The 144179-nt window shown below is 37.0% G+C and overlaps 1 protein-coding gene across 1 annotated transcript; it reads right to left on the bottom strand.

The window, feature by feature from the left end:
- Positions 1 to 74443: 74443 nt before the first annotated feature.
- Positions 74444 to 139285, bottom strand: LOC122360367 (glutamate receptor ionotropic, kainate 2). The gene is made up of 10 exons (XM_043260908.1): positions 139129 to 139285; positions 133247 to 133354; positions 132412 to 132525; positions 121605 to 121811; positions 115878 to 116101; positions 108026 to 108144; positions 104832 to 105049; positions 92295 to 92520; positions 80875 to 81125; positions 74444 to 76980 (listed from the first exon to the last, which is right to left on the bottom strand). The coding sequence occupies exons 1-10, from the start codon at positions 139255 to 139257 to the stop codon at positions 76816 to 76818; spliced, it is 1761 nt and encodes a 586-aa protein (XP_043116843.1). The 5' UTR covers positions 139258 to 139285; the 3' UTR covers positions 74444 to 76815.
- Positions 139286 to 144179: the final 4894 nt, after the last annotated feature.

Below are 144179 nucleotides of genomic sequence, written 5' to 3'. Positions count from 1 at the left end.
GCTACAGTTTTCATGATTTTCCTATCTTTTCTTCATAGGGGTGCCATAGTCTCCTAATTTTTTATTATTTTGTCATTATTTATTATCAAATCCACAATCCATAGTTTCATCCATGTGTAAGCTTCACTGATTTTTACTAAACTTGCACAGTTTTGAGGGAAAATAAATAACAACAACACTAATAATGATGACAGTACCACTACTACTACTACTACTACTACTACTACTACTAATAATAATAATAATTATTATTTGGGGATAATTCGTCCAATCAAAATCTGAGTTGCATAAGTCAAGATTAATGATGCCTATGATCAGTTCCAAAAGCAATATAAAACTTGTGCTAACTGAAGGAATACAGCCTGATTTAATAATAATAATAATAATAATAATAATAATAATAATAATAATAATAATAATAATAATAATAATAATAATAATAAATTGTTATGTAATGTGTATGTAATGTGTTTTTATAAAGTAATAAATTTGTTAAAAGTAAATATTTTTTTGAACTGCTTCCTATTTACAGTTGTTGCTATTAACATTTTTTTATTAGAACATAAAATGAGGTATATATTTGCAATATCAAAAGGGTATATATATCATATAGGGATATATTTATCACATTCTCTTAGCTCTGCATGTGTTTACGGTCAGCAGAAAATAACGTGTTTATTTGACAGAGTCTCTGACTCCAGAGTAGCTTGACACGGGCTTTGTCGTACTCCGGTGACTTTCTCTAATGTACCTGTCATGCCCTTGATATATGGCTGCATGTATATTTTAAGGCTCACCTGGCATATGTGTCACTTGCAGTCTGTCTGTGGCATAATGATTGATCAACACACCTTTCTTTCTCAGAGAAAGGAGGGTGAAAGAAATTTACTCAATTGGCAGAGAGCTCAATTTCAAGGTAAACAATCACACATCTTTAACTACAAAAACAAACTTTCTTTCACAACCAAACTAACACATGCCTCCTCAGACTTTTTTATGCAACAAAATGCTTGATAAAATAAATGTCTGATAAACTGCACCGATATTGTTGATGCACCAGCTTTAACCTATTGATATTCCAGTAAAGTTGCGACTGAAAAAACAAAAAAACAAAAAAAAACATATAATTTACCCATACCCATTATTCGTGGCATTACCTGAGTAACACAAAGAAAATAGAAAACAATTATTTGAAAGAAAGTTATTTTTTTATAATATCTGTGAGGTTATTAAGAGTGTGTGTCTATATAATCACATTTTCATTTTTGTTCACATAATATATAAGTGTGTATGGAGTGTATATGTATATGTATGTGTGTGTGTTTTTAAGAAATATTTTTGTATTGAATATATTTATATGTAATACAAAATATAAATATATACAATTATGTACAGTATATGTAAATACTTTCAAAATATATATTACATATGTGTGTGTATTTATATATACATAATAAATAAGCACAGTACACATACATATATTATGTAAGCTGATTTTCAATCAAATGCATGCTGTTTTACTGTGTGTAAGCCATACAAAATGCTTGAAATGGTTATCGCACCACTATTTTAAAAAGAGAGCACTAGCGAGGGGAACATAACATTAGCACTAGTCAGTCTTGTTAGTTTTGTATTATGTTGGTTTTATCAACTAGTTAGTCGAATGTGTTCATTACACTTTAATCATTGCTGCTTGCTATGGCAATTTGCCATATATACATATGTTAAAAATGATATAAAGTGTAAATCAATTTAACATTTGTATCATTCATAGACCTATATAATCGTGGTATGCCAATCTGTGGCGATTTTTATCTGAGGGCATACTAAAATGGTGCTATATAGTGCTGTATAGCTCCAAATCTTGGTGCTTCTGTAGTTCTTCAGCGGTTCTCCACCGGTTCTTTGACATGACTACCATATACAGAAACTGTTAAGCTCCTGTACAGTTCCTCAGTGTTTCTTTGGGGTAACTAAGGTGCTATATTGCACCACTGCTGTATAAAGAACCTGTTAAGCCCCTTGAAAGGTTCTTTATAAGCCAAAGAACCACTGTTAGTGCTGTTTAGCAGCATTTTTGTTGAAGAAGTACAGTACAGTATGACACCTCTTAGGGTTCTACATAGCACCATTTGACAAAGGCACCTTTAAGATATTGTACTATATAGCACCAAGAGTGGTTCTCCTATGATTACGAGCAAAGAACCGCTTTTACTGCTTTTTAGCATAATTAGAGTGTATATAAAAAAATTTACACTGTCATCTTAAAAATAATGCATACAAAAATATTAAATTAACTGGTCCATGCTCCAGCATGGTAAGCGATCACACAAACAGCATTCAGCATTCATACATTATGGTATTATTGGTCATACATTGTACAGAGGTCAAAATTATGGCACAGATATGATAATTATGGTACATCTTGCAATTCTGACCACACTACATGTATACAGCACATACTGCCTACAAGTTGTGAAAACCCAAAATACATTGACATTAACACATTGGCTCCTACAACAAAATAAGACATGTCTGACTGACAGACCTTAGGCAAAAAATAATCTTCACTGCAAAAAAAAAACCAAAAACGTAATTTGAAGATCTTTGCCCATTAAAGGGTTCTTGCTGTCTGTTCAGCCCAACAAATCTGGATGGGATAACAGCTCTAATTCAGTAAACGTTATTGATGTCAGCACTCTGAAATGTATTTAGTGTTAATGGCTATTGTCAGTTCCAATGGGCCAGTGTGTAAGTACAAAATTGTAAATGGGACTGATCATGAAATCTTCAAATGTCAAACCTGAAACAATGTATTTATCTGTTATTTAATATTTGCTATTAACGTGAATGAAAGTGTTCATTTAGGCTTTACACTGAGGGGCTGAGAACCAACCAGCGATTGTTTGACATTGTGGCATGGGAACATAACCCTCATTCCCTTATGGAGGGAACAGAGAAATTAAGTATGCAATCGAAACATTTCCTATCTGAAAGTCACTTGAGATGTTGTGATGAAAAAAAAGAAATTTCAACCTTTATTGAACAATTTGCTTCAGATAGTTCCAATTTGTTGTTATTAGCTTGGGAAGAAACAATGGGGTAGCAAGCCTTCAAAGGGGAAGGACACTATGGGGACCACATCCTACCCATACTGAGGTATCATGTTGAAACACTGATATGAACTGACCAACGGGGAAGTACTACATATGAGATGGGTCTCTGCGGCAGGTCCTACCTGAGAGTAGGGATGGAACATCTTTGTTGGTATTATAGGGGCTGTCGCAAGGAGCATGAGTCCTGAAAACCAGACCAGCAGGACCTGTTCCTCATCCTCCCTGACCTTGCACAGGTCCCGAGGCCAGCAGTGTGCCAGTGCATCAGGCAGCCTGAAACATAGAGTAATACAGCTGGCAGTGAGAGGACTAATGGGAATCAAACAAGTCTCATCTGGCTGAGGTGCTGGAGCACCAGATGCCTATGATTGCACAACTGCTCTCACGCCTGGGTCATGATGAGCTAGTTGTTAAGGTAGTTAAGGATCATTTGCCAGTAGGACAGCAATCTCCTTGCACAGGACAGGGGCATCTCAAGCTGCCACTGAAGGCTCAAGTACCCTGCTGAACCTAGGGTATAGCCCGGTAAACTGAATCATGTAGGTGACTCAAACTGTCCAAGTTAGACAGTAGGATGGGTTGGGAAGCACAAGCTATGCTTCTAAGTTCTATGCAAGTGGCACCAACAGGACATTCAACCCACCCACAATAGAGCAGTGGTGGGAAATCATGCTGGATGACACAGAAAACATTACATCCTGAATCTTACAGCAGAGGAGGGAATTGCCAGTAATGCATATTAAAGCAGTGCGTCCCCAAGCATCAATCTCTTGGTGCCTGGACAAGAAAGGAAGCAGTGAGTTGCTCACTGTCAACCCATGAGCTCCACCCAGCCCACCATATCTTGCGAAAGACCAGGGCAGACCCATGGCAATGAGGACTGTAATTTTTGAGAGTCAGAGCTCCCATCAGAGCTGCCATGGTAGACAAAGAGGTTTCCTCCAGGTAGCAGCGTTTTGCGGTCACAGATACACCACTATTGCTCACTCCACCTCGGTAATGTCTGTGTACCCCCCTGCCATCTAGAGTAGTGAGGACAAAGGAGACGATCAAGTGGCTTCTGGTTGAAGGGGCCATCCACTATTTTGTCAGTAATCAGGTAAAAGTAATGAAGCAAATGTAACTTGTTACTACCCACCTCTGCCCTTTACAATGCATGTAATCCCTTGGATGGATGAAATTTCTAATTCCAAAATGTAATTTTAAACCTAGTAATGGAGGCTTGAGCAGTTATTAACTAAGTCATGAGAGTAAGAGAGAGAAAGAGAGACTACCTCTGTGAGTCTGTGCATCTCTCATAAGTATTCAACAGCTGTTAATTGCTAGTAATTGTGAAACTTTTTATCTTCTTTACCAACAGTGCTGTTGTCGTTATTTCACTTGTGAGACGTCATGTAGTTTTTAAGACAGTAAACTTTATTACTGATAAAATTGCGTAGCGATAACTACATTATATAACTATAATGTTTAATTTTCACTGCTCTAGATCATAGTATAAAATCAATAAATGAATAAAATAACTCAAATACCTTATATATTTTAATGAAATTTTGTAATTTTGCATTTTGCAAAAATTGCTGGTTTTGCCAGTTTTCATCTTGAGTACTGTAATTCTTGAGTCAAAGCTTTGACTCTTGAGTTCTTCCATAATTCTGCTTGGAGCGTGTGAGCCTTCTTGAGTCTTTGCCATTGAGAGTGTAATGCTCAGACAACACTCAAACATGTCTAACTCTAGAATGAACAATAAAGAATGATTAAAGCAGGCTTTTAAATTCTCTGCAAATGCTCTGTTCAATGAAACTTCATAAAATGTCCCCTCGTGTGTTGTCATGTGGTTTGGAAAATTGGATGATTGTGCCCACATCTCTGCAAACTGCAGTGCTTCAGCCTGCAGTGCTTAATTCAGGCCTCCTGATAAACTCATCCTTCCACTCACTTTGAGCCATGAGGGTTCTAAAATTAAGGAAATTATCAGCTGCAATTTTCTTTCCAAGGTTTTGGAATTTTAGGAGTTGAAAGAACTTAATTAGCTCCTCCATGTGTTAAACATGCCACTGTTTAAGTTTGAATAAAGCAGTCGACCAGTCTTTAAAGTATACTGTGCCCTCCATTAATATTGGCACCCTTGATAAATATGAGCAAAGGTGGCTGTGAAAATAAATCTGCATTGTTTATTCTTTTGATCTGTCATTCAAACATTTCACAAAATTTGACAAAATGCCAGCTCTGTGTCTTTTCCTGTAATGCCTGACGAGTTTGGAGACTCCTGAGAGGAGATCAGAGAACTTTGTGCAATGGATACTTTCTGTAATGGTCCTGGAAGACCGGTGTCCTGCAGAGTTTAGCTCCAACCCTAATCAAACACACCTGAAGCACATGATCAAGCTCTTACTAGGCATGTTAGAAACTTCCATGAAGGGGTGTTGAGGCAAGGTGTAGCTAAACTGTGCCGGACCCATGCTCTCCGGGATGAATATTATAGGCACATGTCCTATTCCAGGCAGATTTGTGTGATTTTCTGTAGACTGAAAATTATTAATTATTGCCTTAATGGTGAAAATGAAAAAAATAAAAAAATTCAACGCTTTAGCTCTACTCTTCAAGCCACTTCAAATCAGATCAAATCTTTTGCTGCACATTAGAACTGTATTCTTTGGTTTTTACTTAATTCAATGCATGATTAAAAGACGTTGGTCTTTGTGTTCCTCGTATTTATATTGATGAAGCCATGGGTGGATCATTTCATGTTCCTAGTCATCTTGGTGTGCTAAAAATGTGAATGAGAACATTCAGTATGCAAATAAATATTGAAATCACAATGTTTGATTTGACCAGCATAAAAAATGTCCTTTAAATAAATTCCATGGTCATGTCACTTTTTGATTTCTCAACTATAATTAACTCTTCTGAGAAAAACGTTTCTGTCAGTGTCACATTTTAGACAGTGGTTTTGTTATCAAGTTTTTTTGTGTGTCCTTTTGTAAGAATGACTAAATCTTATTGATTTTCAACAATGTTATCATGAGGGCACTTGGATAAGTGATGTTAAAGGTAAAGGGGAACATCTAGCAGCATTTTAGACCAAATTAATCCATCAAATTAGGTGGGTTTTGATATAGACATTTAGTTGTCCTTCCGTAAATGCTTCGTAACCTTGACACAACCAGCATTTCCACAGCTGTCTGTAACAAAGGATCAATGTAGAGCAAAGAGGATGAGGAAAGATACCCCTTCCCCTCACCCACAAGAACATAAAAACAAACAAAAAAAATCTCTCTTAAACCCATTTACTTTCATTTTCTGTGGGCATGTGCGAAGATGATTGGGAATCTGGACTTCCCACACGTGCAGGGAAGATAAGAGGCTGTGTCTACTCTTCTCTTTTACAGATTATAGGCCCAATTATGAAGGAGAGATACAGAATGGACATCATCTGCATATAAATGGAATAGAGAACCTAAAGGATCCAGCCTCACAAGCCTGTAATGGATGTGATCCCATCACTGCAATCTAATGGGAGAGAGACATTACAGTAGTATACAAGACAGTTTTTATAAAACACTTTTCATTTTTAACTCCTTAAAAATATGGTGAGGCAAATGTTTAACATTCTCATAGGCTTCAGAACACTTTGCTAGCCTAGTAAAGAACGTTATCAAAGGATCGAAATGACCGAATAGAATTCTGGCTAATAAAAACCATTTGACACACTGGCCATTCACTGATAAGACACCCTAAATCCACAGGTACAGTACTTCAGCATTTTTAAAACTGGCCAGCTGGCAGATCTCTTACACACCAACCCAAATTCTATCATATGCCAGAACACTTATACTGCATATATTGAATCAGTCACAGAATGTCATTATTTCACCCTTACGCATGCGTTTAACCCTCAAAGCTTGTTACCTACCATATAGATATTACTGTATACTGTAATAATTAATGTACTGTAAAAAAAAACCTTAAAATAATGTGTTAGACCTGCTTACTTAAAATGAGTTTAGTCAGCTAAAATATTCCAGTTGTTACCTAAGTGAACATTAAATAATTTCAAATTTCAAGTTGACTAAACTAAAAATTTTAATTCGGTGGGATAACGCATTATTTTAAGTTGAGACAACTTTTTGGAATTGTGAGCAAATAATGGCATTTTTAATTGTGGCTCAGCTGAAAAACAAGTCTGCACAATAGTTGTTTCAACTATTTCAAACAACTATTTTTTTTATTATTTGAAATTTGCTTAATACTATATATGTGTAAAAAGAGAACACTACAGCTACATCAAACGAACCCTCCTTATGGCAGTTTTTAATTAATTTTTCTTTTACAATATACTGTATTACTAATTAGATTCGCATGATGCTAATTACAATTGCATGTATAAAGTGTTGCATATTGTTTTGTTATAAATACAGTAGTTGCTTTTGTTTAATTAGTGTTGATTAAACTTGATAAAAAAAATCACTACAATAGTTTTCCTTCACTACCAGTATGTACAATGGTTTTATTTTATTATACACTCCATAAATTCCTGTACATGCAGTTTTAATAGGACAAAGGTATAAATAAAACACCTGTCTAAAATGGCATTTTGCTTAATTCAGCCCTGATTTTGAGATTACTAAAACATTACCGTTATTCTATAAATAATTAAGATAACACGTGATCAGCCATTTTTCTATTCTTATGCTGAGCACAGTGTCCCTCTGCGCACTGCGAAGCAGCGGCAGACGCTATTTATAAAGGAAATAAGAGACTAAAATTACTTTCTCCAACTTGTTTCTCTAATGTGTCATTTAATCAGCTTAGATAGAATACAAAAACCACATTACAGTGGGTCAACTGAACTTGTTCATCTCGAAAACCAATATGTCTGCAGACCATGATTGTGCCTCTGCAAACTAGTACATGTCACATTAAGCGAAGCTGTGCACTCTGCCTCTTTTCTAACTTAATGTTGTTTCTCTTGCTTTTGTCATTTCCATGCTTCATTAGCATAATGTGGAAAGGATGTTTGATGACTCTCTAATGACAGGAAGATACCCTTATAGCACAAATTTACATATTAACAAGCTTTTACCTATAATGGCAACTGAAATGGAAAAGCGCAGCGCTAACCGTACTTATGAAGTGGATATACCTTGATCTCTGTATCCTTCTACCATATTAAAACCAGTCTGTGTATAGCTAATCAGAGAAGAGACCGCAATGACTGAAAATAGGGTCCTCTCTTAAAACTTTAGTGAGGGTTATAAAGTGATTGAACAAAATGGAATAATGATGCACGCTCTGGTAAATGGCTACTGAAAATCTAGCTGTGGCTGAGGTCATAAAAACAACTGATCGAAATCCATGATGCAACAGAAAAGTCTCATAAGCCCTTTAGCTTAAATGTTGCCTTACAGAATTTCCACCGGCTGAGTGCTGCAGTTTTGTTGATTATAAAAGTCTAAGCGACGTCTAGTGCGGATTTTATTCATTCATTTGGGTATTCGTTTATTTATTTGTCTGCATGTATGTCTCGTTTTAGAGAAGAAGAAAACAAACCAAAAAAAAAAAAACCTTTTCAGAGCTATGAAGTAACAACGTTTTACTTCAAAGACTTCGACAGAAGTGTAGAGGAGTAAAAGTATGATATCTGTCACATTTTAAATTTAAAATAATAAGTTTTAAGAACAACAACAACAAAAAAATCACACCTTAGCTCTATACACACATACAGATGTTTTTAGAAAAACAAAATATATTTTTCATTTAAAAAGTGAAAGCCATAGGTTTAGATGCTTTTAGATGAATTGTTTCTTCATGGGAGAAACGTAGCATCACTTCCCTTGCTCACCAGTGGATCCTCCGTAGTGAATGGGTGCCGTCGATTCCGTCCAAACAGCTGATAAAAACATCACAATAATCCATAAGCAATGCGCATGAAATGTTTGCAAGAAACAAATCTCATGCTTGAATCTGAATCAGTAGGGAAGTATGCACATACCAGGCACTGATCACAAGCGAAAAAACAAAAATATGTCAGTGGATTCTGATGTGGACAATCGAAGACTGGACATTTCGTGCAACCTTTCACAAGGCATTCATTTATAATAATTAAGGTTATTGGTGTTTTTATCAGCAGTTTGGGCACTCTTTTTGGGCACTCTTTCACAGCTTACACTGAAACTGAAAAGGTATAGATGTTCTAGGCTTTATACAGCTTGCAGTAAAATAAAAAAGTGGCGATACTGAGTCATTATTTATTCCGCCATATGGCCATGATTTCCCTGCTAGTACTGTTTTCAACCTACTGTGATATTTACATTTAAAGCCATTATAGGCCAATTCAATCAGTCTGATAATATCGTGCATCCCTACTTTCATGAGTAATATGTCCCTGTTCGTCACTTTGCTTTTCCCTTAAACATTACTGATATATTCTGTGCCTATTTACATTTTATTTCCAGCGTGTTTCTTTATTTGCTTGTGTTTGTTGACTATTTCCAGGACGTTTCTGTTTTTGCAGCGCTTTTTCTTATTTGCTGGTGTTATGAGTATTTGCATCGCGTTTCTGTTTTTGCAGCATTGCCTTATTTTGCTTTAGTTGTGAGCATTTGCAGCGAGTGTGTTGTCAACTCGATGAACATGTTTTCGAGTGTTTTTTTTTTTTTTTTTTTTTTTTTGCAGTGTTGAGCTTTCTCAGACACCTTAGTAATGCATTGCAATATAAGTTTTTAAATGTGTTACTTTTTATGGAAAGTAATGCTTTACGTTACTTTTGAATACACTTTTTAAAAAATTTGTCAGGGCTTGCCCGTTTCTTTTTAAAAGAAAAGATAAATAAATACTTAAAAAATATTCTCAAAATGTAAAGTCCGTTCAAAACAAAAGCAATATGAATACATCTCAGGCTGAAGGAAATGTAAATTTATGTCTGTAGACAGTACAGCTCAAACAAATCACATGAAGAATATGCCTTTTTTTTGTATAAATCTAATTAGTATTAGTGGAATTGAATCATCAAACGCAAACAGCAATATATCGTTTAATAAAATGGGATTAATTACATCAATTATATTTGATAATTTAACATATAAAGTACTACTGTTTGACAGGGTTTTACTCTTGTGAAAGATTTAGCTGTTTTCAGTGTCTATTTGGTTATTTAATTATGGAAAGAATATGCATGTTGATATATATATATATATATATATATATATATATATATATATATATTTTTTTTTTTTTTTTTTTTTTTTTTTTTTTTGGTAACTTTAAAACTTTAAAATATGTTTATTACTTACTGCATAACTAAAAGATAATTATTAATTAACACTTAACTCATTACTGGTAATTACTAAGGATTTTGTGTTAACCAATCAATATGTACTACAATTTTATGATTATGTTAAGTAACAGTTAGCAGTTAATCAATAACTAATGCTTTCTGTCATACTTCCTGAAAAATATTAATTATCTACTAGTTTATGTTGAAGAAAAATAACTATGAAGTAAATACTAATGAACAGTCATACACAATCGCATTGAATTGTGACCCTTTCATATAAATGTTATTAGTAGTAGTAGTAGTCGTAGTATGGAAATGCAATATTAATAAATGCAATACATTTTATAGAGGTTTTGCCTGTGTAATGAATTATTTAGCAAAAAATCAGCTTATGATAGGAACCCCACCACTACTCCAGTGCCTTGCGATAACTTACCTTAGTTTTTATATTTTATATACAGTACTGTATGTGTAAAGACTGATCAGATAATTCCACAGGAATTTTCTTAGAACCTGAAACAGTAGGGAACTCATTAATAATAAAGAAATATATAAATATCTAATGTTTCTGCAGGACCTGGTTTGAACCTGAAACATTATGCCCATCCTAATGTGAAAAGATTAAAAGGGTTAAAGGGTTAGACGTTAACACAACGCAAACTACCCAAGACGAAAAAACGAATAATCACCTAACAGTTTTCATGCAGTGTTTCAGAAAACAAATTAATTCATTTCATAGTAGCTATTTCATATAATTACTTTTCTTGAACATTAACTAGTATATAATTAATATTAGTTCTTCAGGAGGTATGACAGAATACATTAGTTATTGATTAGCTAACTGTTACGTAACACAGTCATAAAATTGTAGTACACACTAATTAGTTAATACAACTTCCTTAGTAGCGAGTTAGTTAGTGCGTTACCCCGTAGATATTCAGTAACTAAGAAGCGGTATTCTAAAGTGTTACCAAACTCATTTACTGTAAATGTCCTAAATGAAACTAATCCTGGTTCAGTCTAAGCCCTGTCTGTGAAACCAGGCCATTAAGAAGTAAATATCAAAGTGGACGGATACCAGTTGGCCCGAAGCTACAGCTTGCTAACATGGCTATTTCAATGGCTAATTTGTCCTATCATATTAGTAATAAACTGCACCTCTTTCATAAAGTAAGCTAAAAGCTACCTAAGCTATTTGTTTTGATCTTCGGGACACTGACATAGTCCAATAAAATGTAGTTTCTCGATATATCTCCTACTCTCAGGTTGAGGGTGGTGAAATAATCACGGTTAAAACACTAAAACATGGTTAAAAATGGATGGAAACTTCCTCTCGCCAGTTACGTTTCTCTCCAGTGCACATCGTTCTCAGTGTAATATGACACATTGCGCTCTACTTCTGTGTCCTTAAACGCTTAATTAAAAAAATATATCTATTTCTGGGCTTTTTAGCTTGTTTACTGTACCTGTTGTCACATAGAAGCTGTAAAACATTTTTCAGATTTTTTTTATTTTTGTTATAAGTCAGAAACTACAAGAAAGTCAGTGAGGAGGTTTGGATTGATTTTCTTTCTTTCTTTTTCTAGCAGATATGCTTGATATTCCTCATTCGATCTCATTTTAGAACGATATTGTTTATTAACTAGCAAAAACGCACAACTAATAGTCTGAATGCAGACTGCCATTTGATGAATTTACTAACGACAAAACACCTATGCTGTATGTGTGTGTAATTGTCTGCTGTTTTGAGGTATTACAGTATCTGCATTGTATATGTGTTTTCCGTTTGAATGATTCTAGGTCACCATTTGTTACAGTTTGCAGAATAACAGGTTTTACTGATCTAGTGAGTTCAGGTTGTAATTTTTGCAGTACGTTGTAGGTCATGTGGCGGTGAGTACGATTCATTTTTTACGCATTAGGGTCACGAAGGGTCGAACATCTCTGAAGGACAAGAATAGCTCAAAGACAAGTAGGAGGTCAGCGCCATTGCTTCTCAGCTATTTACAATTCACTGGTAGTCTCGCCTAAGTTGACAACAATCTTGATTCATGCAACCAGAAAGGAAAGTCGTTGGCCCCGTTTACACCTGGCATTAACATCCATCATGGGTGATCTGATCACAAGTGGTCACCTGAGATATATTACTTTTTATACATTAAATTAACATGTGTTTTAAACTGGTCTCTAGTGAGCACCATGTCATTTAGATGTCACTGACAGGAGGGTCTATCTTCACAATGTCCTGTATATGGGTCTATTGAGTTAGTTTTCTTTTAACAGTTGCAAAGTTCAAAACCCTTGTTTTCTATGTGCCTTTTAGGACACATCAGGACACATTAGTGTTTACACTACAAATCAATGTGGGCATGTGTCCCCGATCATTTCTGAATGTAATTTAAGCAATCAAATAGCATGACTCACTTGGACTTAGTGCTAATTGGATCTCCTGAGGTGGATGCTAATACTAGGTTTAAATGAGGTTCTTATATCAAGTTTATACTGTTCCCGTAGTAAACCCTGCCTGCTGAATGCACAGTAAATGGTACAATGTCACTTTTTTTTTAAATATTGAAAAATATTAGTTTACAATTATTTAACAGGGACTACACACAACATATTTGCTATAAAAAAAGCTTTAACGGTTAAATTGTATTATTATATTAAATATGCAGTCCCTGTGCAGGATGCCGCATACATTGATGATACCTGACCAAACTAACACTGAAGAGAAAGGAACCAAATGGGTATAATAATAACACACCTGTACATACTGACCTCAGATCAATAACCATGACAACTAACTAGATGGGCCGAAACAAAGAAACCACTGAAAACAAAGCCCAAACTAATCAAAACAGAATGGTTCCTCCATGACTTTGAGCCACAATAATAATAAAAATAAAGGGACAAGAACAAGCACTCAATTTTCAGTTAAAAGCAGTTCATCATTGAATTCAGTGGTGTCATAACCCAGCTCAGTTCAGTTTAAATAGTATCTGTCCAATCAAGTTGACAATATCACTGGGAATTAAGTGTCCCCAACTAAGCAAGTCAGAGGCGACAGCAGCAAGGAACAAAAAGTCCATCTGTGACAAAAATGGAAAAAAAAACCTTGGGAGAAACCAGGCTCAGTCAAAACATAATAAATACAAAAAGACAAAAGATACAAAATATCTTAATTCGTGTTCTGAAGAGGAATGAAGCTTTTACGGGATAACATGGGGATAACATTTTCACTTTGGAGTGGAGTAACTAACCCTTTAATTTCACATGTGATTCATGAAACATCTGTATGTTGCCAATCTCACTGTATGCATGATAACACGTTAAATAAATGTGGCAGCAGAAAACAATCATCATATGAATATCACGACCCTAAAAACACTCTGGTTTTCTCATAGAGAAACAAAACCTAACCAGAAACAGTTAGTAATCTTATCAAAAGGAAAAATCACCCTGTTTTACAAATATAGCCAATGAGACGTATTAAATTGTGACTAAATCTTAGATCTGCTCAAACTGTCGGTGAAACCCCATAACTCCAAGTCAATTCTGCTTAATGTTTTTTCATGGAGGTCGAAGCGATCTCAATAATGTGATATTTAGCCCTTGAATATATAGATATATAGATATATAGGATTAGGAGGGGAGGGATCCCTAAAGTTGCAAAATCTCAAATCCGAAGAGATATTCTTTATAACAGTTATGAAAAATGAAGACATGGTGTTGTTTACAAGGCAATGTGATGTGTAAAAAGACAGTACTAAGTCATTATGATTAGTAATTATGTCCCCACTGGATGCAACGAATACCTCATTTGTAATGGCTTTTATTGTTTTTGTGTCATAACGCTGGGACGTGGCTGCACATTATGGTAAGGGGTGTAACATTTCCACCAAATGCTCAAATAACAATCATACTGAAAAAAACAACAACAACAACAAAATCTACAGTGAAAGAGTAGCAACACAATCAATTCAATACTGTGAAATCAGGATCAAATCTACAATCGTTTTCAACTTCAAAACCAAGATACACAGAAACTGAATTCAAGACAAAACAATACTGAAATACTGTCTCTTGAACCAAACACATTACAACAAACTGCAACAAGTACTTTCTATAAAAAATAAATTGTTGAAAGAAAAGGAACGCCAATTGAAAGAAGCGAGATTTGGCAAGAGACCACAGCACTGAGAGGTTGCTCGTGTTAACTGAACGAACCGTGTAGGAAGATGAGAGCTGCAGCAGGCGTAAGAGGATCACGCTCTGTGTCTGTGCATATAACCCTGGACCTGCAGGGGAAGTGTACCGTCTGTCATGCTACCAGCCATACGAGTTAAATAACACAGGGAAAACTTTCTACCAAAGCTTGTTTACTTCAAATTAACCAGACGCAATATTTGCTTTCTTTATAATTTTGACAGAAATATATATATATATATATATATATATATATATATATATATATATATATAAAAAGGAGGATGAGAGCTGCATCAGTGCTTGTAAACCTGCAGGAGAAGTGTGTGTATATATATATATATTATTATTATATTATTTTTTTAATGAATGACTCCTTCAATAATTTATAACTGTAAATATTTCAAGTATAATTTTAAAAAACTTCTCCAGTGCATTGTTGCCTGTTTTGTGCAGCAAATTTTTAACTATATATATATATATATATATATATATATATATATATATATATATATATATATATATATATATATAATTTTAGTGGCTACACCTTTTTTCCTTTACTATATTTTAAATATTGATACCACATAGTCACCCTATTACCTTTGATAAAACATAAAATGTTTCATATAAAAAGCAGTTTTTGTGGTGTAAACATAACCTGAAATTATTAAATATTTTTTCCCTATGGAACATCACTACATTAATTATTATTTGTCCTTCCTCAGTTTTTAAAATATTGCAATATATTGAAAATACTGTTATTTCACCGATTAGCTTGTTATCGATAACTTAACATTTTTCAAGTTCTGTGTTTCGATTTTGTACATTTTGTTTAATTTTTTGCCAGCAAGCACATGTTAAATGTAATCTTTCTTATCAGTTCTGAATGATAACTGGCTTGTTAGAAATGGTAATCAATCATTACTTTTACTTTTAATACTCGATTTTATTAAAAATTTAAATACATTTAATTAAGTAAAGTTGATAATGGCCGCTTTTACTGGGGTAACCTTTTTTTAGCTTTCCGTACTTATACTCAAGTACATGATTTGTTCACTCTCTTGAATGGAAATCCACTCTTGTGGAAGAGTGGAAGCTGAGTGGAGAGAAGGGTTGTGAAAGTTTGTCTGCAGAGAGTAGACAAATGACAAATGGAAAACCCCACTATAGAGCTAAAGCCAAGTGACTGCATAAAACTATGTGCAGTGTTGGGGAAATCTATGTCTCTGTTTCAGAATTAGTTTCATTGTTTGGTGACTGTTTTTCTGACTTTTTTGTTAGTGCATAAATACACAAGCCGACTGGCCAATTTTAATTTGAAACATGAGTTAATCGATATGAGTTATGTGTTAATGAACTGTTGCATAAAAGCAATATCATTGTGCAGTTCACTATCTTATGGGTTGGTCGTGAAAGCTATTGCAGGTTCGGAAGTACAAAGTAGCTTATCTGGCATACATTGCTAGGACTGCATCAGTCCACAAATCTATGCATGCATGTCAATCATCTCATTAAAATTCCGAAAGTGCACTACATTTGGATATCTGCCTAGTTATAATTCTCTTCTCCATCAGTTGCTGCATTGACTGCTAAAACAGAAAAAAAAATCTACACAAACATCTCTTTTAATTGAAACTTCATTGTGGGCAATAATAGTGCAGCAATAACTGTGGCAGGCACGCATTAGGAGACGTGTTTGCGCTGAAAAGAATTAGTATTTTTATTTATTTTCTTAATTACTCGTGGCTCATCGTTTTTAGTGGATTTAGAACCTGGTTAAATTGTAAAAGACATTATTTGTAGCCTATAAAAGCGACACTTTTAGCGAATTCGCCTCCTACAGCACATCTTTCAACACGTGCTGAAGGGAAGTCATAGAGTATGTCATTGATATTTCTTGAGAAAATGAACCTGCCTTTATAGAACGCCAGATGATGAGTGTCTTTAATTTGTGCGCCTCTGATTGTGCTGTTGTGATTAATATTCATCAGACAGGGACACGTTTCAGATTAAATGGATATTTCCTGATTCACTTTCCATGCTTCCTGGTAATTCCGACAATGCCTTCACATTCTCTTCTTCAGATATTGGTTCTTATTTTAGAATTGTGGTTTAAGGTTGTTGAAAATAAATGAAAAGGTTTGTGTAATGAACGAATTAAGGGAAACGACCTAGTTTAGCTTAAGACACTGTTTGGCAGTAAGATGATTTTGGGGATTTCTTGTCTAAAAGCAATTGAATTGAAAGGATTCCAGCGTGTTTACAGATTAGGAGGATTATTTAAAAAAAAAAAGATCTCTCTTCTTACACAGTAATAATCCAAGATGTTCTTTTGACGCCTCTTAGTGGAATGATGAGCAAGATTGTGCTGGGAAAATGCAGCTCGCAAGAATACTCTAAAACTTGGTTTCTTTGTCTGCAAATAAAATGCGGCGTTGGCAAAGTTAAGCTTGTGAATGAGGATGTGTCCCTTTCATGTTTGAGGATAAGTGCTGTAATGCAAAAGCAGATTAATCTCCGCTATTCCGGCCCTACACCGCTGCTATCTGAAACTTAGCATACGCACAGCCTACCTTTCATCTGTTTACAGGTACTTTTCTATGGATAGTACTAGATAAATGTAGATACATGTAGGCCTATTTCACATATTCCCTGACCATAGTGACAAGTGTGCATATAATAGGAGAGACTTGGGCTAGTTGTCACTTGGGGAAATTGTCAATTTCTGTCTGCTAAGTAGCTTATTATATCAACTATAACGTTTAGAACCAAAAGTCTAATTACATTTTTTTCCCCTAGTGGTGTTTTTGTATGTTGGTTTCAAATGCTAGTTAAAATTACCTCAAACTAATTTCCAAATTCCAGTATCATCATAGCTGTTTTTAACAAGTGATTATAATAAAAAACACACTGAAGTCGAACTATATATCGACTTCTGTTCTTTGGACAAGTTGTCACTTTTTTTTTTTTTTTTTTTTTTTAATCCACAATGGTATAAATTCTCTGCGAGAGAGAAGAGACCATCTTTAAAGTGTTCAAGCAGTTGGTACATACTCAGACATCTAATTCAATATACAGCCTTCCTTGAGGTCTAATCTCTCTATCGACCAAGTTAAGAGTTTGTGTGTTTAACTGCTTCTACAAAATTGATTGGTCAATCTGTCTGCTATCTCCTCCATGCAGACGCGCATTTGTGCTGAATAACAACATCTCTCGCTGTCTACACCTTCATCTGTATACTGGCGTACAAGGGAATTTCACATTTAACTACAAACTTAATAATTGTATTGAGCTGAGGAGGAGTGAGTACAACTGGTCTCTGAGAATTTGATGCTAGCTCCTTTAGAGTCTCTACGAGAGACGAGACCAACAGTGATTCATTTAAGACTGCATGGGAAGTTCATATATTATTCATTCAATGTGTATTTATTTACATATAATCCATCTAGACCACAAACAAGTATTTGGAGTTGTGTGGACACACTAAGACAGACTAATGCCTTAGTTTCATCTACTTCTGCAATGATTTTTTACTGACTGCCCACAAAGCTATGGCTCCAACGTGAGTGTGTCAAACTCAGCTCCAGTAGTACCACTGTCCTGCAGAGTTTAGCATCAACCAACCTCAACACACATGCCTGGAAGTCTCTAGAACTCCTAAAGACTTCAAATAGGTGGATCAGGTATGTTTAATTAGGCTTAGAGCTAAGCTCAGCAAGACAGTGGCCCTCAAGGAGCAGAGTTTGAAGAACAGGGCATCAAAGTAAATCATATGGCTAATGCTGGAACCTGCTGCCAGCACCTTCTCTTCAAGCTTCAAAATTGTGGCTGGGGCACTGCAGAGGCCAAGTGGCATTACATTACATCAGGGGATATTGAGGTTTGGGGACAGCATTAGGGGTTGCCCACCAGTAGTTTCCAAGCCAAAGCTATAGCATGGATTGTATCTTTTAGATTCATGCAGCTTCGCTATCACTGGCGTAATCTTTTCACAAGTTAGTTTCACATTTTTCAGCAGATGCCCCCATCTCCTCTGCGTCACTGTAGCATTATTTTGGAGAATATTTACTGATCGCAAACTGCCGCACCACACAGACCACCTTTTAATGTCTATCACTATTTAAAACTTTGATTTTAATGCACTACGGAGAGAAACAGAGAAGACAAACCATCGAATTAATTCTTTATTTTTATTTTCTTCAAAATGATTCTCATTGCTTCATAACATTTCGATCGAACCACCAATAGCAGATGTACTATTTTGAGCGTATGCGTTAAAGGGTTAACTCTGTTTTCAGCAAGCAACCGCAGAATCTCAGCCTTCTTTTAAATCAACTCATCTTGATTTTTTTCACCTCTGCTTCAGTAAGTGTACAGTAGTCCTGCTGCTTCACCAGAAGCTCTGAACTCTCAAGCACCAGCATCATGTGGACTACAATGTCTTCTAAGCTCCATCCAGCTCGCCAGGCTGCTAGCCACACACGGGCAAGGTAAGGCTCCAGAGGCATGGTTCCATCATACCAGTGCAGCTTCACATTAACTCTTGCGCGACTGCAACAGACAAGACATGCTGGGCATTCACCGTTACAGCACCATCACCCACAACAAGCTGAACGCAACACGACAACAGCTGCAGGACTTCCATGTCAGTGTTTGAAATTTTAAAAAACGGTTTGATAACATTGCTGTTATTTGCTCTGTCAAATGCAACGTGCTCAACAGCAAAGGCTGCAGGGCATATGCATTTAGTAGCCTATAATATTTTCTTTTACTATTGGCCCAGGTCAGAGGTGTGAATGAATCAATACACTAAGTTGTTCATGTTTGGTAAGTTCAGTTTACTAAAAAAGATAAAATGATGGGTATAGGTGGGGTAGCTTAGAAATACAAATATAAATTTGGTTCTGTTGAGTAATAATTACCTTACTGAATTCTTTATTAAATAAGGGGCTTCAGAAAGCAGTTCAGTAAATCTAGAGCAGAGTGTTCCATATATGATTTAATAAGCATGTCATTTAGTGTTATCCGTACATATTACTGATCTGCAATCTGGTCAATAGTTTAAATTACTTTGCTTGCATGTGTGTATGACAGCTTTTTTTTCTCAGTGCTTTACTTCAGTTCATTTTCCGCTCTCCTCTTAATAACGTAGCTGTGATTTTATGGCAAGATTATCATGCTAAACTTATTTTGCACTCGTTGCAAGGCTGTCATGTTTTGGCAGCTTGTCCTTGTTATAAATAAATGCTAAAACTGTGAAAGCATTTGGCATCCATCTGGGAGAAATTTAAATGTAGCGCACCAGGGTTTGCCGTTTCCTTTAGAACTAAGTGAAAAAAAATGACAAGATAAAAATGATTTGTTGTAAAGACGGTGCTTAATGAACACGTGAAACAGATGTATTATAAATGTCTCAAATTGTTATTCCAATCAGATGGTGTGTCTTGACAGCCTGTTTTCTGTCATTAAAATTTTTATTGTTTGGCAAGTTAATGTGGACTGATGGTGAATTAGATGTAAAAAATATATATTTTTAATTTTTCAGAAAAAAACTGCGTTGCTTACCATGCTAGTGTTTTATGGGTGGTTGCCATGGAGTCACATTGTAATTGTTTGGATGTTTTGTGTAGATTTTAGCAAGCCATGTGGTGCTTATTTTCACATCCTGAAGAGAGACTTTCTCAGCACCACTGAATTAGTGCATTTCAGTAAAATAAAGGATTATGTTTTATTTAAGCCTTTACTGTGCTGTAAATAATTATATTTTATGCAACATGGCACAGGGATGAGAAGTCAGTCAGCTAAATGTATCAGTCATTTTGCATGATGGAAACTGCTTATATTTCCTATTTTAATCATCGTTTTATGTCTTAAGTTTGTTGACATTATTTCATACTGTTTGTTTATAGGCAGGTTATAAGAATTCCATCACAATGTCTGTTGGTCTGAGGTTTGAAGTTTCCTAACCGAACACAGGCCCAGATTTGGCCAATACAACAACACGAGAATCAGGACCATTTCGCTATAAAAGGGATAAGCTAGTGCACCTAAAATATGAAGAAGAAAAAAAGTATTTTAGAATGAAAATGACCCCAACCCCACACCCCACCCCCAATCCCACCCCCACATCTCCTTTTATGCCAAACAAGCAACTACATCTATTTATTGTACTTTAAAGAAACCCTATTATGCAAAATCCATTTTTATATGGTGATTGGACATAAATGTGTGTTGGCAGTGTGTGACTACCCAACGATAATAAAAATCCACCCACTCCTAACATCTGAGCTGCTGAGAATGCTGTGGATTGCTTAATTTTTCAAGATAATTAATCTCAAAATCTACTTAAATATGTGTATCACTCCCAACTCCTTTGTGAATGTCATGTAGTTCTAGTGTTCAGAGTTTTAACTGTATATGTGAGCGTACTTTAAGTATTTTTAATTGATCGGTGCCGTGATTGTGAAATTAGTTTGCGCCATTGGTAGCGCGAGTTTTATTTATTTGGCTTGATAATCTCGCTGTTTTATCCCAAGTGCAGCGCATTTGACTTCCTACATGTATGGCTGAGCACTGGTGCTCTACACCTGTTTATTGCTGCAGATATGCAATGCAGAGACATGCATGTATATGTGACGTCATGTTCTGGAGATGAGGCATGAGGAATATGCAGCTCGTTCGCATTTAAAGCGATACACTCCAAAATTAAAATATTCTTAGACACACCCCAACACTGAAATTTGCCAGCTGTTATAAATATTAGAACATTACATCTTGTAAGAAGGGACATAATAGGTACCCTTTAACAAGATAATTGTTACTTTAATACATTTTGTACTTTCCCTTTATTACCTTCATTTGGTTGGCAGTCTGGTACACCAGTTGCTTTTTATTAACTCCACTTTATCATATATAAGCAGTCTTGTATTAGAGTGAAAAAAACAAACAAACAAACAAACAAAAACCATCTAATTATCCTTCATAAGGCGCAAACGGTGAAATTTGCTTACTGTAGATTATATACCATCAACCAACTTTTAATATCTATCACCATGTAGAACCTAAAAATAAGATGAATATATGACCTTTCTGAAGAGAAATCAAAGATTTTTAGACAAAACATAACTGTGGAACTTCTGCAAACTTCTAAAGGGTTGTCTTTTCATAATGATGCAATTTTCTTCATAGCGCTATGGCTAGGCCATGCTAAAGAAATCAATTGCAGAGTATATACACTTCTGGAAGAAATGTTGCAGAGAATAGGTTATGCTGATCTAAAATAATATCGCAGATGTCAGTATGTGGTTTCGGGGCAATTTTAATTAGCTCCAGTATCCTGAAATGCTTGGAAGCCTAGCAGAGGGAATATTGATCCTTGTCTTAGCAACCTATGGCAAGTGTGATGCATGAAGGTGTATGAAGTTTTAAATATACTAAACTTTTCCCTACAGATAGCGGTTAAGAAAAATGTATTTTCAGAGTTTGAGACATTGATGCATGCTCTGAATGATGGCCATTTAGAAAGGATAAGACAGATAACTTTTGCTCACAAGTGATGCACGAACTAAAAGACCAGAGGAGCCCTAATACCATTTTTTAGCAGGGACCTAACATTGGGATTGAAATTCATCAGGAAACAAAACTAGGATTGAAATTCAACCGTGTGAGCAAAGCATACTACTTCAAGATAACTATTTCATAGAGTATCTTCAGGAATGTTGCGTGAAAAGCAAGCAATGATACAAATTGAACACCAAAACATAACAAAACACTTTGTCTCTCAACTGTCAGATATTCATCTGTAATTATTAAAAGTCATATTTGAAAGCAGAACACAGTTTCTCCTCAACAAACGTACTGTTTAAGGTCACCTGATGCCTACAACTACCTGTTTATTTTCATTTTTCATCATTCACTCTTGTCTCTAACACTAATGGAGGAGATAGCTGCTGACTGATCATGTCAAACAAGCACTGAACATTTTTCCATAGAGGAGAATGTCTGAAGCTGAAATTAAAATATACAGTAAAGTTGTATACACGTTATATATATATATATATATATATGTGTGTGTGTGTGTGTGTGTGTGTGTGTGTACTAGATGCCTTTTGAAGCTGTCCTATAGCATGTCTCACAGTGGGAATTGCAAATAAGAGGCAAATGTGACATTCTCCTCTACAATGCCAAATACACACAAATGAGTAGTTTACCTAAGCTTTTTCTTGATTATATATATAGTGTAAAAGATTGGCTCAAGGGAACTATGGTGGTGACCTGACAGAAATATTCTATTACTAAAGATAAGAAATGAGAGACCCAGGTCCTAAGAAGTGGTGGAAGTTAAAACTAGTGCAAAAAAGTAGGTCATGAATTTCAAAAGTGGAGATTACCATTTCCATGCCTCTTCCCATTAATCAACACTTCGCTTTTGAGTCCCACCAGAGACAACAATGTATAAAACGTTACCCAGAAATTATTCTATTAATCAAATGACGCATGAAAAAGTACCTGCACTCGCGGTGTCTAATGATAAACTTCGTCGTTCTTGGAGGCTCTGGAGGTTGCACAGGGACTACGCTCATAGAGCGCAAGGAAGCTCGCTGTTGCTGTGGAGATCATCTCATCACATCTCACAGCTTTACATAGGTGTTAACTTCATTTAGGTTTGTCAGGCAATACATAATGGTCAACTTCATAGTGTGTTGGCTTTTACGCCTTCATTTGCTCCTCATCATCGCAGCATGTTTATGTTTTCAATCCAAAATGGATCCACTGCAGTGAATGTGTGCAGTCAGAATAAGAGTCCAAACAGCTGATTAAACACACACACACACACACACACACACACACACACACACTAATCCGCATGGGCTCTAGCCCATCATCCATCAGTTAATGTGTTGTGAAGTCATAATCTGCCCAGTTGTAAGAAGATGGTATTATTAAAGTGTTCATCCGGTGCCCATTTTACACAAGTTGATATGATTCTTCAGGGTCTTAATGGAAAGTATATAACATACTTTAGTTAAAATTGTCCTCCAACCAATACACCCATATATGTTGTTTGTCCAAATCCCTGCAATATTATTTATCAGAGCATATACTACAATTGTACTCTAGACAGTTACCTATAAGATTTTATTAATACAGTGTGATTGTTTTTGTGCATTCAGAAATCACATGAAACAAGACCAGTTTTACTATTATACAACAAATGGTCAATTTTGGTAACGGTTTTGATGTCCATGTTTTTGTTGAAGAAATTAAACAGGCTGCAGCAAAAAGGTGACCAAATTATAATTTTTTTGGGATATTTGAATTAAATGTTTGGTCAATATTTAACAAAGATTTGATCGTCCTGTAAGTGTAACAACAGCAATTGAAACATGCAGATTTTCACTTCACGTTAACTGATTTAGTGCAGCGGTGTGGATTACTTGCGGATTATTGTTTATATTTTCATCAGCTGATTGCACTCTCGTTCTGATGGCAACCATTTACTGGGAGAGAGAAACTTTTAGTCAAGACACGAATCTGCATTCTTCTGATTTGCTAGCACTGACTGTCAGCAGCAAACGAGAATGATCACACATTACCAGTGGTTGATGTTCGGTTTGGTTCTGTACACTTATGCAGATTTTATATAAATGTGAGTGTCACTACCTAAGAAATTGCCAATCTCTGTGTGTACAGACCAAGATTAAGCCTGCAGCGGGAGTGACATTGTGTATCATGTACGTGAGCGAAGACAACGCAATGGGCTCAAAGGAGCAAAATACACACTGTTTCCTTCTCAATCCTTGTCCACTGGTGTCGCTATTGGACTTAATTTAAAACATGTGATCAGTATATTATATATTATTTGTCAACATGATAATATTTGCCTTGCTTTAATATTGCACTGTCAATTATTTTTCCATCAGAATTTCTTTGAGTCAATTCCTTTCTTGCTTTTTCAGAGAACACCCCTATTTCACACATTATAAAATGTTGTGCTTGTTGTTTTGTTAAGTCTTTATTTGTTTAATTGTTATTATGACATTTAATGAGCCATTTAATGAGCACATTGAGCCGATGGTTTTTCCTCGAAACGGTTTTCCGTGTACTAATGACTACTAATTTCAGTGACTAACACAATTTAGCTAAAGCTAGATAGTACACTCATAACAGGTTTAGCTCTATCCTGAGGTCAAGTTTTTTTGAACAAAAATGTTAAAGTTTTGTCACTTGACAAAATTAAATAGATATTACAAGGCAATATCTATTTAGGCAGGTCAGTTTATGAAGATAATTGAAAGTATATCGGAGTGTATCAAAGGCTATCTACTATTATTGTGGTCTTATGTTTTGAATTTAACCTAGAATTTATTTGTGCTTTTTGTAATTTATAAATGTTTTTTGTTTGTTTTTTGTTATTGCTATTATTAAAAATTATATATAAGCATACTGAAATATTTATGCTAATATGGAAAACCATGTGGGCTTAAAGGTGATCTGTTACAGCTCTCTTCAGTTTGAGAAATGCAATATTCTTTGTTACTTATCTCATAGGAAAACCACAGGAGTCAGAGTTATATTATTCTGCTGGGAAATAAGACACTTCTACCATAGAGTGTAATGATAAAATGCATAAAAAAGGAATTCTCACTTATTGACAAGTATCTTTTTTGTAATTAAAGAATTCAATAAGGTTACGATGCTGTAGGAAATTATGTTTTTTATTTATGTAATAAGGTACTGATGATGCATAATTAAACACTATAAATGAAGTAAAATGGAATGTGATATACAAATCTGTTCCTTTTAGCTTTGTTTGAAAACTGGATATGGCTAAGATTCTATTTGATGTATTTGAAGCTCTATCTCTATCTTTGACAAATTCTATGTATCTATGGAAGTGAAAGTCCATTCTAACATCGGTTTAGGCACTGGCATTGCCAATATTGTCTGTCTGTCTATCCATCAATCAAATTCTTAGGTGGCTAGAAATGCACCGACCTAAATTGAATGTGAACATGCTGACAACACTATAGAGCTCACAGAGCCTAAGCTGGAATATATTTTATAAGAAGCATACGATAGCAAAAAAAAAAAAAGTAAGGGTCCCTGCACAAACTCTGGCCCTCATCATTTTTCCTTTCAGACTTTTGGTGCATCTTGAAAACATCAGGCTTTAGTATCAGAAAAAATAGCCTAACAGTCTTACAAATGCAAAAACAAGGAACAAGGAAACATGTACATTAGGTTGCTTTTGGGGGGCAGAGGAAGTATGTCTTTTGTTATTTTCTGTGTATATGTCAACATAAAACCTCTATTTAGCTCAATTATTTTTTACGAGTGCTGCACTGAATAACCTGCTGGACATAGACTGCCGGTAGAAAATCATTTTCCTATTTAGCACCAAAACTCTGGAACAATCTCCCTAACACTGTTCGGGAAGCAGACACACTCTTTCAGTTTAAATCTGGATTAAAGACACATAATTTTAACCTAGCCTACACATAACACACTAAAACGCTTCTATTATTCAAATCCGTTAAAGGATTGTTAGGCTGCATTAATTAGAACGGCCGGAACCGGGAACACTCCTCTTAAAACACAAATGTACTCGTTACGCTAATCCTAGTCTTTTTCTTTCTTGTTCTGTTTCTTAGAGACCAGAACACCTAGATGAGCAGTGGACAGATCAGAAGACATAAGTGCACTTAAAATTTAACTGGAAATTAAGTGCTGGCAGTCCAGCCAGAGGAGAACTCGCCTGGTTTCTGGTTTCTCCCAATATTTTTTTTTTCCTCCATTCTGTAATGGATGGGGTTTTGGTTCCTTCCTGCTGTCATCTCTGGCTTGTTGGGGACACTTAATTTCTAGCTATTACCGTCAATTTGATTCTCTTTAATCAAATTGATGAAAACAGCTAGAAATAAAGTTCTCTGCATTTAAAAACAAATTGTTCAGTCTCGTCATTATACATCCCTAACATTCTATTCTCCTGTTTGATACTGTTCAGTGCTTTGATACAATCTGTGTTGTTAAAAGTGCTATATAAATAAAAGTGGCTGATTTGACATGGAGTGGCCAATTTCCAGTATTTTTTGGTGCCCATAAAGGGCACTTCAGAAAGAGAATGCCATTTGTAAGGACGTTCCAAATTAAAAGTGTGATCAACTGACCCTTCCACAAGTGTGTTGTTGAAGGAAAAATGCAATTGTTACTTTGTGCTGATCAAGAGTGGCAAGTTCTTCCAGTTCATGATATGGGCACTGCAGTCCAAATTCAAAATATTAGAGATAATTCAAGGTTTTTTTGTTATATATTATCATAATGCATAATATTAGGTGGTTTTAACTACTATGCACCGATATCAAAATGAGTACAAGAAGTTAATTACAGATGTAACTACATATAGGTATTTTAAAAAATGTGCAACATGCATGTACACAATAAGTGCATTGTGTCAAATGATCAATTTGAGGGTAAGTACATATTAGTTAAGGCCAGTTATTTTAATGTTGGACGAAAGATTTACTGTTAAACTAAGCTTTTTTCAGGAAGTTTACACCACTTTGGATCACATACATTGGCAACAAGTAAATACTGTGTGCAAGATGTTTTGCCACGTCCAAATCAACTTAAATGTGATGTGATCGAGGAAAACCCAAAATTTTACCTTTTGGGTTCAAGCCCTTTCCAAAAATGTTTTTATTTTGTCCATAAAAGTTTGACCTTAAAAGTTAAGACTATCGGAAGTTGGCTCGTGGACTAAAACAGGCTTAAAGTGAAACAAGTTTCACTTCAGTTAACAGGTTTAACGAAAGCTGACAAACAGACTAACAATGCCTTGAAAAGGACAGTTTTCAGTTGTTTAACATCATTTTAGGGAATCACCAAGATTGAGACGAGCAAGATCGTTTAATTGAGTAGCTACTTCAGACTGCATTGTTTTCTTGAGCTCCACCATCTCACAATATTAAAATAAATAAATATAAAATAAATACATATTGTGTGTGCCGTAGTTTACACAGGACTGGCAGGAAATGTGCTTTGATGCACCTTTATTGTGTTTTAAATTATATGTTTATTTTGATAGGATAACTGATTTGTCATGTTAAGAGAAAGCATCTCCGCAATGCTTTTATAGGAGAAAGACTTTTCTGTTTGCTATTTGTCTGCACAAAGCAACTGAAATGTGCCAAGATATTTTCAGAGATGACAGACAAGATGTCATAGAACAATAATCTAATGAAAACATAATTTGGACAAAAGCCATTCAACCTATTTTTCTAATTTCCTAAAAACATGCCAGCCCGACTATCATGAGCCAGACCTCTGTGGCTCTCTCCGATCACCACTGGAGGGCACCCTCACCCGAGTACTAACCGTTCAGAACTCCATTTCCCAGAACACCCCATACCTGACACTAATCACTAATCCCTATAAACTCCCCTACTTAAGATGTGCTCACAGACGCTCTCATTTCGAAGTCTTGTTTTGTCCCTGCTAACACTACTGAGCGTTTCTCCTGCATTCCTTTATATTATTGCGCATGACCACAGACTGTTTAACCTCTCTTGATTCTCTGCTGCCTGCCCTTGTGATCCCGTTTCCTGCAACTCTGTTTGTTTGCCGCCTGCCCCGACCTGGATTACCATTGATATCCCTGTCGTTGTGTAATGAAATCTGCCTGTTTGACTTTGCTTATCTTAATAAACGCTGCAAATGTATCTCCGAGCCTTGTTACAGCGACATCCAATGTGTTTTTTCCAGATCGCGTCACAAATAATTTTTATATTGTATATTTACTCTCAACTTTTATGCTGTTTACAAAATATTACATTACAATATTACATTAACTAGTCCATTTCATTTGTTAAATAAAAGGAAACAAACGGTTTTTGTGCAATATTGTGAAATTCCTAACCATGTAGTAAAGCCACTGCAATTTTGTAACTATATCTTGAACAGTGGCTCAAGTTCCTCGAGGTCTCCCAACACTGCATGTCTTCCATGTATCCTCAATTAATCATATCTGATTCAGATGATCAGCTCATCAGTAGAGACTCCAAAACCGGAAATGGGTGTGTAAGGGTCCTGAGGCCCTGGTCGAAGGTCAATGCGTGTTCGGTCTTTTCTTTGCGTCTCGTTAAAAATCACTAATATTTATTAATCTTTTGTGTTTCCAATTATAATACTGCCCTTATACATAATTTTATCTGACTCCAATCTTTCGTGATTTTAGTTATATTTATTTAAATGTAACTGCTGATCCCTCTAGTTGTGATTAAATTTGGATCATTAACTATAATATTTCCTAGTTTCGACTTATCGTTCGTTAGGAGTCTGGGTCGCTTAGAGACCTTGTTTGGCCGGAACAGACTCACGACACATCTGGGCTAGTCCAGGTCTTAGTCAGAGGCTACCCCGTAGATCGCATACCTTAATGCAGCCATCTCCTCGATAGACTCAAAAAGAGTAATTTCTTATGCGTTCCCTAAGTAATAGCATGCTAAGCCAGTTTGGTGGCCAGAAGTCAAGATTTCAAAAACGTGCTCCAGGCTCCATACATTGATCGTTGATCTGACTCACCCTAGCACGCCAACAATGCGGAAAACCTACTAGAAAAGTTATTTCAGACAATATTATAAGTCAACCAAGATTAATGTTTATTTTGCCAGGCAAGAATAGATTCCAAATTGGTATGATTGATAAACATTTGCACAACTGATCAGCAGTACAAAAATAACACAAAACAAAATAAAACAAACTTAAAAGGTCAGTATACCTGGTCTTTTGTACATTGTTTGGTGTATGAGGACACACACTACGGGCCGATCTGGCTACAGAATCGCGCCTTGTTGTGTTTTGTCACTTTCCTTATATACTCAGACCAGACAAAGAGATCCCAAATGTAGTTGTACAAACATTTTGGTTTTTAGGTTCCCGTGCTCCATGGTCACACCTGGCTGGAACACGTTCAGAGACCCAAAAGGAGGACACACCCCTTTCTCAACGGAACACAGTTCTACCAAGTTCTTAATCTTTTCCATAATATAAGTGATTACTGTGAAATTGAGACCAATTTACCAAATCACACTGAGACCTTTCAAATGAGACCTAACATGAAAGTGAAGAACAATAGGTTCATAAGACACATGACATATAATGCCTTATTCTTAATGAACTTTAAACCAAGTCCTTTGGGCAGAAGGGTGTCATAAGAGGGTGTCATAAGGGGGGGACATTCTATTTGAAGTCCTTTTGGTCCTTTGGATATCCCTTCTCAGATTAGTCTTATTGCAATTACAGGTTTTGCTTCACCTTCTTACAGGTACGTCAGACATAGGAGATATGCAAAATATTTAGTGTTGGGGGGGCCTCCAGGAACGTGACTGGGAACCACTGACCTATACTCTATATGAAACTCTATTCCAGTCCTTGTGTAACCCCGCTCAGCACATTTTACATGTCTTTCGTTGTTAACATACCCGATTCCGATAATTAAATCATTAGAAGTGAGCTCCGTGCATGAACTGTATTCTGACTGATATGGCCCTACACAATGTTCATTGCTTTCTACTCCCTAAACAGGGGAAATCCGTTAAAGTTTACTTTGGAACATTCATTCACGGATTCGCATTGCTCTGTAAATAAATAATAATTTCCTGTCTTGCACGCTTCAGAGCCCTTTGAATGGAACGTATACATTCTCTTCGAACTGGAATTATGGCACAATATCCCAATGTCCGATTCGCATGGCACTTACGTTCAAATAGAACTAACGTTTGAAGCAATGAGAAAAACATACAAAATGTTTAAAGCTGGGGTACGCAAGGACTGGAATTGAGAACGGCTACTTTAGAAGGTATTTCAACCAGAGAATACACAAAAAACACAGTTTTTATTGAACAGCTTAGTAGATATCAACAATGGTTGGTGAGTATTGACCGATATAGTGTCTTTGGTAGATATTGATGACACTGATGAGACTGTTACCTTTTACAAACCTGGAAATTCTTTGACAAAACTTGTATCTTGCCCACTAATCTGTATTCATCCTTTTATAGATCAGTGAATTAGCCATTTTAATGTCATCTAGCGACATTTAGCTACTAGTTCAATGGAAAGCAGTTTGCAACACTTCAAATAACTAATATTTAAGTTAAATTGCGCACAGTTTAGTAATATATTTCCACTGGTTATTGTGCATCACCAAAAACCTGATTTAGATATCATCAGGTGAACTTCAATAATACATCCCAAATACAATGTGCAAAATACACACCGTGTGGAGATCCTTCTGAAATATAGCCAACTCTTGAGCATGTTTGAAAAAAAAAAACTAAAATCTGCCATCTGCTTTCATCAACATGACGGTTTGTGTGCATGCAAATGGATATCCCTGCTTGAGTGTTCTAATGTTAATGCTGTGCCATTACAATCTAAAACACTGGAATGCATTCATGGAGATGAGATGGGTGGAAGTAAATTAAAACATTGTAAATACAGATTATAGCTTCCCTAACATGAGATTACAGAACAAATTCAAGTGCCTAAGCTTCTCCAGAAGGTACATTTTAGACTTTCAAATGCATGACATTATTATTATTAGCATTTATTTAAGCAAGAAATAGTATAGCTTAATGATTGTTGGTTCAAGCCACACAAAGAGAGTGGAGTTTATTTAGCACATTTCAAATGTCGGTTTTAACAATTTTGTGTGGATTGTGTCCTTGTTAAATTACTGATCTGAGATGTACGGAGAGATGCCATTTCTTCTACATGAATAATGGAAGTGGAAGATCATTACCGGATCATTATCCACTCACTCCACTTACTTTTAAGTGAACTGTTAAGACATTGTATGAAGGTTATGCACAACCTTTTGTAATTTGAAGCACCCAGGCTCAAAGTAAAGATGATAGGATAGATCACTGTGCTTGAGTGAAATGAAAACAAAACAAAAAATAGTTTTGGTAGAGGTTTTTTGATTAGACATCGGTTTACAATGAGAGTTTGACTACTGGATTATTCATTGTTGCCGCAGGTTTGCCACAAAATCATCTGCCTGTATGTTGAACAAAATGTGCATCAGTTGTGGCAGCCAAATGTTTGCCAAAAGCTATTTGCCAGTAGAGGCAAATTGTTCAGTTTTGCCAAAGGTTTGCTGCAGGTTACTACTATAACTGAAGAACTGCAAACATCTGGCAAACTGACATATCCGTTTGGAATAAATTTGTCAATTTTCAATATTCTCTGTAGGTCTATAATAAGCCTATCCCATCTTTTAGTTTCCCATTTGAACATGCTTGATGATGGGTATAACAGTGATGTGTGTTTATCGGGATGCCCGTCTCTTTTTATGTTTGTTTGTGTAAGTTGTATTGAGATATGACTAGGAAGTAATACCATACTATTTTTTTTCTCCATAAATGAAAGTAGACTACATACGGTATAGGGACTCCAAGGACAGTAGTAGTTCCTGTTAAAGCAATACCAGCCTTAGACATAACCATTAGTTCAGACATTTTACACAAGTCTGGTAATGTATGAGCTCTGTTTCCCCTCCACAGTAACAAGACACTCTGGCCATCTTTTATCTCTATCAGCTGTGGTGATAAATAGACAGTGTGTAGGAAGCTTGCGGAAAGCGAGACCGAGGCATTCGTTTTTCATGATCTCACTCAGCATACTAGAAATTGGCCTGAATTTGGTGGCATCTGCAGTCTGGGGAAAATAAAGTATCTGCTGCCTTACAACTTAGACCAGCTTTAGCCAGCATCAAGATGAATGGCAATATTACAAACATTGATTTGAAGCGTAAGAGTATTTGAAAATAAAATAAGTAAAATAATATATGTAAAGGTACAAGATTTAACACGTATGAGACCATTCTCCTACGGTCAATAATTGGCTAACCATTTAATGCAAAATATTTAGATGTGAAAAAGGCTCCTATAATGACATCATTTGAAATTTGGTTTATGATTTGTGCAAGGTTCGATGCTTTGCTTTTTTGTGTAATGCCTGTTCCCTTAGTAACAGTAGCTTCTCTGATTGGCAACACTCTCTTCAGGTTAGTATAGTTCTCTGCTCAGAATTAATCTACAATTTTTTTTTTTGTTGTTGTTTTTTTAGACAAAGTTCTTATGCTTATGAAATATAAGTGAAGGTAGATTAGTAAGAATACGAAGCAAGGCCAAACAAAAACCAAAGCACAAGAAACACCCAAAACAAAAACAAACATAAAAAAGTGAATAACACACATGAACAAAACAAGACAAGACCAAAAGCAAAACAAACACAAGATGTTTTTTGTAGAGTTAGATTTACAAAAGAACTTACTTACAGTGTTTAGTGCTTGTACATCAGTGTCATTCATCTAACGTTTCCTCTGATTTTAGGGCTTACTAATGGTTGAGGTTTGTTTTAGGTTTAAGTTATTTTCACACACATCAGCTCGGCTGATTTATATGTTCTTGATGTCAATCTCTAGGCATTTTTTAATATAAAAAAAATATTAAAACAATAAATAGAGTTATTTATGTGAAAGCATATTGCTGATTAATGCCATATATTTAACTTAAGTTAATGGTGTTTCTGGTCAGTTTTATTCACAGATTCTTTGTCACATACGACTGATATATATATATATATATATATATATATATATATATATATATATATATATATATATATATATATATATATATATATATATATAAATAACGAAACCCTAAGTTTAAGAAGCACTGATATACATTATAACTGCAATTGCCTTTTGAATCAAAACTCACACTGCTGACTCTATGGGGAATGCCTTTATTGTGACCAGTGTTTGAAGTACACATTTGAAGTACAAATAGCCAATGACAGTCCATGAAGTCAATATATCCGACTGTGCCCTCACAAGCCGTCGGGTTTGAATGGCAGGGCCTTGCACACAATAGTGGTGTTGAAGGTACACTAGGTCGACCTGCTGAAGATTTGAATCAGGGCCAGCATTTGTCCACTGAGGAGGTGACTGAACTGCACTAAGTAATTGTATAACTACAGAAGGTGAGTGTTGCGACTTACACCCCTTCCACCAAAGAAAGAATACAGTCTGATAATAAGGGTTGTACTAAAATGGCATATATCACTTATAATAACACGTTCTGCCTTTTCATGTGAGCAAGATTTGCAGCATTTTCTGGTAGTGTACAATACACAGGTTGAGGATATTTGCTAGAAAAAGAGTGTCTCCTCATTTTTAATACTACTCGAACAGGTGCCATAAATCTAGCAGACTAGGTGAGCACACACGGTTGATGCTGCCTCCCCCAGGAAATTGGGGTTCTCTAAGCAGAGAGACACCCTTATAGCTATTTTTTGAGGAAAGCGGTATTTTGTGGTTGTAGCTAATTGAGTATAGTCCTCTGCTCTGGGTGAGAGCTTTTATATGGTCTCTTAGAACCCAACAAGATGTGGCTTTGCCTTACTTTTTTGCACCCCTACTTATTTCATGGCACCTATTGGAGCGATGAACAGAAGATCCTGTACATGTAAAACAGATCCCTTCCTCTATTGTCAAGGGTCTTAAAATAGGGTCTCAAATTCCTAAAACCCAACGAGGAGTGGCTTATACTTAAAAGTTTGCATCCCTCTTCATTTTCCTAGACCTTTGAAAGCCCAGGTTCTTGAGATTCTATAGTGTTTTTCTAATGAGAGAGAAAGACTGTTATTCCCCTTTGGGTGTCCTAGGGGTAGAGTTCAAAAGATTTTGCTCTCCATAGAGATGGCTAAGGAAACCAAAATGCTTTCCCTGGGCTGGAATTCCCAGGGAATATGCTAGGTGGTGTCTAGCATAAAGGGGTGACATAACTAGGCATTTGAGCTCTGTGCTCAGGTCAGACACCACTGCCTCACCCAAAAGGAAGGGTGGAAAGTGGATAGAAAAAACCCCCAAAACTTTCTTTGTAAAGGGTTTGAAGTTTGGGTAGTGGCTGTAGGGAATACTAAAACTGAGGTGTACCTGAATATAGGACTTTTATTTTCTGTGTTTTTTGACTCTGGTAGTTAAATCTATTGAGTGCTATATTATGCCCATTGCTGCAGTGCTTAGCTGGTGTGGCAGTCCTTCCCCTCAACATAGTGGAGTGGGTATCTGTTTCCCATAGTCTTAGGTGAGGCAGTTTCAAAAATTCAAAAAGAAATTCTTGTATTATGAGGTAACCATGGTTCTCTGAGAAGAGAATGAGGCACTGCATCTTGTTGCCATGCTTCGGGCCTGTTTGCAAATGTCTCCTTCAGACAAAGAAGTTGATGATGTGTACTGCAGTGCCCACTTGTACTTACAGGTGCACCTTAGTGACGTTACAGACTGTTATGTTTAAGACATAAACTTCAGATACCAGTCACACTGAGAGTGTTCCCCACACATCAGTGCTCACAATGTCTCATTCCTCTTCTCAAGAACCATAGTTATAGTTACCTGAGAGATTGTTATGCTTTCAGCAACTAATAATTCAATGAACAACATTTGATCACAGATATCAAGGATGAAAAACTATTTTAGATATAGATGGATTGTAGATCAGCATGTGGGATCCACAACGTAGTTTTCTTATTGTTATTCTTCTTCTTCCTCTTCTTTTTCTTTTCTTTTTTAATGCTAAAGCTAAGCAAACTTATGTTGATGCCCTGTCTAAGTATGACATTATGTTTCAAACACTGCACAAATGGGGTAGGATTTTCTTTGAAACAAGTAGAAATTGGTAGAAAATTTCACAAATAGCTACCGACATAGTTGTACAGTGAAATAAACATGCAATTTCGAAGTAGCCTGAAATAAATAAAATGAAAATATTGATATAGTATTTTTTCGTAAAACCTTTTTTTCTCTACGTTGTAGCATTTAATTATTTGCATTTAGTGTAGTTATTTACCCCTGTCCACAAAACGATCAGAAGAGATCTTCAACCCACTTTTCAGTTGCTAACCACCTGTTAAAAAACACAGCGCTGTAATATATGCAGCTCCTGCAACCTGTCTCTTTCTTTCAGCACTCAACACTCTCTGTCTGCTTACTCTAAGGAGCTCATTGTACCCTAGATGTGTTTATTTGTCTTTGACTTTCTAAACACATGACAAACACATTCGCATACAAATATCCCCTTTCTTTTGCTTTTTACTCATATCGCCATTGCCGACAGAGCAATAGATTAACAAGCCTGAAATCTCAGGGGTAAATTCGATGTCATCTCATTGTGGCTGAAGCTCTGTAGGAACAGCACGCTAACAAGGTGGATTCAGCTGGAACGAGAGGCAGTGGGAGGGAAGAAAAGAAACTCTTGGCTCAGTCTTCCTCTAATATTTATGAATTGCGTCTTTGTTGTTGTGGAGCTGATAGGCGAGCCGCATCCATCCCTGGAGCTTGAAGGTATTTGAATGCTGAAAAATGCATGAGTCTCTTTATCGATGGAAGTACCGATTCGCATGTGATAGATCATCAGCGATAGCAAAAAGAGTGCAGGAATGGCACTATGCGAAGACGGTGTAAGCCGCTGGAAGTGTATTGTGTGTTATTTGTAATGCTCAATGACTGTATTTGAATTATCCCTACCACGGAGGCAGCATCAGTGCAGGGATTTGACAATGTACATAATTATAACTGATAAATTAACTCATGAAAATCAACAGATCCATCCACATACAGAATTGCCCTAGCGTCTGGAGTACCTGAATCATGCCTTACTAACTGGTGAGCAGCTAAATGCATTCTATTCAATATGGTACACCAACTAACTGCTACAGTCACATCATTTTGTCAACTAAAATTATATCTGTGTATAATCAAATGTAAATTCAGAAATGCCTCGATGTCTGGCTTGAGTGGGCAGAAGTCTCTGCAGTTTCGGTGTGCTGTAGTAGATGCTATGCCATGCAGCATTATAGTTTCACATATTTAAATCATTACTGCTTCTGAAATTTGGCTTGTTAAAAATTGTGCCACTAATGTCAACTATGCAGTAATAAAATTCAATTTATCTGGTTTATCAAGCAATAAATTGCTATTTGCAATCAACTAGTCAAGAATGCAAGACATGAAATATTCAGTGTTGTACAAGCAATATGTTTAGTGTGACATACTGCGGTAAGTATGCAGTAAGTATTTTGACTTTATGTCTATACACATAAGTTGCTCATGTATATAATTGTACTTTAAAATTCTTCTTTTACTTGCAGTGGCAAAGCTTTTACTGGACCTTGTCCAGTAAACAATTCATTGAAAGAATAAATTTGTTTTGCAACACAATATGTCATATGGCCTCCGAAAACGTGCAACATAGAGCAACTTTTTTGTTGTGCGTCCTTTTTCAAGCTTGAAAGCAGTCTTTATGGTAATGCAGAGAAAATAGCTGTTCACATTTTCCCATTTCGTGTATCCTAGTCTTTTTTTCTGATCTGAAAATTACTTTTGATGGTGTAACTCAATTTAATGTTTAATATAGTTAATATTTATTTCTTAAAAGACAAAAAATGAAGCACACTAAAGTGTACATTTACAGTGTAGCGTAAGCAATAGTTTCTGAATAACTGTATTTTTGATGCACATATATTGATCCACACTTTCTCAATATGACTTTTATCATTTGACTTGTCCTCTAAAGCAACACCTTACTCATAGAAATGATCTATGGCCAGATTTCATTCTGAGACATACAACCTCAGTTTTAGTACCATCATAATATGCAGGAAGAGCTAGACTTGTCAGCCCAGCCATGGTTGACTGACTGCTGCTTAGCAACAGTACTGATGGACATTGTGTGCTCTGTCTGTTTCTACTCTTTTTTCTTTTTCAGGTCTTGCATAATTCGATACTGTCATCTTGGATTTCTCAAGAAAGCCTCAAGATATGCAGTACCTCTACAAGATTAACCTACTCCATTTCAGACACAGAGCTCACAAAAAAAAGTGTACCCTAGGAAACAATACACAGTGGCCAGTTTATTGCACTTATAGTAGGTGCTGTTTGTTTTCATAATGAATGTAATAACACCAATGATAAAGTAAAAAATGTAAAATTAAATAAAAAAAATTATGGGGCTGCATGGTTTTAGGGTGGTGGGTAGCTCCCGGTTAGGCCTGTTTGCAAGTTCTGGCGTGGGTTTCCTCTGGCTGCTCCAAATTGTCTGTGGGAATGAGTGAGACTGTAAGTGTGTCTGTGTGTTTGCCCCATGTTGGACCGGCCATCTGTCCAGGGTCTGTCCCTGCCTATGGCAAGACATGATGCGAAAGCTCCAGCACCCACGATAAGCAGTTTGGAAAATGGATGAATGGATAGAAGGTGATAAGTGAAAATGAACTAGCTTCAATTATATTGGATATTTAAATATATGGCTCAGCATGTTAAATCGGCGTCAGGGTAAGTGAGAACTCTGATTGGATGCCTAGTTTCAAGAATGAGTCAGTGGCAGAAAATGAAAGCGAAGGTTTCTCTGCTGATGAATATTTAATATCGATAGCTGCTGATATACATATCAAACTCACATTTCATGCATGCGCATCACATGTTTACCATCGGCTGTAGTCTGTGTACTCTGCAAGCGCAGCTATTTTGTCTAACACTACCGACACTAGGCAACAACACCGTATGTTTTCATTGCCACTACTTGGTTGTCGTTTGGCTTGGTGTGACCTGGACTTTACCCAGTGTCCAAAATCAAATACTTACTGTAAAGTGTAGTATGTTAGAGTTCATAATATTTAAAAAAAAATAGTAAGTAAAAAGTACCCAGATGACCTACTACTTCCACTGATTCTGAGGTGCATATTCTTCTTAGCAGACCTTTGACTCAACATATGATGCAACTTACGTCATACGTGGAGTCAAATGTTAGACAAGAAGCCAGAACTGGGCATTCACTAAGTTAGTCAGTCATAATAAAAAAAAAAACTAGAAATATTTTTTTTACAAAAACCCATCGATCTGCTTCATAGGACATGCAATAACGCCCTGAAAGTGTTCGTTTTACGATGCAGTAATTACAGATATATCCGATTTACGAAGCTTCGAAATAAGAATGTCGCGATATACCATAACCGTGATATTCAAATCATGAAATATCAAAATTGTGTTAATTTAGGGTTTGACGATATTCCGGTTTTGGCTATAACTATGATATTGAAGAATTTCCATATTGTAAGAATAATGCCGTCCGAGCGGGATAGTGAGAGGCTTTGTCCACCCAATATTTATTCATCATACTATTGATCTTTCTTTTTCATGTTTTTATGTAATTTCATAGGTAGCTTCAAATAAGCCTGTGAGTGTATGCAATGCATGGACACTATATATCTGTATTTTTGTTGCATGGGTAAAAAAGAAAAAATAACTTGTATAACAACCTTGTAACAAAAACCTTGGTGTGAAAAAATCTAATATCATGACAGCCCTTCAAAATAATGGTCACTATCCACCAGCATTATCAAGCTTGGAAGAGCCAGGATACATTTAAAAAAAAAACTCCAACTGTGTTCATCTAAAAGAAGAAAGCCATACACACCTAAGATGGCTTCAGTGTGAGTGAGTAAAATATGCGGTAATTTAAAATTTTGACTGAACTATCCCTTTAAACCCTGCCATATTTGTATCCTCCTATCCTGGCTGGATAATTAAACAAAGCACACATCAAAATCAGCAGATCAGCTGTTAACTGCTCACAAAATTAAACTTTTGTCATTGTCAAGTTCACCCACACCACATCCCTTATAAAACTGTGGAATGAGCTGAAGAACAAGCATGGACCTTCGAATTGTAAGATTGTCTTATGGAAGTCACAGTTGTAGCTGCAATATAAAAAAAACTAAAAACTGCCCAGTAGATGATATATGTGCACACAGACACAAAACTATTATTTTTCAGCACAAAGATCTGTTTGCTGGCTTCCTACGTTTCTCCACAATGGCTTTTATCTCACATACCTTTTGGAATAGTGTTTCAGCACTGGCTCTTTTCTGACGGACTCAATATTTTCCTCCCGGCTTCATGGTGTGCGCTTTCCAGGTGGCACAGGAAGCTGGCAGTTTCAAAAGCCAGTCCATCCCACAAACTTCAAACCAACACTTTCATTTCAGGTAAAATGTTCATTAAAGGTTTACTTCTACTCTCTGTGCACTTGATTTGAATCTCTATGATGAGACCAACTAAACATTTAATAACGAAATGTTATTACTCCACCTTTTATGTCCATATCCGTTCATAAGGCACTGCAATGAACAGCCTAATATATCACTGGTTTTCTGCTACCCTTCATAAAGTATATCAAGTGCAAATATTGCTTTCATACAGCAAGAAGTATCACTTCTGTTTACTCCTGTCTGATATGAAAGACCTAGTAGTCTCTGTTGTCACACCAGCAGACACAGAAATAGCTCTTCCCTCTCAGCGGTAAAGCTGCTCAAGGCCTGCTTTATAATTTTGTGTATACCACTGGGCATATGTTGTATGATGGCGATTTTACCCTTTCTGTCTACACCCTTCATTTGACAGTCATATTCATCTTCAAATTATGTAAAGTCCATCGACTCTTGAAAACAGGTTTTTGGTCAAAATTCAGCTATAAAGCTATAGCCTCCTATAAATGCAACGTTGTTCACGTTTGTTTGACTTTTGTGTAATATTGAGAGAAAATCTACAAACAAGACAGTTAACTTGGACATAGCGTATGTTTATAAATTTATATGAATTATTTAAAGTGACTAACCTAACACAAACTAATTTAAAGGTGCTGCATGTAGGATTGACACAGAGTGGTTGAACTAGGCATTGCAGTCTAAATGTAAAATATTGGAGACTATTATTATTATTTTTTTTTTTTTACCTGACCCTCCCTTCTTGACGCACGCACAGGTTGCCAGATTCCCACTCAGGCCTCTTTTGTTTGCCAGCTACCATGACTGAAATTAAATACTCTCTGTTTTCTACCAACTGGCAACTTGGAATTCCGAAACACGATTGGGTAAACTGGCGGTGGTCAGTTTCACACACCAAAACAGAGGCCGAGATTGCGGACCAAAACGCGCATTTTCAAAAGGAGAATAACAGACCATAGCATTGTTTTTCAAATAAGCAAGTATGTTAACTTAGCATGTTTCTTAAATATCTGCAAACACACTATGGTATTTTTATGCTTTGGTAGAGTCAAAACCCTACATATGAGTGTAGGTGTTCCCAAACAGAGGTTTCAGTAGGTTAGGTTAACTTCTACGTTCCCACAAAAAAAGAAAAGAACAGTTGTATATGAATGAAAAGTGTATCTAGTATTTCTGGGCCAGCAGCCATTTTGCTTGTTCATTGATAGCAGCTGAAAGGGAAACAGATCACTTAAATGGTCCTCTAATGACGAAAAACATGCTCTTACCAGTGATGATAGCTCTTCCCTGAGGATAAGCATAGATCTACTTAAAAAGCAGCAGACATTAATGCTGACGCTGCCTTTATTCACTTCATAAAAATCTATTCAAATCAGATGCCAGAAGCCCTAGAGCAATCAACAAACTAAGGCCTGTGTCAGGGTCTTGATCTTGATAGCAAGATGTAACAAGAATAACAGCTTTGACAGTTAACAGAGAGCGAGAGAGAAAAAAAGAGAGAGCGGGAGATTTTAACTGTGGATCCTAGATATTTTAATAAACTGCCAAAAGTACTTTTTGTTGCAGTGCAAAAACATGTCTATTACATGCATTAAAACTAAATTCATAGGTTTAGCCTCCATTACTGAAATATATAACTATTATTATTATTATTATACTAATTATTTCAGTTTGATAATGAAGATAGACAATCTATTTTGTGAACGCACAACATTACAATCCTCCTAGATGGCCACTCCTATAACTTAATAAAATCAATGAGTCAAGAGAATATGTGGAAGTGATGTATTTAAAGACATTTTAAATAAAGAAGAAATATCTTACATTCTTCATCATAAGTTCAATGATGAACAATAAGTTGCCCATTTTATTAGGCACAATTATTCCCAAAATCTACCCATTTAAGACTCTCAGCTCCTTTACTATTTATTTCTAGTGAAGTGGAATACAGTTTAAATTAATCAATTAAAATTCCTGAATGACAAATTTGATTTCCCATGCTTATCATAATGAAATATCCCCTAGTCAATAAAAAGCTGAGCTCATATTAGAAAGTGTCCTCCTGTGTGGTACAGAACCATTATTGAACTTAAATTAATCTTCATTGAGTCTAGGGGTATGGGCTTTGTACTGTATAATGTGCTAGATTGCTCAAAAGCTTTAATCCAGTTTAATATATCATCCTGTGTCTGTAATGTGAATAAGGCACTTCTGAGCTATACTGAATACAGTCAGTTGACTGATCTTCACAATTGAAAACCTTCTACGCTTTACAAAGATTTTTTGCTAACGTGCACCGAAATGAACGCCTATGTGTTACAAACTGTTTTGACTGTTTTAACTACTGCCAGTTTTGTTGGAGTGACAATATAATTAAGTTTGTTCAGTTCAGTAAGTAAGCATGAGGTTGTAAGGTCATCAATAAAAGAAGGTTGCTGAATTTAGACAGACAGACTGAACAACAATTTAGTGATAAATCTGGCCCTAAAAAACAAGACTGATAGCACAGTTGTAAAAGTGTGTGTGTTGTGTGTGTGTGTGTGTGTGTGTGTGTGTGTGTGTGTGTTTTGCCAAAATTGCATTGATGCATAGATGTCTTTTTTTCTGTTGTGCATGCATGTCGCATTTAAAATTAAACAATTTTTATTTGTTAAACTTCCTTACAGTAGCCAGTATTAACATATTACTAGAACAGGCTGAAACCAGCCATCAAGGTCATAAAGCACTGAGGCATTTCTTCCACAAGCACACGGAGCGCAAAGAGAAATTATTATAAACCATGAACTGAAAAATGTAGTAAAATTTACAAAAACAAGCATTTTGGACAATTTGATCCAGCGTCATACAGTATGGTCAATAAACACTCTCCAAAAAAGTTTTTTATAGTTTGCATTTTGGGCACCCTAGGTCATATTTTTTCAGTTTTTTCTGGCTTTGTCATTCTGTCACGTCAGGAGTGATTTTAGTGATCGCCAAAGTTTATGCTGTTTTTCGTTTAAAACTATTTTCTGAGTTCTGCTAACATCTACAGTGAAAACTCAATTTTCTCTGAATCATGGGAATTGTATTCTTTGTTTGATTGCATCTGTTTTTATCCACTCATTTAATTAGATTTGGTTTGGATAACAGTCATTAAAAAAAACACAGTGTGTTGCAATCCTTCTTAAAAATGTTGTCTTACTCAAGGGTAAAAAAGTAATAGCTCGCTTCACTTCCAAAAAACAGAAACCTGGTTTAGATGTGAATAATGGCTTAGCGCTTGACCCGCATTATTGAAAAGTGTGTGTTAAAAGAATAGGTCACCAAAGTAAAAAACTATTCTTTCATTTTTTTACTCATATCTTTCCAAGCTGACCCAGAAGATAGCACAGAAAATGGTGTTCTAGGGGAAAAAGTTCCTTTTTCTGAGACAGTCTTTAAACAGCAGAAACATCTTTCATCTCACTGCAGCCAGAACATATTAATCAAACAGAAAACTCAGAGAGACTTTGTCAATGATATGAGTTTTTGTGCGGATCTGTTTGTTGAACAAAGGAAGATGGAAATTGTCCTTTTCCAAAAGTTATTTTTTGCAATTTGGTTGGATGCATAAAGCCTAATCGCTTACTGCGACTTTAATATCAGGCAAGAATATTGTTCAAACTGCCATTACGTAGTTATCCTGTCGAGGTGTAAAGAGATATGAATACAGCTTTTGGGGTCTGTGCTGCTGTTTGATCACAGCTTTTCGGGTGTTGAATATCAAAAGTTTCCCAGATATAAGGCTCATCATTAAGACAAATAGCTGTTTTCCCACAGGATATCAGTTGCTATGGTAACTTGAAAATATGAGATCTGAAAACAAACTGTACACTGTGAGAGCAAACAGAACCTTCTAAGCCACATGCTTGTGGCCAAGTATTGACATTTACATGACAGTCATCATAACTACTTTCCCAATCCTGGTTTGTCTGAGGTAGATTCAAATTTTGACTCTTCGAAAGTAATTAACATTTCTTGTTTAAACATTATTTTCCTGTTAATCGTTGATTGGGGCAATAGTAGTTACTGGCGAGGAAGAAGGAAGCCTGAAAGGATGTTGTAGAAGGTGTGAGAAACATTCTGAATTACTTTCTCTGCATAACACACAGAGATCAATGCCCATTGTAATGCAGTGAAGAGCCTCCACCTTAAGATGACTGGAGGGAATAATTACCTTAGAGGTGCACTCTTGTGAAAGACACTCCAACCAATCGGTGAAAGTTAGATCAAAGCTGCAGGCCTGCCTATTGATATGTGCTGCGTGCAAACATCAAAAAGCCTGTAAATATGGAAAGGGGTGATGTGAAGGCGATGAAATATTTGAAACAACAGCTCTTCGTCAATGAATTCAATTGTCAATATATTAGACTGCAAGAAGTGAGAGATATTTCTTAAATGCGTTTCTAAAACCGTATATTTTATACATCAAACTTTCTTCTCTCTCAAGATGTTTGCTGTGAACTTTAGAAACCCGAAATCAATGCAGTTACACAGAAAGAAAGACAGTGGTAATGAAAGCCAATCACCACATCAGAGAGAAGAGAGAGAGTTTGGTAACACTGTAGCTTAGGGAACACCATTCCCTGTTGACTAGTTGCTTATTAGTATGCATATTACTAGCACACTGGCTGTTTATTAGTAGCCTACTTATAAAGCACATATATAATGGCTTATTTTACATGACCTTATTTTAGATCCCTTGACCTTACCACATACCTAAACATAACTACTGGAACAATATACTACTTACTATCGACATGCAGGCAAATTAGGAATTAATTGAGGAAAAGCTCTTCATTAATTGTGAATATGCGTTTCCTAATGTAAAGGGTTTACTGACAGTTCTCAATAATCTCTGCTACTTGGTTGAAACTCAAGTAATTTTATATTGCAGTAAAGATTTTGTATGCCAATGAGGCAAACTTGATCATTCCCAAGTTACTCACTCTCAAAATGACTACTCCAAGGTTCACTAGGCCAAGGGTTTGATTTGAATTGAATCACTCATGCAGCCATTTTATTCTGCAATAAGAGAAGTGAGAGAACTGTTTTATAAAGCACAGGAGCATGAAAGAATGAATCTCATTTTGAGCCCGAGACATTTGTCATTCAGTTTTGAACTGAGAGCAATTACCTCAGCCTTATTGTATTACCACTTTCACAGCATCCCTTCATTCTTCATTTTCAGTGTGGTCCAAAGGCTCCAAAAACTTCCATTAGTACCCTCCACCACTGAGGTGACTACTGTAATTCTCTGTCTGCCCGTCTCTCGCGCGCTTTCTCTCTTTGTGTCATTGACCGGGGAAAAATTGCAGTTGGAGCACAATGATGTGATAGGATTGCTGATGATATCCACACTCATTCCGCTCTGAACTGCATTCCAGCACTAGTGTGTTGCTGTGAGCCCATCAGCATTGTGTCCCAAATAAGCAGCTGGCTTGAAGATGAAATCCTGACCTGGTAATACAAGTCAAAAGCAACGACACATGTTACAAAGGAATCGTGACGACACTCTGTAGAAAGTACTGTCAGATCAGTTTTACTGATGATGATGATCAGCCTTTTTTAAGGTACATTTATGGAGGCATTTATAGGACATTTGAGTGCTCAAGGAATGTTCTTTGACAAAAATGAATTTGGGTCACTGTCATTGGAATCAAGTTTGGCAGCACCAAAGGCATTTAAGGTGAAATCAGGTGAAGAACATTAGAAAACAGCTTGATCTTAATGTTTATATGTAGATGTAAGTAGGTAACATTTACAAAGTACATTTACAAGTACAAAATATCCATTTTTGTATGTTTGGACAATATGGATGTACTGACGAAATCTAAAACAAACGTCATTGAGTACTTATGTCCTAACCTGCAGTGTTTTGACTGGAAATGGCATTGGCGATGACCTACAACTAATAAGAGGACAAGGGAAAGTCAAAGGGGTAGGATTCCTGCAACATCAGCCACATTCTTTTTCATATTATTATGTTTTTCTTTCCTTTTTTTTTTAAACAACTTTTTTCTTGGTTTCTTGGTTTGTTACCATTTTTAACAGGACGAAATTAAAACTCCTTTCATACAAGTGAAACTATTTATTGTTATTTCCTGTATATCACTTTGTGTGTGTTTGGTGAAACATAATTTGTAGACCCGTCTGTAGAGTTTTCTGTGGTTTCTTCCTGCTTAAAGTTGTTTAAAATGTGCACGAAACAGAAACTAAATGGTATCCTGGACAGTTGTGTAGTGTGAGAAGAACAGTGATCCGATGACTCTGACAATCCTGAGGTGCATTTTTGCCCTTACTTTACCCATGATCATGTCTTTCTTTGTCACCTTCAAAATGTGCTCTTTGATTCTAATGACATGCTGCAGAAACAGATAGAGCATACTTATACAGGACTTTATCCAAAATCACCCCTATAACCTTATTCAGTATTCCCCACATTACTCCACTAAGCGTATTAATCCAGCGAATGAAAATGGCTAAGACTAATGGGTAGGACAAGACAAAGGTGAGAACGATCAGGAAGGAAAAACCCAAGCCAAAAAAATATCCTTACTAAAACAAAAGTCACAAAGTGCATATCAGGAGGCTCCAACATGCTTAAGCATATTTCTTATGAATATGCCCTCGAAGAGTATATTATAGATTATACATTAAATTACAAATGTTTTTCCTTCGTACATACATTAATGAATTAAATAAGCATTTACTGGGGAGCATTATATTGTTATTGGCTAAATGCTCAGAATCTCTTTTTTTCCTCCTTTTTATTCACTTTTTTCTCTTTTGACATTGCTTTTATTAGAATAGAATCATCACTCAAACAGTTGCATGAATCAGAATTCATGTTCTGTAGCGATCATCAACTATGTTTAATTATGCTTGCAAGAAAATTAACTGTTTTGATCATAACTAATACAGTATAATTTACTTTTACTAAAATTGGCTATCTTTAGAAGTACACTATAAACAGCATAAATCTACCTATATACATTTAACCAACAGAGATGGATATATTTGAATAAAATTATATATTCAGGTAGACTCATAGCCTATACTTTAAATAAGGGGTAGAGAACGTCAGTCCTGGAGATCCGCAGCCCTACAGAGTTTTGCTTCAGCCTTAATCTAACACACCTGATAAAGCTAATCAAGTTCTGATGGGTTACTACAGGCAGGTGAGTTTTTATTAGAGATGGAACTGAACTCTGCAGGGCTGGGCTCTCCAGGACCGGAGTTCACCACCCCTGCTCTAAATTATACTAAATACTCAAAAGATACTCTATATCAGTGGTTACCAACCACGTTCCTGGAGGCCCCCCGACACTGCACATATTGCATCTCTGCTTTGTCTAACACACCCTTTTCAGGTCCTGGAGTCTCTACTAATGAGCCGATTATCTAAATCAGGTGTGTTTGATTAAGGAGACATAGAAAACATGCAGTGTTGTGGGGCCTCAAGGAACGTGGTCTGGAACCACTGCTCTAAATAAGAAATTAAATTGTCCAGCAATTGTCCATGTTTAAACGCTAATTCATTGATTAAGTAATGGGTTCTCTTTATGGTCGGATCTTTAAATCATTGATTCATACGATTCATTCAAAATACACAACAAATGATGGTATGGCTTTTAATGTAATACATTTACAAAAAAATTATAAATTAAAAAGCTTATTTGTCAGGCTTAATCAGCCAGTGCAGAGGTCCAGTCCTAAGCACACGTCTCAGAGTGTTGACTGCTTCTGTAGCGACCACTGACTTCATGCATACACATACACAGTGGGTACGAGAAGTATTCAGACCCTCTTAAAATTTTTCACTTTGTTATATATTGCAGCCATTTGCTAAAATCATTTAAGTTCCATTTTGTCCCAAATCATTAAACCCCATATTGACAGGAAAAAAAATATAAATTGACATTTTTGCAGATTTATTAAAAATAAAAAAAAATTAAATATCCTAAGTATTCAGACCCTTTGTTCAATATTTATAAGCACCTTTTTGATCTAATACAGCCATGAGTCTTTTTGGGAAGGATGCAACAAGTTTTTTTACACCTGGATTTGGGTTTCCACTCCAGTTCTGTCAGGTTGGATGGTAAATGCCGGTGGACAGCCATTTTCAGGTCTCTCCAGAGATGCTCAATGGGGTTTAATTCAGGGCTCTGGCTGGGCCATTTAAGAACAGTCACAGAGTTGTTGTGAAGCCACTCCTTCATTATTTTAGCTGTGTGCTTAGGGTCATTGTCTTGTTGGAAGGTGACCCTTCGGACAGGTCTGAGGTCCTGAGCACTCTGGAGAAGGTTTTCATCCAGGACATCCCTGTTCTTGGCCGCATTCATCTTTCCCTCGATTGCAACCAGTCCTCCTGTCCCTGCAGCTGAAGAATACCCCCACAGCACAATGTTGCTACCACCATGCTTCACTGTTGGGACTGTATTGGTCAGGTGATGAGCAATGCCTAGTTTTCTCTACGCATACCGCTTTGAATTAAGGCCAAAGAGTTCTCTTGGTCTCATCAGACCAGAGAATCTTATTTCTCACAATCTTGGAGTCCTTTGACTCCTTTACCCCTCTCATCAAGGCTCTTCTCCCCCGATAGCTCAGTTTGGCCGGGCGGCCAGCTCAAGGAAGGGTTCTGGTCAACCCAAACGTCTTCCATATAAGGATTATAGAGGCCACTGTGCTCTTAGGAAACTTAAGTGCATCAGAAAGTTTTTTGTAACCTTGGCCAGATCTGTGCCTTGCCACAATTCTGTCTCTGAGCTCTTCAGGCAGTTCCTTTGACCTCATGAATTTCATTTGCTCTGACATGCACTGTGAGCTGTAAGGTCTTATATAGACAGGTGTGTGGCTTTCCTAATCAAATCCAATCAGTATAATCAAACACAGCTGAACTCAAATGAAGGTGTAGAGGATGATCAGAAGAAATGGACAGCACTTGAGTTAAATATATGAGTTTCACAGCAAAGGGTCTGAATACTTAGGAACATGTGATATTTCAGTTTTAATTTTTTAACAAATCTGTAAAAATGTCAACAATCCTGTGTTTTTCTGTCAATATGGGGTGCAGTGTGTACATTAATGAGGTAAAAAAAAAAGTACTTAAATGATTTTAGAAAATGGCTGCAATATAACAAAGAGTAAAAAATGTAAGAGTGAAAAGTACTTTCGGTACCCACTATATATATATATATATATATATATATATATATATATATATATATATATATTACCACAGTTGAATTTTTTAATTAGTTTAATTTATATTTGTTGGTTTGTTTGTGATATGCTGCAACTAAAAGCCTTCTACCAGAATCATCATAGATTCTCCTCCAGAGTTATTTGCATGTGGAACATTACTTTGATTAATGTTCCAGTCAGAAAATAATATTGTACGTGGATATCAGCTAAAGGAAACCGCTGACCTAAGACAGAGGAGAGGGGGAAAAGGTAACCAAGGTAACTGACAAAGTACCTGATCAAGGCTGTGCCAACAGCCGCACAAAAGGAGAATAACAATAAACAAGCTCTTCTAAAGAAACATTCAAATGGTAAGACCTTGCTTCCCACTTAGTACTACGGTTATCATATAGATTTTTCAAAATCTAATAACATCATCCAATTTGAATGTAGTTTCCCAGAGACCTTTTATCATTGGAAGGTATGCTCCACTAAACATTCAAAAAGTTATTCAAGAGATTAATTTAAGCACGAAGCAATTTTTCAAACGCATAATAAACATGATCTGAGGTCAGGTCTGATTGGGTTAAAGTGATAAAAGTATGTTTATGAGTCAGTGCCACATTATTGCTTTTCTTTACAACATATGTTATTTTTCAAGCAATGCCGTTTTAACATAATTATTCCATATTCATTGAATTAGATTTCACTTTTTGAGTATGTTGATTCAGGTGAATACGAGAGACATGAGTGGCTCTTTTATGAGAGGCTGGTCATCATACCAAAGGAAGAATGATTCTATGAACTATCAAATGGACAGGTATAAGTTTTCCTGTTGTATGTGCAAAACCTGATATGATAAGCATATTAACCAAATGTTTATGTGAAACAAATTAAAGGAATAATTCCCACCTAAATGAAAATGCCGACCCCTATTTACTCACTCTCATTCCAGACCAATAGTCTTGCCTTCAGACTTCTCAAAATTAAAAAAAAAGAAAAAAAAAGTTTCATTAAGATTCACATTCATCATCCATATATTGTGTTTATTTGGGGTCCTGTTGCAAACCAACATACTGTATACTGCAAGAAATTGTATTCAGCATTTCCTTTACAGTGACAAACAACCTTTAATATTTAAAAGGAAAAGGAAAGAAGAACAAGAAGAGGAAGAAAAAGCTAAATGTATTCATATATTTCGGTATGATAGTTGTTATGAGGCAGCCTTGTTGTTGCCTGCGTGGGTAACTGGTTTTAATATTATGCTTTGATTTTAGTGCTTTTGCCTGCTGATGTGTATATCTGGGCTTCTTCTGGACTTTGGGATCTTATATTAATGTCAAAGAAAACAATGTTAATGATAGTATTTGGGTAGTAGAAATAATATATGAATTTCAAACATTTATCATCACACAACTGTGATTGAAATGCATTTTTTGAGGGTTTGACAGCATATTCCTTTAGTTTTCTTACCCTTATATTTTACATGAGCTTATTGCCTGGTTGCTACATGCAACTCCTTTATTGTTCTCGGGGTGTTTTCTTCAAGATACCTTCTGTATCCCAGAGGCGATGTGCGTTTGAGATGAAAGGCAGTGGGTATTATATCTGACAGCTGTTTTTGTCTATCAGAATCAATGGGTTGATGTTCCAGAACTTTCTCTCCATGAAATGCCTGGCATATGTGGCTTCCCTCAGAATGTGATATGCTTCACAACAGACTCATTTTAGAGACATTATGGTGATTTATTTTGTGTGCAGACATTCACATATTGATCAAACTGGTGTTGGTACACAGCACCTGTGCTTAACAAGACACTGCCATTGTAAAGTTTTAAATACACATTGCTTGTATGTTGTATAGTATTCAGCTTTCTAAAACACCAAATGCAAAATAATAAACAATTATAGGGTTAGTTCACCTCAAAATTTAAATTATGTAATTAATTACTCTCATGTCGTTCCAAACCTGTAAGATTTCCGTTCATCCTCGGAACACCTCCATAGACAGCAATACAACTGAAATGATCCCAGATCCAAAAACAACAAAATTTAATCAACCATTCTTTTCCCCTGGGTTACGTCTACAACATTTTGGAAAGTATTGCAACTCATATGCACATGCATGCTTTAATGTGTTTGACGAAACAGCCTTGTTTATGGTTAGGGGGAAAGCGTGCTCATAAGCATAATCTGCTTTTTTTTATGTGTTTTGTGATACCCTGTAAAATGGCAGAAGACTCAGGTGAGAAGAATGGTTCTTACCAGACTCCCTGGCGATGGGTTACAGCTGAATGTCCTGGTTGATTTAATTTTGGAACAGTTGTGGTCCACTTCCTGTGCTTGGACAAGGACTCAGAACTAATGTTCTTGATCTTTCTTCAGTTCCAGGAGTGGGCCTGTAACAAGGTAGGGTGGTGGATGTAGACTTTAGAATCGAAGCAGACCAGGACCATGTCATGGAAGTGAACCTAGATCATGGAGCAGGTGGTCATGGTGAAGCTAGCAAAGATCGGGAACCACCTGGGCAGAGCCAGCAGATAAGATAAACACCATAGCGAAGCTGGCAGAACATAGCACCACAGAAAAGCAGAAGACCCCTGGGAGTTAGGAGGTCAAGGCAGAGAAGAAAACCACTGGAGGAGACTGTGGAGAAGAAGCATGGAAGGCCCTCCTAGCAATTACAGAGCTGGGAGGCCAGTTATAAACATTATGGGACAGATAATGTTTATGAATGGCTTCCATAGCTATGACATGGGGCACAGAAAGTTCATGCACAGCCTGTGTACACAAATTCCATGGCCATGACAGGGAACATAGAACATTCTGTAGGTGACACTGCCACCATGTAAGAGAAGGATAGAGGGAAACTTGGGAAACTTGACTATAAAAGACTAGACTTGACCATATATAGGCTTGACAAAAGTTGCCAATTGTGGGTTACAACCACAAAGTTACAATAGAGATTATAGAAATATGTATGCTATACAGACACACAAACTACACTGTAACAAGAAACACCTGAAGATAATCATGACAAGGCAAAAATTAAAATTATCAGAGATTACAATAAGTGTGTTTAGTTTTATGTGGTGCATAGCAGATTGACTGGCATCTGACTTGTAAAGTATACGGTAACGTATATGAGCCAATTTGTCCTGTACATGTCCCTGCAAGTTTGCTTTGGCTTTGTTTTTCTGTTTTCATACTTGCTGAAGGTAATGACCGAAAAGTAGTGTGACCAATAACATGAAAGCATTGTACATAATGGAAACATGAAAGCATTCTACATAATGGACCAATCATGATGTGTGAGACGGTGGGATATACGGTCAAAGCAACGCAAACACACGTACATATTTAAGCGTGATTTTTTTACACCCTCAGATTCCAGATATTCAAATAGTTAAAGTATAAAAAACATACATTAATAGAAAGATTGTTTGTTTGACTTTCTGGTGATGTATAAATATTAATTTCAGAAAACTGACCCTTATGACTGGTTTGGACAAATTCACAATTCTCCCATTTCTATGTACTCAGTAGTTTTAATAGTTTCTTATACATTCTGGTATTTCTTAGACAGTCTGGTATTGCCTGTTCCTTGTCCACCGTTTTTTATTTGATCAGTTCTGGAACTCTCTTCATCATCTTGGGGCATAATGTTAAAGGACACCAGACCCTCAAAAATAAGTAAATTGGACTATTTTGCAGAGGAACAACTTGCCATACATCAAGGCAGACCCCTGGAGGACTTTCTGGAGCTCTGTACACAATGAAGATGCACTATTGGAGTATCAGCTTCTTCAAATAATAATGACAGGGAACTGCAAGCAATGATTTGAATACAGCAAGCATGCTTTATGTCTGAAGAGTTTCTGGTTGAATATAAAGGAGGAAGACCACTCAGAACCAGATATACACCCAAACCCTGCCAAAGATCTTCCAGTTGACAACACAAAACAGACCCCAGAACCAGACTTAGTGCCCATGTACACTGTGGTTATATATCCAGAGCCCACTGCAGACAGGGAGACTCAACAAATCCTGCAGAGATCATGCCTGTGCCTGTGCCCTTTATGGAGCTAAAGCCTGCAGCCACATCCATCCCAAAGAGGAAGAAGTCTGGATGCCCAGCTGAGTGAGCCAGCCATAATATCCGTACCATTGGGGGTTCAAGATTTCAACTGCACAACAGTGTAAAAAAAAATGCCAATTGGGAATATAATGCCAAAAATGTTTATTTTGTGCATTATATTCCCAATCTTCTGAAGTGATGCGATAACTTCACATAAGAAAAAAATATTTTGTTTAGACTGCTATTACACACACAAATGATTTATAAGAGCAAAAGTAAACTGGTTAGGTTTGCAGTTCACAATGACAAAGCTAGGGCTTGATTTAAAAACCTTACCATGTGTGCTCTCTGGGTGTGTGTTGAGCAGCTTTAATTGGACGATAGTCTTCCCCATAGGGCATGGAAAAACTGTGCATGAACAGTTTACGAAAGTTGAAAAGAATGAAATAAAGGTACTTAATTAGGAGCATTCAGGGAAAAAGGCATCAATTTTGCATCAGTGAGTTTAGAATTTCCTCCAAATGGGGAGGACTGAAGAGACTAGTATGCTCTTGAAAAGGATGCCAAACATGAAAGCGCACAATGAAAAAAAAAAAAAGTAAAAAATACTAATATATCTGTGTACAATTCTGCACACTTTTCAGAAGACACTTTTACAAGAGGGATAAAAACAATATACTTATAGAATATACTCCACTGAAGAAGCAAACAAGCTTATTAAAGAGCCAATTGTAATGAGTCAATTTTGGCTGAATTACATTGCGTTGCTTATAACAAGTTTCATGGCAGTCTCAAGGTGAAACTTCCAGTGACTGGCTCTAAATAGCATGCTTACTTTTCTCGTAGACAGTTTAAACATGACTGCGGCAACACTTTATTACATGTGTTAATGCATGTATCATGGCGATTCAGAAATTAAATGTCCAGTGGCATTTTTAATGCTCTGTTCTGTTTGAAATTAACATACTCCCTACACAAAACCCGACAGTGTGAGCAAAAGCAAATGTAAGAGAAAAATATGTTTGCTTAAACAAGCATGCGGGTTTAGTTTCACTCTACTAAACTTTAAGCTCTTTTGTGGAGTATTGTCATAAATTTTGTTTCACAACCTTAAAGCCTGAGTATGCATTATTGCAATTCAAAACTGTGCTAGGTGAGCTACCAAACAAGATTATTAAATCAGAACAGCTATACATATGGAGCTGGTTATTTGATGCAAAAAAATTAATTACTGTATGAATCATACACTATGGTTAAATTATTTTAAGGTAATAACATATGGATAATCTTCCCCATAACCATAATTTGTGTGAAGGAGAACAAAACTTTGTTGTTCTACTGACTCAAGTGTTTTTTTGAAGCTTGAAACTGCAGTGGCATTTAAGTGTAGTTACAGTATTTTTGCAGATCTTGAAATGTGGACGACTAGTGCATGACTATAAAGAAGAAGAAGGCCTAACCCTCTAGGTCGTGAAATGACGAACAAGAAAAAACACATCTATGCTTCAGGTTTTGATGCTTTGATGGTGATAACAGCTTATGAATAGGTTTCTAAGCTGGCATGCAAAAAGATGGGTGATGTGGTTATATAATTTACAAGCACTAAACTAAAATCCAAAATGTGTCAAAAATCTATTTATTACTAAATGATTTGCACATTCAGTAAACAAATAAATCTTCCTCATTGTTTTCAAATTCTCCCTGATTGGACAAAGCAAATTTGGGTCTTGCAATCTTTACTAATGAGTTGAAGAACTGAATCGGGTGAATAAGAGACCTCTGAAATACAATTCTCTACACAATCATATTATTAACATGCAACAGATGGTTTCTGTTTCATATTGAAATATATCAATACTTTAGCACATGAGAAACACCCAAAGTCTGCTTTTTAGACTGTGAGGACAAGTGCTTACAAAGGTTGACTGAAAAACTAAATTCTAGGATTTGTATAGGAGCTATTCAGTAATTTTAAGGAATGTTCAATTCACAATATGTTCCATTATTAGAAACAGTTTGGGGTTAAATTTGGGGTTAATGCTCATTGGAGAAAGTAAGGAAACCCATTTTGACTATGCACGTGGCCGTTCTGCCATTGTTAAAATAGCAAAAACTGGATTTGGACATGCCCTGGGTGCCGTGCGCTATAGACTTTGCATTTATATCATTAAAATAGAGCTCATCATCTTTAAGCTGTTTTCAGGATTGCCACTAGAATAAACTCGTAGTTTAAGCATCCTTTTACAAGTTACGGTCCACTTAGAGAGCAGTTTGTTGCTGTTGCTTGACAAAGAGACATAAAGGTTGCTCTCCAGAATCTTTGCTCTATTTGCACCCATCTGGTGGAATAAACTCCACCCTATCTGCTGAGACCATAACAAATTTCATTAAGGATCTCTTCAGCACACATATCACTTTTCAGCAAACTTCACACCAAGAAGGTAAAATTCTGCTCTTTTTGGTAATCAACATTATCCCTCAAGTGATGCCAAAAGACCTTAACTTACACTGACCCTAGAATATTTCTTGCACATTTTATATACGTAGACAGGATGTTACACAACTGACTGTTTTATTTATTTATTTTTTACCAGAATAATAGATCATTGTGTAACCAAAGCTTTTCCAAATTGACTTGACTGGGTAATTTTGCTAATATTTTACTTTCTGCATGACTAATAATAATCTGTATTCCAGACTCTTGTAAGTTGTATAGGAGCCATCAGTCAAATTAAAACTATCCTGTCTTGACATCTGGCATTTTGCCAGAGCAATATTCCGCTATTAGTGCTGAGTTCCCAGGCAGAGTTGACCTCATAGAGTAGCTTCGGTACTTATGAGAAGGCACAAAGTGCAGTGGACATGGTTACATATGAAATTCCATGTGAGTGGTTTGTTAAATCTGAAATCTTAAATCTTAAGGTCCCATTTTCAAAACAATAACAGAGGCGAAACTCGATGACGGAGCATGGAGCATTAGGAAATATAATTTTCACAAGGAAGCAAAATTTATATCTATTTAATTACCTGATCACATGATTAGTTGGTGTAATCATGATCCATGATAACTGAAGTGCACTTGCACAATAAATGTTTACCACTTGCGAATTTTTCCACATGTATTGTCATAGTATTCATAGGTGGAAACCGAAGATAGTGTGGATATTGCGACATTGATAGGCAACAATGTCATTATATAAATTTGTTATTTGTTTGAATTTACATATCCTAGAAAACTTTTGAGATAACGTGAGTACACAACTGCATGAAACATATAACACTGTGTAAGAGGTTTTTGGATATTGTATTACATATTGTGTCTTTGTAAGCTTGGCAATAAGGATTCTGAGATAATGGCCTATAATGACATTGAGGGTGAATGAGAATAAGCTGAATGAGCTGCAGGGGAAAAAAAGGTGCACAATAGTTGTTCAGAACATGGGCGCAAGAAGCTATTAAGCAAATAGTTTAATGTGGGCAGATTGCCATCAATCATGTTGAGTGATTTGTGGTGTAATTAAAACTATTTTGTTATATATACATATTTTTTATCATTACTTATTGTACTGAAGTAATGTATATTACTCTACCTGGTCTCATTGCATTAACGTTCCTCGGTGCGCTACCAAAAGTTTCAAAAAGAAATGAGCACTAAAAGCAGTAAAACTCTGACACCTTTTATTTCTTTTCACACAAATTTACAGAGTTTCGATTATCTGTTTTGCATTTGTTAACACTATCGGAAAGATTTAGCTTTGGATTTGGTGTACTGCATATTTCCAACATGATAGCACAATATCTTTTAGACAGACCCCAGATATTTTAATTATGAACTGTCGCAATATGTAACTGAAGCAACGTAATACAAACACAGCAATACCTAGGTATGTCAACGTAATATGTAATGTAATTGCATATTCATTTGTATAGTTTTTTTTTTTTTCAAAGCAGTAACATCAACCTGGTCTCTAATGAAAAGTTTATTTTGAGTTGAAGAAACCTAAAGGAGCATCCTGGAAAAGCACTGTGCTCTCATTGTTTGATTAAATTTGAGAACACATTTGAATTTCTTTTGAATTTCAAAGTGCAAGTATTTGAAAATAATACCACTATTTCACATGAATACTTATTACATGCGTAGTGTTTATTTTCAAAGTGACATTTCAGTTATACTGACATTAATAACACAGTGTTTTAAGTAATTGATTCCAAACTCCCCAAAGGAAGGGTATATCCTCTGTCCATCCCAGAGCGCAAGGAGTATATCACAAAGGCTCTCCGGCAACCTCTACAGCAGCCTTGAGCTTCTACTTCGTGGGTAAGAAGGATGGAGGACTGAGGCTGTGCATAGATTTTTGAGCTCTGAGACTGTCAAGCTGTTGTACTTACTTCCATTGGTCCCCTCTGCCCAGGAGGAACTGCAAGGAGCTTACATCTTTTCAAACCACGACCTGCGGAGTGTTTATAACTCGGTACGAATACGTGCTGGCGATGAATGGAAGACGGCCTTCATAACTCCCTCCAGGCACTATGAATAATGAGGTCATGCTGTATGAGCTCTTCATCTAACCTTCCATGTTCCAGAGAAGTTTGTCATAGTTTACATCGATGACATTCTGATATACTCCAATAACCTATCCAAACAGAATGCCACTGCCAGTATGTCACTCACATTCTCCAACGACTCAGAGAGCATCATCTCTAGAGAGCTATGTTCTCATCTTTGAAGGAATTCAAATGGGCCATGGAAGATCTCCACAATCCTGGAGTGGCAGCTACTGCAGTAGGTAAAGGATCTACAGAGGTTCTTAGGATTTGTTAATTTTCCCAGCTGTTCATCCTCAACTTCAGCAAACCCCCTTCAACTTAATGTTAAGAGGAAAGCCTAGGTCTCTGCAGTGAAATCCCAAAGACCACAAAGCATTTCAACGCCTAAAGGATGCGTTCAGCATGGTTCACATTCATTCCATGTCATCCAGATCCACAAGCCCCCTTCGGTGCCAAGGTAGACCACAGTGTCGTGCTGTCACAGAGAGCCTCCCCACCTCCATCCTTGTGCTTTCTATTCCCGAAAACTATCCCCTTTGGGGGTAAACTACAACATCAGAACTTCCGGCTATCAAATTAGCTCTGGAGGAATGGCATTACTGTCTGGAGGGAGCCCCCTCCCCCTTTTCACAGTACTCACTGATCACAAGAACCTTCAATATCGCCAGAATGCAAATCACCTCATCCCTGTCAGGCGCGCTGGGCTCTAGATTACAGTTCACTATCAAATATCCCCCTGGTGACCAAAACACCAAAGCAGATGCCCTCTCACGGTTACATACCCCTGAGCATTCCACAGATCCCAAGCCCATTCTTCTTCCAGGTCTCTCTATCCAATGGTCCATCAACTCTTGCAGTGAGCTGCCTTCGCCTTTCCTTCCAGAAGGGATGTTATGTTCCACCCTCCCAGTGAATTCCCCTTCTGGGCATAGTTCACTGTGTACCGGGCTCTGGAGACCCAGGCTTACCCTCTCGCTGCTCCAGTCACAGTACTGGTGGCCCAGTATAGCCACCGATGTCACCAGGTAAGTCCGTGGATGCTCAGTCAGTGCCAAGTCTAAGACCCCACAACATTTCCCTGCAGGAAAGCAAGTCCCCCTTCCGGTCACACAACGGCCCTGGTCTCACACAACTTTGGGTTCACCTGCATACTAGTAGTGGTAGACCGATTTTCCAAGGCTTGTAGGTTAGTTCCACCTTAAACTTTTGCCCACCACACTTGAAACCGCTGAATGCCTCTTTCAACAGGTTTTCAAAAATGTTGGTCTGCCAAAGGAGATCAGACTGGGGTTTATTTCTGGGTATGGAAGGCTTACTTCAAGTTGTTAGGAGTTACTGTTTGTCTTTCCTCAGGCTACCACCCACAGTCTAACAGCCAGACTGAGCCGGTCACTCCTGGTCACTGCTCTGGGAATTCGATTGGTTAAATAAGCCTGTGTTGATTAGTCATCTGTGTCTCCGTTGTCTGTGTGTGACAGTAATAATGGAAGGTTTGGACAAACATTATTTAAAAAATCCAACTGAACCATGGCATACCTATAAAGAAGATGGATTTGAAAAATAAATCATATCTTAAGAAATATTCACTTGAGACAAAGTGCGATGACTAGTATATATTAGTTGTGTACTCAAACACCATGCAACATCTCCAAAAATTGCAATGTCTTATACAGTGTAGTATCATGCAGGGACTAGCTGTCAGAATATTTCATGCTTCATGCATATTTTAATATAGCGGACATAGCATGTTGATTTCTTCAGAGTTGAGCCATACTGCTAATGATATATCTTTCACAGAATATCCAAAAGTCTAAAGTGAATGAGCAGGATTTATTTGCAGACCTTGCAGTTGTATTATAACTTTGCATATGCCTTGCATGCATCCTTCAGATGTGTTAGCTAATTGTCATTATGTATTGTATGTTTGTTTGTGATATATGTTTTTGTATTATTATTAACTTTTATTATTTATTTCTTTAATTGTTATTATATGACTCCATTTGTATATTTTGTTTAGTATCAGGATATTGATGACTATCTAGTGTTATTACTAATTGATTATGTGTGTGTTGGTGTTGACTTTTTGTTCTTTATACTGTTGTGTGTAGTGTATTCCCTATACCACTTCTTGTTTACATGTATATGTTAAATGTTCTTTCTTACTTGTCAGCGCCACGTTGTTGAAGAATGATTGCAATTATTGAATATCTGTTCGTGGTTCTGTTTCCTCGTTCGATCTCATTCCCTTCTTCCATCTTTACTATTCATATTAAACCTTCTCACTCATAGTTTGATGTTCTATATAGTTATTATCTCAGAACTATGATGATGTTTCAATATTATTCTATACATTGTTCGTTTGCCATATATGATAGTTCGATTTGTTCGGTTCGATGAAGTGCTTTTCTGTGATTTCACTTAGGCAATGAAAGAGCGGATCGCGTATGATGGCGTCGTGTTGACATGCCCCCTGACAGCGAATAGTATATACACGCTTATATATCAGCGGTTAACAGATGGTTTCGCGATAATAGTTTTGTTTTTATATGTTTTCTTGTTTTCAAGTAACGTCTCTGATGACGTATGATGATGTTGTTGTCTTTGTATGATATGATTTATATATTTGTTTGAGAGCTATTGATGTAATGTGAGTTAAACGTCGACGTCGACGTTATTTGCTTTTATGTTCGTGTATAAACTTACAACATTCATTATATCAGTTTAAGTACAACTTACTAACCTTTTTTTAATACTACTGATATACTTTAACATATATTAATACCATTCACAATTCTTATATTTGTGCTGTGACTATTAATATGAGCTTGGGTTAGGATATGTTTCTTGTGATGTTTGTCTTTTAAACTATATTGTTGTGGTTGTTCTTTTTCTTATTGATTGTGATGTGTTATGTGTCTTTTGTGTACTTATACTATTTATTCATTGTCTGCTGACTCATGTTATTCTTATTCTTACCACCTTATCTGTTGTTGGACGGATTTTGCGTGTTTTCCAGAGAATGGCGCCGGACTGCGATGACATTGAACGCTTTAGCTCACGCTTTATGTTTTCCACTTAATTTACGTTGATCTTCCACCTGATACCTGGATATAACAGTATTGACTTGCGTGCGATGGAAATTGCGTTCTGTTTGCGTCGTTTGTTATAACGTGATGGATGATGCTGGGGTGTGACGGTTAGCGTTGCGTGGTCGCTTCTTCTTGCTCTCAGTTCGATCGCTAATGCAGTGAAAACTTTGCGAAATATATTCGACTTACTGCTGATAACCATATTATGCTAAATGCGTATAAAATGCGTGTAATATAAGCGGTTGGATTCCATTAGCTGGTTTAATATTTGGATCATGACATGATTTCATGGGGCGTTTGAAATGAGTAGGTGTTGGATATTCTGTATTGTCTAACAGATGCATGTAATGTTTAGTTATTCTGTTATGGTTTGTTCCTGTTATTATCTAGCTGGATGCTGAGTTGTTATGTGGAACGCGACGCATGAGCGGGCGTACGTATTTGGTGATCGTAAGTAACGTTGGCTGTGTTGTGTTCTACCTATGGATCATCTTATTTCCATTAGTATGGTGAATTATTATTACATTTTATATGTGATGATTGTTGTTCCACTGCTTTATTTGTTTAAATTCTCTTCTATTCTAGTGCATTGTCTATTATTATTTTTTGATGACTTTTAATTATATGTATTAACTAAGTACCTTGTATTCTAGTATTCACATAATCTTTGATTATTATAACACTAAACCTTGTTTCAGTTCTGTTGATGACTATATTTGTTCAACTTAAACATGTGTTTGAAATAGCATGTTTTTCTGTTTATTAGTATGTAATATGGGTCTGTAGTAATTTCGACTTGATGCATAGTAGACTGCTCGTCGATCATATTGGTCGTATACTTTGTCATTCGTTTTATTTGTATTGAAAGTGTTCTCAATATCTTGTGAATGTGAGAACATGCGTGATAATCTTGATTAATCTCAGTAACTTCCGTCGGGCGGGAATGCGATGGAGTCCTGCGTTCGATGCGCACGTTTGTTTAATACTGTTCCGTATAATTTCTGAGTTGTGCGTGAAGACTTTTGCTTTTGGACATCACTTGTATTGTACTGGCGTGTAGATATAAGAATGATGTATATTTCTGTGATCATTGCAACAAACTTGGAAAAACTAGTCGTTTTGCGTGCATTTGACGGAGATATGTGTGACTCTTTGCTGCTGCGTAGGCCTGTGGGCAGCTGTATTGTGTATTTAACTACATGTATCTGCCTTTATTCTCCATTATGCTTCTACTCTTTTATTTATTACCCCATATGCTTTTGTTATGAGCTTTGTTGACTAGGCTATGTATTATTAGAAACTAGTGTGCATTAGATGTATGTTATAAAGCACATTATGATGATTTCTTTGAAATACTATTGCTATATTCGAAGATATTGCTGATGTGATATTGATCTTATATTTATATCTTATACGGTGTTAACATGTTCATGAATGTAAATATTCAAAAAATGACATTATATGTCAGATAGAATAATGTGCTGAATGATATCTTTGAATTGGTGTAGTTTATGGTCAAGTTGCTCAGCTTTGATGAGTAAATATTTAAAATGGATAGTGATTTCTATTCTTTTGTATATATTGTGTTATTGTTGCATTTTTCTCTTATTTGTGACTGACAAATAGTGTGAACTTAATTATTGTTATTGTTGTAATTTATGACTTGTTTTGCAATTTTGTAAACTTCAATGTTGAAACAACGTTTGTAGATTCATTCCTGGAAATGGTGTAATTCTGTTTTGTTGTTGTTATGATTGATAAGATTGTTGTGGCACCTTGTGGACATTTTGCAGCCATTTTTGTTTGTTTTAAATGGACATATGTGAAAGTTTCTCAGATGACGCTGTTTGTGTATTTTCCTAATTTGTGTTTCTATGTTTGTATTAATATAATATTATAGAACTCTGGAACAAATTGTCTAAACTTTATATTATTGTATTGGTTCTTGGTCGGGAGCTGATGCGACGGCAACGTTTTATTTTGGCCTTGCATGTTTGAAGTAGTTTGAGAGAGAGTTCCCAAATACTAACTAATGGTGTGTTGTTGCTTGGTAGATTGTTTATTATATTAATGTCGTCCAGTTTTTATAAATGTTGTCTTAATAGTATTGAATTTGATGTTTGTTGAGCTTTAAGTATATTATTATAACTCTATAATATTATGTATAAATATTTCTATTCTTTACAAGTATTAATTCTTGAGTATATATTCTATGAGTATGTTCCATTCTCTAAACGTGATTCAGTTAGATGTCTGAAACTGGTTTGTATGTGTGTATTGTTTCGGTTTGACTATGTTCTGCTTTTATCTGTGTGTGTGTTTGAAACGACTTTTGCATAGGTGTGACTCATTGGGGTGTTGATGAAATGTTAAGTAGCCTCCAATGGATTGTGATTTAAAATAGTTTATAGGAAGATAAATGCTGATAATTGCTTGAAGTTGGTTATAGTTTGATATGGGATATATGAAAATAGTATATATTTTGTGTTTACACTGAAAAAAAAATATAATGGTATCGTGTAAAATGTTTATATATATGTATGTATGTATGTATGTATATATATGTATAGTAACTTCTTCTTAACTCTTTATCAATAACATTATATGTATATCTGATTCTTGTTTTCGACTTGATGTTGTGTCTGTGCGAGCAATATAAGGTGTGGTTTTTGGTAGAGTGTTTACTCTGACATTCTTCATTATAACATTTATCACTGATGATTTCTTCTTGAATGAGTTTGTCACTTATTGCTGTGTATTTCTTTAATATGCATTGTAGCTCTGACGATAAATGTGTCTGTCCAGAAGAGTTTTTTGCTTGTTCGGGGCGAGTGGTTGTTCTGTCGTTGGATACAGTGAAGATACAGTTGTTCAAAAAGCTGCATGATTTTCTCAATGTATTATTTTGATGTGTTTGACGATATCTTCATATATGTTTTTATACAATGCAGGGACAATATGTTTTGTTGCTGTTTTATGTTTCAAATGATGAAATAATACTAAATTGTGTTTCATCTGTAATTTAAATGTGGTTTTTCCAATATTTAAATGAATTTCTGTAGAAAAACCATTATACTAGTAATAACATTGAAGGCATGTAATATATTTCACTTGAGATGAACGTTCTTGGTTGGACTTCTGAGGAACATTTCCATAATGGTTTCGCTGACTTGCTTTTATTTCTGGACCAGTTTGTTATCAGAATGGTTTAACGAAAATGACGACGCATAGTGTACTTTCGCGTGTGATATTAACTGAACGATTAGATTTCCGTTTTTTGTAGTATGGTTTGTGTTATTGTTGATCAGAGATCTGAACAAGCTGGAAATTTGACTCTTGCAGATAGCGGTTTGGTTCTGGTAAAATGTTTAGAAATTCTGTTTATAGTGTTGTAACGTGTAATTGCATATAATAATTGTAATATTTAATATCTAAATGTATGACTGGCAGTGTAATGCAGTATGTGACATATTGTGGTGTGTTAGCCTGGTGTGGCAGGACATTTGTTTTTTGTGACATTGTTGCCTGATTTGTTCTTTGGGTCAGAAAGGTTGCTACTCATTCTGTAGATTTGCTGTGCGGCTTGAGGTTTGAATATTGATTCAGGAAATCAAGATTCAGTTGACAGAATATTTTAAATATAGTGCTCAGATTTAGTATGTGTATAGATATGGTATGTTATCCATTTGATTTGTTTGAGTATTCCCCCCTGACACTGAAATGTGTGTTTATAGCTTTCTGGAGTGTGTGCACAACAATTTCCCAGAGATCTCAAAAAATGATCCTTAAATATGCTGAAATTTATGGGCTTTAGGGATGAGGACTGGGAGGTGGTTTTTGGATGTGGTGGGAATGCGCGAGACAGTGCTGGTGCTTGGGGCAACTAGGGAGGGCGGGCTGGAGGAGAGGACACCTGAAGACTAGGCCAGCTGTGGGAGACTGACTGTGTTTATTCCCTGTCTCATGTCTATTTCTTCAGATGTGACTGGTTTGTGACTTCTCAGTCCCAGATGCATCCTGCACGTCTCTCTTTATGAGAGAGGAAGCTGATGCTGAGCCAGTGGTGCTGCACTCTGTGTGCACCAACATTTTGGCTGCTTAATATCTTGAGCCTAAAATTAGGATCATCTATTGTTTGTGTAGTTTGTGATTTGTGGATTCTTGTTTGATGGTGTTTGGACGTTCTTCTGATGACTGTATTGACTGTGACTATTTGTTGTTGGCACTTTGCGTGATATGATATTTGTTTAGCTAAACTATTGCTTGTATTAACATTTATTAAACTACTACCCAGCAATGTATTTTATTATTTAGTTAGCTGGCCTATCATGTTACTGGGCTTTGTGTGCTTCTTTTTTAGTCATATTTACTAGTGATGGACTATTTATTTAGCTAATTTGTTTCTTTCTTATTTAATTCTGTGTTTTTTTAAATGTATGTTGTTTGTTTATTATTTTATACTATTCAGAGCAGTGACTACTTTTGATACAGCTTGCTGCTTTATAAGTGTTGAAGAAACTTTATATATAATGTTAAACATATATTCTTTAGCTAGTGTTATTGGTTGTGATGATATGACTGGACCAGTTGTTACCTTTGATTGATCTTCGTTTGTTTAATAACGTTCTCTTATTTACCCCCTTCTATTAACTATATACTTGGCTTATCACTCCATACTTTCGTCTTATAAGTGAAGTTATTATGTTGAATTCTCTGTTCATTATATTTAATATTATTAAATATAATTCTATATTACTATTCGACATAATCTATTCTCAGTAATATCTATTCATTAAATATTATCTCTTCTGATGATCTGATCATGATGTATTTGGTTTTGACTGATACTTTGCAGATCAAAGTGTTTTGTATGGTGTTGTTTGATTTTCTGGTGTTGGTGATTGATCCTGGACATGACGACGTGATTTCTGCAAATGATAAGATGATATATGAGATGGTGATGAACTGTCTGCTGAGGCCGTATTTATGAGTGAGCATTTCGAGGCTTGCTGTAGGTAGGCCACTGTATGGCACTGTGTGCAACGACTGGCATTTATAGAGTGGGTTTAAGTGTACCATGATGAGGTTTATGTATTACACTCTGAGTATGTTGGTTGTACTGTTCTATAAAGTTTTTGATGATCTTACCACCTCTTTTGTTGTTACTAATTCACGCTTCTTTTCATTCAGTAATCCATTATTCCCCCATCCATTTTACCTCTGAAACTATATTTTTTATTATAGTGTACTAGATAATCTGTTGATGATGAAACTCTTTCGCCTAATTATGTTTAGTAAACTTTTATTTCTTGTATTAGTGTTGACATGAATATTTATTATGTTTCATGTCTTTTTATTTGTGGTATTTGATAGCATGTTAATGTTGTGTGTGAGGCGCGGGAGGTTGGTCAATTATTAGTTCGGATGCGGTTTGAAATTTGAGTTAACGTTTGTTGAGTTGATTGCCAGAAGGGTGCAAGGTAGAAAGTATGTAGGTAATGTGTGGGTGAGTGCAATTTAATTGATTTAGTTTCGTTCTCTTGTGAACTGTTGTTTTGACACAAAACTAGTGTATCTCTTTTTTTTTCAAACTTTGCTTTATTCTTAACTATTTATACTATGCATGCTTATTCTGTTTCTCTTCATGCTGTTTGTATATACGACTTGTGGGTGTGGGCTGTTGATTTCATATTGCTGCCAGTGTTGTGACAGTGAGGTTGTGTTTGTCATCATGGGATTGTGACCTATTTCATGCATGGACAGAATTTGGATAGATCTAACATTTTTCTACACAAGTGTGTGTGTGTGCTTTTTGTGCTATGCTACTTGTGACACCCTTTGTTGTGTATTCTGTGACATTGGTTCCATCTCTGATTAACTATGCATGGACTGCTGATGTTCTGACCATGGACAATGGATTGTTTCTCTTTCTTTGCTTTTACATGATGGCAAAGTACCACATTACATTCTGCCACACGTTACTGTACCTACCACATTGTTAGCTGACTTTTACTACATTCATTGCTCCCATTCGCCTGTGATGTGGGCTTGTTAGCGTATACTACTAACAATACTGACTTTCTATTCACTTCTTCCATTGATGATGCTGATATGAGTGGTTATGTGGAGATGTATGTAGATTTTGAATATGATTAAGCTGAAAAATGTTGTGCCTGTCTGTTCTTTATCATTTCACTCTCACTCTATTCATATTACACATTTTCCACATCTGTAAATCATTTTTATTAGTTGTTTTGTTAATAAATGATAAACTTTTATGATGAATGATATTCCTGATTTAATTTTACTTAGGCATATGATCGCACAATATGTGTGAAAATGAGTAAATGTATCTGTTTTGTGTTGTTCAGTTTGTAATCTAGTTTCTGCATTATAAATCGTTTTCAGACTATACATGAGATAGCACCTGGCGGTTTCTTGCGAATGACTGTTACACACTCTTACCATTCTTCCATATTCATAGATGATGTTTTTTGATTCTTCTGTGTCATATAAAATGATGATCATGATGGAGATTTTATTCAAGTATGTTATATGGAGATTTGGAAAAATATTCAGTGTTGTTATTTGTTCTAGTGTGAGACAACATTCCCTGATTTTCTAGAACATAGGTGTGGTGTTTTGTTGATCTGAGGATGTTCCATGGTAATATGAGCTGTATGAGTTGGAACGGTACGAACGTCATGGTAATTAACAATGAAGTAATAATAATATGAGCTGGCTTTGCATTTTCATACTATAAAGCAATATCTTTGTTGTTATAACTCTACTATTATTTAACTATTTACGGATAATGTTGCTATAATAATCCAAGTGAAAGAAAAATAAATTAGTTCAAGAAGCAGTAACTTTAGGTAACCGAGAGATGTGATATTGACAAAAACGATATCTCGATATTTTATCGATAGCAATGATTAGACAATATTTAGCTGACTGTGTCGGGATGACTTTTAAAGACTACCGTGGATTTCTAAAATTCTGCATATTATATGTGGTGGTCACTGGTCAGTTCACAGATGTCATAGAAATTAATATTTTCAGAAACATTTAAATTGAGTTTTACATTTTATGAGCAATACATTCGTCTAAAATGGAAGCTTAATATTACAATCTTGTTTATTGAATTGTTGTATAAAATCATAATGCTTTGTGGAGAAAAAAACGTCACTCTTCATGTGATATTGATTAACTATTTAAGATGCTATAAATATGTACAAGACTGAATTCAGTGAAAGAATACACTCTGATTAGCGCCGGCTCTCTCTAGATGTTTTCTTTGATTTTTGCGATATTCTCATAATCTCAAACCCCACATCATTAACAATACCGTTACGATATTATTGCGTGCGAAATATATTACGTCCTGAAGTAAAACAGTATGTAACTCGGTCTAATTATTATTATTTCTTTACTCGGCCTAATTCGTTTAGCGAATGGAGCTGGTTGTCACCACGTTGTCATTTGTAACCAACAATCTATGATTCTTCCCCCCGGCCACGGAAAAAAAATGACAGCACTTATACTTAGTCAATAAAATGTTTCCATCAAAGAAATGGGCCAACTTCCATTGAACACACACTTTATTAGGATAATGAGTAAACAAAAATTCTACAAAACAAAAGAAAACAAGTTCAATTATCATGTGAAGCGATAAAATAGCTTCTCTTCCCTGCGAACGGTCAAATGAGCAATGTGAATGTTTAACTTAAACCAAAAATTAAACAAAAGATAAGATGGCATCTATATTCTTATCCATAATTTGTTCATTTGTCCACATTTTTTCAAAACGTATTTTTTTTTACAGCGTAATAAACAGTCAATAGTTTAACGATAGGCATATAAAGTGAGAAAAGTGTTGCCATAGTTTATTTTAAATAGGGTTAAAGTGCACAGCCACTGTCTTTTTCTCAACTGCTTACATCTGTCACACAATCTCTAAAGCCTGACACTCAAATACCAAAACCACACACCAAATCTGCAAAACCAATTCTCGGCCTTTGAGTCAGATATGAGGCATTTTGTGTGTGCGCTTCTTGGTTTTGTGTGTATTTTTGAATAAAAAAGAGGCACAGTTTTGAAAATGCATATAAGCAATATATATATATGTAATATATATATATATATATATATATATATATATATATATATATATATATATATATATATATATATATATATATATATAAACAAGTATCGGTTTAGGCACCGTTTAGGCATTTTAAAATGATCGATTTGGCAACGATATAAAAAAACCCAAAAAGATACCCAACCCTACTGGTTACCGACACCCTTCAAAACATCTTCTGAAAACATTTTATGAGGATACTTCTGTTTGGTAAGGGATAACATGAGAAAAAGCCCCATCTCCGAGCTGGAGTAAATAATGCATTGCGAACCTTAAAAAAAAAATTCATAAAATAAGCTGGAAAACTGAGCACGATAGCACTGTGCCGCTCATTAATTTACTGCACATGCACAAAAAGTCTCTATTTACTCATTTCTTATTCTGTAGACATGCTCGCAGAGTAGAAACACAGCACAAGTTTACCCCGCAGATGCAGCCCTTGGATAATTTTGACACAAAAACAGAAATGTTACCCAAGGCTTCGTTTTCGTTCCTATCTGCAGCACAAATACGGAACAATGAGAATGCAAGTGCACGGCGATCGTGATCACACACACCGAAACTCATAAAGCGGCATGCAAGGATGATGATTTTTGGGGCACACAGCTACCGCTAGAAACTGAGAGACGTAATATGCTGCACCTGCTACTGTCAGAGAGCATTGGCTCTGCGAATATTTACCTTTTTCTAAAGGTTGGATTTCAAAAGGCCTTTCAAGTCATGCATCTGATCCTCAGGTGTTTTTAAAACCAATGCAAAAAGGGAAATTTTACAGAACTCATACTTGGATTTCTTTGCATTTTCAGAGCTGTTTAGACGTCTGCTGGCGAGAGTCATCATCCCTTCCCACCTCTGGTTTTCTGTGTGACAATGGCTGTGGGTTTTGTGTCTCTGGAGCTCTAGCTGGAGTGGCACTCAGCTGTAGGTAATCTGGTCATGCCCCATTAGGCTTGTGTGGGACAGGTTTAGCGTAATCTGTCACGCCCCGTGGGGTTTGGGAGGACCTAGCTCAAGTGTAATTTGGGATTATGTCTGTAGCACTGATGTCTTGGGATTCAGGAAAGAATCAACATTTGTGTCACTTTCTGTCCCCACGACCTAACCCGTGCTGCTTTTGTGCTGTTGGGATTGATGTGTTTTACAAGGAAAATACGAGAAACTGGACTCTGAAACTGGAAAACTGAAGTTTTCACAGCATCTCAAAGTTTGTAGTCAGAGGTGGTTCGATAGAACACAACAGTTGGTGGTAAATCATCCATTCATTTTCCCAATAGAAGAAATAGAATTTTAAATGTAACACTGTGCTTTTAGGAGAAAACTACTGTGAGTTATTCACACTTTACCGAATCCATAACATTCTTGTTTTAGCGTTATATTATTATTGCATTTCCACTGAAGAACTGCACATAACTTTACAGAGTGATCCACCAATCAGAGATGCTGACTTAACTTAAAAAAGTTGACTTAACTCAAAAAACTTAAGTTAACTCAACTGGCAAAACTAATTTATCTAATGAATAAAAGTCAGTCTGTTGAGTGTTAACTCAGAGCAACCAAAGAAGTTTTTTTTAGCAATTATTACTTAGCAATGCTACTTTTTTTCCTCTTTCTTTAGATTTATGTTTATTTTAGAGGTAGTATACTTAAAACTACAGTTAAACATTTGCACTATGCTGACAGACAAATGTATTAAACAAGCTACAATGAGATGCACATACAAAGAACCTCAGCTCACGATTCTCAATGGTGAAGCGAATAATTCCTCAAATTCCACGAAAATATGAACTCTGATCTACATGTCAGATAACTGACATTGACACTAGCAGCATAAATTAAGCCAGTAAGAACAATTATAGTATTTTAATAATAATTACAATATGTATATATATTTTTCGAGCTGCAATATATGCAATATTATTTAGCGTAAAAGTGTTTGTTCAGATGACTCAATTTGAGAAGTTGGGAGAACATTTGGATACAATATGAAGTATCGAAGTAAGGTAAAAAAAAAAAAAAAACTACTTTTGCTAACAACATGTTTTGAGTATTTTTGTTCAGTTGACACAAAAAATTTAAATGAACTTTACTAAAAATGATTTGTTCAGGCTACTTTTTTTACATTGGTTAGTGGACATTTTTGTTCTTTGTGTGAATGTGCAATTTAATAACATGATTTGATTACGTGATTCAGTATGCTTCCTGGGAAGAGTGGTTTCTGGTGTCATAATAAAATATGTATTACAGTTATTAAGTATTACATCAGGAAAAAAGAAGGTGGTCACTGTCACACTTTTTCTACCCTTTTTCTGTTCTTTTTGTAACTATGGTGACTGTGCAGTGGAAAAAGTTTTTTTAATATATATAAAAAAAACAAACATATATATATATATATATATATATATATATATATATATATATATATATATATACACATATATATATATATACATATATATATACACACACACACATATATATATATATATATATATATATATATATATATATATATATATATTAGCATGTTCACATGGTGCAAAGTAAGCCATTTAGTAGTTACGAACCCATTTTTCAAATCTCTTATCAGTTTTTATTTGAACTGACATATAATGCGTGCTTTTTATTTACTACTGAAAACTAGCTTATTAAAGCACTCTCAATTTTTCAATGTCAGAAAATATATATTGTGCAGGAAAAATATGGATGGATCCACAAGACTAGTGTTAGCTTTCAGCAGACCGTCACTTTATCACTTTCTGTCTTTCAGTTTTCTCTGTTTGTGTATGCATGCGTGTGTGTGTGTGTGTGTGTGTGTGTGTGTGTGCAGCCCTGTTGCCCATTCTCAGCAATTCCATTATCAGATTGATGCTTTCACACAAGGTGGGCTTAGCTGGCTGCTAATCTTCACACTTCCGGCAGGGCGAGTGGAAAGCTCAGCAGCTGATAACAAACCTACATGCCACATAGAATTAATTGGCTAATTATCATAGTGGATGCGAGAGCAGAAAAATCTAGACCTCACAAATCAGCTTTGTCCCTTGGCATTCTTCTCACCATCAGGTCAAATCCTATTTATCAATTAGCAGGCTTAATGAGCATGTAAATGGACATGACTATGTCATGTTCCAAATGATGATATTTCCACTTTCTATTAGGTGGCCTTAACTACTATGCAAACACATAATACTGCAAGCACACTGTTTTACTACTTATCAATTAGCATGGTAAGATTTTAGTTTAAGGTGTTACATGTGACATGTACTTACTATTATACTAACAATAAATTCTGCATAATTGCGTGCAAGTAACCCTAAGTCAAACCGTAATCCTAACCCAAGCCATATATTAAGTACATGTTGTTAATTAATATTACTTAGTACTTAAATGTATAATAACACTGCAACAAAGACACTTTAAAATAAAGTATATTGAAGTAAACTACTATATAAACTATATATACTATATAGACTACTATTGAAGTGGGATACCGGTAAGGTTAGGGACAGGTTTGGTGTTATGGATAGGTTTAGGGTGGGTTAAACTGTGAAATTATAATTAATCCACCTTTAAACTTACCCATACCACCAAACATGTCCTTAACCTTACCCATATCCAACCTCAACATAAGCAGAAGTGTTTGGCAATACAATATGAAAACAATAAGTACATTGCACTTATTTTTGATGCAAGTATATAGTAGTTAAGGCCACCTAAAGGGGTCATATGATGTTGCTGAAAAGAAGATTATTTTGTGTATTTGATGTAATGGAATGTGCTTCTCTAGGTTTAAGGTTAAAAAACGCATTATTTTCCACATACTGTATATTATTGTTTCTCCTCTGAGCCCCGCCTTCCTGAAACGTTTGGATTTAACAAAGCTCATCATTCTGAGAAGTGAGGTGAGCTCTGATTGGTCAGCTATCCAATGCGTGGCTATTGGCCGAATACCACAAGCTTTTAATGGAAATGTTATGCCCCTTACCATAATGTGATGCCGTGTCTCGGCATGCTGATACAAAAACCATAAAACCCCTTTTTTGCTGCATCCAGAGGGGGAGTCATGGCCTAACGGATAGAGAGTCGAGTCAGACCTGTAACCCGAAGGTTGTGGGTTTGAGTCCTAGGTCTGGCAGGGATTGTAGGTGGGGGGAGTGAATAACCAGCGTTTTCTGCAATACCACGACTAAAGCGAGACCCTTGAGCAAGGCCCACCCACTGCCTCGGGTGTGTGTGTGTGCGCACTATGGATGGGTTAGTTCTAGGCCACAAGTCACATCGTTTCACTTTAATAATTACTGAGTATAATGACTTAATGCCACATACTGTGTTTTTGTGCGTCGTGTTACATTGAGCCTCGTAAACATAACGACAGAAACAGAAATGGCAGAAAATGTGCAGTAATCAACATTGTCAAACTCGCGTTTGATTAGTCAGCGACAAATCCTTTAAATATGAAAACATAGGTACTTACAGACTGTGAGTCAGAAGCGCCAGACTGTCCTTGCAAAGTTGGAAATGCCCCACTTTATAGTCTCTGTGTACAGCCAGGATAGACTGCTCTCCAGGTTCAGGAACCAGTGCTCCATACTGAACTGAACCACTGAACACTCTCTAAAATTTGGGTTGTTCCAGAACAGTGTTGTAAATACAGCTTAACCCCTGATTTTTCTTTTGGAAGGACAAACAATTCACTTTCACAATGAAAAGAGCATCTCCAGAACACGGCGTCCGCAGCAACATACATCAAGAATCATAGCTCTGCATTCTTTCTTTTACGCGTTATGAACATAAACCCACACCATAATTTAGAGAAGTTGGAGGCATCTATAAATGAGCCAATTCAGAGGGGATGTGGACAAGTCACAACTTTTATAAAGACTATCTGTTTGATTTTGAGACTTTAGTCTTTGCAATTTTAGTGATCTTATTAATGCATTAACGGATTTTAACACTCGTTAAAACTTGAAACCCCCTGAACTCGTTGGTAAAATACACTGCTGTTTATTTCCAACACAAAAAGTCAGTTGGAAGGTTACTGGAGGACACTTGCGGACTGCTCAACACCGTTTAGTTCCCATTAAAGCTAAGCTAGGAAATTTATGCACGGTTGTCTCCTAGTGGAACTACACAAATAAAGCATATTGTCAAGCAATCTTTACAAACGACGCGCTTCCTGCAACTCAAACATCACAAAAACAGCTCTCACAGGTCAATCAAAGTGAACATCACATCTCACCTAGGTTACTTTCAATAAAAGGACTGACATATTATGAATAATTTTAACTTGAAGTGTAGCTTACATCTTATGTTTATAATGTTTTTTTTTTTAACGCACACTTTCCATATCCTAATATTATGTCTAACATGTGTTTAAATATCACTATTGATAACGATTATATGATTTAAAGACGAGATTTTCAAAAGTGTACCTGCACACAATCGACTATACTTCAGTATATTTTCAGCGGGATACTACTTCTGCACAACTGAAGTGCGTTAAGTCCGTTAAGCCGTTTCAATTTCGTCTACGAAAAGTACAATTGCAACATTCACTTTTGCAGAAGTAGTATTTGTACTAGGGATGCCCTTGAGGTCAGGAAAAACATTTTATACATTTAAGCAAAAACAAAGGAGACCACAAGCAAGTGTGCTAACTTTTTCTTTTTAATTACGTCCTTTAAACTTGTGCATCAACTTCAGACAGGAAACTGTGTGCACTTCATTTTGTTTTCACAATATGGTCAAAATTAGTTTGTATCTGAAAAATCTTTAAATACATCTTATCCATTTGAAACCATTTACACACAACGTCTCGGCACTGAGTACTAGCAGTCTATTAGAAACCGGGGGCATTGAATATGAAGCGTATTAGCAGTCCTCTTCACTTTGTATATATATATATATATATGTATATATCACACTTCTGAATCATTTTCGTCATTTCTAGTTATCTCAAGTAAAAATATCTTTCTTTAAATATGATTTCCTTTACATGATAAAAATAGGATCTGTCCAAAATGTTTGTGTTTGTCACATAAACACTACCAGGCATGCTCGGCACTTCCCCCCGTCCTGCGTGCGCTTATCGCGAACCGAACTCATCCTCATGGAGGCCAGGTGATGTGATCCTGAATGTGTTTTCCGTCACACGGGGCTCATCCATGCGGAAGCGCATCAGTCCCAGGGGCACATCGCGACCTTAGACTCTGGCGTGGGGATTCCACAGGACAGCCACCCCCCGTATCAAGAGAGAGATGCCAATGATTGTGTTGATAAAAATCATTACAAAATGTCGATATTCTTTAATTGTACAAAACACCTTATTATTATTATTATTATTTTTTTATATAGAAATCTTACATTTGCACAAGTTTACATGAGGATTCTTTTTCTGAAATCAAATTCACAAAGTACAAACATTAACCTGAAATGAAATGCGGTTATAAAAAAAATAAAAAAAAGAAGAAAACATTAAATATTAAATTTCAGCTATGCGTGTTCAAAGTCGCTGTGACCGTCATAGAAAGAAAAAAAGCTAAAAAAAAAAAAAGAAACATTTGATAAATGTTCGAATAAATGCATCGCGGTAGTTGGAGTTCACTCATCCAATTTTTGGAGAGGTTTCCGGATGAATCTCATGAAATGTGTTCAGATTTTATTAGCAGGTAATATTTCAGCTCAAATGGAAATAAAAGAAATTATTATCAATATATCTGATAGCATAAATGAAAAGAAGAATATTTTAGGACCATTTTTATTCATTTTTTTTGTGGTATTATTGTCATGACAGTTCAAAACACATTTACCTCTCTTTGCTGGAAAAAAAAAAATTACAGTGAATAAAAATCACTACTGTAATATATAAAAATACTTTTTTGTTTTTATAATTTGTTGTACCGTTTAATTTACGCTTACTGATGTATAGATTCTGTATATTCTCTAGAATATGACATACTCTAATGAGAATCACTAATACGTGTAAAAAAAAAATGCAGATGCATTACGCTACTAAATTTAAAAGCTGAGAGGTTCACATTCAAAACAACAAAACCAATAATAATAAAAAAAAAAAAAAAAACACAGACAATTTAAACCTAATCTTATGAAATTTAGCTTCTCCAATAAAAGTATCTTTTTTAAAAAATGTTTCGATATTTTCACTTTAACTAAAAAAAGAATTATATATTTTTTTTTTGTTTATTTTTTTTTATTTTTGTAGTGTAAAGCAAATTCGGACAGAAAATATTCAGTTGGGCAATGCGTTAAATAAGCTCAAAATGAACACAAAAAATGCAATGGTCCTGAAGAAAATAAAATGAAACGGATTCCATAACACGCTTTTGTGAGATTCACCCTTAGTCATAGCAACGCTCAGCAGGGGCCCGGAAAATGAAAGTGGTATATTGCCTGTTGCTCTGTCCTGCTTCCATTGCTTGTGAGTGTGGGTGAGAAACACGCTGAACGATTTCGGTGATATTGCTGTGGCCGCTCAGCAAAGAGTGCTGCGAACTGATTGTTTCCGAGTACTTTTTTATTTATTTATTTTTTTGTACATTTTGCTCCTAAAAGTAGCACAGGTACCGTACGTGTTAAAAACCTGTCCGTATCTGTCAGGACGCATCTCCTCGTTCTCTCTAAAGGACTCGGCTGCTCTCCGTGGACGGACAACAGCCAAGTGTGTCATCAAACCCAAAATAATACGAATGTAATGAGCGGACAAACCTCCCTCTAGCTGTGTGTGTGTGTGTGTGTGTGTATTTCCTGCTAAAAGTTACCCTGAACGCTGGCACCGGTCAGTCTTTGCTCTGGTGGTGATCTGGAGCGATGAGGTAACTAAAATTTTGCCCAGATTCAAGTTATTTCCACAGGAAATATGTTTCAGTTTCTTCTGTTGGTTTCAGTAACTAATTGTTTGAAATGACATTTAAGATCCCTTCCCCCGTGTAGAAAACCGACTTCCTCCCAACCCAAATTTCTCCCCTCCTCCGAGCTCAAGAAAGAGCGAGCTGGTGTCCCTTTTAAGCCATGGTCTCTTTCCCTGGCAGTCTTCGGTCATTGAAGGTGTGCATGTTGATGACTTCATCCGTTTTGACCATGACGGGCGGCTGCGGCTTGTGTTTTAGCCGGCGCTGGCACTTGAGGGAAACCCGTAGCTCGTCCACCATGGCGCTGCAGAAGGATCTCTGCGCAGAAGGACAGAAGAACAGAGCTGATTGGACGCCCCTTCACTTCTGACACACACACACACACACGCTCTGGCTCTTGGCTCCTGGAAAGGTGGAGGACAGTGGGTCAGTGATGGATAGCAGGGGGGTGAAAGGTGGAAATGGAGATGGGATGGAATGATTACGCCGGCGTCCGTGTGGATGCACAACGCGAGCGTCATAACAAAAGCGATTTCTCCGTGGCAGATTTCACCTTGCTTCCTCCTGCCAGGATGCTGCGTGATTTATTGATGCGTATGATTTTTCTTCAGATTTAAATCCCGTATAAGCGTATCGGCCAATTAAACACGCCCCCTCCCGCTCTCCAAACAAGAAGCAAACGGTGAGATTTTCAGCGGTGCAACGGTGAAGCAAGCCAACGTCTGATTCTTTTTCAGAAATAATTAACAGACGTTATTTTTCGCCTTTACAAAGTCTCACGGCTCGTTCAGGTTTGTTTGCCTTTGCTTGGAAAAATGGTAAAAAGTAAACACATTCGTTCTTGCTAAAAGCGCGAATCGTGTGCGTTGTGAATAATTTCGTCTCGCAGGAAATGCTTCGTGCTTTTTATTTGCAGCATTTTCATTACAGATGCGTTCGTGAGAGACGTGAGGATATGAAGCAGTAAGGTGCTCGTGAGGCATTCCAATCGGAGTGTTCTTACCCAATGATCTGCCTTCTTCATAGCGACATCCTCCACAACAGCCAATAACAGAACATTAGCAACTAGCTTACGATTACTGGCAGCAAACTTTAATAACTGACGCTTTGACAAATTCAGCTACTGGGCTAAACAGAAGGAATTATTACGTTTGCATAATGCCGTTGATCACAACTGGAGAAAATATGGACTCTTCGCTCATTTTCACTAATGCACTTAAAGTTAAAGCAATGAACAACGTACTTAAACAGTTTCCATATAATGCATGGTGCGAAGTATCCATTATGCCTTTTAATGCAGGTCATAATGCATCGCATAAATAATTATAACTACAATTACGATACTTATGCATTCATGTTTACACCTTTAGAAAGCGTAATGAACAAATATAAATCATTGCGATGCATATTATTAATATGCAATGCATTACACATAAAGTCTTACCATAATTAGAAACACACATAACAGTTTAATTTGTTCTATTAATATTAATATTTCTGAATTAAACATAACTATGAGTGATACCTCTTTCAAAGACTACCCTTAAACAGTATTTTATGTATATGTCTGTATTTATTTATTTAATCGTTTATATATTTTTATTGGATCCAAAAGCGTGATCATAAAAAAAAAAAAAAAGTGGTTATGTCAATGATAAACTGGATTTAAAACATGAACGGACGGCGGTGACCTTTAGGAGCGAGGTTACAGGTATACTGTACTTTAGCAAACTGAAATTAAGCAGCAAAAAGCAGAGGTGGAAGAAATGGGTTAATAATATTTATGTAAAATGTGCAAAAAAGGAAAACGAGAAGCAGAAATATTATATTAATCCTTTTATTAAACATGGGTTGATATGTGCCTCCGTGTATGTGTAATCTGGAGCATACACTATCAACAAAATCTTCATAAAATACATAAAGAAGCCATGAACAATTCTACAAAATAAGTTGCAGTTCCCATGCAATATTTGACGCATTAGCTAAAATGTTACAGATGTTGAACCCGTGAACTTTTATCACCGATGCAAATGTAAATGATTTTAACAAGATCTGACTAAATGCGCGTTTCTTTTCTGGTGGTAGGAAAACCGCAGGAAATCTACATCACATTACGTTAGAACCATTTATACATTTTAATCTAAAGCAATAAGATTGTTGGTCGGACTGTTGGCTCTTTCCTAATCTTACAAAATAGAGGCAATTATAAAATGCAAATTTCCGGAGGAGCAAGAGGCATTGCCATACGATGGTTTTTTTTTTTTCTCCTTCTGCAGAATAGTGTAAGAGTATACTGAACAAAGGACAGCGGTGCCAATCTTCTACAAAAATACTTTAATTGCCTCTCTATCATTTTCAGTCGCAAGATTCGATATTTTGAATGTCCTCAAGTGTGTGTTTTATGTAACACTGCTATGTGTCGAATTAAAACATTAAAATCAATCATCTGATGTTTCGAACTTATATTTAGAGTCATGAAACCTAAGCTCTCTGTTAATTACCACTAACGAATCAGTTTAATGCCAGAATATTGCCGCAAAAAATAAACACGGCATTTTTTCCTCTTTGTTAAGTTGCGGATTTTCTCGGTGATACTTTAGACCAACTTTCGTTGAGTAGTTAGCAAATGCAATGAACTATAAGTCTTTTTATGTCTGTAGATCTCCAAACCGAAAGGCACCCCCGATCTCGGCTCTGGATCTGTGCTCTTTATCATTGGCCGGTAGGTTTACCGCGTCGATGTTATCATTAAGCAAGGATCAGGCAGCAAAATAACGCATTGCCAGAATATTTGTGAACGTCAATACGATGACTTACAGCAAACAAACAAAAGCACTTAGAGAGATCGATACAATGAACCGGGGGTGAGTATAAAAGACACTTCTTCCACCGAGAGCGAATAAGCCGGCAGGTCAGAGAATTTCGGTTATGCGTAGTTAGAGTGCACACTTCTATGCGAACCTCTTTAAAGATCACCAAACTTCTATCAGTTATGTTTAGACAATGCAATATGCTCAGAATATGTGATGTGAACACACAGCAAGACAACTTTTTATTTTGTCACTGGGCCATTATGGCCTTCCATATTAAAGTAAAACAAATGCAATGCGTTAAATTATTATTCTATTTGTGTGGTAATTACAGAAAAAGTTTTGACTTTTTAATAATTACTACCGTAAAAATAAACAAGGGCAATAAAATGCATATTGCAAATTTCGCTGCAGTTTTTTTTAAAAAAGTGCTCTATCCGTGCTAAAAGGTAATGCTCTATCATGTTGGAAATATGCCTTACACCGAATTCAACCGTAAACATTTACGAGAGTGTCAACAAATGCAAAACTAATATAAAAACGCATTTGTTGGTGCGACCGTGCCATTTCGACTTCCTTGTGCGCGACGTTCAAAAGCATCAGTTTTCATATAAATATCGTTTCGAAGTCATAACGTGGTATTCTTCAATTTAAATGTTATGCCACGAGACCAGGTAGGATCGAACGGTAGCGACATCAACTGGAAAGGGAAGGTAATCAAATCAAATCAAATAAAGAATATTAAGCAAACCTGCAGTTTAGTTTAGTATGTGAAAAGCGCGGCTCGTTAGTAGAATTTCTGTGTGTGTGCTTAAACATGCTATGTGCCATACGAGAAAATTGCGAGTAAGACAATTGGAGTTTATTCGTTTCAAGCTGCTTTTTCTTTACCGCATTATTGACCGTACACTTCAAGCATTCAGTGGCTCTGCAGATCAAGTATACGAGTGAAGTGGATATGGGGAAAGAACAACACATCTGTTGAGGCGAGATGACACAATGGCGGCCATTTGAGCAAGTAAAGCCCAAGCCCTTCTGTCTTCAGAGACTTACATCAAGAAGGACTGTTTGCTCTCCAGACACAGGCACTGTCTGTAAAATATTACCAGTGAAACATACCTCATGCTTTGCTTGCAGCACCACAACATTAAAGCCAATTTTAGACAGAATTAATAATGTTTTGCATTGATCTGTAACAGATTCTTTCATACTCGGAGGCGTGAGTTGAACTTAGCTGACTGGCTGACTTACATTAACACAAAATTGCAAACCCATTTCTTGTGATTATCTTACGCGATTTGTTTTCTCCGTAGAGACTTGCTTAATAACCCTAAACTCTTATCATATCCTAACAGATTTCGAATGTTCACTGCAGTCCAGAAATGTGAAAATGTTGCTTTACCTTTTCCAGCTGTGCGTTTTGTTTGGACTTATAGAGAAACTCCCCGACTGCCACAAACACGGAGAGGACGAGTCCCGCAGCCAACACTATGAAAATGCCACCGATGTTCTGGACGCCCAACGCGCTGGCCTCTTTATTCTCCTCCTCAGGACAGCCGTTTCCTCTCCACCACTTCTCCTTCATCATGTGCAGCTTCCCTTCCTCCTGTAGCTGCAGGATCGCGATGGTGATCTTATCTCGGTACGGGGACCCTGAAGGGCCAGGAGAGGGGGAAAGCGAATTAGTTCTCTTAGCATCTGCTCATTCCTGTTGGTCAAATGGATGTCACCTCACAAAACATTCATATCCGTGACATATGGGTCGCTTTTGACCTCGAAATAAAAAAAGATAGAATTATACGGCTGCAAGCAGGGATTAATGAGCAACTAAGCGGGCATTTCAAGGAGCATCATACCAAAAAATTAAAAAAAGAGAGAAATTAAAGACATTAAAACCTTTGAATACCGTCACTTGCAAGTTAACATAATTGCTTAATACATTTTTTTAATTAATAGGTGACAAGAAATACAGCCTCAGAATATGCTTTGGTATCTTGAGGTCAACTTTGACGTTGAGTTCAATTAAAATTTCTGCCACTGAAATAAAAAAAAGACTGGCTAACAAATAAGTTAAAAAAAAAAAATTAAATTAAAAAGTTGAAAATAAAGTATTGGGTAGGGTTAGGGTTTATTTTCCCAATAGGGGTGTCAACCATAGCATCTATTTAATAATTTGAAATTAAATGAACATTTACACTCAATAAGTTGTAATTCTGTTTTATAATGTCCTTCAATACTGAGGTGCAGGTAATTGCCACTTGCAGCTATTTGCACTTAAATAATGCTGCTATTTTCAATTACTGTAAATATAATCTATTGCTGTTTGCACTTAGTGTAAATAGCATATCACAAAAAAATGAAGACAGAAAGTGTTTTTTTTAATACACCAATGCATTTGTAAAATATAGAATGATGCGGATGACGCCCACGAAGGGGAATGCTGAAATGCTGAAAGAAAGAATGCTGAAAGAGATTTTAGGATAAAGGTAAAAAAGTCTATTTTTCATATCTATCTCTTGACCAGCGGGTGGTGATGTGTGGAAACTGCTCGTGTATCTTTAGGTCATGGTTATCACGCATACCAAGTTTGGTCTGAACACGCTTAAATGGAAATATAGATTCACATCCATCTCGGCATGGTCTTTCTTGAACATGCTGATGTGCTATACACTCACTGTTTGGTCTATTGAAAAAAAATATTTAGTAACTGCGCGACTGTCCTTCATCGGTTCCATAGAGCAAAGTCAAATTCCAGAGCAAAGATGATGAAGAAGAAAACTAATGGATACAACAGGTGCCTTCACACCTCTTAATTTTTCTTATTTAAAATCAAGCCTTTCTCTTCCTTTCTTTCTTTCTTTCCTATGAATTAGTTGTTTTTATTCACAACGCAGACTGAACAATCCGTTCGAGAAAAACACTGCCTCCACGATCCGGTAACAGCAGTTCTATTAGTTAACAGTTCAATGGAGGGGAAGATTATAAGTGAATAACGAATTCAATTTCAGTCTGTTGCTGAAATGCATGGCTTCAAAAGACCTTGAATACAGAGCACCAGCATTTGCAATTTTTTTGAGCCTTACATTTACAGTAAATGTGAACCGCTATCGTATTGTGGAGACGCTTTAAAATATCAGACGATCTCAAAGAAAGCATATTCTTTAAAGCATATTCAAACATTCAGTACATTCAAACTGACTGACTTGAGGAAAGCTGAGACGGTGAAAAAGGAACACGAAGTTTGTCACTTCGGTGGTGTGAGATTGCAATTCTCACAGAGCAGTACAGAGGTGAGAAATCCAGACACTAATGCAGTACGAGCCATAAAAGCCTAATGCTGTTGGTTGAAACACAGCTCCCAGAGTGCCATTGATAACACACCAATAAAACCCAATTACATTCGAGGGACTGGCATTTCCCGCTTTTATCTATTTATTTTCCGTTTAATTAAAACTAGTTGCTGTTCTTAATTTGAGGTAATGTTTCCTTCTGGGCCTCCTTCCGGGGCTTCGATTCGTAACTCTCCCCCTTTCCCATCGGCCATTTTACCTCCCTCGCAGAAATAGGTAAACACGCCGCGTTCCCTTCATTCAACACAGATCAAAAAACGGCTAGAGAGGCGCTTTCTCGTTTCTTTTGAAATACGAAGCGGAACAAGAGCACTCACAAACCTCGCTGATCCTTTCATGTTGTAATGCTGTAGTTAACTCTCTATAATAAGGATTGTAGCGTTGCCTGAATAATTGAGAACTCAACTGTTCTTTTGCTCAAATACCACACGAGTATTTGAAACACAAAGTGCTCTTTAATATATGTATAGTTGCTCGTTGGTAGCGCTTTTAATCCTTTACTTCAAAATTCTTGTGCAAGAATTAATAAAATAAAAAATAGAATGAATGAATGAATAAATGAATGTCACAATAAATCCATATGCACAAGAAAATAAAAATAATATTCAACGCAATATTTAACTTTTTTAATGATAAATTAATACTTTGTGTAAAATCAACAATTCGGTTGATTTACTATGGTTTTAATCTTACTTTATTTACAATGTTTTTTGCAGCTGACCTTCAGTTATTATTCTGAATGAGTGGGAATCATCCACTTAATAAAACCATCTAAATCATTTGATAATAAAACTATTTATGGTTTAGTTTTTTTATTATTATTATTTAAAAAGGACACAAAAGGCCTCATTTAAGATAAATGATTTTAATCATTAAATGGGCATGAATTTACAGACATGCCAACTTTTTTTCTGTCCGTTCTTCAACATCAGACCAGTAACGTAATAAATCCTTGACCCGCTGTACAGCACAAGGTTCTTCGAAACCCTTTCTTGAAATGGATGAGGTACCTTTAGAAGGTAAGGACAGAAGATAGCTTAAATGAAACGGAATGATAAGGGTTTACTTGGATACCGGTAGCTCCTCATGCACAAGCAAACTACTGACAGATGTTTGATGACATGGCATTGTACATGACTCTTCTTAATGATGCCTCCAGGGACGGGGCCCGTCCGCACGCTGAAAGCTGACTGGGGGGCTTTCTATTTCCACAATCCTCAAGGGGCAAGCAGCACTGCCCTGGAACGGCGATATACACCGCAAGTGCTACACACATTTAGCAAGACAATGAAGTCACAAGTGAAAAAGGGAGCTCACAGCGGTGCTCAAACTAAAGGGTGAAGTGTGCGGGGGGGGTTTAGTGGTAAAATACTTCTATCCCAGTTTACAGGCATTTAAGTAAAGCTATTTATATGCTAACTTCTGGGAAAATATAAGCAATGTGGTCCTTTAGGGCATTCGCTGATGCAACGGCCAATGGTTTGAGTTTGGTGCACGACTACCTGTTCTGAAGATGAGGAGGAAGCCAATGTCTACATGATACGCTCTTGTAGTGTACTTTGCATTTTAAAAGTATATTTAGATCATTTGCAAAACCAGATAACTTTCAAAAATCGTTTTTTTAAATGATGTTAACACGTTTTAGTTATCTGCTTTGTAAAGTTATTTTCTAGCCAAAATAACCCAACTGCAGTTTGGTTTTGATTAACTGGAATGCACAATAAAAAAAAACACAATTTCTGTGTCACGGATGTGGTTTCGCGGGAAAGAGCACACGGCACGTAAAATAAACTTAAACGGATCTAATCCAAATGGGCAAAATAAATATGCAAAGGCTGGCAGAACAAAAAACCACATATAGACCTCGGGAACAAAAACCACGTATGGACATTGACGATCGGACAAACTCAAGACAAACACACGGGACTTAAATATACAACGTAATTGACTAACTAACGAGACACAGCTGAAGACAATTATACAATTCACACGAAGGGAAGGTAGGGCACAGAGAGCACGCGCGACAAGAGATCCAGAGATGTGACAGAAAAATAATAATAATGATAATGATAACTGGAATAAATAAAATAAAATAAAAGGCCACTTAAAAATACATTTCCATGACTATGTTTCTTTACACTTATGTACACTTTTAAAAAGTGCACAAATGTGTGATTAAACGTTTTAACCATTGTTTTAATAATCATTTGTTGTTATTTTAAGATATATTCTACTAAATTCCAACTTCACTAGAACAAACGTGTAATTTCCAATATATCTGAAAGCATACATGTTTTAATATATTGAATTAAATATTAATTTAGTCAATAATCAGTATGTTCAGATATACACAAGCCATTATACATTTATATATGCACGTACAGGGATTTTTTTTTTCACTGACCGGTCAATTTTGCTTAAAAAATATTTAAGTTCATAACTTCTACTTGTTGCCGACTTGTTGAGTGCTATTGTTTGGAATTATTTATATTATAAAAATATACTTCATTGCGAAATTAAAATCGGAGGCAACAAGTCACTGTTAATAAGTGAGTCATTGTGACTGAACCGAATCAACACAGCTGATTAAACAGCTGATTCTTTCAGGAATGAAACATTGTGAAGTTGTTTAGAGACGCGAAACAGTTCTGTGGCTGTTTGATTTCTGTTGGTGAATTACAGCAAAAACAGACAATATGATGTTAAAGATGTAAGTAATATGAGAATAAATTTTTACTTATTTAAAGAAATAAAAAAAGAAATAAAATAAAAATATATATCTATCATATATATATATATATATATCTATATCTATATATATATATATATATATATATATATATATATATATATATATATATATATATATATATATATATATATATATATATATGTGTGTGTGTGTATGTGTGTGTGTGTGAACTGATATAAATATATACATTTACTGCCCCCTTATCTTGAATTAGGCTATTTCATTGCATATGTGTGCACTCTGTAGGTGGGTTTTGCAATATACTCGATAATGTCACGATGTCTCATGAGATCATAGCTATTTGCACTAAACGTGCAGATTTGGCATAAACTTCCCCAAGAAATTAATGAGTGAATATAACTTACAAAAAGTAACCCACCGAACTGGCTAGTGATTTGACAGTGTTACCCACCGCAGCTGATTTTCACCCGCATTTGGGGGGCTGGCAGGTGTTAATTTCAAGCCCTGATTACAATCAATTTGCGCTCGAGTATATTAAATAGAAAATATATCATTTCTACAATAAGCGCTATATTTTAGAAGTATGCTAAGTATGCTATTTTTGGTTTCACCGGGAATGAAATATCATTTTTTTTTACTTATCCTTACGTCACTCCAAACTTCTGTGGAACACAAAAGAGGATATTAGGGAAGGTGTTTCTCACCGTACAGTGAAAGCAAATGAGGTCCAAATGAATTTCATTGTATGGACCATTGTAACTTCCAATCATAGTGTTCCAATCATAGAGGTTTAGAATGACATGATGGTGAGGGAAAGTGGCTATTTAATACCAGAGCGGAGCTGGAGCTGAATGTGAATTTACGGTGGATCGTCAGGGACTACTGCCTTCCCGAACCACAGCAGCAATCGCTTTGAGGACTTCGTGCATATCACCAGCTTCTCGCTTTCACCTGTCTCGATATAAAACCGGCATTCGACTGTGCCAAAAATGTATATATTCCCATTTAAGCATCTAATTAACCAACACGGCGAAACGCAGATGGTCTCAACGCCGACCCTGTCTGTTCTCGAGCAGGAGCGCTTGCCAGAAGGACTCGGCCATCTCCCGCCGTAACGGTTTCGACATTAATGCAGCCTGCCGACTGTGTGCTGCTGAAGTCAACAAGATATATGCTAAACGCACGCCTGTGTGCAGCCTGCCTATGCTAACTGATTCCAAAAGGGTAGGATTAGCAATGGAAATGGCCTGTGCTGAGCTGTCTGGGAACGGCACACAGGGGAGTGATGATGCTAAACATCCTTTTTCATGTGCCCTGCGTTTGCTCGACACAATGCAATCCCGTGACACGCCACTGACAAGCTAAAAACACCCTCACTGGGTCGTCTTTTAGACGGCGTACCTGACAGGTTTTAACCCGCTGAGTGACAAAGCATTAACGTCTTCGAGACGGGGCGCTTGATAGCTGGATTTCGCTGTCCATGTGGAAAAGCCCGGATAGCATCTTAAACCCGCACACAGACCTCGTTCCAAACCACGAACGGATTAAGATATTCTAGGCCGTTTAGTCCCTGGCACGTCAACGATTTACGATTATATGCTTTATAGCGCAATGGCGTCAAACACCCGCATGAATATTCATAATGCACCTTTTGGAAAGCGTGCTGCCTCGATCAGTACTTTTATTACTGGTGTAATACAGAACGAGAATGGGAAATAATAGGGAAAAAAAAGGAAGGGTGGGAGGGACGGGATTAGGAAATAACGCTAACAAGTTTCAAACAGCGTGACTTACAGCGACAGAGCTTCGGTTTCAACATCTGCCCCCTTTTCACATAGCTACGGGGTAAATTATTTGGTAGATTCAGTCCCTGATGGCATGGCCGCAGTCTGTTCGAGTCAAGTGAGTCACATTTATTTGCGCGGCACTTCTCGTAATCCATGTTGTTTCAAAGCAGTCTCGCATATAAACTATGCATCAGACTGACCATCTTATGCAAACAAAAACACTGACTGGATTCTCTAAGACGTCTAGGAGTCAGGGTGCATGAGTCTATCCAAAACAAAGTCTCTGTGAACACTGCGGGGCGATAAAGTCATCATGAAAGGAAAATTTGGTAACACTTCAGAATGGGGAAAAGTGATTCGCTATAATCCTTCAGCAAATTCCTAATTTGCTGTTAATAGCTAGTAAGGTACTTGTTAAGGTTAGGTAGACGGTAGGATTATGGATGTAGAATAAAACATTAATATGTGCTTAATTGGTATTAATAAGTGACTAATATTACTGCAATATGCATGTTCATACACAACTTGCTGAGAGAACCGAAAATAAAATAAGTGTTTTATTTCGTTTTTAATATATTTTTGTACTTTTTTTTGTTTGTTTGTTTTTTGCTTGGTTGTTTTTTATGCATGTTTCACTGATTTATTTCCCAGCAATATTTTTTTTTTTTTTTTTTTTTTTTTTTTAATAGTTGAGGAATTTGGGCCCCAAGACTCGAAAAAATATGAATTCATCAGATTATAAATATTAACTATGGCAGGTAATATAGAAGAGGGCAATTTAACTTCCTCTTGAAGTAATTTTACATGTTTTCCTCTTGAAGTAATTTTTATATTTAGCTTAAAATAGGTATATAATATATATATATATATATATATATATATATATATATATATATATATATATATATATATATATATATATATATATAACAGTGGGCTGACTGACTGCTAAAATGTATTGAACTGCTGCATAAGATTGAATGCTTAAATTCAGTTTTAAATAATGCAGTGCTTATTAATAGGCCATTTATGTTTGTGTATATGGTATTTCCAAAACATCATTCTTAAATTATTGACCAAATTTTATTCCAAACCCTTCTTATACAACAACAATCTATACCACCGACTGCCTCTTCTTTTTCCTCATATAATCTCCTTCACATTATCCTGCGCTTAAAGCGACGGTTCAGCTAGGAAAACTTCCTAAGACTTTTATTCATCTCTGAAACACAAATTAAGATTTTTTTTTAATGAATCCTGAGAGATTTATGGCTCTCCATTCCAACCAAAACATTTGACACTTCATAAGACGTGCTAAAATTAGGTTATGTGTATTAATATGTTGACTCTTTTGAAGACACGCAACGGCTTCATATGATGAAGGCGTTCATTCATATACACGCATTCGCAAACACGAATCAACATAAATAGAGAACGTGAAATACGGTCAGTGGCTTGACACGCGAGAACAAACCTCACCGGTTCTTGCCAAAGCTCAAAGTGTCTTGCAGGGCATGTGAGAAATGACAGAAACCTCTAAGGTTTCATTAAAAATATCCTCATTTGTGTTTCAAAGATGAATAAAAGTCAGAATTTTCACCTTTGGTTGAACCAAACCTTTATTCTGCGTTTAAAAACTAGCTTTAATTGAGCAGTTCACCAACCAGTCAGACAGTCTCTTCCTAAATAAGAAGCCCTTGGCAAGAAGATGCTGCGAAATGGACCTAACTTTATACCAATATTTAAAAAATCCAATTATTCGGGAGAATGTGACTCTAGATCACCGATCCTGACGGAGGATCAATACTCAGCTCCCCGTTAAGAAATGTAGCTGTCCTTCTTTTAATCAGAATATTTCTCACCATCTCAGTATTGACATTCCCTGCAATACTGGCTTAGTAATTGTCTCATTGGACGTTTACTTCCTCCCAGTCTAATGACTTCGTAATGGTATATGTAGTTTTTATCAGTTGTAGTGCAGAGAACTTTTCAGTCGCCCCTGGAACTTTGTGTTCGAGAAAAACTTCTAAATGACTCTTTTAAAAACTCAAAAGTGAAATCTATGACTGCGGGGGATAATATCAGAGAATGCATATTTAAATAGTATTTTTCTTCACACAACGACATTGGTAAAAATATGTCATTTAAGTCTTATGGATAGATAGATTATTGATGTTCCTATATGTATCTTTTTCCTATTTTAAAGTCATTATGGAAAAAATCTATGAGGTGATTTATAATTTTAGTAGATGAATGAATACATTTATAACATAAAAACCCATATTTCTTTTTTCATGCTATTATATATACAACTTATTAAAAGCAACATATATACAACAAGTATGCATGTTTTATATATAGATTATAATTAAAAAATTTTTGGGGTAGATATGCAAGCACTGTACATTACATATAATTCATATATAGAAATTGAATACATATAATACATAAAAAAAAATTTCCATGCAGTTACACAACTGTTTTTCATTTTATTTTTGGGTAAACAACCAAACTAAAATCTGATTGCTGTTACATTATTACGCTCTTCATTTCCCTTCCAAACTTCTCGTTTCGCTTCTGGTTAAGACATTGCGCCATCTTCCTAATTACATTTAATATCTTCCCACGCTTTTTATAACTTTAACAACGAGCTTGTTTGTTTGGTATTCTAATTGCAACAGGAATATATTTTAAGGTATCTTTTATAATGTGCGCGCAATTACCGGCATGCGCCAGGTAGTGGGAAGCCTCTGGGCACGTGTCCAGTCAGCCGGCTGGTTAATCTCGACTTCAAAATTGAATGAACATATTAGCCGCACAAAGCCACATAATACCGAACACAATGCTCCAGTTCAGACGCAGCGCACTGAATGAGTGAAACAAAGCTAACGGTTTACATTCGCCGGGCTGATTGACACGGCGCCTGAGGTAGAGGAGCCAGGCTTCAGCGGTGCCCAAGAGGCCTTTGATTCTCACATTAAGGTGCCTTTTCCATTCTTGGTTATTTTGGTCCTTTCAAAGCAAGTAATAGATCACGCTGTTTTATATCCAATGTGATCACATGCTGAGGTCATTTGTTGCCTATGTGGCTTTGAGGTCCAACGCCATTTCTTTTCGCTCGCTCGCAGGAACACATTTCTAGCAACATTATTTCTCCCAGCAGCGTTATTAATTACAAATACAGATTTCAGTAGCAGTTTTACAGTTATTGCACATAAAATAACTCGTTAGCAGGTTATTGTCTCAACCGCGGATTCGAAATCTAACAGTCCAATCCAAAAAAATCAGTTTTTTACTAACAACGTCACCACTGCAGCAGTCAAAGTCGGAATATGGGAAAGTTTGGAAATATCACGTAACTTTAATTTTGCACAAATTTGACAAGAACATCGTTGACAAATCTAAATCGTCTTTCAAAAGCCTTTCTGGAACAATAATAAGTGCACCTGGTTGACAGCTGCATTAAGGCCTTTCCACACTGAACGTAAAACAATATCATATGAATAAATCAATTAGCTTCATTTCTTCTGTGTAAAAATGTTCTTTGGGTTTTCTGTAAAACAAAAGTGTAAAGAGGAACCTAATCATAAAGATAGGGTTATGGACACACCAAATGATCTTCGAGTCATAACAGCAAGTGATTAATGCTCGTGGGATAACATTATTGAACGGAAAAATAACACGCGTGATATTTTTTAAAGACTATATACCAGAAGAGGAGAAAGTGTGCAATTACCAATGATATGGAGTGTAATGAAAAATAAGTGCAACAAATTACTTCTGGCAGGGAGTAATAAGTAAAGCAATAATATTACTTTTCAAAATAGCAACCCATTTTGAGTAAAAAGGCCAACGCTGCAAATGAAAATCTAATTTTATTTTTTAATACTTCTCCAAAATGTTATCATGCCTATTCGGTGCACCGCGCCGCTCTAGAGGAATGTGAAGAAAATCATAGAAACCCTAATTCCCTCTTCTACAAACCCGCGATAAGGAAAGTGTTTTAGGGTCATTGTGTTAAGATGTCTTACAGCGGTATCGTGTACAATTCTGGATGTTTTCAGACTCGAGTCTTACTGAGGACATTTCTACATTTCCGCTGCTGACACAGCCAGCAGCCGCATGTATAACAGGATTAAGACAATCTGCTACTGAGACTGATAATCTTATGCACAGGAGGGGAAACGCCTCACAGTTTCTCTTTTCATTTATTTATCTCATCCATTCGTCTATTTCATGCACGCTTGCCTCGGGCTCCGCGTTTCTGCACATTCACTGAGCCGCTGAGTGGCGTTCAGAGACGCTAACCTCAACCGCTTCACCTTCACCGACAGAGCCAGACAGTCATTAATCAAAACGAAATGAAGATTCGAGTCGACGCTGCAGTCTGAGAAAAAACACACTTTGAGGAGAATACACTTCTGCGTGGCAGAGATGTGTTGATAAACGACTGTGTCTCTCATTTCAATCAGTCTGTTCAATGATTCATGATTTTGCCCGGGATGTCTGACGAATACTTTTTGAAAGATAATGCCGCTGAGACTAAGCGTTTTGGCAAAATAGAAATTGTTTTCAGTTGATTATGCAAATTTGCTCAGCTCTGGGCAAATGGCTGGCTGATTATTGATCGGGGCATTGAAGTCGATATCCGCATATCGTTGTTTCAGATATTGATTGACAGCAGAATCAATCGATCACTATTTAATTCATAATTATTATTAATAACAAAAAAAACACAATAACTTCCTGATTCAAAGAGAAGAATTCCACTAATTAAATGGCTGTGAAGCAAATCAAAAAAACATGAACTAAAATTATCGACAGCTAAAAGTCTAGTCCTTCAATTGTTGCTTCAAAGAGCTTTCTACCTGATTTAACCCGCATAGAATAATCACGTGCTTTCAGATCAATTCAGCAGTATGAAACATTTGGACTCTGTTAAATTAGATTCGAGCTTAAAACGAAGCCTTACCCATTGGAGTGCCGACCCCGTAGGCCTTGGAGTCTATGAGGCCTCCGATCTGCGTGAGGTTGCAGTTGCGCTGAGTGACGAATTCGATGGTGGTGGACTCCATAAGGAAAGCGTAATCAGAGGTGAGCACCCGTTCAATTCCTTCCTCGATGCTCTTCACCATCACCGAATGTCTTCGACTGCTCATGAACTCCCACATCTTATCATACGTGGAGATCTTGGTTTTCTGGGACAAGAAATCAAATTAATTATCAGTATCTTAAATGTGAAAAGAACTCGGATAGACACTGAAAAACTGAAGCCAGTGAAATGTTGACAGCTTTTAAAATGCAAAGTGTACATACATAAGAAGTTGAACAAAAACTTTTGTTTTGGATGTGTTATATATTGTTATATATTCACAATTATGAACATCAAACGATTCCAAAATATTTGTCTCTAAAGTCGTATGCCTAAAATTTTAATGAGATCACACCGAATTATCAATAAACCACCCACAGACCAGCTTTTCTCTCTCACTGCTCGCTTGCTGGAAACACAAAGCATATGCAGGTATTTTTCAAAATAATCTTTTTAAGAAGAATCATACAGCTATTGGTTAAAATGTCATATTTTTGCCCCCTTTACATGATTACTACGGCACAAATTGTGGCAGAAGCACACAAATCTGTTTATGACTAATCCTGACTAATCTCCAAAACTGAAATGTGTACCGACAGCATGCAAAATTCAGCATACAAAATAATACCATCTTATTCCAGCAGAACTACAAATAAACCCCTAATCAACTTAGATATTAAGGTTAGTAGCGAGAGAAACCGTTGCCAATTGCGAAGAATCTTCAACCATTTTAAACTCAGGTCTTTTCGTGCCTCTGAGAACACATCTGATGGCATTTGAAACCTAATTAAGTCACATACTCAAGGTCCTGCCTACCATTATTGTGTGTAATGACTTTTTGTGGCCGGTCGATATTTTAGATCAACTGGGTGATTTGCCAAGTGCCTATCAGAATCTTCTGGAGTTACCCTTGACAAATCAGCCCGATTGCACATGTAGACTACACCTGCTGATGAGGCAAAACCATGGGGGCCGAGATAGATAGACAGAAAGTAAAAGATGGAAATGAAAATCTCAAGGAATAAATAACCAGATGCGTATGTCTTCTCATCGGTGCATTGCGCTATTCAACTTGTATACGCTGTAATAGACTTGAAGGCTCTCCTCTAGGTTTTGGAACAGAGCTTCACAACGCGAGACACAAAAACATCACTTAGACGCACACTTGATCGTATTTGACAAAATGATTCGTGATACCGAACCAATCCTTTAAATGCGAGGTAAAGAAAGTATTTCTCTCTCATTTTCACGCCATTCTTCCCGTGATGCTATCTGCGCATTCCGGGTTGATTGTGTGGATTGATTAGCAGTGATTCGTCGAATATTTTGATCACGCTGAAGTGTCCACAGATTGCCCTACTTTAATCTGCTCTTGGTTCTCGATCTGTTCTGAAGCTTTTGATTAATTTACCGCACGCTACAATCAAACCCGAAGCATTCTGCTCTGTTGTTCTTATTCTTACGGATGACAAGAGAATGAAAATGGAACAAATTTACGCTCTGTTACGACTGTGGGAAAATGGTGGAAAAATTGGTTGGTTCTGATAAATAGATGTTGTGGGACTGATCTGCTTTTCCAGATTGAAAATGTTAAACCAGCTTCTTTTTTTTTGGACTGAAAAGATACATCCATCATCTTTCACTGAGAAACATACAACAACACAGAACATTATTGATGTATTGGATGTGTAAAAGTAAATATATGAGCCTGTTGCCATTTTCTTTTCCATTCTGCCTATATAGTAGGGATGGCATATATCTGACTCACTGGTGCCCATGTTAGGTATCCTTTATTTCATGCAGCTGAGGCTTAAACTACCATAGAGCATCTCCAAACCATCATATAAATATTAAAATGAAGCACTCTAAAAGCACGGATAAGGATCTTAATTGATGTCTAAATGTGTCCACATCTCTGCCTAAGAATTCAGGCCTGGAGTATCCGGAGCTGAATGTTAAGCAGTACAAGCCTACATTAGAGTGAAATGGCCCATTATTTCTTAATAAACTTTAATGTTGTGTAAAACACATTTAAACTGCGTTTAAACTCCACTTATCATATGTAATTGTGAAATACTACCACATAATGGTGTCATATTAAAACAAAAGACTAGGAAGCTTTAGGGGATTTATTTCAACTGAAATTCAGTCTAGTTTTCAGATGCTGCAGCAGCGGCATCAAACGGATAATATATTTAAATGTATTTACATTTATGTCGCGTTAAATAATGTCAAAATAACATGAACATGGAAATAAATTCCCGTTGATGTTCTGATTTGAACATATACCCAAATCAACTCAAGTAGCCTTACTATAAAAATCAAGCAAAAAATATTACATTTAAATAAACATAAAATAAACAAAATGATCAAATATGCGGTAATTACATTGTTTATTAACATGCTATTATTATGTTATAACATCAATGTAATGCAATCTACATAATTCACATGCTAATGAAGTAATTAAAATTGTGCTCTCCATTCAAATATTTATGAACTCTTTCTTTTCTTACAATTTATAGATACAATCACGTGCAGAGAGTTTTTCTCCACTGGCCTGGAGTTTTGCTAATGAGTGGTATAACATATGTTTAGCTTCAATAACAAATCATTTCTACCATAAAAATACCTTTTAATAACATCCCGACCATATATTTTGCATACAAAAGAATTCTGTCATGACCAGCATTTAAAAATGATATAAAATCAAATTAAGTAAATGTGTTAAATGCATTAAATAAGCAATTAATTGCATTTAATAAATATAAATTTTGCTATTACTGATTGTTATACATCTCCGTGGTGTGTACGGATTGTATTGAGCCACAAATCCAGCAAAAATAAAAAGACTACCTTAAATACCCTCACTAAGGCTTTGAGTTCTCCAGCACACAGCGCTGTGTAGCTAGCTCGTCTTTTCTCTATGTGAGATATTCCACAGAGAGGCCGTGTGCAATGAAGGAGATCAGTCCAAAACAAACATCTCCTGGCCTTACCCATAGCTCAGCCACTGATAATGATGCTGGAAACTGCAGCAGGCAGGTGGCTGTCCATTTTAATTCACATTCTCATTATATTGACACACGCAGGAAGGCGACAGTCTTTGTGAAGCCGTGCGGCAGTTTAAACAGAATAAATCTTTCACACGGACCGAAATGCGACGATATTTAAAAAAAGCTGCTAACAATTCATTTGACAAAAAAAGCAGACGCGTAGGTTGTGCCGTGAGAAAGAAACACCGAGATTTTATGCGCACAAGGAAAGGAGCATCCGCAGGGAAGGGCGAGTGATTATGTATGCATGTTTGTGTGTGTGCGTAATGGCAGAAAGTCTCTTGGGTCTCTATTGTTAGACTTGTCAAAATGCCTTTGATTAGGCCTCTGATATAAATACATAACACATAACTGCTGCTTTTTGAAATATCAGATGCGCCTTGTCTATATACCCTATCCACGGCGTTAAAAAAAATAGAAATGTTTATTGATTCCGAGGAAACTTTCTATCAGCATATTTCATGAAAGTGCAGATTTTCAAAAACTCCACCGCGCTGCCTGATCTGAGCGCTCCGGTGTCAAAGGGAAGAACAACAGAGACTGAAGAAGATCTGGAAATCTCTGAGCAGAATACTGGAAATGCAGGCCTCCTGTACAGTAACACTTTCAGTGGGACCGATTCTCACTAACAACTAGCATATTCATATACATTTTTTTTACAGTATATATATATATATGGAATATGCTCTTTACTTAATATCCTAATGATTTTCGGCTTAAAAAAATCTAATTGGCAATGTATCGCTATTACTACAAATATATTTAAAACTAGTTTTGTGCTCGAGGGTCACATATTTTAGTCCTTAATTCTATCTAAATTAAAGATTTATCCTGGCCATTATTTTGAACCTCCGTTTATCACATGTCCTCTGACGCAGATCAATGGATTTTTGTAACAGAAATAATTGTATAATTGTCTTCACCTGTTCCCTGTTAATTTAATCAATTTTCTTGTGTATTTAGTCCTGTGTGTTTTGAGTTCACGTGTGTCCGATCGTCGAGGTCCTTATGTGGTTAATGTTCTGCCTGCCTGCCTGCCTGCTTGTGTATATTTATTTTGCCCGTTTAAAAGGATTAAACCTGTTTTAGTTTATTTTGCTTGTCGTGTGCTCCTTCCCGCCAAACCACAACCGTGACAACATGCAATTAGTTTTACGTCGTAGTACTTGTGGATATATACCCAGATTTACATTTAATAGCCGCTGTCCACCAGCATTGCCAAGCTTGGACAGCCAGGATAAATTAAAACAAAACTGTGTTCATCTGAAAAAAGAAAGTCATATACACCTAGGACGGCTTTGGGGTGAGTAAAACATGCAGTAATTTTCATTTATGTGTGAACTATTCTTTTAACTACTACCATCTGCATGATCTTCAACTTACTAAACATTGTCAGGGTTCTGAATCGTGCTCAGATTGGTATGGCATATCTGATACCATCATATTATGGATGAAACTAGGTTATGGTAAGGCGTGAGTCATTTCTGGAACGTGTTTTAATTGGTCAGCTAACCAATCGGAGCACATTTCGTAATTCAGAAGGAGGAGGGGTTTTAACAAATGTGTGATAGACTGGGAGGAGATGCGCTACAGTAATGAAAAACATGTGAAAAGTAAATACTTTATGGAACAATCAAGCATGGAAATGTATTCTAGTACACCACAAAAACAAAACCAAGTCTTCATAAAAAGGCATAGTAGGGTCTCTTTAAATAAAGAATTAATTATGTTTTGTTTTTTCCAAAATGGGCTGTTTTAGGGCATTTTATATCTACTTTCATCAAAAGCGCAGCTAAGCAAACCCACACAAACTCTTGAAAATCCCAACAACAAAGAATTAATTAATGAATTAATTTTTACATGAAGGCTGTGTAAACTGTCTATAGGCTTTTTGTTTAATTCTTAATTGCTCACTAATTTAGCACAAATGTTTCAAGCACAGATGAAAAATACTGCCTACATTTTCAGAAATAAAGGTACAAAAGCTATCACTGGGACGGTACCTTTTCAAAAGGTACACGTTTGTACCTATTCGGTTCAAATATGTACGCTTTAAGTACCGATATGAACTTTAAGGTACCAAAATGGATCTTTTAGGTACAAACGTGTACCTTTTGAAAAGGTAAAACCCCAGTGACAGCTTTTGTACCTTTATTTCTGAAAGTGTATTCAGGGTCATTTAGAGCTAGAGCTGACAATTGCACTAGAGCTAGCGAAACCTAACCCTAACAAACTTATATTAACAAAACCTATAATCACAATTAAGCATTGCCCAGCATTGCAGAATCCATTAAGGAAAGTTTAATAAAGAACAGTGCCTATATTCTCTACATACATTATGTGCAATAACAATAAAGTATCATTGAATTAATTTCATGTTAAATATATATTTTTTTCTTTTTTAGAAAAGTCCTCCAGAGTATTTGTCAATTAATAGACTCGTCAATTGTCTTGTCATTCATTAGAAAACAATACCTTGACAAGGTAACACTTTCAGATTTAGTTACATGTACTTACTACAGTAATAACAGTTGCATAATTACCATAACCTACCCTAAACCATAATTTGGTTATAGTAATTATACATAAATAATTAAGAATACATGCAGTAAAAATATTGCCACTGACACTCACAATCACATTTGTACTCATACATTCATTATTACTATACAGCAACATAATTATTGAATTAAAATGTTTTAATATCATTAAAATAATGACACTTTATTGTTATACCAGATGTTCCATTATTTAAAAAGCAGCAATAATAATTAAAAAAATTACATTATACGTATTTAATGATCTGAACCATTTCAATATGTTTAAATGTATAAACGTTACACATTTGTCTATCCTTTATCATCTAGTGTCAGTTCAACAAAAAAAAACTCAAGACAAAAAAAAGTGCGATTTGTGTTTAAAAAGTAGTTTTAGCAAGAGATAGGATTCAGCCATTTTATTCCAAAACGATTTCAACTGAAATTTCCACCACAAAACGATCAGTGATTTGAGATGTGCTTTGGAAGGGTTAAATCACAAGGGTCTACAAACATCATTGTATCTCTCCACAGGTGGGGCTGCTCTCTTTAACTGCTGCTCCGATTCCATCAGGAGCTGTGATTCACTTCCTCAGACTATCTCATCTCAACGGTCCGGGGGTCCTCCTCACAGGACCCGAGAACAGAAAAACTCACAGAGGATTGATAAGACCGAGATTGCAGAGGAAATATGAGAATCTGCCGGTAAGGGTTTTGAAACCGAGAACTGGCCGCAGGTTCCGCGAAAACTTTCTCTGCAAATTAAAAAAGACCCATGATAGCAGCTGAGACGGTCAGTTTCTCCTCGAATCTTACGGAGAGACAGATGTGACTGAGGAACAGCAGCCTAGAAAGTGAGCAAAGGTGTACTCCTCCGTGTGAAAGGTTGCCATGGATTGTTTTGATACTGAAGGATAAGAGAGGGGAAAAAGAGAGGGCGAGGGAGAGAGGTCGGGCTTCTTTCCCAGTGAGCCTGCTCCTCTTTTTGATCATAATATCTTTTGAAGCATAGAATGTGGCATACTAGACGTGACAGATAATAAGATGCCTCAGAGCAGAGAAGGACAAAGAAAGCAAACCTCCAGAGAAGAGGAGGACTATATCTGGCCAATACGTCTGCTGTGTTCTCCACCTGCTTTCATGGGTTAGAATATTCTATAATTTAATGTGTCAGCCTTAGGGCAGTATGTTCAGCACGGGGAGCGCTTGGCTTCCAGATGGAGGCCGCCTAAAATGGCCATAATCTCTTCTACTATGATATGGAGGCAGACCGCGGAATATCTCATGGCTGAGATTCACGTTTTGGTTCAAAAAGTAACTTGACTGGTCTGAATGAACCTGAATGAATGACTTTGAGCTAAAAATTCATCACCAAACAACGATTTGCATGGGTCATTTTAAACACTTCCAAAACCCTTGTAACAACAATGAAAATCCAGTTTTTAAATACAATAATTATGTTTCGATCTTTGTTGTTGCCGTTTTATCTACAGAAGGGGGTCTCGATACATTTGGCCATCTAGTGCATGTACAAGTCCTCCGTGTTATAATATATGCTTACTGTACAAACAAGCTTTTTTTTCATTGCCGACGTGTTCAACATTCAGTATTGTCACAAAGGGCAAACTCTTTTTTTAATGGACAGTTTTCTCTTTCGCGTTGGAAGAGTCTCTTGCTATGTAATTTAGTTAAAGTTAGCTAACTGGTCGACATGTTTATAGCTAACCTCCTGTATAATCTGGTTTAATGACAGACATTTAAAGTAAACTCTGTCGCCCCCTCAGGTTTGTCACCGACAGATAAAAGAACACACATTTAAGCTCGCCCGCAGTGCGTTTGCCAAACATTTACGCAGCATAATACGCTCTCAATCGAGCATGTTTCAAAGTAAAATCCCACAGACTACCCAAAAAGGAATCGTTTTTATAGGACAGGCCAAGTATATCGAGGAACACAGTGCATAACGGAGTGATCAAAGGATTAAAACTGTGAGCTCCCATTAGTGTAGTCATCCAGCTCAAACTCCCCAGTGTCTCATCAGACACTCACTAGCGGCCATTTCAATAAACCTCAACATATATTATTAAAATCATTTTTTTTCAGCAGTAAAACCCAAAGATGTTAAAAACCTCCAAGAGTTTCGAGGGCTAGAGAGCACAGATGAAATGGCCATTCTAAACTCTTCAAGAGTGTTTCACACTAACATTACAGCATTTGCAGACCATCTCGTCCAAGCTGGATGTTAAGTCTGTTAAGTCATTATACACCACCTTTTGGTGACTGAAAACTTTTTGCAGGGCGATACAGAAAATACAAAATAAAGATAAAATGTTTTCGGTGTATATTGTATATCAGTGCTAATATTATGCATAATCTTAAACTTTACCTTCATATCAAAATCCCAGACAGTGAACGTTTCAATTAATTAAAATATTGGCATCAACTGCAGTGTTTCATTTTGTGTCAAAATATAGCGTTCTTACTAAAAATGGAGTAAAAGCTTGAACACGGGAAGAGAATATATTACATCACAACTTAATAAGTGAATTGGACTAGTAGAAAAAAAAGTATAAATTACAAAATTTGAATGTTGTTTAAATATTACACAGCCAATTTTTTATAAATTATCGCATAGCTTGTTGGCATAGATTTCCCTTTTTGAATATTATCGTAAAACAAACAAAAAAACATCTCATTCACTAATAACTGTATGGATTATACACACAGGAGATATATTTTGCACATGTGTATGAATTTAAATCTGTTCTTAGAGGTATTCTAATGTTAATGCATTTGGAGTATTATAGATTAATGACCACATACCCATAGATTAGTAATTTGCATAAAACAAATCCATTTCCATATCCTTTACTGTGTTTCACCGAATATATGATACTTTTTTAAAAGATGTGCACTATCCTGAGAACATCCTTGATCATGTTTAATCTTAAAACGATTATAAGGCCATCCAGAGTATAACATATCTGCATACGTGTGCTTTCTTTTTAAAAACTTTTGTGGGAAGCGTCACTATATGATTCACTGAAGAAGGTTTGCTGACGAAATTTATGCATATGCATGCCTCAATGAGACACAGTGTTCTAGATCACAAAGAAGTAGATTAGAGTTCTTTGGATTTTAGAAGAAGCCAAGTGAGAAAGATGTAAACTTCAAACACAAAACTATTTCAGTCACAATATACTTATGTTAGATATGGTTCTAAACGTCTGCATTTAAATAACATACCTATCTGAGTGTAGTGTTCTTGATACTATTGAGTTTTGTGACCGTTTCACCGTAGAGCATTATACAGAATCAATAAAGGCAGTTTATCAAAGCGTCAATCACTCACACTGCCACTCAATCACTCAATACATCAGCACCTGCTAAAAGAGCATATGTGTTCAGCTCTCTGAACATCTGCTGTTCCTGTAGGAAATATGACTGCAATGGATTACAGGCGTTGTCAGGGCCATGCTTTGAAACAGCTACATTTTTTTCCCTCTCCCTCTCTCCGCAGTAATCTGCTCTAGCATTGCTATCTGCAATAGGATGTCTTTTTGTACATTTTGTGTGTGTGTGTTTTGTCAGATTGAAAGCAACACGTTTTAACTCCATAAATTACATTAATGCTTTAAAACTGAAACTGAATATCACAGAATATGAAGACAAGACTTGATTTTGTCCTATGGGAACTGATTGGATCATGAAAAGAGTTTGAACAAAAAAGTTAGAATGAGTGAAGTGTATGTGACAATCAAACGAACGTATATTATGGATATGTATATGTATATTATGTAATGCTTTGTGTATCGCAATTTTCTAACTGAGCATGTGCCAAAGGGAGCGATGTAATTTGCACCAGGGCAAGGTTAATTATAGCCTAACCTAATGTGATCCGCAACACGACGGAAAATGTATCTAACGTGATCGCTATCGTAATATGTTGCAAAAAGTATTAGAAGCTTTCCAATCTGAGGACGTATCATAAATTTTGGTTTCTTCTAACTAAGCAGAACATATATATATATTTATATATTGTGACGAGTCGGCTGCCCCTCCTCTTTATTGTCACCATCACCCCGTCCTTTATTCGCCGCCCTTCACCAGGCTCCCGACGGGAGTGGGTGTGTTCGAGAGGAGGGGCGGGTATTGTTCAGGTCTGGCGGCGTGTGACGAGGCACACCTGAAGTGAGTTAGCCTCGTTACCGTCGCCGTTAAATACCGAACGCGCCTCTCCTCGGGAGACCGGTCTCTTCCCCCGTGCATGCACGCTGGTGTCCTCGTGGGTCCAGGAAGGGTGCGTGATGGACCTCACCCCGCCGTCCGAGAAGCGCGTCGTGGGACCTCCGTAGTCCAGGCTGTGAACACAGAGCTCATCCCACTCTGCCGCCCGAACAACGGCGACGGAGACGCCGCGGAAGAAGCCGCCGCCCCTCGCGCCCGGACCAGAAAAAGGGGAGGCGTGTGCGACCGCCGGACTCCGCCCCTTACCTGGACCCTTCCCCCCTGGAACACGGCCTCAACCTTCACTTTCCCGCGGCACGGCGAGGACACCAGATCCCCCTTTATTTGGACACTTTTCCCATGGACACTTTATTTTGTATTATTTTGATTTTGTTAATAATAAAAAGCCTCTCCGAGGCCTGACGCCACGCCCACTGTGTCTGTCGCTGGCTCCTCCCGTCACAGTGGTGGAGAATGCGGCAAGGCGGAGCTTAGACGGCACAGTTGGGCAACATCTGATGACGTCATCCTCTCGCTGGTACCCATGCCGGGACGGAGGAACAACGGAGACTCGCTCCCAGCCACCAGGAAGGGTAAGTGACGCTTGCGTTTACTGTCATTTACCCGGTGGCTGGTTGAGCATTCCGACTAATTCCCGGTTTCTCTGTCCTGGTGCGAGAGGGGAGTTGCCCGAGAGGAATCCCTGCCCCGCCCACTCCGACCGCTGGAGCCTGGTTGAGGAAGGTAGCACTCCTGCGTGGCGGCGGCACCGCCTGACGGGGTTGACGCTGGGGAGGGGAATGTGACGAGTCGGCTGCCCCTCCTCTTTATTGTCACCATCACCCCGTCCTTTATTCGCCGCCCTTCACCAGGGCTCCGACGGGAGGGGTGTGTTCGAGAGGAGGGGCGGGTATTGTTCAGGTCTGGCGGCGTGTGACGAGGCACACCTGAAGTGAGTTAGCCTCGTTACCGTCGCCGTTAAATAACGAAACGCGCCTCTCCTCGGGAGACCGGTCTCTTCCCCGTGCATGCTGCGCTGGTGTCCGTGGGTCCAGGAAGGGTGCGTGATGGACCTCACCCCGCCCCGTCCGAGAAGCGCGTCGTGGGACCTCCGTAGTCCAGGCTGTGAACACAGAGCTCATCCCACTCTGCCGCCCGAGCAACGGGCGACGGAGACGCCATGAAGAAGCCGCCGCCCCTCGCGCCCGAACCAGAAAAAGGGGGAGCGTGTGCGACCGCCGGACTCCGCCCCTTACCTGGACCCTTCCCCTGGAACACGGCCTCAACCTTCACTTTCCCATGCACGACGAGGACACCAGATCCCCCTTTTATTTGGACACTTTTCCCATGGACACTTTATTTTGTATTATTTTGATTTTGTTAATAATAAAAAGCCTCTCCGAGGCCTGACGCCACGCCCACTGTGTCTGTCGCTGGCTCCTCCCGTCACAATATATATATTCATTTTAAGATTTACAAGATATATCAGGGTTGGATATGAAAGACAAACACAAGATTACTCCTCTTTTGGCACAGAGGTGGCTGAAGATTTCACTGAACTGGTTATAAATGCAGGACAATCAAATCCACATTGAAGGTACACTCTTCATCCTGTGATCTCAGAGCAAAAATATTGACTTAATAAGAGGAATTTAAGTGTCGGTGTGAACATCTTCACAGCCCTCTGGGATTGAATAAAGAAATGCAGAGTGGATCTCACACATACAGGTGCCAAACAGTGTGCAGTTATAAAATGCTTTCAACCTTTGTAATTTCCAACAGTCCACAGCAATAACAGCTCTGAAACACAACCTTGATGATTAGGTCAAGTATAAAATCTTCATGCTCAAACATTTAACTTTTTATTGCATACTTCAGATCCCCTTTGAGAGCTGAGATTCAATTTAGGACATTCTGATCAGACAGCACTGATAGAGCTTTCACCCTGTCTTCATTATTACACACTCACACGTACAAACAAACAAAAAAAATCCACAAAATTGGACTTTTATTTGTATTATTATTTTCTATTTATCCAGTACATTTCTTTCCTAAAATGGCTTAATATTTATGTGATTTTAATTAGGTGTTTCAATAAAGAAAACCAAAAATATCAGGACCAGGAACAAACCAGATTCATAATCCATGTGACACCAGATTTCAATATGCCAGAGCATCCTACTGGCATGAGACGTTTAAAGGTCTCCTCACCAGATGTCAGAACAATATTAAAAATTCTAACCTGTCATTGACCTTTCTGGTGACTCAATTAGTAAAGCTGTAATCAATGAAAAATGTAGTTAAATCAAATCGAATTAGGAAGGGATAATGTAGACTTAGTTGCTCATTATTGAAAAATAAGTGCTGACAGGGTGATCCGGTTGTGCATCATCCTGATGTGGTCCACTCTGCAACAGTCTCTGGGCTAACTGTACAATGTCTCTCTAATTCTACACGTGTTTAACTTTAAAAACATACATTTCCTGATTTAAATTACAAGAGCCCATGAGCCATGAAACACAATGGTCAATGTGTCTTATTGAAACTTTTAAAAAATTCACTGTAGGAGAAAAAGCAATACGACAGGCTCAACTCACCTTAAAGAAGGTCATTGTAGCGCCATCCTCCACCACTCCATACTCTATCTTGGTCTGCTTGGCCAGGTCATCGGCCGAGTCAATTGGAGATTCCATTCTCTCCACGGTAAGAAAGGCGGCTAGGTTAGCCGTGTAGGAGGAGATGATGATTAGGGTTAAAAACCACCAGATGCCTCCTACTATCCTGGTAGAAAGGGCTTTGGGCATGAGCTCAGATCCTAGTAAAAAGGAGCAAAGATAGCAGTCAGGGTAAAGCAGTGATCACAATGTGAGGACCAGCACCAGAACCCAGTCCAGACACAACAACTAGTTGCAGGGAAAGGCCTTGCCTGCTGACAACTGGGATGACATATCTATGCCAAAGTCAACTACGGTGAAGGTGGGAATTCATTTATGTTTTAGGAGAATTTATGTGGTCAAATTTAATTAGATTACAGACTCTCAGATTTGTATTATATCATAAAGGGCTCATGATTTGCTTCCGTCTTTGAATTGCCCTACACTCTTCAATCCATTTGGCTTGTGGGCAAAAGCCAAAATGAAGAACCATTTTATGTCACAACCCACGTATAATTTTCTGTTATTCCTTAATCAAGTTGTCACCGTGGCCATGCAGAGGAAATTAATTGATGGGGAAAAGTCGGGACAATAACTAGTTGTACTAGGAGGAGATGTCAGAGGACAAGAGCACAGGGAAATAACTGGCTCCTCTTCTCAAGTTCTATGAGTCAGCTGTAAGCTTTGATCAGGCACACTGAGTCCATGGCAAAACACAATGGACTGTTGAAAAGATTAGCCGTTACATGAATTACAATTGAACTGCAAACGTGAGTTCCAATCAGGCCTCAACAGACTGGTAATGCTCTAGTGACCTGTCAATCAAGAGTTTGGATATATAACTCTAGATCCCAGACAGCCTGAACAACCATTGAAATAGAAAGAAAGAGAGAATTACTCTTTCCCTGTATATACTAGCAATTCAGTTGTTAAAGCTGATATGTACATTTGTTCATCGTTGATGCTAAAAAACATTCTCCTCTTCCATCAAAGACAACCTGAAGTACAAACATTGTGGTGTTCCGTTCCAACGTGTGGCTAAATCAATTGTGTGCGTTTTGGAGAGGAATACCTGCTTCTCCAAACAAGTAGTTGGGCACAGTGAAGAAGGGGCAGGAGGAGTGTATGCAAATCTAGAGTTGCATATTTTACACATATCTCTTTTAAACAAGACTTGGCAAAATCGATCAATTAGCAGAAAAGGTGCTTTAATGCCCACAACCACAGAACATTGAAAAATATAAAACGAAAACTATCCTCAGAAGAAAGTTGAATGCTGTTATTTGAAAGTATCACCTGGACCATTTGATCAGGGTGACTTTATATAACCTGGTTGGGGCTGACTGTCATGTACCCAAGGTAACGTCATGTCCAAGCACGCCGTCCCACAGTTTTCTGGGGGCTGACAAGCCATGGGCAGGGGAGCCTCTCTACAGTGTAGTATTACTCATTCATCATGAGACATGCAGACAGTCAACATACACAATCCCTGCCCGTTTAGCCCTCAGCCTAATGCCACATCTTCTCTTCCAAACTAACAAAGGAATCTGAACAACTGACAGTCCCAATGACACCCTATAATTATGTTGTTATGGGGTGATGCTGTTGGACAATAATTAGTTTGACAGGAAATAATAGGTCTACCTCCTTTTTGCTATGATCCAAACACGCTAGCGTATGACTTTTAATGACCTCTGCTTTCTGAGGATATCTTATTCCTAGGTAAGAGTTGCAATCCACAGTGCCAATCGGATAGTGGGATTCAGGAGGTTGCCTAGACACACTATGATGCACCCACATTTGCAGTGAAGCATATAAGATAGGGGTTCCCAATACTGGTCCTTGAGAACGTCCAACACTGTACATTTTAAATGTCACCCTCATCAAACACATCTGATTCAACTCATTGTCTCATTAGTAAGGACTCCAAGACCTCAAATATATGTGTCAGATAAGAGGGACATCAACAATATGCAGTGTTGTTGGTTCTCCAGGACTAGGAATGAAAACCACTGATTTAGGAACATCATTCATACAGCTGAATATCACTTGTGCCTCTTGTTCAGAGGTCTTTAGAAATGTACTTGGGAACACACTGTCCTGCAGAGTTTAGTTTCAATTCTTATCAAGCCCATTGAACCAGCTAATCGAGCTCTTCAGGACTACTTTAAATTCCCAGGCAGGTGTGTTGAAACATGCTGGAAATAAACTTTGAAAAGACAGTTGGGATGCAGAAGGAAAGTTGAAGACCTCTGCTCTAGTAGGATGCTGACTGCATATGGCCCTTTAACTCTTTAGCATGCTCTTTGATTCATTCTTTAAAAATCACTAGACAAATCGCTCTAACAACTAGAACAGCTAGGCAAAAATATCTGCAATGTTTCTTCATTTTTGACATTCAATATGAAGACAGATGTCCATGCTATCTACATTGCAAAGAGCCGGTGGCTGGTTTCAGCCAGTCCTTAAATACAAATCTATTTCACAATGTAGATTTTGCAAAGACTCACAATGCTAATGTTATATGGCAATCCATTTCCAACTGAACCATTCCATTTAACAGATGCAGTGCAGATTCAAACATTATCCATGCTATTTTGCAAACGAGGGTCTGATTGCTCTTTTGATTACTCAACCAAATATCATTATGCTATTCTGATGCAACACATACTAATGCATGCAGGTTACATGTGACTTTGTCCTTCAATCACCATAGGCCTTTCTCAATCTCAAACATTTTCAGCTGAGAAGATGTGGCATCAGGATTTGGTAGGGTTAGAGTTAGAAGCCAAGAATACATATGGCTTTAGACACAAGACCAGTAATCTGTCTTTGTGTCATTCTGCCACTTTTTTGCACATGAAATTGGACTTACCTGCTCAGAGCCCCAAAGAGCGAAGACAGTGGTGGTTATGGAAAGGTTTGCATGCAACTAATGATCCCCTGATCCAACACCCACCGATAAAAACTTTCAAGTCCCACACAGTCCCATTCATACTATTGGCCAGCAACCAATTTGCTTCTAGAACTACATGCACAGAGGCACCCATGCATCACAGAGGGCCTGACAAGAGCAAGTTGGGACCCCCAGCAAAAGAGTGGGATGTGTGCTAAGGGGGGCAGGCAGAGGCGTCTACCTTGCTGCATGAGAGCTCCAACTCCGAACCAGAAACTATTTAGCAGGGTGAAATTGTTTTCCACCACGTCCGAGTCGGGGTTGCACGGGTGGGGGTTATACCATTCGTAGGGGCTAAACCTGTGGCAAGCAACACAAAACACACAAATACATTTTAGTTCAAATAGTGGCACATAGAAGAAGAAAAAAAAAGGAATGTCAGGTCTACCTATAAAGACACAAGGAGAAAGTGACAAGTTAATAAACATCAGTTAATTAGTTCTCTTGAAGAATCTATCTGTGTATTTCTTCACAAATGGTTAAAAAATTTTCTTCGTTGATGTAATAAATAAATAAGTTACATGTGGGTTAGACCAGTTTGTTCATTTCAGGTGTTTTTTTCTATTCCAGAAACTCTCATATTCATGTCAAAGGCAACCATGCTTATCAATGCATAAGAAAAACCAGACATTTCTGATCTTATGAGCCATGGTCTGAGTGGAGTTACTAGACAGAACTTTAAGGGACAGATTACCTAAAAATGAAAGTCTGTCATCATTTACTCACCCTTAAGTTCTTCCAAGTCTGTATGAGTTTCTTTCGAAGAATGTGGATAATCAGATCCTCACTGACTTCGATAAAAACCATTAACTTTGGAGTTAATAAATGATGACAGACTTTTCATTTTTGGGTAAACTATCCCTTTTATATAACAATAAGTATTAAGATGCAAGATACCACACACATATGCAAAAGCATGCTCACTGCAAATCGATGCTGTGTTGGATTGTACTATCAGTTTGAAAATGTGTTTTATTAGCATTTAATTATTCAAGCCATTTTTCTCATCTCACACATACAAAAATGAACATGTCTCCAACTACATTAAAGCACATATTAAGTGCAAACACTGAACAATGAACAGTCTAACAATGTTTTTGGTAACACTTTATTTTACGGTTACACATATTAATCGTTCATGCATATCATTTGAATATTAGCAATTTATTAGTGCTAATTAAGCACATATTAATGCTTCATTCTACACAACCTTATTCCACATCCCTGGTCCCACCCAATACCTAAAGTTAACAACTACCTTACTGACTATTTATGAGCAACAAATTAAAAAATGATTGAGGGAAAAGTTAATAGTTACCAAGCGTTACCTATTCTTCTGTAAAGTGTGACCATGTTTTTACACACCTCATGGACTTCAGGTGGTGGGACTGAGCCTATGGATTATTTTATATAATTTATAAATGTATAAACATATTTTATCTGTGCACAACATGTATTTACATATATTTATGTATCACTGTGCCTTATATCCTAGCATTAAAAATACAGCTGGGTTCAATAGATAACAACAAAGATGTATATAAAGATAAAGGTATATAACAGATATACATAAGGCCTGGAACAGTCCAAGCCTTGCAATGCTTCTTGTACTTTATTAGCGTACTTCTTCTTTTAATAGTCAAAATAGTTTAATCTGTAGTTATCCCAGAATATCCATTTAAATGGATTCATTTAGATGCCCATTTCAGAAGATCTAGTCAATTCCATCATCTCCACACCCCAATCCCTCGTACTGTGCTATCTCTCTCCCACATTGAGACTTCCCATTTACTCCAGCTAAATATAAGTGACATTACATTAGTAAAGGTTGATTGGGCGACAATTAAGCATTGTGACCCAATTCTGTTTGTGCTGAAGTAGTGGAATAAAAAAAGCATCTACAGGCTTTTCAAGAGTTGAGCAATCAGATACCAAGGAATTATTTGTCTCAGCTATTTTTCATTCTCTACCACAACTGTAAAATGAAAACAGAAATTATTGACTTTCAGAGAGTAGAGTACACAACATTTTCTGCATATGAGTCTATGATAAATTGATTGCTGTGCTCTCTTTAAATAGTGCTTCTGTATCAAACAAAAAATAAAAATAAAACATTGTCAAATATGCTCTGCTCGAAAACCTGGTGAAGATCATGCACTAAAATATTTCAATATATTACATACCTATATCTTCCTTTTTTTTTTTTTTTTTTTTTTAAGGCATGATGTTAAGAGGTTAAGATGCTTCCTTAGAACTTTCCATGTAGGTTGTAGATAGCGAAGCAGCTTAATATAGGCATGGGACAAGCATCTTTGATTTTGAAGCATAAATCTATTCGCTATTTGTGATGCAAGACTAAATACATATGAACTATAATCTCTCAAAGATGCAACCGCTGCCCTAGACCTTTCAAGCTAAGGGTCTTTATGCAAGTTCACGCAATCATGTTCAGTAAAGCCAATTACTAACGGCAAATCTAACATGGATGGCTGTCATCGACTGGAGCATGCCAGCGAAGGAGAGAGGCGACGAACAGCCTCTGTCTGCATGAGACGTGGCTTAACCTGCTGCTACGGGAAGCGTCAGTCGCCCGTTAGCTGTCAGTTTGATCCAATTATACTGACCTTCTGTTATCTCCGGTCATCTGTGCCGCAGAGGGAAAATTTTGAGCAAGGTCAACATGAAGAGATAAACGAAGGCTGAGGAAACATTGATGCCTCGGGAAAGAACAATGGTGCTGTTCTTTTTTGTTTTTTCCAGAAAGTCATTGTGCACAGGACCGATGGCGCACCTGATAGCAGCCGTGTCAGATCTGGAAGACTGACATATTTAAATAACGTCGCCGTGTAGCTGCGTTTAGCATCCAGAACATGAGTTAAGGTCATGTTGTGGGGCTGACATACAATTCAATAAGGATGCTACACAAGGATGTATTGCTAATCAATGCGCTACCGTAGATTTCAAAGACTGACTGCTTGTTCAGCATAGTCTTACTGGGTTTTCGGTCTTAAGAGACGTCTAGTATTCCTCTACTTTTTTTAGTGCCAAGCACAACCTCTCAAACTAAATCTGGCTTTCCTAGTTTTATTTAAGTGAAAATATTATTAAACATCACTGAATGAACCTAAATAGATACATTTGGTAACACTTTTATTTTACGGTTACGCCTATTAGTTGCATATTACTAGAATATTAGCCGTTTATTAGTGCTAACTAAAACATTATTACACACTGTCTTACTCTACATCTCTAATCCTATCTCACTTTTTCATTCTTGCATGTAACATCCACTCCAATCGTTGTTAATATCGGGGGTTATATCTTCTTGCATTTGTTTCACTCAACAGATTACAGAATTAAAATTAGCAGCAAATATTAATCAAAAATGTTGAATTAGGTTTACTTGTTAATAATCAATTTAGCAATGCTTATGCTTATAACAAGAAAAAAAAGGTCTTATTGTCTTACGCAATTTTGCTTAGCAGGTCATCGCAACCTAAATATTTGTTTGCTAGAAAATAAGAGAAAAATGCTCTCTCTATATATTTCCTTTTCCAGTGCCTTCTTTTCATCCTCTTCCCTTCTAGACTTGGAGTTAATTATCTAGTCAGCCCCACACAGCAGTCTGTTAAATCATCCTAAGTGCAGCCCATTTAGAAGCATATTCCACCTGGAAATGAGCGGGATCTGATAAGCACTTGCCCTGACTGGTGAAGGCATTACTCATTTTGTGAGGAGCGCGTATCTTTCGTTTCGCATGCTTGGGTTTTCTCACTGCAGTAAGGACAATGGTTCATTAGTGATATTTTCTAAAAAAAAAAAAAAAAAACACATTGCTGCAAACATTGTGCGCACTCTTTTTTAGAGATTTGAGTAAAGTCCTTACCCTTAGAATTAAACTCCGTTGCATAACTCATCCAGCGTTTGCTACAGACGTGAGCCATACCTTAAATCATTTTGCTCGTTGAGGAGAGGTGTGCTATTAATAATCTAAGCAATTCGATTTACGATTTTCGCCTGGCAGACGATAAAAAAATCCTAGATTTCTCAGATCCTAGACAGACATTGAAGAAGTAGCCTGAGCCTTATCCAGGGACCTAAGTGACGGTGGCTCTTTTGACTTTGGACGAATAAGAACCCTCCTAGAGAACACCTAAAACATTCTAGCAACTTTACAGCTCATTAACAAGCTTCTAAACCGCTCTGAACATACATTAGTATTGTAACAAAGCATGCATTTATACCAAAGGTAGGTCTTCCATAAGGCCTCTTGATTAATTTTCTTAAATACACTAACACTAACTCCACCCTAGTCAACATTACAAATATGGTTGTTTACTGCCAGGTCCAGTGGCATAGATGCCAAAATGTATGTTGTTTCCATTTCAATAAAAATGTAGGAAATAATCAAAAAGTTGGAAATAAAGTATTGGTTAGGGTTAGGGTAAGTGTAGGGAAGGCTTTATTGTCCCAATAGGGTGGCAACGGTGGCATCCATTGAATAAATTGAATTCAAATAAAAATTTACACTCGGCAAGTGATTATTGCATGATGTTATAACGTACTACAATACTGAGGTGCAGATAATTCCCACTATTTGCAACAAATATCCTGCTATTTTAACAATATAAATATAATCGATAGCACATAGTGTAAATAGCATATAACATATACGTAGTGTAAAGAGCATGTATTGCTTAGAAAGTATAAATAAGTGAAATAGTCTCTATCAATAATTACATAAATAGCCTTAAAAATACAATATGAATACAGTGACACACACAAAAAAAGAAACTGGAAAAATACGCTTTGAAAAGTAACATTATTGTAATTTGTATTTACCAAAGAAAGCCATTTTATATACTTTAGCGCCTTCGTGAAAAGTTACTTTGTGAGGGTATTTGTAAGAGCGCAGCATCTAAAACGCGCTCAAGATGTAGGCTACAAATGTATATAATACAAGTAAGCTGATATAAGGTAAGTTCACACAAAGTTCCTTTTCAGGCTTCGTGAATCTCGCTTATTTTCCACACTCTTAATCTATTGCGGTAATGCCTACTATTCGCGATCCAATCAATTTCCAGCAGATAAAATCTGGTCCACAACAACATTTTCTCGTATTCGTTTCAAAACCGTTTGCGAACCTTTATCAATGAATAAGATGCAATAAACATGCAATATATATTTCTACTATATACAGTATATGGAATACTGAGATAAGCTTGCCTTTGATAGGAATATAGTTTTACACGCACCGCGTTCGAGATCAGATAAACAGAAAAAGACAGATTTATTTGAAGCATTAGAATCAGATGCGGCATTTGAGTATTGCATCTGCTGTATGATTTACGGCATCAAGGCAGCGCTTGTTTTATAGCGAGAACCAGTGTCATAAGTAAGTGTAACTCATTTCCAATTGAGACTTCCTCAGCTGTTTCATCACCTGCTTTCGCAGAAAAGAAAAGAAACTTTGTAAGGAGAGGAAAACAACAGGAACAAAAACAACTGCTGATACGCATTACAGATTCTGAGAAGAGGATAAATATTTGACTTTCATACTGTGCCCAGAAGGAAGGTTTCTAAATACTGCATGGTGAGAATAAGCCTTAGGAAACCCTCCACCAGTCCCCATTATGTCACCCTGTGATCTCTTTCTCTCTCGCTCCGTCTTTCGCTCTCACACGCAGACATGTTTGCTGCATATACCGGCTTTCTAGTGCACATACAAAAGCGGCTGCACATGCGCACATAAAGAAATGTGTACAAAGAGACAAACACATAAACAAAGTAATACTATCTTGTGTCGGGTCTTGTCTGATGTGTGTTTCTGTTAAAGCATGCTGTTTAAGTGTGTACTTGTAATTTGCGCTCTAGTTGGAATCGGAAAGGTGAACACTTACCCAGCGTTAACATTAGTGCAGTTAAAAGGTGAAAGGTGCATATTCTGAACCAACTTAGATGACAGTTGCAGCTTGTTAGAAACTTGTGTGATCATATCGCCAGTAACATTTATAAAGCACAAGTGCATTAACCATAAAACTCTTGGGTTAGACCAGTTGAATGCGGTCAACCCAAGAGTTTTAGGGTTAAAATAAGGCCTTTTCTTTGGATTTCTCCCCACCATGCTTCAAATGAAGACCGATGGAAAGTACCAGTGCGGTTAAAATCGATCTCAGCGACTTATTCAAAGATAATACAGATTCTGGGTTTAATATAAACAAGCTATCATAAAAAAGACTATGGGATTGACGGCTGGACTTCAATTTGACAGAGACTTGTTACATGTTATAACTTCTCTTGAACAATTTTCACCCAAGGATCGAGACACTCTTTTGTGATTTTTTTTTCAGAATTTGACATGTATGTAAAGCTTGTATCCTACATATAAAGAGATGTACAGTATGCAGTTTTTGACTACTGGGTGCAAAAAAACAGAAAGTCATCCTACATCTGTCAGTTTGGGAGCAATGAGGAAAAACTTATAGATAATTATAAATATAGATATCAATGTTGTGCTGTAAAATACTGAGCCTTATCAGGTGTAAAGGAATCCATTTAAAAGCTATGAACATTCATGATAAAGTCCATTTATACTTTTTAGAGTAGTTAGCCCTATACACAGCTTTTCTAAATACTGCTTGCTTTTTTGATTGTCTTTACAAACTAAATTACGAGTAAAAACTATTTTCTAATCAACATATTAACTTGCACTTAACCCAGAATTTCCTTTAATTAAGGGGCAATTAGTCCGTAATGTCTACTTACTAAAAACAATGAAGTGTGATAACCATGAATAAAGTCCTAAAAATGGCTTTAGTATATAAATTTAAGCTAATTTAAACAGTGAAGCTTTAGGATAATGCCATGTACTACAGTATCTGGGGTTTAATTCTAAGTCTACGAAACTAGAGTTTATCATACTCTGCTATACTGCTGCCCAAGGTCTTCAAATCATTTAGATTCTGTAAAATGTGTATCTGTATCATACGATCTATGTTTTCCAAAGGAAATACGAAGCAGGATGTGGAAAAAACCCAATCAGAAAAGAAAGGTATACAAAATAGACACAGTAGGGACAGCGAAGGGATGGGGGAGGTTGCGTTTCACACCAGAAAATGCCTCAATCTCACTCTCACACACGCTTGAACACTCCCACAAACCTATTTTCTGTCTTTCACACACATACTGCCTTGAACCTGTGATGTTGCATCTTTGGTTTCATGGTTTTGTGCTGTTGTGCATTATCTGATGAGAGGCACATACAGTAGCTTCTCTGCGTCAAGACAGGAAGACCAAAGCAACCCTTACAGCTCTTCTCTAGAGTGTTTACTATGCGTGTGCGCTTCGCTCTCCCCTTTTCTCTTTTAACTCTTAGTTATCTCCCGTTCACACCTGCAGGTATTTCTATAATTTTCCCAGGAAACGACTGAGCTGAACCTCGTGATGTTTCATCATGTAAATATTGCAGAGAGTGGCATCTGGGATTCTTAAAGGAATAGTTAGCCAAAGTCAGGGGTGTCCAAACCTGTTCCTGGAGATCTACTGTCCCGCAGAGCTGAGCTCCAACCCTGATTAAACACACCTGAAGCAGATTATCTAGGTCTGGCTCATTAGATACTTCCAGGCTAGTGTACCAAAGCTGGCCGGAGCTAAACCTTCCAGGACAGTGGCCCTTCAGGAGCAGGATTGGACAATTAAAACATAATTTACTCATACTCAGTTTGGTCCATGTCCATGGAAGATTAAAGATCTGGAGCAACTAAAATGAACGGCAACAAAAAGTAACAAAAAGGCAACATAACACTTATTTTAGTGTATCATTCCCCCGTTAAGGATGATTTAAAATTGTAAAAAGATTTTAGTTCATACAGATTTGGAACGATTACGAGGGTGAGTAAATAATGTTAGACTTATTATTTTTGGAAGAACCGTTCCCTTAAGGCCACTAAAGTTAAGTCTACAGTTAGCATCAAATGTTAATGAGATGAGGTTATGATGTGGGGTTCTGTCTATATATGTGGCTGGTATGTTACCTGGCTATGACAAACAGCACACAACTGACACCCAAGTAAGCGAGCAGAATATACATCCAGATGTCGGGGGACAGGGGGTTGAGAAAGGAGAACACCCCCGGGTTGGTGCCGTTGGGTTTGCGGTACAGTATACTTATCCCCAGCGTCATGAAGGGTTTGGAGAAGTCGATGACCTTCTCCCGCACGTACGTGATGGCCAGGGGCGCCACTGCAAGATCAGCTTTCTGCCAACAAATAACGCACAGGGAAAAGAGCGATAGGCTGTAAATCAGGGCGAGCAGAAGCATTTAGAGGAAATCAAATTAAGAAAACAGGGCTTTTACACATCACACACTCTGCCCCACAGCGTTTAAGAGGAAATTTAAAGCCCTCTCGTGGACTTGCGCTCTCTCTCTTGATTTACCTGCTACTGTTTCAGCACTTACTAAAGCCTTTCATGATTTACTGGGTCTAAGGGACCGGAGGAGCGCTGAACCAAATCCACTCTCTCAGCTACCCAACTAGACTAAAGCAAATTTAAATACTGTGGCAGTTATGAAAAAGGGAAAATGAAGGAGGTTAAAGGTTTTTTTGCAATAAATAAAATAAAAGGAAAAACATTTTAAAATGCTCGCCAGTTTTCAAAATATCATGAGAAAATTTAGTTAGATTGATAGAATTTGACTTCCAACATCCAACCTGATCTCTTGAAAAAAATACTTATTTTACATTTTGGTGGTGAACTCTTTAGTTTGTTTATGTATGTATGTATGTATGTATTTATTAATTATTTTGATTATTTTTGTTTTGTTTTACTTTTTGATTAATTAGTTTGTATAAAAACTGTGTCAAACAACAATCTCATCCAAAATAAAAGTATTTGTTTGCATAATATATATGTGTGTGTTCTGTGTATACTTATGTATATATAAATACACACACACACACACACACACACACAAAGTATATATTGTGAAAACATTTACATGTATTTAGAATTCTATATTTGTCTTTATTAATACAAATAAATATATTTAATCTAAAAAAAAATCAAAATATAACCACGTATGCATGTATTTATATATGCATAATAAACATTCACAGTACACATGCATATATTATGTAAACAAAAACTTTTATTTTGCATGCAGTTAATCAGCACTAATAATTATTTTATGCTTTGACTGATTGGTGATTGTTTACAATTTTATGTAACTATTTTACATTTAGAAAAATTAGTAGCGAATTTGTGTGTTTCTTTGGTATGAAAATCACTATTTTATGTTTTACAAATTGGTGGTGATTTTGTACGATACCCACCATATGAAAATGTCACTATTTTACTTTTTGATGAATTAGTGGTAAATTCGTTTGATTTAATTTGTCTAAAAATTTAATTATTGTACATTTTGACTATTTGGTGATTGCATAATTTTACATAACTGTTTTAGGTTTTGAAAAATTTAGGGTAAATTTGCGTGATTTCATTGGCATAAAAATATCAGTAATTTATGTTTTGACAGATTTTGCATGATATCGTCAGTACAAAAATGGCACTGTTTTACATTTCAAAGAATTATGGGTGAATTTGTAAAGAAAAAACGCACCTCTAAACCTCACTCTCACTGAGGAATAGACAGACTGTAATATGAGCAAACGAAACTAATTTGTCAAAATGTAAAACATTTTTTTTAATCCAGTGTATTTACTATAAACACTACTGAAAACCTCTCACTTTCCAATAATTATCCATGTATACACTTCAAGCAAGCGACATCATTTACCACAACTAGATCACTCTCATTATAATCAAGAAAGTTGTCTATATTTAAAGTCACTGCATGCAAACTATGTTGGGGGACAAATTGAGACTACAAATTGGGGTTAAAGAAAAAAATGCAAGCCAAGCATTTTAAGGCATAATAGGCACACTCCCAATGCAAATAATATCACAAACGGTAGGCACTATAATTATGCTGATCATTTTAGCCTAAACAAATTGCAGTCTATGTAGAGCGTTCCAAATCAGTCACTTAAGAGGTTCCATTTCCATTGGCTGCTAGCTCGGAAGGCAGATAATGACGCTCTAGGCAACCGCCTTGTTTGCTTGTGCTTAGGAAAGGCCCTGCCTACACAAACGCTACTCAACATGCCCTCAAATTATTATTTTTTTTTTTTTGTGGCTTGCGTGATGTTGTCATCGCTGTGACAACCGCAGCTGCAATAATCAAAACCATGTCTGCTTAGCATATCAGTGAGGAGTGTGACTGTATACACCATGTGAGCCGAAACGTGTCAACCGGTAGAGATTCTGCTGTACTGTACTCTTCTCAGCGAGGACAAATACAACAGCAAGCAGTTCTGCTTCCAGTGCAGGCGGCTTAATTGTTTATAATGAGAGAAATTGAGATGTGATGCTTCGCTCGTGTCCAGTGTAAACATGCCATAACAGATTGCTTACAGATGTCAAGCAACGATGCAGCTTTTCACAGGTGTTTTTTTCACAGGTGTTTAAACCTTTTCGGGGTCAGTAAGCTTTTGGTAACACTTTATTTTAAGGGCCAAATTCTCACAATTAACTAGTAGCATGTATGTTGCTAGCATATCGGCTGTTTATTAATACTAAGAAAGCACATATTAATGTCTTACTCTGTATGACACTATTGCTAATTTTTTAAACCAACACTATAGCCAAATTTAACAATGACGTTACTAAGAACTAATAAGCTGCAAATTAGTTTATTGAGGCGAAAATCATAATCAGTGTTAATATTTAGTTAATAAACAGATTTGCTACCTAATCTAACGTGTGACCAGATTAGCTTTTTTCTTTAAATTGGTAAGGTTAGGGACAGGTTTAGTGATATAAACAGGGAGTCGTGTTTAAGGATATTTTGCAATTTGCATCTTAATAGGTTAAGGTGGAAGAGATGAGTCAACAGTGTAATTATAAATGTAATTACAGAAATTAATTAGGAATGTAAGTACAACAGTGTAATATAAAAAACAGATATGTACAAGTACAATGTATGTACCAAATGATTAATTTAAATGTAAGTGCATAGTAAAGGTCATCTAATATAAAGTGGGACCTTTTATACAGTAATGCACAGTAACAGTTTATAAATGTGGATTATACCATCAAACGATTAACTTGAAAATTTGGTGCCACTTTATATTGTGTTTCTAATACATGTGTACTTACATAGTAAGTACATGTGCCGAGGTATGTAATAACAGTGTAAGTACACATTAGTACATAGTATCTACAACACTAATGTTTGTTTAACTACATGTAACAACCAATGCTGTGTGTAAGTACAAAAGTATAACACTTTGTATTAGGTTAACAATTCCTATGGATTTACTACGTAATTACTTTGATGTTACACAGCAGATGGCAGTAAGTTAGGCTTTAATACAAATTGTGGTCGGTGTCCTGAATGTTACACTTTATATTAAGTGGACAGTTCCTGAGGAGTTACCATGTAAGTACACTGTTATTACTCCTCCCACTTTACCTACCCTTAACCTACCCATCTCCATCTCTTCAGACCAATAATTTTGCTTCAAACTCAACTGCGAAATTATTAGTCATTCATTGTACTTTTATCTACTATTTGTGCCTCTCAAACTGCAAATAAAACGCATTGAAATGAAATGACAAAGTATTTAGAGGGCAAAGGAATCCTGGACTACTATTTTAAATCCTGTATAATAGTTTTGAGCCCTCATGCTTATTTTAAAGTCATATGTCTTAAGATTAAAATGACATTTACAAGTACTGAGGATTCATCTTTGACTACAGTACGGTTGTGAATGAGATTTAACCCGGTACAATTTTAACATGATTATTCTTCAAAGAAACACACGTTCTGACACGGTAAGGCTGTTATTCCTCCTCCAGAACCGACGGAGGGTCCGCTGTCGAAGCGCTGACACCAGCTAAGACGGCTGTGCCCCTAAAACTGACATTTAGTTCGATTTCACTAGTTTTGCTCTTAGAATCGGTATAATTTCAGTCAAAATAAAGGCTTCCGTCTAAAATTATTGGATTGTCTATAATTATTCCCAGAGGGGGCAAATTAATGCCAGAAGTGAGCAGATGTTGTCTCGCTACCTTCCTTTTTTTCTTCTAAAGTCCTTTGACAAGATATTTTTATCTCTAGCACATCAATGTACTGGCAAACTGCAAACTCCAGACTGCTCTGAAAGCTTGTCAAGGCCAATTACAGTCTGTCCTGCTCTCGTCTTGTGGGGGGGTTTGCCGGGAATGTTACGACAACACACACGCGCGCGTGAACACACACACACACACACCCTCCGCTTTCACACCAGACGATCCGACCATGACCAATTGAGGAGCAGTGACTAAGAGTTATGTCTGATGTATCGGCTGGAGCAATGGATACTATTGAATATGGGGTGTGCAGCACTGTTCTCAGCAACGTGTTTATTCCTATCTTAGTCTTTGTGGAATGTAATGAGGGTGTCGAAGGGCAGTGTTTGCTCCCTAATGTGTGCGCGCGCGTGTGTGTTTGTGAAAGTGTATGTGCTTAATAAGCTCTACGGGGGGAAAACTAATGCCAGATTTTTCACTTTGTGTCCTCTCGGCAGTATGTGCTTGAGTTTTATTTTATCGCATTTCATACCATCTGCTATGCGCGCACACACGCACCGTTAATCTCATTTTCATATCTGTTTCCTCTCTATGCTGAAAGCATCTCCTTTCATTGTACGATCTCGACAAGTCCCTTCTGCGGCAGGGTAAAAACTGGTCAGGATTTTTCATCCCGAAATGAATTAGAAACACCTTTCTAAATTACACAACAGTTTCTTAATAATGCAATTAAATTTGAATCGAGGCAACAGACATGAGGCGAAATTCTAATTTCAGTTCAAAGAAGCAGAATTAAGATGGGATTATTTTTTTTTTTTAATAATAAATGCAATTTAATTTTATTCTTAATATGAACGCACACAACATATGGGAAAATATATATTAATTTTCATTTTCATTATATAAATGTTCAATTTTAAATGTTCAGATGATCAAAACTGATATGAAACATGGTTTCATGGTGTTTATAAGAGAGTTTAAATAAATGTCAAACTGTATATTTAGCAAAAACTAAAAATAAATAAATTGAAAATCCTGAGTGGCATTTTTACACATTGATAATTATATTTTTCTTGAGCAGCTAATCTGCATTTTAGAGTGATTTCTGAAGGATCATGTGACATATTAATCAGAAATAAATAACATTTTAAAACATATTGAAACATAAAACTTGTTTTATAAGCGTTTATATATACATATACATATATATATATATATATATATATATATATATATATATATATATATATATATATATATATATATATATATATATATATATGTGTGTGTGTGTATGTATATATAAACGCTTATATAAATATAATTTAAAAAAATGGTTTTGATAGTACTCATAAATAAATCTGTCGAATCAGTTTAGGAAACATTGCTGTTCAGTAAATTCTGCTTTTACTTAAAATTTTATTTAGCATGTTTGGATGGAGCAGGGGTGACCAAATCCATCCATATATATATATATATATATATATATATATATATATATATATATATATTCACATTGATGATTTGAAAAGGAGCCAATTTTGCTCAACCTTGCAGGGTTGTACAGAGAGGAAAAGAGCCAACCTGAGTGCAATCAAAACAGTATTGGATTGTCGAGTCTGACTCACATGGTCCATCAGTTCTCGGACCATGCCGTTCCACTGGCCTGTGCTCTCTTCCTGCGCTCCGTACTTGCCATCCTCCACCAGTCGCACTTCGTAGGTGAAGCCCAGGATGGCAGCCAGCTCACGCAGCAGGTCGATGCAGTAGCCCTCGAAGCGATCGTTACCGTATAGTGGCTTATCTGACTTCTTGAACATCACGTAAGGCTCTTCCTGCGGAGAGAGAAGACATTGTGCTCTGATTGTCAGAAACATGTCTGATATACGTCTGATAGGGCTCGCGCGCCCACAGAGATGTGTAGCCACGGGGAGTTAAAAAGCGCATCGTGCAGCTCGAACCGCAGCTTCTGATATTTTTCACAGAATTACTGTAATACGTCAAGATTTGGAACAACTTGAATGCGTGTAAATTATGTCCAGTTTTATTTACGGCTGAACTGTTCCTTTGACACCGCGTTTAACTGTTGTGATGCATGAGCAACAAATCAGCAATATAAGACAGCTGATCTTGGCAATATGAATGCAGATATCTGGTTCAGACTACAGGAAGCTGGTGTGAACTGATCCTTCTATACCACTGAGACTATTCAGGAAAATGTGTTGTGCCAGGGGAGCTGCAGCAGAGAAAGATAAGCGCTTTCCCGCCCCCACGCTGCTTTACCGCCCGCATATTCACGGTCCTAATGAACCAATGAGAGGCAGCCTGTTCACAGCAGGAACCTGGCATAGAAACAACAGCTCTTCTCATGCATCAATGCTCTATGTGTAAACTATTTTCTTTTCATAAATTCTCTGACATTTGAAAACACACCTTAGGACCCGTACACAACAACCACAATAAAAGTACTCATTCCCATATAAAACATAAAACGCGTCTGATAATACGGATATTGCCTGTTTTAATGCAGAGAAATACTGTAGAAATATACAATATTTCTGATACAGAAAGTACAAAAGTCCTTCACTATAATGCATCTTTTGCATCTCAGATCTTTGCAGTTGAAATGCAAGGTAAGCGATCTCTGATTAAAGAGAAGATATATATTATTTTTGAGTTTATAGAACATATGTTCAGGCTTTTCTATTAAGCATGCACTGAAAAAAGAAAACTGGATTATAACAATTATAGTCACACATTAGAACACTTATTCACTATTAACTGTTTCCCTCAGTGAACTATTGATAGTAAGGTAGTTGTTAAGTTTAAGTATTGGGTTAAGTATATAGAATAAGGTTATGTAGATTAAGGCATTTATATATGCTTAATTACATGCTAATAAACATGCTAATGCTAATTAACTAGTTAAGAGGCCCTAAAATAAAGTGTCACCACAAATATAAAAAAATATGAAGAAATGGCAATTAATACATTTTAATTAAACAAAGAAATTGTATTGTCTTGCAAACATACAAAACTCAAAAGACGTTTTCCCTTTCTCTTTTTCCTTTTTAAGCGACCGCACTTCATTTTATATCAAGCACTGTCATTCACATCTAACTGGAATGGCAGCTCCAGACACATGACCCAGAGGCTTACATCCCATTGGCTGGTGAGTGTTTTTAAAAAGAAATTGACCTGCAGGATGACACAAACCCTTGTTTTGCCGTCACATCAAATTCAGTCACTGCTGTGAACAGGTTTATAGGAACGCACCATTTTGTTTGTTTCCACAATTGCTTTCCTTATTGCTGTCATTACTGAATGTATGAATACTGAAACAGTACATTTTAATATGTACCATTTTTTACCTTGTATGTGCACTTTAGGTACCAATACGCAGCCTTTAGTTACAAAAGCATATCTTTTGGAGAAGAAACTAAATACTGCCCCACTGACAGCTTTTGTACCTTTTTTTATTATTCATTTTATTCTGAGAGTGATCCGTGCAGCATACATATCAGCTGGTAAAATTACTGGGAAGGCAAAAATTAAGGAAGGACTTAATACATATCTAAAGATCAGAATATGATAGAGATTTGGGCTGGGCTCTTTTGAAATGGGTCATTTAAGTAACCACTTAGCAACCACCCAGAACACCTTAGCAACTGCATATAAATGCAGAATACCCTAGCAACACAGCCAGAACCCTTGGCAACTGCATAACAATGCCCCGGCAATCACCATAGCATCACGTTGGCGAGTTTCTATAGGAATGCAGCAGTCACAGTTTTTTTTGAGAAATGTCAAAATCTAGTTTCATGTTTCATCTATGCCTGGTCATGAATTCCGCTTGACTGCATTGCTCTCGGTGCATGAGGTTTTGGCCAGAGCTCTAAATCAAAACAGAGCCAACGAGAGCTTTTACATGGGAGCTCTGAGATGTTAGCCGACTCGCAGACAGGGAACCTGTGTTGCTTCCAGCTCAGTCAGAGCTACCTTTAGTTTATGAGCACTGACCGGATGCTCCTTCAGGCCTATAGTGTTCAGATCAGATTTTCATTGGCCGAAAGCTGTGTCAAATAACCCCGGTGAGCTCTTTGTGCTCGAGTGTTGTTTGTGCATGTGTGTATTTCCATGGAAACAGTGCTGAAGTTGGAGAGGGCTGCTCACAGAGAGCGATAATATTTCATAACTGTCTGAGCTTTTTAAACACACATAGCACTTTGACTTGAAGCTGAACACTCAGCGAGCGCCGCGGCTTTCTTTTCCACTTGGCTTTTGTTTTTGAATGGTTTTACATTCAGCTGGGTTTCATTTAGAGCGCTGAGCTCAAACATCTGCGAGATTCACCGGTCTGCGCAGCCAACATATCATTCAGAAGAGTGGCGTTTTGCTTGCAAATGGGTTTTTAATTAGTTCGATGATTTTACCAATATTTTGAGATCATTTTAAAAACGCATTCCTCAGCATTGTCTTTAGTACTTGTTCTCTGTTCTTCCAGCTAAAATGTCTATTTGTGATGAAAGACAGGGATTGAGAGAGCGTATGCTTGAAAGCCCGTCTTTATGTGCATACGCATGTTTACGCCAACAAGAAAGCAGATCATTCAAGGTCAGAACGCTGCAGTGGCTGATGGGTAGGACAGCTACCCACAAGATGCATCTTAATATCTGAAAATGCTCTGGAATACTTTGAAGTACTTGTGAAATGTTTCACAGAAAAATAGCAGGAGATACATTGCGTTTTCTCAAGTGCCAGAGGTCTCTGATTAATGTTGCTGAAAACCTGCTATTTCTGCATTACAGACCTCCCTTGATCAACAATGTGAATCTGGAGATGTCTGCACTTTGCTGCGGCAACCTCAAAAACGCTTCAAAAGTTTGTTAAAAGTCATCAAAAAGCAACTTTGTCGTGAGATCAGTTTCATATCGAATGCATTTTGCATAAATCTCACAAAACCTGTCAAGATGCAGGGATCATATTGCACTCCAAATCAAATGACAAAAATAGGATATTATATTTCGCCTAAGGAAAAAAAATCCATTTGAAAACCATTAAGACGTTTTGCATCGCAACATTTTTTGGATGTGATAATAGTTGCATTACAAACATTATGGGCCGATGCTTAAATGTTCGCTTTTAAGGGTGGGACTCCACTGCCACAGGCCTAATGAGTACATCGTTTAAGACCATATTTCACAACATTAGATCGAAAGATCTAGAAAAAGCCCATTCACTCGCATAAGCTCCTGGAAAGTTGATGAAAGCGGTCAAAAGACACCAGGTGTAAACAGGGCCTAAATACACTGACAGACTGTGTTTAGTTCTGTTTGTCAACATCAAACTGTAATTTATAACAGATTTTGATACGCTAGACAAGAAAATGGGAAGAGTTTAATCCTAGTTTTGCATTTTAATAAACATAGCACTGTGTGCTAAGAATATCATATAACTGATGTTTATTCTATTGCAAGTTGCTTTGGATAAAAGTGTTTGCTAAAAGCACAAATGCAAATGTAATGTAAATGTAATTGTGTTACATTTCTGTCTAAGAAGAATCCAACCTGCCTCAGACAATTTACACTACAGCCTCCTCAGGAACAGCAAATATCGTAACTAAATTCATAAAAGAGCAATTGAGAGAATAAAAAGTCTAATTAAACCAGTAATCCATTCAGCAGATGGGAGAGAAGCAGCCCCTAAAGGCTAAGTCACCTTCCATTACTCGCCATCTAATTAAAAATAGGAATATTTTGACTCTTGGAAACAAACGATACTGGTTCATTTGTACCTTTTTAAAAATAAGTTTTATCAGTTTGATGTGAAGCCGTTACTCTGAGAAATATCTGGGGTTGAAGGGGGCTATTAAATGCAGTCGGAAATCTACACACGACACTGCACTGCTGTTTTCTGAACTCAGCAACCCCAGACTGCTGCCTGGAATTGTGATGCTGAAAACATTCAGCTATTAATCACAGACCCGGAGAACAAAACATCCTGGAAGATAAGAAATAAGAAAAAATGGAACTGTATTTCAATGTGCGAGTAAACTATTCCTCAGAAGCCTACAGTATGTTTGCTGGCCATCTGATGCAGACCGAACACAGAGCTGGCAACCATTATCTGAAAATCGTAATTTCTCATCAGATTGACTGGATATATGTTGTTTCTGGAAGTTTGTGTGCACCATTCCGCCTGGAGCTTTTCACAACATACGCTTAATGTAAAAACCGTAAAATAATATGTCTCTAAATACATTTCTGCAGAACTGAAGAAAAAAATGCTGCACTAGAGGCATTAAAACTCTGTTCAAGCAACACGTAATTTGTATGTCATCAATTTTGATTGATATAGCCACATTTTCCCACAATTACTTAGGAATATCATGTTATGAGTTAAAATCAAGTTTAACATGGTAAAACATCTAAACAATGATACTGATACATAGCTTCACGTGTATTGGTTTATATACACTCACCAGCCACTTTATTAGGTACACCTGTTCTGTTCAACTGCTCGTTAATGCAAATTTATAATCAGCCAATCACATGGCAGCAACTCATGTGATTGGCTGCATTTAGGCATGTAGACATGATCAAGACGATCTGCTGCAGTTCAAACCGAGCATCAGAATGGGGAGGAAAGGTGATTTAAGTGACTTTGAACGTGGCATGGTTGTTGGTGCCAGACGGGCTGGTCTGAGTATTTCAGAAACTGCTGATCTATTGGGATTTTCACACACAACCATCTCTAGGGTTTACAGAGAGTGGTCTGAAAAAAAGAAAATATCCAGTGAGCGGAAGTTCTGTGTGTGCAAATGCCTTTCAGAGGAGGTCAGAGGAGAATGGCCACACTGGTTCGAGCTGATAGAAAGGCAACAGTAACTCAAATAACCACTTATTACAACCAAGGTAAGCAGAAGAGCATCTCTAAATGCACATCGAACCTTGAGGCGGATGGGCTACAGCAGCAGAAGACCACACCGGGTGCCACTCCTGTCAGCTAAGAACAGGACACTGAGGCTACAACTAGCAACGGGCTCACCAAAATTGGACAATAGAAGATTGGAAAAATGTTGCCTGGTCTGATGAGTCTTGATTTCTGCTGCAACATTTGGATGGTAGGGTCATAATTTGGCATCAACAACATGAAAGCATGGATCCATTCTGCCTTATATGAACGGTTCAAGCTGGTGGTGGTGTAATGGTGTGGGGGATATTTTCTTGGTACACTTTGGGCCCAATAGTACCAATTGAGCATCGTGTCAACGCCACAGCATACCTGAATATTGTTGCTGACCATGTCCTTCCCTTTATGGCCACAGTGTACCCATCTCTTATAGCTACTTCCAGCAGGAAAACGTGCCATGTCATAAAGCGTGAATCATCTCAGACTGCTTTCTTGAACATGACAATGAGTTCACTGAACTCAAATGGCCTCCATAGTCACTAGATCTCAATCCAATACATCACCTTTGGGATGTGGTGGAACGTCAGATTCGCATTGATGTGCAGTCGACAAATCTGCAGCAACTGCGTGATGCTATCATGTCAATATGGACCAAAATCTCTGAGGAATGTTTCCAGTCCCTTGATGAATCTATACCACCAGTTCTGAAGGCCCGGTTCTAGTAAGGTGTACCTAATAAAGTGGCCAGTGAGTGTATTCAGCAAGTTTGTTTAGTAGCTCACATAGCATGGCGTTTGAGGAGAAGATCTCAGGTACAAAGGTACAGTTTGAATCTGGTTTGAAACATGCAGCAAGGTACATAAGAACTATATTTAAAAAAAAAAAAAAAAAAAGTGTGTATATAAATTTGTGCATATCAACATTATGCAATTTAAGTTACAGTGTAAATGCATTTATACCACCTTTTGAGCGGCATTAAATAGTTTGTGCAAATTGCACTTCAGGTGCAGCCTCTGCATTGCAAAACATGGATAGTTTTCTTAATTCAGTTGTTAACTTAACAATCATTTGGTGTTGTATTCTTCTAAGCATACGTATTGATTACATTTATTGACAGAATATTTGGCACATTCAAAAGGGTACAAAAAATGCCCTTATACAATCAAAGGTGAACAGTGAATGAAAGTTTTTGCATCCTATTACAGTGATAAGGTCTCTCAACTCTACCTTTTTGTTACTTTTTTTAGAAATCTCAGAGCAAACCTGCAGAATGTTTGCTCAGAGCCTATTAATAACAATTTCATTTCTGCAGCAGCACAATGACGGCTTCAGAGGCAAACCTGAGGGCATTAAACTTTCATGTAAGGACTGACATTCACCGCTCAGCATTCACCCCTCCCAGCAGTCTCCTCTCACACTTTCGCTCCTTTCATTCATGACAGCTTTGATCCTTGGCTGCCTGACTCAGGCAACTAGCATTTGTAGTATTTAATGCATTCTGATCGGCCACTGAAAATGAAAACACTCATGCTACACCAAGCTTAAGTTCAATAGTTTTGGAAGGTTCGTTCAGGGTTATCATTAGCTGTAACTAAAACCATAACAATAGCTAAATAACTTATCATTATTATTATTATGAGGCTGATTAGACAATGCCAGATATTTAGAGCAAAAGGAAACATTTAAATTCATCACCAATGTCATAACTCATCTCATATTTAGAGTTTTAAATGTTAACTTGTCTCACACTTAGGAAATAAATTAGGCTTTTCAAGGGCAGTAAAGAAAGTCCATTCCCCTCTTGCTGAAGTCTTGATGCTGTTTTAATAATTCTATACAATTGGAAACTTTGCATATATTTTAATTTAAATATATTTTTACAATATTTGAAACAGTTGCACCATTTGACAGCAGGTCCATCATCAGAAATGGTGACTGATGCAACTGTGAAGAATTTAGAAGCATAAAGCAGCAAGATATTTTTCATTTTCTGACTCAGAATACTGTTCTGCATGATCAAAAGGACAAAAAATGAAGACGTGGGAATTCAGAAATGCAGAGTTTGCCACAAATGTCAAATGTAGATTGACTGGTTCCTGTGACACTAAACCTGTTAACCTCCATGTTGTCATTTTGTTTTCATCAATTCAATCAAAAGGCAATTTAAATGCAAGTTTGTGACATTTCTGTGAATATTTTGATGTGATTTTCCAATAGACTTGAGACAAGCAGATCAAAAACATTTTGCGTATATGCTTTGACACAATTGAGAGAAAAGTGTATGCATTTCATTTAGATAAAGTCCTTTCAGTTTGCTTCTACATTTTGGGGTAAGCATTCTTCATATTCACATAATCTGTTTTATTAATTTAGAGTGAAGTATAAACACCCTTAAAGTATAAGTCTTAAACTACAAATCAACAGCATTCCACTATAACAAACCATTCGCTCGACCAATGAAGTGTCAGTTAAGCGTTTTGTATCAGTCGCATTGCGCAATTAAACAGATGATTTGTTCTGCTGTATTTGTTGCTCTTAGCTTACAGGGAAATAATAAATTATAGCCAACAGTGTTGCAGATTTACAGCTCAGTATGCACATTCACAAATGAAGCATGATGATGGTGATGAGTAAAAAATACAACATTGACACTTTGGGGATCAGAACAGAACACACTGATAATATGTTAATAAAGAACAAAACCTAAACCTAAAAGTTTTAGAAAGTTAAGAAATCCCAATTTTATGAAAAGTGCTGCAATATATTACTACTCAAATAAGAAAGCAACATAAATGAATAAATAAACATGGTGCATTACATACAACTTGTATTAACACGATCACAAAAAGATTGCCAACCTCTTTTATATAAATCTACCCATAAAAAAATCAAACAAACAAAAGGAACTCTACAATATTTTAAGTCCTTGACCAAAATAGGATTAAATCAACAAAGTTGATAGCAAAGATAGTGGTGGTAGACTATATATTTATTTTAGAAAAAAGCTCCCAGTATTTCAAACAAATTCTCAATCTGTGCTCAAAAATGCCAAATAATGCTATTAAAATTAACTCAAATATTTTACATTATATCCCCCCAAAAAGATCTGAGCTACACTATCCATACACTCTCAACTGTATCGACTACCTAACCTAATCACCTATGAGCTTAAGAAAAAAGGCAGATGAAAATTGGAGAGTGGAAAATGGTGAGTGGTGAGTCGTAAAAAGACTACTCGGCTACGCTGGTTAACGAAAACGTTGGCATGATTATTACGGTCAGGAATACCCCGCCAGGCCAGTCCCCACGGTCTTCCGATCCCTTCCAAGGTTCCCCATGGAGATCCCGAGAGGTGATCTCCAATGTCTCTAAAGGGGCTATGTGGATGTTCCCCAGGTGGAGCATGTGATTGTGGTGCATTTATGCTCGCAAAATGCTGCCATCTGGAGAAATTGTCTGCATCTCCCGTCCAAAGCCTGTGAGCTGTCATCAGCTCTATCTGCCAAGGCTCATGGTGCTGCGGGCCAGGCCACCACCGCCGTGCAAGCCATGGCCATCCTGCAAGTCCACCAAGCCAAGACACCCAAACGCTGCGCAAGGGTAGTTCTGACCTGAGGTTGATGCAGGAACTGCACACAGTGACTGATTTCACTTTATGAGTGATGAAAAATGACGGTGCTGTCATGTGATGTCCTCCATGGTGGTGTAGGAGCGCCATTTTGAGCTGAACCTGGCGCACATGAGTGATGCCAATAAGTGTGCTTTCTCGACTCATCTCCCAGACCAGCCTCTTTGGTGACACTATGGAGGACAGCATTTCTTGGCAGTACAGATTCAGGCGGAGGCCATCAAATACATCTTGCACCGGCATGAGTCCAAAGCGCCGGGTGCTAGATTTTCAGCTGGGCGTTACCGGGCTTCTACACCAGCTCCGCCACAGAAAACACCTAAAGCGGGAACCCCTCAACATGTGCGTCAAGCCAGCTGCAGGAGAAAGGTGACCAGAAATGAGATGGATAGTCCTTCTTATGTTGAGTGGACATCGACATCTGCACCCCCAACCATGGGGGAGGGCCGAGGGTTTGTTTCACCACTGCTACCAGCTTCCGATTAGGCCTGATCATTGCACCTGCGCGGCCCTGGTACAGCAGCAAAGTTCCTTCATTATTATGCCGGAATCGGAGCATAGTTCCTGCAACCGCAACTTTTTTTTGACATCAGGCTTAGTAGATGATGCAACTACAGAAGAGTCTTAAATATGAAAAGTTTTAAATAGGAAAAATATTGAAACTTTTTTTAACGAGATGCTTCTGGTCTAATCAGATTCATTGATCTGTGCTAAGCTATGCCAAAAGTGCTATCGCCAGACCTGGAAATTGTATGAATGGAATCAAAAATGGTAAAACTCAACTCAAAAAAGTGCAAAAAAAGTGTTCCTTTAAGCCATTATATATATATATGAAATAATAATAATAAAAGCCGAGCATAACAATGTTATATCTAAAGTACATTTCTGATTACATATACATATATACATATACATACTGAAAGTCTACTCTTTTAATATTAGTTCAAAAGTGCACTAATAGCCCACTTGAAGGAACTTTTTGTAAGGGAAAAACACCGTACTCACATAAGCGAGAACAGTGAGCTCCTTCAAAGAAAAGTGTGCTTATACAATTGTCTTTACAGAAATTGAAGAGTTTTCTCAGTGTATTTCATCTGAAAAGATGACAGGAACAAAGCTGCTTTCCTGATTGGTGGTGAGAGACCGGAATGGATGGAACAGCCTTAAACCACAAACCCAGAGTGTTCCGTCACTCAGCGACGATGATAGTGTAATCTGACACGAGTGAGCTGCCTTTGGCTTCAAATATCAGAGAACTTTCAGAAAAGAGGGCGAAGGGAGCAATAATACGTGAACAGATTTTTCAAGGTCTGCTGTTTTAAAAGACTACTTTTAGTTTATGAGAATACTGCATTAAAATATACCACATAATTTAAAATGTACGAGGTAAATAGCAACAACACAGAAAAAGGAACACAGCAGTGAATAATGCTGTAACAGTCTACAAATGCAGGATCTATTTCACTGACCAAAAATAAATGAGTGCTGTCAAACCATTAATCGTGATTAATTGCATTCAAAATGTATGTTTTTGTTTACCCAATGTGTGTGTCTGTGCTGTGCATATTTATCACGCATATATACTGTAAAAACATGTATTGCAAATATTTTCTAAATAAATACAGTATGTTTACACACACACACACACACATATATATAAAAATATAAAATTTCTATTATATATAAATGGATAAAAATATACGTGCAGGCATACACAGTATTAGTTCTCTGTCACACACACACGCACACACACACATTATGTTAACAAAAATTTTGTGTAGAATTAACTGCAATGTTTTTTTTAGATTTGATTTGATGTTTTTAAATATGCTTTTAATGTTTCTTTTTTGATGGTAAAAGAAAAGGTAAAGTAAAAAATAATGAAAATAATTTACCAGTATAGTAGACACCACCAGTGATCTGTTGGAGAGAGAATCCGACACATTGGCTGCCTTTCCCTTCTGGTTTTCCGTCATGTTCAAGCCACTCACAGGATCCCATGTCCCAATCTGAAAAAACACTTTATATGTTCATTAATCTATGAGATGATACAAAAAGAGGATGAATACTATAATAACACAATAAAGAGCATTTTCCAACATCCAACGAACATCAAAGAATCTATTACACAGTTTTAGTGAATGTTGTGTGGGTTCTTTACTTATTGGGACACATTATCTATGCAGAGGCTTAAAGGAAGTGATGTGAAGACCATGTTATCATGCACAAGAGAGCAAAACGAAGAGATGGAAAAGAGAGAGAGTAAATGAGAATTGCTTCAGTGGACCAGAGAACTGCGATCCCATTCCTCCCTTCTCATTTACTTCAGAGGACCCTCTTGAGAACTGCCAACTCAAAACAAGATGACAAAGTGCAGACGTTCACGCACGTTCAGCTATCAGAAAACAAAGTACTTCAGAAAACGCTCGGCCTGTAGTTTGTAATTGCAAATCACCTGTTTAATTCAGTCTTCATAAGGCTAAAGGGCTACTGAGGGCCTTATTATTAATGGGATAAATTATTCATGAAGGTGCAGATACATGTGGAAGAGAACCAGGAGGTCACGGTTTGCTTAGAGGCTCTCCGTATGTGTGTGCGGGGAGGGTTTTTATTGTCTGTTAGTAGGTGGGTGGATGAGTGTGTGTGTATTTACTGGTGTACACACATTTGTCCTTTTGAAGGACAGCAGGTACATAACTAAGGACATGAGAAAGCAGAGGAATCCAGCACCTTCTCTAGCCCCTCTTCCTTCAGGCTGATCACATCCAGATCGAAATCTGTCCTCAGGCCATTGGTCCTGTTGAAATTTATCCGTCCGGTTAAACCGTCCCAGTGGGCCTGGAGGTGTAAAAAAATATTCATTATAACCAACCAGAAACCAACCAGATGATTTCTTCCTTTTTGACATGTAAGGTCCACATGTGATTTTCAAATCTTATCTTCAGAATAGACGATTCTTTACTGCATTTTTGGTGGTTATCAACTCGTCACATTGAAAATCTAAAGGTCTGATTGAGCAGCTCTCAGACTGCAAATGAAATGTACTCACTTACTTATGTAATCTTCAGTTCTCTGAGATACCTGGAATGATTACTGTGTCACTAGACGCTATGGGGAAAAACTTTTTTTCCGAGGACTGAAACCTTTTCAATTACACAGTATAACTGCACAGCCACTGGTTCATGCAGTAAATTAAAAATGAACCAATGACTAGGCAGCCTATAAACGGGGTATATAGCACTTTAGGGACTTATCCCTGCCTTGGCTTTAGTACGACCTTGGAGTCGGTAGGGCCAAACTCAATACAGGCAGGGCTTACTCATTTAACCGATGCTAACGTCAGTAGCAAGGCAGTTTAAAATGATAGAATTTTTAGGTCCGCAGAGTGTAGTGGCTCAAAGGGGGAACCCTTGAGGGCTGTCAGGACCTTACTGGGACCACAGGGAACTGAGGCAGATTAAGTCTTCTGGATCCTCTTAGAAAACAAATAACTAAACAGTTCCAGCCCACAGACTGTCCAGCTATAGGAGCCTGAAAAGCTGCTATAGCTGCAATGTAAACTTTGAGCATGGAAGGGGAACAGCCCTTGTCCAACAGCTCTTGTAGGAAGGACAATGTGTTGTGCTGTAAGCTGTTGTATGGTCAATGTACGTGCTGGTGTGACTGTCACCCTCATGTGGACTGAGTCGAAAACTCCCAGGAACAAAGCTTGTTGGCTGGGAGACAAAAAGGTCTTGGCAAAATTGACCTTGAGCCCAAGGCACTCTAAGTGGCTTGAGTTCCAGGCACTCTAAGTGGCTGAGGAGAAGGGATCTGTTGGATATTAGCTTGGCCTCTGACTGGGCAATGATAAGCCAGTCATTGAGGTAATTTAGAATACAGATTCCCATCTGCCTCAGAGGGAAGAGAGCCACATCCATGCACTTAAAGTGCTAGGGGCTAGGAACAGTCTAGTCTTAGCCAAAAAACGCCATGCCCATGGAATGTTTACTTATTTGCATGATGCATATGGAATACAAAAGTGGGAACACTTCAGGAGTTTAAAAGTCGTAGATGGATTGGTAGAATTACACAGGATTTCTGGGAGAAATTAGCGTTGAGTTCTTTAACATTCCACCTGGAAACAAAGATATTGTGTCACCCTTACGAAACAAGAAAGCTGCCATTTTTACAACTGTGACAATGAGAACTAAAGGATCAACTAAATGCAACATTTTCAAAAGTATGTGAAATATTTAAATTTTGCAGCTGGGAGTTTTACACACTGGTCTGTTATTGTGGGAATATTTCCACGTTCTGAAACGTGACACCGAATGAAACAAACTAGTTTAATTAGTTCTTTGACGTCTGTCAAACAGTTTCATGGGCTGTCCTTGGCCAATGAAAGCTAACATGTTTTTCAGACCTTAAGCCATCAGTATTACACAAGATTAGGGACAGCCCGAAGGACAGAACCGTTTATTGATATGCCACTGCCTCTAAGGCGAATTTCAATAATCGCCTGTACCTGGATGTGAAAGTAAGTGTCTTTCAGAACCAGACAAAAAAAACATCCTTATTGGGAAGTAATGGCAGTAGAGGCCTGACTTACTCTGAGCTATCAAAACCATCTGTACACCCTCTTTTGCCAGTAAATTCATCACCTCGGAGTGCAGGATGTGAGAGCCCTTGCTCTGAACTAAGGTAGGAACCAAAACGCTGAATCGCAGGGGCCAGGTCTGGACTCATCCACGGTTTGGAGGAGTTTTGCCTGACAGACCTGGAACACATCCATAGAGTGCAGAGCTGAGGCCGCCTGCCCAACAGAGGAGTAAACCGATCTAGCAAGGGCAGACACTGTCCTGCAAGGCTTTGAGGGGTTAGCTACCTCCACTTTTCATGTGATGGCAGTGGGCAGGCAGAGGTGTGCAGCCACTCACTCATCCAGTGTGTGCAGTTTTTTTATAGCCATTTTTCCCCCAGCAGGTCCTATTTGTCCAGACAGTCTGTGCCATAGACCATTCGATCCCAGCTCCTTAAAAGTTCAGCATCCCTTCCTGGTTTGACGTCAGTGGAATCTGTACGGTAGAGCCTGACATCTCCTCCGTGTGTCTGACACTGCTATAGACATGCTGTCATTTATCAGTCTGTCCTAGATTCCGCCAAACAAAACCATGTCGCTCAAGGGACACCGGTCTGGATGCTCAATAAGTGAGGATGTGAGCGTTGTGAGGGCGTTGGCTAGCTCACAGCCGAGCACTGATTCTCTCTGCCCTCTGTTTTTTTTTTTTTTTCACAAGTCATTTGGAGGAAGAAAATAGGAGGGTGCAAGGGCCGTCATTTTCTGACAGAAATCTGTAATCTGAGTGCATCGAGAGACGAGACTCATGTTCATGTGTGAACAACCCATCTTGGTCAGAGTGACTTCTTGACTTGCCCAGACAAGAAACACACTCTGAGTGGCCATCGGTATTTGTAACAACACTGCTGCTCTTTTACAGAGAAATTTGCTCTTTAGGCTTTAGGCTCGCCAGATGGCAGCAGGGGATGAGCTGATATCCATGCAGGATGCTGAAGGCTTGAAGAGTGGTCGGGAACAGCAGAGCGACACACACAGTCAGCTTCTTGTTCGCAGTGAGGCGTTATCAAAGGCAAGTGACTTCAAGTCCTGTAGATCAGTAAAGGGAAGATGTCGTTGCTGATAGAGAATTGATCTGAGATCCTATGGCGAAATGCCCACTTTTATAGTTAGATGGCCTCGCCCATTCTGGAGGGCCCTGATGGGCTTCAGTTGTCACCATTGGCTCATGCAGCTCTTATTTTTATTTAGATTTTATTATTTAATAATAACATTTACATAACTCACAATAAGTTGTTTTCTGGTGCTCGAGTAAACATATTGGTAACAAATCAAGTCATCTGATTATTTTTTTCATGTTTCAAATGGCCTTTTTTAATTATTTTTAATTATTAACCTAAAATAATAGATGCAATTAAAATAAATAATACATACTGCGTTTAAGATAAGTTAACCAAAATAAGTTAATTGTTCAGTGTTATGTCTAAAATCAGTGTTGATTCAATACTGAATCAGTTACTGCCAGTCTGTATTTCATCTTAATCAAACAAGTGAAAAAGCAAGCTTGAGTGAAGTAGCTTAAAAAGCACCTCATGCTCAACCTGAGGCTCTTCAAAATCCACTGAAAAGAAAGAAAGCACTCTTCTCATAAGCTGTATTCATGAGTCATGGCCTGGAACTACTTGGTTTTTGACCACTGACAATGGGTAAATGTAAAAGAAAAGAAAATCACATGGAGCCATAGTGAGAGACATTTAGTTACTTAAAATGGACAAATCAAAAATAAATGTAATATATGTAAAATATAAACATCCAAAATGATATTGTTTCTCGTCTTGAGTTACATGTGTATTTTTGGCACTAAGATGGATATGGAACCATGCTGAAATCTAACATGGATTGAACCATATAGGGCCTTACAAATTAAGATAACAAAATAAATGTTTGTTAAGAACTAGCATGTAAAAGAACATGGAGATATGGTATGCAGGCATGCAAACTTTTGAATAAAACATCAAAAGATATATTGTGACCATTGACATATAATGCAACAATGATTGCAAAAGTAAACTTTTTTTATTATTTTTTTTTACTAATAACATATGTAAAAAAATAAAATAGCAATGCCATTTCTTTTCCATATGTTTTTTTCCTCTACAGTAGCTTACATGAAAATAGAAAGATTTTACATCTTTCTACAAAATAGTGAATATGCATCCAAAGCATTTAAGGTTTTTTTAAATGTACTGTATGTTTGCTTGTGGAAAGTTACCTGGTGAATCAACATGTTGCTTTTCTTTACAGCCTATGTTTTTATCATGGCTGTCAGTGCAAGCAGATTTTAAAGTTTGACTATGTTGGTTTTTAATATTTTATCAATCCATAAAATGTACAATATTTTTATTAATATTATTTGCTATATATTTGTTATATATATATATATATATATATATATATATATATATATATATATATATATATATATATGTTTTTTTGTAGTTAAATTCTGGCAACCACTGCAGTAACCTGTATACTATAAACTTTGCATCTGTTCTCAGGTCAGTGCCAGGTATCCATCTATATTAAAGCTCTGGCATTTTCAAAGCCAGTGAAATGTCATCAGACTAAGCATTCCTCCAATTATCTGTTCCAACAAAAAACCTCAGCACAGCTTTCCCAGCCTTTTCTCCAGCCCCGGGCTCTACTTGTAGTCTAGACAGAGAAGATCCAAAGGAGGGTGAGGGGGTCCGGGGCAGGGTCATAACAAGCAGAGATTTGGGCCAATTTATGTGCTGGCTTATGAAGAGAAGACCACCTTGCTTTTATGTATTTATATCTCCCTCGCTTTGCCTTTGGTCTTAGCTGGCTGCTTAAGATATCACGCACAGCAAATAAAGGCGGCGTTTTAGTCAGACTAAATATAGGCAGCAGAATGACAGGAGAGTTCAGATTAGCCGTCCTAGTTTTCCTGAAAATAGCACGGAGAAGAATCATTTCCAGAGATTAAGATAAATTTGCTGTCTTCTTCAGCGGTGCTCTCACCGAGTGGTATTCCAGGTCAGAAACAAGCAAACGCACATTCATGAACGCACACGCAAGGGCAAACTGCAGAGCTTTCTCAATTTCTTCCAGTGAAGACAAACAAGCCTTCTTTCTTTTTTTTTTTATTACAGATAAACCACTTTATTCATGAAGCAATTTGACTGGCGCAATTAATGTTATTACCGCCGGCTGAACGTTTATTTAAAAGAACGTATGTTCACGTTCTATTAATCATGGCAGCATTATTGTATTAATCAGTGGAGAAAATGAATGCATTTTCAGCATTCAATTGAGCTGATTGTGGTGATTTTATTGGTGGACTTCTGATGTACATTCTCAGTAAAGTATGGCAGATTATGGTAATGCGCTGTATGTCTGTGACATAGCATGCGGATAATGCTTTTTGCTAACATTTTATTTGAGAGTGTTCATATGTATTACATTTAAAATAACTGATTTCTATTTTGGTAATGGTATTTATTTATTTGATGGCAATCAATTTTCAGCATCGTAACCGCAGTCTTCAGCGTCACGTGATAAATCATTTTAATATGCTGATTTGCTGCTCAATAACCGTTTCTTGTTATTATCTATGTTGAAAATGGTCGTAAAGCTTAAAAAGAAAAAAAAAAATACACTTATAAAATAATTTAAAAAAATTGTGGTTAATTTTTATTTGCTTAATAAAAGTATAAATCACAAGTTGTTAATTAATATGACTCTGTACTTACTTGTATTACAACCAGTAATAAAAAAAATAATAATAATATAAATATATATATATATATATATATATATATATATATATATATATATATATATATATATATATATATATATAATGACATATGCAAATAAATAAACATTTTTCATTTATTTAAAGTTGTTTTTTTTCTTTTTTTTGTATTTATTTGTATTATTGGGTATGCTTATGACCTTATGGCAATGCTAAAACAACACAACATCTTTTGATAAACAGCATGCTCTTAGCGAGCAGCGTGATGTGCAGTACCTCTTTGATGAGCGTCATGAAGCGGTTTCCGAAGCGCCAGGGCTTGTGGCGATTACACTGGAGCGAGCTGACAGTGATTTGAGGAGACTGTTGGACGGCCACGGCCACCACATGTACCGCGTCATACATCAGGGCAGCATCTGTCTGGAAACACACACACACACACACACACACATTCACAGGTCAATCGGCCATCAGCAGTGCACCTGAGGCTCTCCGACGGTAATTAATCAAGCCTCAAAAACAGGTTAAACTCCAGTGTCATGAGCCGTGATTGCTGTATATTCAACTCAACGACCAATCACAAAGAATGAGAAAGTGTCAGAGTAGCCTTCAGCTGACTGCCACACAAACTGACAGCCCTCCATACCAGAGACCTCTCATTCCACAGACCAAAATAAAATCTAATTAGTGTTTGCCTTGGATGATTGAGAAGCAATCACAACACCTCCCAGACTGGGCCGGTATGGAAATCATGCCTGAGGGGGCTTCAGAAATTGCTATCCTGTCAAATAAATCATAGCCAAACCTGTCATTTTCCAGCTTTTGTCTCTGATTGTCTGCCGCAAGGTTGTGGCTAAAGACGGCTCTGCCCTAATAATGCTGCAACTTCACGCAAGCGTATTTGTATGTTTGCAGCAAAACAAATCAGCATAGCCGAAAATCACAGACGTGCTGCAAAAAGGCGGATAATTAAAGAGACATCCGTGAAGTTTTAAGTGTGGCGAAACTCGAGGCCAATGTACGTTTGAATTTGGGAAATAGTACCATAAATATCTGTAGTGCTGCAAATTTCATTGGTCAGGCATCAAGCAATAAAACAACTTCATATCGGCTGTGATGTGCCGCTTATTCAACAAACTTCCATCACCTTTTTAAGCTTGGGGTTGCCAGATACCAACAGCTTAAATGCTCAAATCAGACACATTTTCTGAATAATTGACTGAATGAATGTGTTCGATTTGAGTTTCCACTGCGGTATAGTACCGCTTTAGAGTGGATTATCCGCATGTCGCTATAGTCGCGCCGCTTCTACTGCCGTGTCTCCTGGAAAACGTTTTCATTCGGCGTCGCTCCATCAAGCTCCCGCTCGATTCGCTGCTCAGCTATCAACAAGATGAACGACCGTACTTCCTAACGGACCGCGAAAGATTTTTTTGGTTGTTAAAAAAAGTTGGTTCGCCGGCTGCGATTTAAATCTAGCGTCTCCGTGTGTGTCTCGGGCAGGTAGTTACGATTCTCTCCGGCCAATCAGTGTGCGCGGTGGAAAACCCCCCAAAAGTGAACCGTACCGATCCAAGCAATGGAAAAGCACCATAAGCACTATATACAGTGTTTATTCATCCTTTATGCCGTCATTCATTTAAAAGGCTTTGCACTGCACCAAGACCACTTTTCTAGATCAGGGTGACCTGTTTCGTGTTTATTACAGTTATTAAAATTGCTGGGCCAAACATCTACAAGATGGTAAATGCTGTTTAGGAGCAGACAACGAACTGTTCACCACCGTACAAATCATAAGCCGCTTTATTAATGCGAAGGCCGACTAGCTCTTAGGATCCATTTTCTCTAGGCCACATTTTCGGGCAACATCACATGCGTCTTTCAGAACGGACGCGTTGTTAACAACATGCTAACATCAAATTCAGCTGGAATCAATAGAGTCGCCTGTGTGATTTGTGCGAGGAGTGTTATTTGTCTAACACACTGACGCTCTGCCTGCAGCATTCTGAGTCAGTAATGGTATGGCAGCGGCTACGCAGGCATCAGACAGAGAGAAAGCTCACTAGGGTTTGGAAGAGAGCCAGCCTCTCATGTTAACTTTCAAAGTGGGCCACCAGAATGTATTTCTGACAAGATTTATGAATATATGACTTTATTAAATGCGATTAATTCATCAAGTCTATCGACTGCCCTAATTACTACACGATGCCTACATTTCACGTCCATTGATGATAATTAATAATCTAACAATTTTTATCCCTTTCCATTAGCGGAAAGCATTTTATAATCTCACGCAAATATTTTATAAATCCTTTTTTTTTTTCAGTTTGCTTGAAATTATCCTTTAAAATACAGTTTTATCCATCATCTCTTTTGAGTTGAAAATAATGACTTAAAAAAGGAGTAACTCTTTATTTTAGTATCTCTTCCTAGTTTATTAGCATGCATATTACTAGAGCGGAAGTCGTTCATTAATAATAATTATTCTACATTCTACCCCAATCCTATCCAATAACTTAACAACTGCTTTGCTATTAATAAGCAGCAAATTAGAAATTCATTGAGAGTAAAGTCGTAGTGAATAAGTGTTCCCTATTCTAAAGAGTTAATCAAAATACAGTTACATTTATTTCATCAATCAGAAGAAAATGGTTGTTAAATTGAGTGTAAATTTAATCTTCTTTATACTATGAAAGAAAAATATGTTTCTTGATTCTGTCAATTATGTCAACAAAATTAAATAATTAAATAATAAAAAAATTAAATTAAATAATATAAAAATTATAATTAAATAATACAAAAATAATATAATTATCACAACACCATGCAACCATAATAATGTGATATTTTCTCCGTGGTAGACATTTTGAAAACATTATTTTACGTGTCCTCTCATGTTATGGTGTGCACTATTAAAACGATTTTATTTATTAATAATAATTTAACATAGCAATTGGTTTCGCGTTATATAATGATATGTAATCAAGTGATCATAGGTTCGTTCCCAGAGAACGCAAGTGCTCATAAAATGCATATGCCATATAAATCATGATTAAATCATCTGTGTGGGGTAGGATCAGGAGTGGGCCATTTTTAGTTGGAGGACAGGTTCAAGATAAGATATGTAAAAGTTCTGTATATGACAGAATTTAAATTTTGGGGTGACCTATTCCTTTAAATGCATGCACTTGTGCAGTGGCATACAGTTACAGTTAATTTCTCTTGGAATATCAAAATGCTATTGAATGCAACAATCATATAAAAGAGAAAATATATAGTCATGTGATATATACCCGAAATTATAGAACGATCCATGTGCTTTCCTGATGACTGAGGTGAGGAAACAACCACCGCAATATTAATAATCTGTCCGTGAGCGAGTGTTGATGAAAGCGAATGGGTGTGAAGATGCCATGGGAAGTGAAAGAACCTGCTTTGGGCCCAGGGCTTTAGTCACCAGCTGCTGGTCAAAATGACTAGAGGGTGGTGAGTGAGTGAGTGTGTGTGTGTGTGAGTGTGTGTGTGTATAAAGTTTGACTAGTGGCTGTTTCGCACCACCACAAAGCTGTCAATCACCCTCCTACCTCGTCCTACACTAACACACAGATCGGCTTCATAATCGCTTGTCCGCCATTCCACGCCTGTCAATCAATCGGGATACGAAGGGAGCACAAAAGTGGCAGCCACTGGTCTTGGAAGGAGATGAGACACGGGATGAGGCGTTGTCAGGAACAGACGTGCCATGAATTCACATGTCCCGTCGCCCCCATCCCCCTCTTTTTGGCATCTGGCTGGGCCATTAAAAGGGGACAGCCGAAGCTGGGGCCCTGCCGCCTATCTGCGGAGAATACACATTATCCTTAGTCACCCGCCCACCAGCGAGGCACCGTGACGCCAATGAGCCCAGCTTATGCATTGTGAATAATAAATAAGTAATAACATCAGACAAACAGAAGACAGGGCCTCCACCTGAATACTAAATGAATGCTCCTATTACCCGCCTGTGTGTGTGTGTGTGTGTGTGTGTGTGTGTGTGTGTGTGTGTGTGTGTGTGTTAGCCTTGTGTGATAGAGCAGGGGAGAAAAATCAGAGCTCAGGGTGCTTATGATCCCTCCTGGGAGGCATGCTTTGTTTTCTACAGATTTTCATCAAAGCTTTATGGATCTGTCGGCCTGGCTTACTCTATACCAAAGCGCAGAAGCCAGCCCATAAATGTACACTAAAGACGCAGAAATCGGTAAAGATTTGTAAAACACGGTAGTTTCCATCTTAACGACTGTAGATATCTGCATTAGGCTGGGGCAACTAAACCATAAATCGATAATGAAAAGAGTTCACGATGAAATTCCAATTGCTTTGCCCTTTGTTCTGTGATTGTCTAGGAAATTAATTTTCTCCGAAAAGACGTTGAAGGCCACCTGTGCTACAAGCATGTCAATCAAAGCATGTCAAGCAAATACTTTTTCAAAGCTATTTTGTTAATTGAATTATATATATATATATATATATATATATATATATATATATATATATATATATGTATATGTGTGTGTGTGTGTGTGTGTGTGTGTGTATATACACAACTTTTCCCTCAATAAATTCCTAATTCGCTGCATATTAATAGTTATTGTTAAAATTAGGTATTGGGTAGGATTATGGATATAGAGTAAGGTCGATAAAGTTTCACCAACAAAAAAATAAAGCTATAAAAAGTCATTTTTAGAAGCAAACACTTTTTCTGTCTTTCTCTACTAAAATGGCATTTTTTCTGTTTTTTTGTAATTAATTGTGCGATTTCTTTCAAAGTACCCAATACCTAAACTTAACAACCAGCTTACTAACCATTAATAAACAGCAAATGAGAAAATGTATTGAGGGAAAGGTCATAGTTAATAGTGTATAACTGTCCCCTGTTCCAAAGTGTTACATATTCCATATATTCAAAGAATGGAGAAAAGAGCACTAAAAATAAAGGTAAAAAAGCAACAATGCAAATGATTAGAATTGGATATGCTAGACTATCGTTCTTAAGCTGAGCATTATGTTTTGATAAGGTCGCCTGCTAACCAGTGCCATTGTTCTCAGGAACAGAGAAGAAAAAAAGAGGCAGAGAGCTGTGGATGATGGAGAACGCCGTACGTTTCTGTAACCGAGCCCAACAGGCAGACAGGCAAATGATTGAGCAATACAACCACTTCACTCTATAAACATCTCATTAAAATCAATTATGTCACTCCTGAATGAAATCAAAGCTAAACACTTTAAGAGCTGCTTTTCCCTGTGTAAGCCGATGTGAGCGTTACCTCAGATGTATTTTTCTTTTGCAC

The sequence above is a fragment of the Puntigrus tetrazona genome, chromosome 16, assembly GCF_018831695.1.
Source record: "Puntigrus tetrazona isolate hp1 chromosome 16, ASM1883169v1, whole genome shotgun sequence".
NCBI lineage: Eukaryota > Metazoa > Chordata > Actinopteri > Cypriniformes > Cyprinidae > Puntigrus > Puntigrus tetrazona.
This window is presented reverse-complemented; position numbering and strand designations above follow the sequence as displayed.

What these genes read in the sequence shown, in the direction of transcription:
- LOC122360367 (XM_043260908.1), bottom strand. Translation starts at nt 139,257, where the DNA reads ATGTATGACGCGGTACATGTGGTGGCCGTGGCCGTCCAACAGTCTCCT. An exon ending in TCCGAGAACTGATGGACCAT is followed by an intron (nt 116,102 to 121,604) that starts GTGAGTCAGACT and finishes ATTTGTTGGCAG; the next exon opens with AAAGCTGATCTTGCAGTGGC. An exon ending in CGGGGTCGGCACTCCAATGG is followed by an intron (nt 81,126 to 92,294) that starts GTAAGGCTTCGT and finishes CTGGCCCTTCAG; the next exon opens with GGTCCCCGTACCGAGATAAG.